The 118,829-nt window shown below is 32.2% G+C and overlaps 9 protein-coding genes, 2 long non-coding RNA genes and 2 pseudogenes across 13 annotated transcripts; 8 read left to right on the forward strand and 5 right to left on the reverse strand.

Annotated features, from left to right (window-relative positions):
• Positions 1-230: 230 nt before the first annotated feature.
• On the reverse strand, positions 231-2,114 carry LOC146902342 (uncharacterized). Its single transcript, XM_085731262.1, has 3 exons — positions 1,813-2,114; positions 867-919; positions 231-719 (listed from the first exon to the last, which is right to left on the reverse strand). The coding sequence occupies exons 1-3, from the start codon at positions 1,933-1,935 to the stop codon at positions 395-397; spliced, it is 501 nt and encodes a 166-aa protein (XP_085587388.1). The 5' UTR covers positions 1,936-2,114; the 3' UTR covers positions 231-394.
• A 5,384-nt stretch (positions 2,115-7,498) lies between these two features.
• LOC146902343 (uncharacterized) lies at positions 7,499-8,657 on the forward strand. Its single transcript, XR_015021037.1, has 2 exons — positions 7,499-7,943; positions 8,180-8,657. It is a non-coding gene; the product is annotated as an uncharacterized LOC146902343 (long non-coding RNA).
• Positions 8,658-9,137: 480 nt separating this feature from the next.
• On the forward strand, positions 9,138-9,564 carry LOC146902344 (uncharacterized). Its single transcript, XR_015021038.1, has 2 exons — positions 9,138-9,264; positions 9,467-9,564. It is a non-coding gene; the product is annotated as an uncharacterized LOC146902344 (long non-coding RNA).
• Positions 9,565-15,533: 5,969 nt separating this feature from the next.
• LOC146902345 (triphosphate tunnel metalloenzyme 3 pseudogene) lies at positions 15,534-16,558 on the forward strand (annotated as a pseudogene). The gene has a single exon (XR_015021036.1). The product of XR_015021036.1 is annotated as a triphosphate tunnel metalloenzyme 3 pseudogene (transcript).
• Positions 16,559-21,287: 4,729 nt separating this feature from the next.
• Positions 21,288-22,179, forward strand: LOC146902346 (triphosphate tunnel metalloenzyme 3-like). Its single transcript, XM_085731264.1, has one exon. It carries the CDS (start codon positions 21,419-21,421, stop codon positions 22,022-22,024), a length of 606 nt encoding a protein of 201 aa, XP_085587390.1. The 5' UTR covers positions 21,288-21,418; the 3' UTR covers positions 22,025-22,179.
• Positions 22,180-33,782: 11,603 nt separating this feature from the next.
• Positions 33,783-42,797, forward strand: TIP1 (Ankyrin repeat family protein with DHHC zinc finger domain-containing protein). The gene is made up of 13 exons (XM_085731265.1): positions 33,783-34,260; positions 35,699-35,839; positions 36,044-36,156; positions 37,891-37,970; positions 38,098-38,261; positions 39,369-39,507; positions 39,638-39,737; positions 40,460-40,517; positions 40,697-40,774; positions 40,914-41,012; positions 41,712-41,790; positions 41,875-42,023; positions 42,120-42,797. The coding sequence occupies exons 1-13, from the start codon at positions 33,994-33,996 to the stop codon at positions 42,579-42,581; spliced, it is 1,929 nt and encodes a 642-aa protein (XP_085587391.1). The 5' UTR covers positions 33,783-33,993; the 3' UTR covers positions 42,582-42,797.
• A 10,259-nt stretch (positions 42,798-53,056) lies between these two features.
• Positions 53,057-56,751, reverse strand: LOC146902348 (uncharacterized). The gene is made up of 6 exons (XM_085731266.1): positions 56,472-56,751; positions 56,204-56,339; positions 56,057-56,084; positions 55,869-55,951; positions 54,756-54,841; positions 53,057-53,567 (listed from the first exon to the last, which is right to left on the reverse strand). The coding sequence occupies exons 2-6, from the start codon at positions 56,251-56,253 to the stop codon at positions 53,374-53,376; spliced, it is 441 nt and encodes a 146-aa protein (XP_085587392.1). The 5' UTR covers positions 56,254-56,339; positions 56,472-56,751; the 3' UTR covers positions 53,057-53,373.
• A 1,642-nt stretch (positions 56,752-58,393) lies between these two features.
• On the forward strand, positions 58,394-69,614 carry LOC146902349 (uncharacterized). 2 transcript variants are annotated; one of them, XM_085731267.1, is made up of 16 exons: positions 58,394-58,605; positions 58,989-59,256; positions 59,360-59,488; positions 59,912-60,119; positions 60,748-60,894; positions 62,179-62,253; positions 62,589-62,660; positions 63,210-63,281; positions 63,547-63,618; positions 63,737-63,808; positions 64,619-64,690; positions 64,793-64,864; positions 65,654-65,797; positions 67,817-67,888; positions 68,514-68,660; positions 69,123-69,614. In XM_085731267.1, the coding sequence occupies exons 2-16, from the start codon at positions 59,065-59,067 to the stop codon at positions 69,305-69,307; spliced, it is 1,731 nt and encodes a 576-aa protein (XP_085587393.1). In that variant the 5' UTR covers positions 58,394-58,605; positions 58,989-59,064; the 3' UTR covers positions 69,308-69,614. The 2 variants fall into 2 exon arrangements, with proteins under 2 accessions (XP_085587393.1, XP_085587394.1); XM_085731268.1 differs by lacking the exon at positions 68,514-68,660.
• Positions 69,615-75,985: 6,371 nt separating this feature from the next.
• On the reverse strand, positions 75,986-76,780 carry LOC146902350 (heat shock 70 kDa protein 8 pseudogene; annotated as a pseudogene).
• A 10,902-nt stretch (positions 76,781-87,682) lies between these two features.
• On the forward strand, positions 87,683-90,368 carry LOC146902351 (LOW protein: nuclease-like protein). Its single transcript, XM_085732432.1, has 2 exons — positions 87,683-89,039; positions 89,748-90,368. The coding sequence occupies exon 1, from the start codon at positions 87,754-87,756 to the stop codon at positions 89,017-89,019; it is 1,266 nt and encodes a 421-aa protein (XP_085588558.1). The 5' UTR covers positions 87,683-87,753; the 3' UTR covers positions 89,020-89,039; positions 89,748-90,368.
• A 28-nt stretch (positions 90,369-90,396) lies between these two features.
• LOC146902352 (calcium uptake protein, mitochondrial-like) lies at positions 90,397-93,530 on the reverse strand. The gene is made up of 7 exons (XM_085732431.1): positions 92,948-93,530; positions 92,464-92,531; positions 92,135-92,358; positions 91,926-92,009; positions 91,595-91,802; positions 91,078-91,374; positions 90,397-90,968 (listed from the first exon to the last, which is right to left on the reverse strand). The coding sequence occupies exons 1-7, from the start codon at positions 93,282-93,284 to the stop codon at positions 90,780-90,782; spliced, it is 1,407 nt and encodes a 468-aa protein (XP_085588557.1). The 5' UTR covers positions 93,285-93,530; the 3' UTR covers positions 90,397-90,779.
• Positions 93,531-98,731: 5,201 nt separating this feature from the next.
• LOC146902353 (uncharacterized) lies at positions 98,732-99,699 on the forward strand. Its single transcript, XM_085733009.1, has one exon. It carries the CDS (start codon positions 98,759-98,761, stop codon positions 99,536-99,538), a length of 780 nt encoding a protein of 259 aa, XP_085589135.1. The 5' UTR covers positions 98,732-98,758; the 3' UTR covers positions 99,539-99,699.
• A 723-nt stretch (positions 99,700-100,422) lies between these two features.
• LOC146902354 (protein NUCLEAR FUSION DEFECTIVE 4-like) lies at positions 100,423-103,861 on the reverse strand. The gene is made up of 3 exons (XM_085733008.1): positions 103,421-103,861; positions 101,918-102,828; positions 100,423-101,336 (listed from the first exon to the last, which is right to left on the reverse strand). The coding sequence occupies exons 1-3, from the start codon at positions 103,742-103,744 to the stop codon at positions 100,850-100,852; spliced, it is 1,722 nt and encodes a 573-aa protein (XP_085589134.1). The 5' UTR covers positions 103,745-103,861; the 3' UTR covers positions 100,423-100,849.
• Positions 103,862-118,829: the final 14,968 nt, after the last annotated feature.

A 118,829-nucleotide genomic window follows, 5' to 3' on the forward strand; every position in this document is an offset into this window, starting at 1 on the left:
ATGAAGACACAGATGTTAGAACTTCTGTTCACTGCAAATTTATCTCTTATGTTTATCACAAGACTGATATAACTTCAATCTTATCTTTTAAATCTTTAAAGGTCAATGTCAAAAACTCGTCCTTTGAAAAGCATAAAGCTTAAACGAGAACATGTGAATATGATTACCTTCAAATTTGAAGGACCGGCAGCAATAAAAATGACATAAACCAGGACAAGCAACGCCAATAATAATAACAAGGAGTACACAATAATATATTAATCGGTGTTTGTTAATCTAAATGTCAGCCATAGGCAGAACGGATTGACAGGTCACAGCATCCCAATAACTAAAATTTACTAGAAAATATAAAGTGCGCAAAAGGCAGGAAGAACAATTTACCAACTATATTAACTCATTTCTTCTTCTTAGAAGGTGGCTGATCTTCATCATCGTCCTCTTCTTCGTCTTCATCCTCATCTTCTCCATCATCATTGTCATCGTCATCATCGTCGTCGTCCTCATCATCGTCATCACTTCCTCCTGCACCGTTTGGCACAGGATCGTCCTCAGGATCAGCATCTTCGTCATCTTCATCACCGGAGAAGTCCTCATCATCGTCATCATCCTCATCATTCACATCATCGTCATCATCCTCATCGTTGTCGTCCTCGGTTTCACTACCATCTTTGTTCTCTTCACAAGTATGGTTTCGCTTGGACAATTGATCTAGAGGAAACCTAATCAAAAATAAAATAAAAAATCAAGATTTTTGGATTTTCGAAATTTAAAACAACAACAACCAAGTCTAATCCCACTAAGTGGAGTTGGCTTGAAATTTAAAACAATCACAAAAATTTGAATAAGGAATATATGTTTATTTTTACCTTCCATCCATTGGTGATATCAAATGATTGACATCAGTAAGAAGAGATCCAGTCTGGAGAGAAAAAACAAACAAGAATCTTTACTCGATGCAAATTAATCAATTGTATAATGAAGAGAACATTTTAGTTCCACCTATTGAAAAGCAAATTAGCAACAACATACACAAATCACGGTTAGAAATAACTACATTGAGTTCAATATTGCAATTTGATTATATTCATATGCGTACAGCTTCCAGCAAAAAAGGAGGTATGCAAATAGAAATTTCATAAGAGAGTTTATGATAGTTGCAATTCCAACAAAAACTATCAGATTTCACAGTAATGAGCGGGGAAAAGCCCGACAAAATGACAATTGGACAATTGGTTATACAAAAACTGATGTATATATATAATCATAGATACAAAAAAGGTAAAAGGTTTACTGTTTCACAAGCTGAAACTTCAAAATAAACATAAATATGATCCAGACACAAACAAAATAAGACCCTGTTCTAGAAAAATCTCCTAAACTTGGCAACAAATTTCTACTTCGAATCCCTTTTCACACATTATCTACTAAATTGTTGGTGCCAAACAACTTAGAGGTAATCATTAGAGAGGGACAAAACACATAATAGACACACCTAGTGTTGTCAATTGCAGATCACAGAAAATAACGACTTCTTCAAATTCTGCGGCATTACTGTGCTATAGTGCCGCTATTTAAAACACTTAATACTAAATAGGGTAACGATTTCTTCATACGATTTGTTCAAATTCCACTACGCTTTAACATTAAAGCCACTACGAATGTCTCAAACCACAAACCCTAGTCACTTGTATCAAATCATTGGTCAGAATAAAACTCGTTCTTTAATCTAGGGTTTTAGAACTCAAAACTACACAGAAACAAGTGAAAATCATAGAAATTTTGAACTGAAAAATTGTGAGATAGGAAGTATACCGCTATGAGGAGGTAAGCGAGGGATTTGGCAGTAGCAAAGAGAGATTGAAGAATCAGAGCTTCAGCAAAAGACGAAACAGAGATCGAGTTGTTGTTTCCAAAGGCGAGAGATGAAACCACCATTGTTGCCGCTGTGAGTACTGTGCTGCTGCTGCTTCGCTAGAGAAATCGAGAGGGTGTGTGCGGGAACTTTGGGTTTGGTCCCGTTAGGGTTTTTCATTCAAATTGATGTTGCTTCACCAAATTGTTTGCTTCCACGTGGGTAACGTTTAATACTGTATTTACCTTTTTTGTTTTCTTTTCTTTTTTTGTGTGTTAATAGATGAGATCAAATATGTGTTTAAGCTTTTTCCATACTAGATTCTTGACATGAAGTTAATCGAATCATTCGCAATAATGTAAACATATATAGTTAATAGAAGTTTTATAACAATTTAAAAATATGTTCCCTTTTAATACAACAATAGCAACATAACAAAAAGGTTTGAACATTAACAAGACTTCCGATAAATAACATTTGAGGTTGTATTAGTGTTCTCTTCATCTCCATCAACGATTAGTATTTTCAAACATTGTTTTGAAGTGACTCGGAAATTGCAACGTACAACCGACCATGCGAGAACACAAGACTCAAGAAATAAATTCCAACATTTTTAAGTGATTGCCCTTGACTCTTGTTGATTGTCATGGCAAATGAAACAGATATTCGAAATTTTCTTCTTTGAAATTTGAAAGGAATTTTAACATCAAACGGTGAAAGAGATAACTCGGGTATGAAAACTTTTCGCCGATGTTAACATCAATGACTTTGCTTTTTCTTCCATTCTTCTCGGTTTTCTTACACTATCTTTCTCGACTACATGACCAAGGACATCTACAACAAAAAATTTGCATTATCATTTAAATAAACAGCTAAAAACAAATTCGTATAACTAAAAGGTAGGATTTCATACTAGCAACCACGTCATCTTCCCGAGAGATCAAAATGTCTTTGAAGGACATGAATTCAAACACGTTCCGAGGCACATTGTTTGCATTCACCTTAGTAAATCTCGCATTTCCCATCATGTTAAGTTTGTACTTGTGTGGCAAGAGTTTGTAATTCCCCTTGTTAAATCCTACCATGACATTCTCTAGCTTATATGTTCCTCCTTCTTCAACCATTTTTTGAATCGTTGGCACCATGTATTTACGAACAATGGCATGGATCCGTCCTCGCTAAACAAAAATAACATGTCATTAACATATATGATAGAGTCTTAAAGGAAGATAACACTTGTAGGGTTTTGGTTACGAAAAAACCAAAATAACGTGCATGGACATTAAACAACAAGTAGCACGCTAATTAATTGATTGGTGGTAAGTGAGATTTGAAAGTTTTAAATGTGAATGACCATAGTCTTCTATTGGTAATAATTACTATTCATTGCAGCCATATAAGCGAGAGATGAAAGGTTATGAGATTACGGCTGAGATGTAAGGAGTGGTTGATTTGATTTGATTAACATTAATTACGTATTAGGGATGGAAAATGAGGATGAATTAGGGCTAACATGTCGGCTTGGCAAATGTAGCTTTTATAATAAAGGATTAAGGTTGATTATGCGTATTTTTGTTTTGAAAGAAGGTTGAGTATGTGTATTTTTTTTGACACGGAGTTGAGTATGTGTATTGAAAACGGAACTAAATATTCGAACCCAACAAATACGGCTTATACAAATATTGGGAGGGTATGCGAGACAACGAAGAGTTACAATTAAGCAAAATCAAAGATTCATTTTAGAATTGTTTTTATAAAGTTAAGCGTGCATACACAAGTTCATTTTCCGAGAAATTGTGTAGATTTGTATTTAGAATTGCTCTAAGACACATTGATGAATCGTTTGATAGTGTTGGGTGTGTGGAAAACGACAAAGTGATGTGTGGCTGTACTTTCGTAACAACATATGGGCTGCCTTGTGCTTGTAAGTTGGGAAGATTTAAAATTTGTGGTTTGAATATAGTGTTAGATTTTGTTCATATCTCGGTGGAGGAAATTAAGCATGGAAGGTCAACGGGAGTAAGACGTAAAAATTTGGATCGTATTGGACATGAATGATGCAATGAAGGCATTGTGGAAATTGTTTAGGTCACTTAGGAAACGAGCATTGAGAGGCAAGGTGATCTAACCGGTGTATTCAGTATGAGTTTAATGTGTCCATCGCTTTACAAAGTTAAAATCAAAGGTGGGGTGAAGAATGATAAAGGCAAAGTGACAAAGGGATATGATATGTATTGTGATCCTTCGTATAGAGAGTATGTTGACAAAACATATTCTTATACTCACAAATAGACATAGATGTCGTGTACACAACCATCTCAACCCTCTTAAAAACAATCATATCAACCTTCTCAAAAGTAACCATCTTTAAAATAGTCACGTCAACCTTCTCGTAAGCAACCCTTTTCAAAACGGTCATCCCAACCCTCTCGAAAGTAATCCTCTCATAAGCGAGGAATTTCGAGAGGTTATTGATATTGTTTCCCAAACATATTCGTCCATATGTTCATGACATAGTCGATGTTAATCAAAATGAAAATGTTGATTTAGAGTGATTTTAATAAATAATTGGTGTTTTTCAATGAAAATTTCATACTTTTAGTTGCCTTAACATATGCAATATTGCACATGTTAGACAACCATTTTAATAAATGTTATTTGATATTATGTCTTCATTAGATGTTATTGGTGTTATGTTTTCAATTTAATATTTACCGATAATCATAAACTAAAAGTCAATAAGACATCATATAGTATAAACTAAAAGTTGATAATATAACATACAAAATAAATCAGATGTCGATAATACATATAAAACAAACCAATGCCGATAATAAAACATAAAATAACAAGGATAACTAATATAAAGGTCCACCACGAGCCAAATCTAATGCATGGTACAAACGCCTAAACATGGGTTTCTCTCGTGTAGCGCCAATCTTGTCTAAGTAACCTTGTAGTTCGGAAGCAATCAAAGCCAACCTCGGGTCAGAAGGTCGTGCATCATTAGGAACGCTGTACACTGGAACAGGGACTGGTCTATGCGGGTCGTCAGCAGGGCATATCAAACGAGGGTGTGATACATTGTAATACCACTCCATGTATGTCTCTGTGACCTCAAATGGATATGTCACCGAAAGTGCTCCTTCAATGACCCGACACACACTTGAATGGTAATTGATCCACTCAGCATCTACATTAAAGGTATGAGGATCCGGAGGAGGTGGTGGTACATACTGCACGTATCCAAATTGTCGAAGGCACCTCTCGGTGCAAGTAAGGAACTACAATGTCGCACCAGCGAAGACAACCATTGTATAGACATACATCATCAAATGGGATTACTTGACGGTGACTCTCAAATGGGCGCCATATGACATCTGCAGGTGTCAAATCATCTATCAACCTCCGTATTTGATCAACCTTGAGAGTCCCTTGTTTATACTTCCATCGCATAGCTCGAGCGGCACCTGTTTCTGGTTTATCACAACAAACTCTGTTCTCTGCTCGATTACCAAGAGTCGGAAAATATTCGTGAATCCAACACTGTTACATAAAAATAAAAAGTTGAAATAAAAAATATAATAATAAATCGAAACGACGAAAATAAATTATCAGAAACCCACATATCATTTGTAACAGCTAGTGTTAATTTGGAGGCACATGGAGATCATGACTCAGCTAAGACAGCTCATCAATCTGTTAGAAAAATCCCACAAATTCAAATTCAGGAAGTAAGGAGAGGCAGTTGGATCCAGAGGCATAACAAAAGATACGAGGAGTAGAGAGCAATAGAAGCATATAAGGGGATAAAAGGGTTATGAGAAAGGGGAGGAATATTACATGATCCATCCCTTGGGTCATTATTCCCTTATTAGTACTTACTGCATTATAGTGCCTTGCGTTCTTATTATTTCAGTGAACTATTTCTCTATTTCTACCTGCATTAGAGTTGATTTTCAGTTTAATAAATCAGTCCACTTCCTATTTTTATTTAGCCTCTTTTTAGTCCGTAACATCATTATTTCATCTCTAGTAACATTCTATAAATAATCTATCTAACATTATTATAAAATTACCTGTAAAAGTGTCATATATCCTCCAAGTTGCTTGCAGGTAAACATAGAGCCATCTCCCAAGTGCTCGTACAATGTAACCAAAGCAGCTGCACCCCAACAATATCTACCACAATCTGACAAGTTTCTAAACAACGGTAGATATTTTGCCTCTACGAGAGTAAAACTCTTGTCCGTAAAAACAGTACACCCAACTAGAAGGAGCATGTAGGCCCTAGCAGCGCAGTCAAGCATCCCAGTTTGATGATGCATATCGAACAACCTGTACAACCACTCTTGCCTATAATAGCCACCCCTGTTCCTCGTCGTCTCTGCCCTGGCTTCATCATAAGTTACCCCCAACAACTCCTCAGCAAGTGCAGCTGCTCCTTCTTCAGATACACTCGGAGGTCGGTTGTAGAAATCACCCCTAATCGGAATGTGAAGTAGGCACGCCACATCATATAATGTAATAGTCATTTCACCAAATGGCATGTGAAATGACGACGTCTCAGGATGCCATCTCTCCACAAATGCTGATAAAAGATTGGCGTCGACCATCTTCATACTAGTCCTCTGAAGTGCACTAAGTCCAGAACCTTTCAACCATCCCTCTATTAGAGGTGGAAGTTGTCGAGGAACCCAACCCTCCAACTTTTTCCCATGTGATGCTACCTTTAACTCCTTTTTGACACCGCGCTCCTGCATAAATTTAAAACAAATAATCAAAATAATAAAACATTATTATATTACTAAATAAAACAATCAAAACGATTAAAACTAATAAATCATTAAAACCAAAAAATGAAAATAATTAATAAAAAAGACATTTTATACGACACATTAAAATCATTAAGTGTACCGGTAGACCCAATCTTTAAATTAATAACTACTGAGTTATTTTTTAAATAAAAAATTGTTTTCTATCATTTACAATTGTAATAACTAAATTTTATTCATCAATAGTGTCACCAAAATAAAAGTTAACTTTTCTGAATTTTTATTACTCGCAATTAAGGATGGAAATAGGTCAAATCGTCAACACAAAGACCTATAACTTAGCGTGTTTAAAGTTTAATTTGACTCGACTCGTTCAACAACAAGGCCAAATTTAGACTCTTAAAACTTAAAAGAGCCTATTTATTTATATATGCTGGATTTGAGCTTGTTGAAAAGTCTATTAAACATTTTTTTAATAAAAAAAGCCTACTAATAAATCAACCGAGGCCTATTTAGCATAAAGCCTACTAATAAATCAACCGACGCCTAGCATAGTGGTGGTAAATTGACATACCTCTTACACTACCTAATTTAATTTTAAGCCTACTGTAATATCCCGCGTAATTTTAAATAAATTTTCGTATCGCTTACATGTCGGAACGGAAATAATTTTCAAAGGATTAATTATTTATTGAGAAATCGACGATATTTGGTAAGTATCTCGTAATATTATTCCAACGGGCTTGAGAAATTAAATGGTTACGAATTAACGGAGGATAATTATGTCTTTTTCACTTGAAGGGTATTTTGGTAATCTTGCCACTCAAGATTTTTAAAAAAAATAATAAGGCTAAAGGTCAAATTTTCTACCACTTTTCTTCATGTTTCTACACCACTCTAGACCCTTCTTCTCTTCTCTCCCTCACGTGGAGAGTTTTCTTTCTCACCATATCTCACAAAAACTCCATTTTTGACTCATCCAAGCTTGCACACATACAACCACTTGCCTAAAAACTCCTTACAAGAACTTCTTTGGGATCCTTGTGTGAAGTAATTAACATTTCAAGCTTTGAAAAAAATTATTCTCCCTTATATTTCCCTTGGCTAAACCTCTTCCTCCTCTCCATTGATTTGGATTTTTGCAATTGAACTTGGGCTTGAGCTTTGCAAGTAAGGTTAATGGTAATATGGAGGTTTAAATTGGTGATTGAAACAAGAAGTGGAGAATGGGTTTAGAGCTTGTAGGATTGTTAGGGTTTCAAGGAACCAAGGAGTGAAATTGGAGGTTGTGGTATCAATTGAAAGCTTGTTTTGAGGTGAGTTACTTAATAAATTTTGATTTTATAAGTGTGTGGTTAGAGAATGGAATGAATTAGAATTAGAATTTTAAGAAAATATTAGGGAGGAATGGTTGAGTTATGAAATTAAGTTGTTATATAAGTGATTTTGAAACTAATTATACATGTTTAGGTGGATAGAAGCGTAATTATGCATGAATGTTATGAGATTGGGTCAAAAATTCTTATGGCATATATGTGGTATTTTTGGTCAGAGATTTCGATGTGTAACCTGGAATTGAATGATTGTTGGGTTTTTGGATTCTACGCTTAATTCCCTTCAGTCTGGATATAAATTTTGTATGTTTCGGATTAGGAACGAGCTCGTAAAGTGTGTTTGAAGTTGTGAATTTCTGCTGGAAAAACTGGCTATGGGTTCTGGGACAGGGCTCCACTAAAACAGTAATAACTTTCTCTCTGTAACCTGGAATCAAATGATTTTTAATGCTATGGTTAGCTAACGAAATTACGGACGTTTTAGTACCAGTTTCACTAATTTTGGTTCAGTATTGAGGTCTGGAGACAATTTTGAATTATGGGATCAATTATGATTTTGTTAGATTAGTGAGATAATATGAATAATTAGATCATTTTTATGATTATTTGCCGATTGTGCAAGTATGACTATCATGCCATATGAATGGTACATTTGAAACATAATAAATATGAGATAGTAGAATGATTATTTCTGAATTAGGTATCCTTATTAGTGTATTCTAAAATATCTTTTATGTTAATATGTATGTTGATGTTAGTATAAACGTTGGAGGGAAATTAACAACGCAATCGATGCATATATACTTATAGAATTGATTTAAAAGAAAAATTGAAATACAATCTATGAGTAATATGCTCACAGTGAATTATAGAAAGTCACGAAAAAAAAATGGAAATGATGAGAAAAATTGAAATGAGTAATATGCTCATAGAAAAAGAAAGAAAGAAAGAAAAAAATAAAAATGAGAAAATTGATGAATTCTATATCCGTTTCTTTGCCAACGAAGAGATAATGCAGCCTATGAGTAACAAGCTCATAGATATTTTATGAAATTTCCGTTCACCACAACGAAGAGATAATGTGGTATATTTCCGTTCGCCACAACGAAGAGATAATGTGGTATATTTCCGTTCGCCACAACGAAGAGATAATGTGGTATATTTCCGTTCGCCACAACGAAGAGATAATGTGGTATATTCCGTTTGCTACAACGAAGAGATAATGTAGCCTATGACGTACGGGTCATAGTAACGAATATGAAAACTCCGTTTGCTACAACGAAGAGATAATGTAGCCTATGACGTACGGGTCATAGTAACGAATATGAAAACTCCGTTTGCTACAACGAAGAGATAATGTAGCCTATGACGTACGGGTCATAGTAACGAATATGAAAACTCCGTTTGCTACAACGAAGAGATAATGTAGCCTATGACGTACGGGTCATAGTAACGAATATGAAAAACTCCGTTTGCTACAACGAAGAGATAATGTAGCCTATGAGGTACGGCTCATAGTAACGATTGAAATGTATAATTAATGATATGAACTTGTAAGTCAAGAATTATTCGAATAATATTTGAAAGAGAACAAAAGATAAAATTATGGAACCAAGGAAAAATTCTAAGGACCCTCCAACATGAATACTAACATAGCATACGCATATTAACTTGAAAATTATGTTTAGAATGAGTTAACTACGAAGAAATATTTCGGGGGCATTTTACCAATAGTTGGAAATGAGGAATAACGTACTAAATTTATGTAAATTTCTCGATAAGATGGAATCTATATGCATAAAGCCATGTAAAATTCTTATTAAGGTTTAAGTTTAGAGATTTGATGCGATCAAATAGCGTGGATATGATTTGTGACTAAAAATATTTAAATAGTGAAAAGGATTAGAGACTAAGGGATGATAATCAAAATTAGGACTTAAACTTTGATATGATATACTATGAGTCGGTTGATTTATCTTATTTCCTTGAATGATTGTCTTAGTGTTGCCGATGATGTTCTAGATCAAGTAAGAACTTTTGGAATTATTATGGTGTTGATGCCTTTAGTTTAATTTTTTCCTTTGAAGTGTTTTTTTTATGATTTCAAATCGAATTTTTAATCAATATCATTGAGGTTGAAATAGGATTGGAGAACATAGTTAGTATTGATGTATACGTAGCTATTTGGATGTTTATGATGTTTTATTTTGAGTTGTACAAGTAGTATGAAAATAAAAACATTATTTGGAGTTTATGGCCGATAGAACAGTTTTTTTTAACAAGATTTACATCTTGGAAATGTTGAAAATACGAGAGGAAACTCTGTCGAAATTTCAGTGAATATTTTTTTTTATGAAATTCAAATTGGAATTTTTATTTATTTATTATAATTGTCAAGTTTGATTAATAGGCTTGCCGGCTAGAATGATCTAGTTCGTGCGCCTTGGTCACGATGATCGTTTTTGGGTCGTGACAAAGTTGGTATCGAGCAGTCGATTCGTATCGTGCCTTTGGTCAATGGAATTCAATAAGATGTAGTGTGACTATTGGGTTCCAAATATTTATTCCAAATGTCATGTCCGTCGAGTCCGATCAACTCGGACTAGTATATGAGAGTTAGAACAAATGTCCGAGAGATGGATGAAACCTTAACGAGAAGACGCAAGTATAAGGAGTATGATGTAAGGGGTGAAGAAATAAATTAGAGTGGCGCGGCGGAAGCGTGGTGGCCGGTACCTATACGGTTTAAATTAGTCGGTTAGAAAGAATCGATTCGTAACGGACATATGTTGGAATCTAAAGTTGAAAGTTGGTGAAATTATTTGTACTTATTAGCAAGTAAATCCTTAAATTTCGAGGACGAAATTTCTTTAAGAGGGTAGATTGTAATATCCCGCGTAATTTTAAATAAATTTTCGTATCGGTTACATGTCGGAACGGAAATAATTTTCAAAGGATTAATTATTTATTGAGAAATCGACGATATTTGGTAAGTATCTCGTAATATTATTCCAACGGGCTTGAGAAATTAAATGGTTACGAATTAACGGAGGATAATTATGTCTTTTTCACTTGAAGGGTATTTTGGTAATCTTGCCACTCAAGATTTTTAAAAAAAAAATAATAAGGCTAAAGGTCAAATTTTCTACCACTTTTCTTCATGTTTCTACACCACTCTAGACCACTTCTTCTCTTCTCTCCCTCACGTGGAGAGTTTTCTTTCTCACCATATCTCACAAAAACTCCATTTTTGACTCATCCAAGCTTGCACACATACAACCACTTGCCTAAAAACTCCTTACAAGAACTTCTTTGGGATCCTTGTGTGAAGTAATTAACATTTCAAGCTTTGAAAAAATTATTCTCCCTTATATTTCCCTTGGCTAAACCTCTTCCTCCTCTCCATTGATTTGGATTTTTGCAATTGAACTTGGGCTTCGAGCTTTGCAAGTAAGGTTAATGGTAATATGGAGGTTTAAATTGGTGATTGAAACAAGAAGTGGAGAATGGGTTTAGAGCTTGTAGGATTGTTAGGGTTTCAAGGAACCAAGGAGTGAAATTGGAGGTTGTGGTATCAATTGAAAGCTTGTTTTGAGGTGAGTTACTTAATAAATTTTGATTTTATAAGTGTGTGGTTAGAGAATGGAATGAATTAGAATTAGAATTTTAAGAAAATATTAGGGAGGAATGGTTGAGTTATGAAATTAAGTTGTTATATAAGTGATTTTGAAACTAATTATACATGTTTAGGTGGATAGAAGCGTAATTATGCATGAATGTTATGAGATTGGGTCAAAAATTCTTATGGCATATATGTGGTATTTTTGGTCGAGATTTCGATGTGTAACCTGGAATTGAATGATTGTTGGGTTTTTGGATTCTACGCTTAATTCCCTTCAGTCTCGGATATAAATTTTGTATGTTTCGGATTAGGAACGAGCTCGAAAGTGTGTTTGAAGTTGTGAATTTCTGCTGGAAAAACTGGCTATGGGTTCTGGGACAGGCTCCACTAAAACGATAATAACTTTCTCTCTCGTAACCTGGAATCAAATGATTTTTAATGCTATGGTTAGCTAACGAAATTACGGACGTTTTAGTACCAGTTTCACTAATTTTGGTTCAGTATTGAGGTCTGGAGACAATTTTGAATTATGGGATCAATTATGATTTTGTTAGATTAGTGAGATAATATGAATAATTAGATCATTTTTATGATTATTTGCCGATTGTGCAAGTATGACTATCATGCCATATGAATGGTACATTTGAAACATAATAAATATGAGATAGTAGAATGATTATTTCTGAATTAGGTATCCTTATTAGTGTATTCTAAAATATCTTTTATGTTAATATGTATGTTGATGTTAGTATAAACGTTGGAGGGAAATTAACAACGCAATCGATGCATATATACTTATAGAATTGATTTAAAAGAAAAATTGAAATACAATCTATGAGTAATATGCTCACAAGTGAATTATAGAAAGTCACGTAAAAAAAATGGAAATGATGAGAAAAATTGAAATGAGTAATATGCTCATAGAAAAAGAAAGAAAGAAAGAAAAAAATAAAAATGAGAAAATTGATGAATTCTATATCCGTTTGCCGCAACGAAGAGATAATGCAGCCTATGAGTAACAAGCTCATAGATATTTTATGAAATTTCCGTTCACCACAACGAAGAGATAATGTGGTATATTTCCGTTCGCCACAACGAAGAGATAATGTGGTATATTTCCGTTCGCCACAACGAAGAGATAATGTGGTATATTTCCGTTCGCCACAACGAAGAGATAATGTGGTATATTCCGTTTGCTACAACGAAGAGATAATGTAGCCTATGACGTACGGGTCATAGTAACGAATATGAAAACTCCGTTTGCTACAACGAAGAGATAATGTAGCCTATGACGTACGGGTCATAGTAACGAATATGAAAACTCCGTTTGCTACAACGAAGAGATAATGTAGCCTATGACGTACGGGTCATAGTAACGAATATGAAAACTCCGTTTGCTACAACGAAGAGATAATGTAGCCTATGACGTACGGGTCATAGTAACGAATATGAAAACTCCGTTTGCTACAACGAAGAGATAATGTAGCCTATGAGGTACGGCTCATAGTAACGATTGAAATGTATAATTAATGATATGAACTTGTAAGTCAAGAATTATTCGAATAATATTTGAAAGAGAACAAAAGATAAAATTATGGAACCAAGGAAAAATTCTAAGGACCCTCCAACATGAATACTAACATAGCATACGCATATTAACTTGAAAATTATGTTTAGAATGAGTTAACTACGAAGAAATATTTCGGGGGCATTTTACCAATAGTTGGAAATGAGGAATAACGTACTAAATTTATGTAAATTTCTCGATAAGATGGAATCTATATGCATAAAGCCATGTAAAATTCTTATTAAGGTTTAAGTTTAGAGATTTGATGCGATCAAATAGCGTGGATATGATTTGTGACTAAAAATATTTAAATAGTGAAAAGGATTAGAGACTAAGGGATGATAATCAAAATTAGGACTTAAACTTTGATATGATATACTATGAGTCGGTTGATTTATCTTATTTCCTTGAATGATTGTCTTAGTGTTGCGATGATGTTCTAGATCAAGTAAGAACTTTTGGAATTATTATGGTGTTGATGCCTTTAGTTTAATTTTTCCTTTGAAGTGTTTTTTTTTTATGATTTCAAATCGAATTTTTAATCAATATCATTGAGGTTGAAATAGGATTGGAGAACATAGTTAGTATTGATGTATCGTAGCTATTTGGATGTTTATGATGTTTTATTTTGAGTTGTACAAGTAGTATGAAAATAAAAACATTATTTGGAGTTTATGGCCGATAGAACAGTTTTTTTTTAACAAGATTTACATCTTGGAAATGTTGAAAATACGGAGGAAACTCTGTCGAAATTTCGATGAATATTTTTTTTATGAAATTCAAATTGGAATTTTTATTTATTTATTATAATTGTCAAGTTTGATTAATAGGCTTGCCGGCTAGAATGATCTAGTTCGTGCGCCGGTCACGATGATTGTTTTTGGGTCGTGACACCTACCGACCTTTTTTATTATATTTATATATTACATTTAAATTATTCAATATGAAATAAGCGTTTAAATAGGTTTTTCGGCCAATATAGACTTTTGAAAAGGACAAACCCTGTCTTAAAAAACGCCTTAAAATTTTATAGTAGGCCACTTGTTTAAGTTAAAGTCTAGTCTGGCTCGACCTACATTCATCTCTATTCATAACAAGTGAATACTTATTATTTTTTGAGATAAAATGTAAATTTTTTAGCATGATTCTTATAAACAATAAAATTATGTTTTTTCTTATGAAATTTTGAGATAAAACATAAGATTTTAGTATGATTCTCATAAACAATGAAATTATATTTTTTCTTATGAAATTATATTTTCTAAAATATAAAAATCAACAAATAGTTTTTTATTTTATAAAAATAATCATTAATTTACGAGTATACCGTAGAAGGTACGAAAGATACACTGAAACATTCAACAATCAAAACAATTTAAAGTTTAAACCAATAGATCATTATTATATAAACAAATCAATCAAAATAATTAAAACTAATAAAACAATTAAATAAAGTAATCAAATTATTAAGCTAATTACATACCAGACCATACCACAACTTACGCGCAACATGACCCTCATATCGCGTGAGAAGAGACATATCATAAGGTCCTCCATGATACCCCTGTACGGGCTGCTCCACTTCCTGATGCATGAGCTGCTCCACCGCCTGATGTGCGAGCTGCTCCAAATTCTGATGAATGGGTTGCTCTTGCTCCTCTGCCTGATGTACAGGTGGTTGATGATCATGAACCACTTTCTGATATTGTCGTGGTTCATTGCGTCCTACATGCATAGTCCCGCGCTCTCGTCCTTTGGAATGTGCCACTGAAGAAATGGAAAAGAATTAATAAAAAAGAAAAACATTAGCAAATTAAACTAACTAAAAAACAATGCTTAAAAAAATCAAAATTGAAAAGTGGTGCCTTTTATTAACCGGAAAAGGTGCTAATAGGGTTCCGAAAAACAACTATTCACCGGCGCAAGATCTATGAGTCTTCCGTAAACAAACTCTTCATAGATACGTAGATATCAATTTTTCAGATTACAAATCGGAACCGGAAACAATTGCTTGTGTTTTCCGATAATATAAACGGCACACCGGAAATGTTTGATGGTGTTTTCCGGGAGAAATTGAATACTGGTAAACCAGAAGTAATTTTTCAGTGTGTTTATGCAAACTTACTCTCTGTTTTATCTCTGTTGCAACCAGAAAACTTTCAAAATAATTTGAGAGAAAAACGAAAAAAATGGAAAATCTGTGTTTACATACTATGGCAAAAAATTGTATGGGCCCAACAAAACTTGGTTTAATAGCTTTTCTGTAACTATCTGCACCCCCTCTAATTACTAATATCGAAATCCAACGGTGAGGAAGGATACTACAAAATCCAAACAACAGTGAATCGTAGGGTTATAGGCAAAAGGGGATCCATTCTCTCGCGTTTTGTTAAGTCACAAAATGCTGAGAAGAAAACCAACGAAAATCGAAGTGAAAATTGAAGACAAAGAAGAACTTGAAGAAGCTCGCCGTCGCAACACCGCCACGAACACAACAACCACCACCACAACCACAACTGGCGCCGCTTCTCTCCTCCGTCAATTCGATCGCGCCGAAGATTCTTCTTCCAAAGCGAATCGCATTGGTCTCTCCTCCTAAACTCTTCCCAACACGCTCCTTCTCTCTTTCTCCTTCCGATATGGAGGTTGAAGTCAAGCTTCGTCTCGCTAATGCAGATTCTCATCGCCGTGTCACTACTTTGCTTTCTCCTTTCCACGTCATCACTCATCGCCAACATAATCTCTTCTTCGACGGCGCTGGATCGGAATTATCTTCTCGTCGTGCCGTTCTTCGTCTCCGATTCTACGGTGAAGATGAACGGTGTGTTGTTTCGTTGAAAGCAAAGGCGGTTTTGGTTGATGGTGTGAGTCGTGTTGAAGAAGATGAGGAGGATTTGGATCCGAAGATTGGTCGGGATTGCGTTGCTGAACCGGGGAAGTTGGGGTTGGTCGAGTCAAGGATTATGGGGAGGGTGAAGGATGAATTTGGGGTGGTGGGTGAAAATGGGTTTGTGGGTTTGGGAGGTTTTAAGAATGTGAGGAATGTTTATGATTGGAAAGGTTTGAAATTGGAAGTTGATGAAACTCATTTTGATTTTGGAACTTTGTTTGAGATTGAATGTGAGGGTTCCGATCCTGAAGGAGCTAAAAGTATTCTCGAGGAGTTCTTGAAGGAGAATGGAATTGATTATTCTTACTCTGTTGCTTCTAAATTCGCAATTTTTCGAGCTGGGAAATTGCCATAGTGAGTGGATTTTCTATTGTTTTTCAATTGAGTTGAGTTGAATTGAACTAGTGTTTAAGTTATGCATTTGTAATTGATAATTTAAGAATGTAACATTTGATGTTTGTTGTATTGCACTGATCATTCAGCTGGTTTTGAAAGTTACTATGATGTTTTTAGTTTAAGTTTACACATGTTTGATCTTTCATTTCCATTGCTCATTGTCATTTTTAATTGATCTTTTAAGGGTTAGAATATCTCAAGTATCAGTTGATTATCCTGTGAATAAATTGTTGTTTTCATGTTATCAATAGTGGATTTCAAAAAATAGCGGTTTGTTCATGTTCCGTTATACTATTGTTCTACACTATGTTCGCTGTTTGACAACATTGTACTAAATGGCGTATTGTAGAACATTAGTGGTTTGTTAAAATCCTACTAAACCGTAGCGTTATAGAGCTGCTCTTTCACAGCACTGCTTGTCATTGCACAATCTAAGTTGGTGTGCAAATCTTAGGTGGTTGATATTACTAGCCATTGTAGCATATACTTGTAGATAAACAGTTTAGTTTTGTTGTTAAGCTAGTGGACCTTGATAAACTGCTCTTTGCTCTACACAGTTTATGTTGTTTAAGGTTTAAAGGTAGTACACAGTTTGAGATGAATCACTTGTTAGTGTTGGATTAAGAATAACAATTTGTCTCAAGTTTCTCAACCGTGATTAGTTAGTTAGTTAGTTTCTCCAGTCTCAATTTCTCAAGTATATCTCAGGCTCTTAACTGTAGACTGTTTGAACTTGATCATCCCCAAACCAAATGCGATTATGTTTTGATTTTGATGACGGGATCGCATGAGAGTTGAGAATAGATAAGTGGCTCATCAGTTTATTTTTCAATTTATCTTGTGGTCTGTTGTTACTTGGTCTAATGACACTGTAAGTGAACATAAAGTAGAGATATCTAAATCTGATTGTGTAAAAGAAGAGAACTGTGTTCAGCATGGAAAGAAAAATGATATGCATTATGCGCTCCTTTCAAATGTCTATGTGACTAGTTCTAGTTGAGGTTAGATAAGGCAGATTAATAACAATCAGAAGCCACAAGTCAGTATGAAATCTTGAACAACGATTATTTGATGGTTTTTCCTAAATATTTTCGAATTTTTGTTAGCTATTCCCTTTCCATTTTTCATTTCAACCCACTTTAAGTTGTTAACCAAACTATTTTTCTTTTAATCCACTTTCTGTTGTTAATCAAACTGTTTTTCATTCAATCCATTTCCACTTTCTGTTGTTAATCAAACTGTTTTTCATTCAATCCATTTTCCTCACGAAAACCACCTATGCATGTTTCCACCATCTTTTACTCAATATTTACTACTCCTTTCTCAATATAAATAGCTTTTGAGCTTCATCCTTCTGTAGTTTTGCATTTTGCATGTCTCTTTTATTTAGACTCCTCCTTCAGCCTTCCAACAATTTTCTTAAATCTTGGCGTACATATTTAAGAACTTATTAAGTCAAGTTAGAACCTTTTCCCTGAACATTTTTCACTATCATAACAAGATTATGCATCATCTACTATCTGATTAAATACTCCAAGTGCGTTCTTTTCGATTATCCTAGCCACTAAATTCTATTGAAAAGATTTTTCCTTATTTTTGATGTTTCATGTGCAGCATAATTTTAGTTTGATATAGAAAGAAAATGTTTTTTTTTCCTTCAATGAATCTTGGTTTACTGTGTCATAATAATCTTGGTATACCTCTTATAATTCAGCTACAAGCTAACCCCAGCGTATGATAATATATTTTTTAACTTACACTTGTATTTGAACTTGTAATTGAAACATAATGTGACATGTTGGTCTGCTTGATTTGTAGGTTATTGTCTATTAACATGCCAACTGCTTTGCAATGCCTACAGAGAACCGTTTATATTTCTTTTTTCTATTTCCTAATAAAAACCATTGATATTTTTCATCGTACTGGGAAAAACCATTTATGCATGTGTATGTCCGAAAATGGGGATTACATATATTGAGTTGTGTTGGATATGGATGCTACGTTAGGAGTGTTTGGAAAAGACGCTTAGAAAACTGAAAACCATTTTAATACAAAGATTGTGGTTCATGCTTGAGTCTCTTAATCAAGGGTTTGATTATTGACCGATGTGTATGAAACAAAAGCATATTTCGAAAGATGTCAATCCATTAAATGAATCTCAATTACTTTGATTAATTAACAGGTATATATCATTGGCTAAAAATATGCAGATTCGGTAACCTTGATTGTGTTTTTTGTTCCATTTCAACGTTTAGAGGCGTTGACACCCCTCCAAGGACCAACTGATTCTCGTTTTTCATTGCTTTCTCCAGAACGCTTGTGCATATCTTTTTCCGTTTCTACTAGAGTTACGCTACACACCACCCTCCTATACTAGCAATCTCTTCGAGAACCACTGAAAAAGCACATACGCATCTTGCACGGGGCCTCTGTTTCCACTCTTCTTCGTCATCCAGATCTCAATGGTCGTGCAGAGATGAGTAAACAACCTTCTTTGCATCAAAAATTTCCTCTGTGACAATGCTCCTTCTTAGATTCTCACATACCCTTCAGTACCGCCCTGCCTCTTTCCCCTCAAGCAATTTGTTCCATCTCTTCAACGTTTGTATTATCAATGCTTTAAACCTTGGATTTGACACCTCTATCTTTACTGTTTTGTTGATTGACTCAAAATATTGAGTGATTCATAAATTCACCCATGCTATAATTCCTCCAAACATTGAGTTAAGCACCGAAATTTTTATCTCTTAAAGTTCTAAACCAAAATCATGTCAATTTCACATTTTCCATAGGCCTGCTTTCAATAACTTTAAAGAATTTGCAATCCCTAACACATCAATCAAATTAGTCCTAACACAAAAATAAAAAAAGGATCCTCAATTAAGTTAAATCCTTAAAGAACATGACATGACACATTAAATGAAGATGTGATAGGTCATGTGGATTCCACGTCACTATCACGTCTCCAATGATTGGAGATGAAATTGCGTATTACCAGTATAATTTATTATGTAAAAAGTTAGGAGCTACTTTCCCAAAATTTTTACCCAACCAACATCTAATAGAAAGTCACGTCAAGTGATGATGAAGAAAGGAAGAAAAAAAGTGATGTGAATATGTAATACTTTCTTTTCTATAGATGTGGCAGTGATGTTGAGTCCACATCAATTGCCAAATATTCATTTAACATGTCACATCATACACTCTAATGATTAAACTTGACATATGACTTGATATGATATAACTTATGAGACAAAATTACTAATTTGTAAATGTTTTAATTTAACCGATGGCTATAATTTATGGAAGAATTACATACGAACTCTGAAAAATGGTAGAAACACTCTTCACATTACATTACACACCTTAATATGAAGGATATCCCCATTAGTAAGAGATCTTAATATCAACTTGTCCCTAATTTTTTGAGAGGGGTTTGTAAGGGATGAGAGAATGTGTGCGTATACCAAATTGATCTGGAGAGTGAGAAAAGGAACTATAGTTAATTTTTGGAGAGATCATTGACTACAAAATTGTGGAAGGTTGAAGGAATGTGCTCTAGGTGAAATATCTTTGGTCGAATATGTGACTTACTTAAAAACTTTGTCTTAAACACCAGGGGTTGGGATCTAAATAGGATAATGTCCCTTGGCAACCACGTTATTGAAAATATAGAGACACGCCTACTTCCAAATGCTAACAAAGAGGATTGCAATATTGCTTGGAATAAAACTACTAATGGGATTTTTGCTTCTGCTTCAGCTTATGAGTACAAACGAGTCTTACTCAACCAGATCCTTTGTTCAAAATAAATTTGGCGCTGGAGAGGATTGAGCTAATGCTCTGGAAGATTGGTAGAGGCATATTGATGACAAATTATGCTAGAAAGAAGTGTGGCATGACTGCTGATGAGATTTATCCCGTCTGGAAGTGATCTGCTTAAAATGGTCTCCATGTGTTTTGGGACTGCAGGAATGTAAAACTTGTTTTGTTGCATTTTGATATATTTAAAACATGATATATTTTCCTCTTAAATGATAGCAAATATTGGCTTGCTCAAAACCTGGTGAACATTGAGTTTGATATGTTTTATGGTCCTAGGCATCAAAACTTGTTTGGTTGGAATTTACATGTTACAGATTAGTTAAGGAATGATGTAGTGACTAGTGACTACCCTCATCCCCCGTCAAGGTTTACAGAGTAGTTTTTCACCTTATGCATCATCGTATGTCAAACGTCCGATGAAATAACAATTAAATAACTAAACGGCTGATGGGAGAGATTTCTCTTGAGCTTAATTAAAAGGGTCAACTCGTCATGATTCATTCAAAAACAATAACTCTTTATAGAGAGTAAGAACCAAACTAATGAGTCAATTAAATCAGTTTGATTTTTTCACATGCTTGGGTCCAAACCAAACATGGTAACATTTATTAGTCCATATATTAATTTGACATAATTCAAAATGGAGGAGCTAATATCCAATATAAACCATATTTTAATTTCACATCGACCGGTCCATAAATGTTGTGTTTAACATGATTGATTTTATCATTTAAAAAAGTTAACGTTGTAGTTTATTACTCGTTTGTCTTTCATTCCTCTTTAATTTTTATTTTCAATATGAATATGAATGTGAGACCACATTCTTTAAAACAAAAATCCAAACCATGATATTTTCACTAACTTAGTAATTATTTTTTTTAAAATGTTTTTTTTGACAAGAATTAAAATGTTGTAATTTATATTTTTCAATCATTAGATATTATTTTACACAAATAAACCATGTTTTAATTAGTTAGCAAATATTTTGTCCATAAAACCAAACTCAACAAACGGTTAAACCGATGTTGAGATTGTAACTTTCCCGCGGGGATTTTAATTACTTTCTTCCATTAGTGTTGACCAAATATCCAAAGCTCGTGAGTCGTGACAACGCTACCGCCGCCTCTTTTCTCCTCCGTCAGTTTGATCGCTCCGAAATGGAAGTTGAAGTAAAGCTACGTCTCGCAAACGCCGAAGCTCATCGCCAAGTCACCACTTTGCTCTCTCCCTTCCACGTCATCACCCATCACCAACACAACCACTTCTTCGACGGTGCCGCCTCTGAACTCTCTTCTCGCCGAGCCACACTCCGTTTCCGATTCTACAACAACGATGAACGGTGTGTCGTTTCGCTTAAAGCAAAAGGGGTTTTGGTCAACGGTGTGCGCCGTGTAGAGGAAGACGAGGAAGATTTGGATCCGAAGATTGGTCGAGATTGCGTTGATGAACCGGGGAAGTTGGGTTTTGTGGAGTCGAGGATTATGAAGAGGGTGAAGGAGGAGTTTGGAGTGGTGGGTAAAAATGGGTTTGTGTGTTTGGGGGATTTTAAGAATGTGAGGAATGTTTATGATTGGAAAGGTTTGAAATTGGAAGTTGATGAAACTTGTTTTCATTTTGGGACTTTGTTTGAGATTGAATGTGAGAGTTCTGATCCTGAAGAAGCTAAACGTATTCTGGAGGTGTTCTTGAAGGAGAGTGAAATTGATTATTCATACTCAGTTGCTTCTAAATTCTCAATTTTTCGATCTGGGAAATTGCCATAGTGTTAATTTTCTATTGTTTTTGAATTGGTTTATACGTTATGCTTTTGAAGTTGATAATGTAAGAATGTAAGATCTTCTATTTGTTGTGTTGCAAGTTACTATTCATCTCATGTTCTTACTTATTTTGTTTACACATGTTTGATATTTTGTTTCTATTGCCCGTTGTCATTTGATTGATCTTTGCAAAGTTTGTAACTTGGTATAGTTTCTCAAATACCAGCTGAATCATCCTGTGAATGAATTGTTGTTATCAGTGTTTTCAATCACAGATCGCAAAAACCAGACGTTTAAATTTTGACAACGCTTTGTACTCGTGTTGCAAAACAATAGCAGTTTGTTCAAATTACGCTACACTATAGCGCCGTTCTTTGACAATACCAGTTGTTAATTTACTTACTAAGATCGCAAATCTTAGGTGAATGATATATTTTTTTTGAAGAAAAATCTTAGGTGAATGATATTAATAACCATTGTAGCATTGTTGCTGCAATGCATAATTTTAGACAAATAGTTTCATTTCATCTTTAAGCTGGTAAACTGCTTCATATAGTTTATGTTGTTTGAGGTTTAAAGGCATGAACGATTTGAGATGAATCACTTGTTATTGTTGTTTAAGAATAATGGGACTGCTTGACTTAGGATTAGATAGTTTAACTTCTCCATGTGGCCAAAGAAAGGGTTTATAACTTAGCAGTATAGTGTTTGAACCTGATCATCACCAAACCTAATGTGATTTTTTATTTTATTTTTGATGATGGGATCACATGAGAGTTAAGAATGGATATAGGGTTTAGGAGAAGAAGCTCATCAGTTATTTTTCATGTGGTCTGATTCTTATTCTAAGGACACTGTAAATGTCACAAGTAGGGAGTTCTTAATCTGATAGTGTAAAAGAAGAGAATTGTATTTGGCATGGAAAGAGAAATGATTTGCGCTTCCTTCAAAAAAAAAAAAAAAGAAATGATTTGCGCTCTTTTCAAATGTCTAAAATATATGTGACTAGTTGTAGCTGTATTTGAACAAGGATGGATTAGTGAAAGAACTTGTTTTCCCCCTTCAATGAATTTTGCTTTACCTCTCCTAATTCATCCCTATTCAATTACAAGCTAACCCCTGTAGTCGTACTTGTAACTAAAACATATCTGATCAGTTGATAATTACAGATGGAACAAACAATCCGTCAAAATAATACTAGTAGGTTTGTTTCGTAAGACATATAAGCTATAAAAAGCATGATCATAATTATATATATCTTTTTTTTTTTGAGAGACTTTTTATATATCTATCTATATATCTATATATATTATATAAATTTGAGGGTTTTCCTCAAATGTATATATAATATATATATGGTAATGAAAACCTTAAATTATTCTTATGACACGTGTCACCAAAGACTAAACCAAGCATTCTCATGCATTTGATATTTATTGCTATTGTTTTATGTTTATTCTTTTATGAAACTATTCTAAACTAGCATGGAAACCCGTGCCAAGCACGGGCTAGAATTCCTTCAAACTTAAGAGATAATATTGCGATGTAGCAAAAGTCGGTTAAAGTTCAACATTAGATGAAAGAGTACGGAGTTGAACATCAAAAGAGTGAAAAACTCATACTTAAGCCTTAAATTTTTGGATGAAACTGTAGTCTCATTTTCACCGTGTGGTTGCCCTTTCTCCGATGAGCTGATCCAAATTATTGTGTGCTCCTCCGTAAAGTTCAAGCGTGGTATGATATCATGGTTCAACGTTGTAGGGGAGCGGGAGTGTTCTAGGTGGTGAATCACGAACACGGAGAGTCCGTGACTTAATGGAGAGATGTTAATGTGTTAAGTGTAAGTTAAAATTTCACATTGTATGCAAGAGTAGATGTGACCAACAAATAAATAATATGCTCCATGCCGTAATACCTTGAGACATTGGATGAAGGTGTGATGTTAAGCTCACTCGTGTGATTGCTCTTAACCTAATGTGATCATACAACTCAATTTTGACTCTCACGAAGTTCCAACGTTGTGATATTTTTATTTGTTAGTTTTTGAATGTCGTTTTGTTTAATTTTTATCTTAAATGTCAAAAAATTATTCAACCTTTGTTATATCTGATTCATTCACTTTTGATCTTTGGTAAGATCTGCGACAATAGTAAAATGTAGATGTGTTTTGTTGAGATAAAAAATACATACATGTTTATTAGAAATTTTAAATTGTTGTGGCATTTTTTTAATGAGGCTAATATTTTGGTAAGATAATTACATATTAATTCTTATCTCCTTCAATAAATGTATAATATTACCAATAACTCATTATATACTTTATTATCTTAGAGAAAAACAATCACTCCTTACTTGTTTCTCTTTTCATTTCTCTCGTGTTCAAATTCCTTTTTCGTCTTCTTTATTTTTCTAATATACTTTCTCATGAAAGAAAGGAACAAAAACATTTCCCTATAAAACCACTACCAACCCATATTTTTTAACATGTTATGCCTCTGATCTTATTTGGCTCTCTCACCGGATCGAAATACGGACTCGTCTCACACATAATAGAGATATGTTTATGTGTCATGTGTGAGTTAAACTTCTACCTTGGAAGCAAAAGTATATATTGAGAAACATGAATGTGAGATGACCAATACCAATATACATAATGTCTTTCAGTGTTTTATATGAAGATGTGGTGTCAATCTCATTTTTGGGGTTTCTATTAGTCAAATGTGATGATCAATCCATTATAAGCTCGCTCAAAACTCCAAACACTATGATGAACTATTTTTTTTAGTTTTTTGATGTCATTGGTTTAATTTTATTATATTAAATATAAGTTTTTAGATGTTCACTCTCATGAAAGAAAAAAAAAATCCAATCTCTACTATTTTAAATACCTTCACTTTTGGTCTTTGGTGGGATCTAGTAATAGAAAAATGTAGACGTGTTATGTTAAGTTAACAAATCACATACTTATCTCCCTCAAAAAAAAATCACATGTTTATCGTACATTTAAAATTGATGTAATATTTTTTAATTGATTATATCTTTTGGGTGAAATAATTACTAATAAATCTTCAACTATATCATAAAATTACCAAGTAACCCGCTATATTCCTAACACGTCAATGAATAAAACACACTACTTTTTTCCTTTATCATTTCTATTATCTTTAAATATATTTTTTATATTCTTTCTTTTTCTAATTTCCTTTCTCTTTTTTATGAAAGATGATCATAAACCTACGTCCATCAAAACACTATCAACCCATATTTTTTACCATGTTGTGCCTCTGTTGACCTTATTTGGCTATGTCACCGGTACCTCATGCGCAAGAGTCTCACACTTATGGGAGATATGTTAAAGTGCCAATTGTGACTTAAAATTCCACAATATATGCAAGTACGTAGATCTTTAAAAACATATAAGTGAGATGACCAATATACATAATATTTTAAGGTTTTGGGCGATGATGTGGTGTCAATCTCGGTTTTGTGCTTTGTGATGATCTACCTCATTGTAGGTGGCCATGAAACTCTAAACATTTTGATGAATTATTTTGTTAGTTTTTTCAACGTTGTTTGTATAATTTTTATATTAAATTGAAGTTTTTTGATGTTGTTCGCTTGCATGCAATATTTCATAATATCAATCTCTATTATTTTAACTTCCTTCGCCTTTGGTCTTCGTTGGGATTTCACGATAGAAAAACGTTGATGTGTTATGTTGAGTTGTCAAAATACATGTTTATTGAACATCTTTAAATGTTGTGGCGTATTTTTAATTGAGTTTAATTTTTTGGTAAATTGATTACCCAAACATCTCAAACTCCTTCAATAGACCGATAAAATTACTATCAAATCACTCTATTTGTTATAACCTCATGGACAAAACACACAATTCTTATTTTTATTTTTTTACCACTATCACATCTCTTAATCTCAAATTTATTTTTCATGATCTTCTTTCTTTTTCTAATTTTTTTATCTCTATTCTCATGAAAGATAGGAACATAAACCCCAATCCATTAAATTACATCAATCCACCTTTTTGACCATGTTGTGCCTCAATTTGACCTTATTTGACTATGTAGTATGTCACATAATTAAGGACACAAAGTCGCACATTGGGGAGAGAGAGAGAGAGAGAGAGAGATGTTAATGTGTTTGATATGAGTTAAAATTTTACAATAGATGGAAGAGTAGATGATGAATAACATATAAGTGAAATGACTCATATACATTTATCTAAAGATTTTGGATAAAAATGTGGTGCCAATCTCATTTGTGTGATTTCTTTTAGTGTGATGTTGAATATAGTTCAATGTAAGCTTCATAGGAAGTCCCAAAGCATTACAATGATTTGTTTTTGTTAATTTTTAGGTGTCATTTGTGTTAATTTTATCATCTTACATTTTAAACTTTTGATGTCATTCACTTTGATGGAATTATTTTTTGGTGAAAGCAATATTTAACATTCCTTCACTTTTGGTCTTTGGATGATCTAAAAAGGAAATATGTAGATGTGTTATGATGAGTTGACAAAATACACATTTATTAGACATTTTAAATTTATGTGACATTTTTTAATGATTCTAATATTAGGTAGAAAAATTACCTAATAATTTATAACTTCATCAACAAACTCATAAATTATCAAAAACTCGTTATTTTCCCTTACCATTTCTCTCATGTTTAAATTTCGTTTTCATCTTCTTTCCTTTTCTATTTTACTTACGCTCTTCTCATGAAAGAAATGGGTAAAAACGCCCCTCTATAAAAGTGCCACCAACCCATCTTTTTTACAGGTTGTGTCTCCAATCTTATTTGGATATTTCGTCAAATCATAGACACCAAGATTCTCACCCTTAGAGAGAAGAAGTTAATGTGACATGTGTGAGTTAACCTTTTACATTTGATGCAAGAGTAAATATTGAGAAACACATAAATGAGATGTCCAATATACCTAATGTCTTAAGGTTTTGAATGAAGATGTGGTGTTAATCTCATTTGTGGGGTTTCTCTTAGACAAATGTAATGATCCAACTCATTGTAGGCTTCCTCATAACTCTGAACTTTATGATGTATTGATTGCAGAGATATTCATTATCATTTCTCTCATGTTCATTTTTTTTATCATCTTTCATTTCCTAATTTACTTTCTCTTTTCTCATGAAAGAAATGAGCATAAACCTTCATCCATTAAATCACACTAAGTGGTGCTAATGTGTCATATGTGAGTTAAAGTTTCACAATGAATGCATCGGTAGATGAGGAGAAACATATAAATGAGATGATCCATATATCTAATGTCTTAAGGATTTTGACGAAGATGCAGTGTTAATTAATGTGGTTGTTCTTAACCTAATGTGATTATACAACTTAGTTCATGCTAGCTCTTTTCTTGGATTCAATTTATGTCCCTAAATTTTTATCGATTAGGTTTACGTCTCCTAGTTTTTTTTTTTTTGTTTTTCTCCATAAATTTTTATCTTAAGAAAACTTATTGGAAAAGATCCTTAAAATATCAATTATTTTCTATTTTTAATTTAAAAAATGTCTAGAATACTATTTAAAATGAAAGACATAAGATTTTGTTGATCATCATAGGTTAAATGTTATATATTTAATGTATTTAATTAAGAAAAAATATATCCTATTAAACAAATGCTTTTTATTGGCAAATTTTAATAATTAGTTGTTAGATTAATTTTTCTTTCTTTCTCAAAAAAAAATTAATTTTCTTCTTCTTCATCTCGAGTTTGTACCAAGAACCTCTAACATCATCGAAAAACACAATGAAAGAAAACCAATAAATACATTCAATTAGACAATTGATATTTCATTAAATGCTAAGATGATTTTGCATCTTTCGTAGAAAAATAAAATGATACTCTTTATAGCATTATAATTAAATCAACTATATAATACGACATATTTTTAGGATCCTTTTTTTTTATCAAAACAAATTGACCGTAAATAATTTGAATTAATTCAATTTTAGAAGCAATTCAAAGGTCCTTGCAATGACATACACTCATACTCTCACCCGATGTTTATTTCTATTTTTCGTGTATAAGTAATTTTCAAAGTATCATCGGAGGCCGGATCACGGTAGAGTCTAGTTTAGGGTCTCATTATTCGTTGTATTTTTAAAGGTGTCTTTTATGTAAATGTAAATATTTTGTAAATCTTTCTTCTAAATAAAGTTATTCAAAGTCATTTATATGAAATTTTAAGTTGAAATCTTAAAGTAAAACTCCATTTGAGTTGAAAAAGTTTTAAATTCTTAATACTCAAATTGGAATGTTACACATACTCATTATGTTATCTCATATACTCGTACTCAATGGTCCTTGCATTTTAGAAGCAATTCAATGGTTCTTGTAATGACATCAATGATACGTTTCATATTTGAGAAACGAAAAAAATGAAAATGAAAGCCCAAGAAAAAAAAATGTCACGTCACCATGCTAGTTGAAAGTTGAGCGAGAAAAACATTTAAGATTTTGCATGTTAGAAAGTTATATTTGTTGTACCTATATATATATATATTTGACTTACTTGTTAACAAATACGTGTATGATTGAAACCTATAATGATTTAGTTACTCTAATTGGTAGAAAGTTAAGGCAAAGAGTACATGACCCCATTTGATTGGTTGAGAAATCAAACAATGACGATAATTTGATGGTTGCCTTTGAAACATGATTAATAAGTGGTAAAAATTCAATTAGTTTTTCATTGAAAAAAATGAAGCTATTTTTTATTTGTTTACAATAGTGAAATTTGCATATACCAATTTTTTTTTTTAAGAAAAACAATTAAAAAACTTTATATTTTGGTGCGTCTCACACGGATTCAATCCAAATGTGATTGCTACCATTTTTGGTAAAAAAAAATAATTTAGCGGAGTAAACTTCGTAATATTATACAAACAATAATCAACTTATAAAAATTTTTTCTTAACAATTTTTTTTGGTAATGAATGGGTATTTCTTTTTAGGAAATGGATCCTTAATCGGCGGTAAAAGGGTTAACATCGTTTTATTTATTATCTTAGTGAAATTAAAAATAAAAGAAGATTTACATAGGATCTTTAGTGCACTCTTGTTGAGATTAAAATACTGAGTAAAATGTACCAAAAAACAAATATTACTAAGCAAAAGGATTTGTCCAATGTAATTGTTCTTATTTGGATATTTTTATAAGCTTTATTTTAAATAAAAAATTTCATTAAGCTTTATTTTTTTTCGAGAGAATTAAGCTTTATTTTATAAGCTTTATTTTAACGGTTATTTTTCATTCAAACTCATTCATGAATTTTCATTGTCATTTAATCCTTCATTTAATTTAATTATACATTTTATTTGATGTTATAAAATTTCTGTTTCAAGCAAGAGAAGTAAAACACGTTGTTTGATTAATTTTTTCTAACGTTAATGGTTGATTCATATTTAGAAACAATGGAAATGGAACATGTGTATGGTACCATTGCAAATTTTTTAAAGGTAATAAGATCGTATGTAAGATGGATCGACTATATATAGGGAAAATGCTAGCAGATTATTGAACATTAAACATATGATTAAAAACGCAAATAATTCATTTATCATGTTGAAGGAATTGAACAAATTATTTTTTAGAGGAAAAAGAAATTGAAGGTAAATGATGATCACCATTAAGGAATTGATGGTAAATGTTATTAATTATCTTTGACCATGCATATTATGTAATCAACTAAAATCAATGCATATAATTTTCATTCAAAACAAAATTCTTGCAGGGATAATGTATGATTAAAAGGACACTTCTTAACCAAAATTCTTGCTTGTTCAATTTTTTAACAAAATATGGCCTAATAAGTTTGATTGGAAAATTTGCCTACCTTGATTTATTTTTCCAAAAATTAAAACAAATATTTGGAAAATTATTTTATTAAATTTTTCGTAGGAAAATTAATACGTAAAAATGATTTTCTATTTACTTAGGATATTATTTTCATAGATTACAAAAATCATGAAGAAAATACAACGATTAAGTTATAATTGAGTAATAAAATAGAGTTGAAACTCGTATAATAAAATCATAATCAGCTTTTTAGTACAATTTAAATCAATAATTATTCGCCTATTTTGATTTATTTTTGTTGTGCATGCCTTTTGTTTATTATAGAGATTCAAAGTAGATATTTTTTTTTATTTTGTTTAAGATTATTAATTGAATTGTTAGCATGTATAGAAATGATTGACAAAAAATTATAAAATTTTCACCATAAAAAAGGACAATTGTTTTGGCACGTGAAAATCTTCTCTTTCTTGATTTGATTATGAATGTTCATAAAAATTACTAAATTAATATGAGTAAGTAAAATAACTTTGAACGTTCGTAAAAATTACTAAATTAATATGAGTAAGTAATAATAACAAAAAAGAAGTAACGTGTTTATTGTAGGAAATTTACAAATGAAGAATTAAGAGCAATTAAGTCTTGTAAGCAAATTAAAATGTCACGTGTAATATATTTTTTATCTTTATAATAATATAGATTCATAATTTCATATATAGTGAATGAGTTAACTTGTATATAGCAACAATTTTTTTTATTGATATATCAAATCACTTTGTTTTATTGGTGCATCTAATCAAATTGCTTTGTTTTAAAATATAATTAAAAAATATGAAAAAATAAACAAAGACAATAAAAACCAACCAACAACATTCTTTCAAAAAAAAACAAACCAACAACATTAACGTAGCAAAATTATAATTTGAAACGACCAGATTATTTTTTTAAGGAGAAACAACTAAATTATTCCTTCAAAAAAAACTAAATTATATATTTCAGCCAAAAGAAATAAATGATCAACAAACAATTTGATGATAATGCCGGTAAACACTAAAAAGAACATTAGTACTTGTTTATATCCATGTTTCATAGAAAGAAAAAAAAATCTCCATGTTTCATAGATCCTTATCAATCCTTCTCAACCTTATTTTTCTAAAATTCTTGGACGAAATTGTACCTTGCTGCTACGTGTTGATCCCGATATCAAATGATCGCTTGAAAGGTGTGAGTTCAAAATTTAGATGTCTAATTGCTAGGTCTAGCCTCCACGTTACATATTAGATCCATAATCCCCGGATTTTGATAAAGAAGTCTAGAATTTATAAGTGAATTAAAAAAAAATGATAGATAATACTATCAAATATAAACAATACAATGAGAGAAAACTAACAGAAAATAGTATAAATGAAAACACCTTTTTACCCGAACCACCATCATATACAACTTTCGTTACGATATTTGGAAAGAATTCTGAATTCTTTGAATGAATATGAAATGGTGAAAGTTGAACCAATATTTATAGAGAAAAATTGAGCAATAAAATTGTTGATGCAAATCTTAAATTAGAACTTTTTTCACATGTAATTATAAGACATTTATGGACATTAAAGGGTGATTGTTTGATTAGTGGAAATATTAATACAAAATGAAATGGTTGTAGGTTCAATAGAGAGCATATTCTTATAGGATGCCACTTTTATATTGGCATTCATATCGGTATCAATTGTAATAAATGGCAAGGTCAAACATGTGTTAATATGTAACAATGATTTGTCAATAGCCAATAATCAAGCTACAATTAGATGATGAGGTGCACATGTGTATTAGTGATGCTTAGGTGTGTAATACATTAAATGAAGTTTAACATAGAAGAGTGCCAAGTGTACTTTTCAAAAAAATTATGGCAAATATATATAATAGAGATTGCATTGCTTTTCGAAATAATACTATTATTAATAGGAAAATGCTAAAGAGTGTCCTTAGGGCATTGGTTAAAGGGACAAATATATAAATGTTGTATTGGGAAATGATGAAAAGTGATAGATTTGACTTTTGAAAAGTTAAAAAATTGCAGTAATTCAATGCAAACTTATCATTTTTGGTTTCCTTAACTAATGTCCTAAGGGCATCGGTTAGCATAACCCTTATTAATATGATTGGAACCGAAAATGACAATAGTTATTCCAAATTGATTAAGAATATTATAGATATGATTTGGTCAAAGAAATATGCATTGAAACAATCTTAATATGATAAGATTTTTTTTACAAGACCTCTTTTTTTTTCTTTTTTTGTGGTAGCCGGGGTGAATCCCGGACCTTTGCATATTTTTATGCATTGTCCATACCAACCGAGCTACACTCACGAGAACAAAATGATAACTAAAAAAATTTATTTTAAAATTATTTTATATATTTGTAGAATTAAAATTGGGTTTTTGATTTTAAAAAATTGTTGTGCTAAAATTCAAATCCATGCCTTTATTTTATATATATTATACAATGCAATGTTTTAAAACCGGACCGGTGATCGATCCGATCAAGGCACCAGGTCAGGTCGAACCAAGTGGATCACCGGTCCGACCGCATGACTATTGACTCTGGTCTATATAAAAATATTTATGACCAAAAATTACATTATGAATGAAATTTTGATAAAAAATGCTGTCATTTTTTTTCTATTTAAAGTTCGTACATTAAAAAAATTATATTCAGAATCGCAAGTTTGCAAGTTAATTTTTTAACCGCAAGACAATTCAAGCTAATTCCAATCCAAATTCAAATTAGCTCATACATTAAACAATAATACCGCATAAAAATACCTCACAAATAAGTTCTAATTTTGATTCCATCTTTAAAACATAGTATGTTCTAAACATTGTTACAAACCTAAGTAAGTTACATAGTCAACAAAAAAAAAAAAACAAACTCAAATAAGTTATAATAATTCACTAATCAATAAACTATTTATACCTATGGAGTCAAATTGTCATAGTCTTGACATTTGGGTTGGGAGTATTTGTTATTAGGGTTTTTGTCTTCATATATGCCATGCCTTTTTATTAAAAAAATGAAAAAGTGGGTCGAGTGGCTAAACCGGTTCAGCGGTCCGCCCACCGACCCGGTCAGTCACACCGGATTTCAGCGGGTTAATTGAATATCCGATCCTTTAGCCACCCGAACCCCCGCATCCTCCGGTTTACGGCCGACCGATCTGACCGACCGAATTTGTCCGAGTTTTAAAACAACGATACAATATTTTTAACAACTGAGTTTTTTTTTTTTAATGAAACAACTGAGTTAAATTTACACGACAAAATCTTCAATTATTATTTTTCGTTTGGTACAAGAAAATCATAAATTTCAAATATGGAAAAAAGATTTATTAATGAATAACTCGTCCAAAAAATAATATTTATGAATGATGTAGATGTAGAACGAGTCCCACCATTACCGCCTAAGACAATAGACAAGTGGCCTTTGTGTATGAAATTATAAATGACATTTATTTATGAATTTTTTGAAAGGAAATGACATTAATGATTATTTACCAAAAAAAAAAGACATTTATGATATATGTATCTTATACTCCCTCCGTCCTAAAATATAAGCAAAAAAATCTCATTTTCTTTGTATCAAAATATAAGCAAAAAACACCAACTTTTATATTATTATTGTGTTTTTTCAAACAAATCATCTTTTCCAATATAAAATTAAATGCATGTTGCATTCAATTTGTTTCTCTTTTTATTTTCTCCATAATTTTTAACCAATGAGAATTATTTTTACATCTTTCCATGAAACTTATTCCAAGGAGAACACAAAAAATTATACATCAAATCACTAAGTATTGGTTTTCTTAATAAGTGTGAATTAATGTTTTTTGCTTATAAAAAAAGACGGAGGGAGTAATTCTATAATCCATTACATTTCAATAATTTAATCTAGCTGTTGTCTCAGCGTCTTTGATTGATTCGTCCTCAGAGGGTCAACAGGGACGGCCATAACCCAACCCAGACGGACCCTCTTTCGACGAAAAACCCTAAATTATCATCCCTTCTTCTTCTTCTTCTCCATTTCCCCAATTTCATTCCCTTAATTTCTCAATTCCCCGATCACAATAATTCTTACTAAGCTATGTCTTCCGAGATCGAGGTCGTCGAGGAGGTTCAATCTCGCCGCGATCAACAATCACCCCCATCATCATCATCTTCCGCCGCCGTCGACGAAGTTGCCAGCCGGAACGACGTGTACACTGCCGCGGCTTATGGGGATTTGGAGAAGCTACATAGATTGGTGGAGATTGAAGGTTGTCTTGTTAACGAGCCTGATGGTTTGGGTTACTACGCTCTTCAGTGGGCTGCTCTTAATAACCGCACTGCTGCTGCTCAGTACATTATTGAGGTTTTTCTCATCCATTGCTCTAGACTATAGTTAGTAAAAATAATAAGCTTTAAAATTAATAAAAATTATTTTTTTATTAAAAAAAATTCTAAGAAGAGCTCAAATAAACGCACCCTTGATAGGATTAGAAATGACAACATTAAAGAGAGAGAGTAGATTAGATGGAGGGTAGTTAAATCACTAGAGGCAGAGGAACACTTAAGAAAACTATAAGAGAAACTATTAAGAAATATGTGGAAATTAATGATTCATATAGAAATATGAATGATAGAATATCAAGGGGGAGTCTTGACGCAACGGTAAAGTTGTTGTCACACGATTGAAAGGTCACATGTACAAGTCCTAGTCCCGGAAACACCCTCAGTATAAAAAGCAGTGTAGGCAGCTGTGTATAATACACCAAAATGGTGGGGACCCCTCCGTGGACTTTGCATGCGGGAGCTTTAGTGCACTTGGCTGCCTTTTTTTAATGGCGTTATTTGACCCATGTAGTCGACCCCGCTTAGTGGAACAAGGCTTGATTGTTGTTTTTGTTGTTGTAATTATTGATGTTTAAAAAGGGATACCATAGTAGTTAATAGCGGATAGCGGCCGACCCTAAAAATGCTATAGCGGGATAGCACATAGCGCTATAACCGCTATTTCATAAAAACAAAAACAACAAAAATAAGGAAACAGAGAGAGCGTAATAGAGTTTTATATGAACAAAACAGAGGATTGTTTGTACAAACTACAAACAGAAACGAGAGAGAGCGTAATGGAGTTTGGAATCCATAATAACAAAGAAAACTAGAACAAAAAAGTAACAGGACTACAGAGTTTTGAGATTGTTAAACAAAAATAACAGGATAACAGAGCAAACGCGACAAAGTAGAGGAAGATTTACGGCGAGAGGTGAAGAAGTTTTACGTAACGGCGTAAAAGCGAGAGGAAGATTTACGAAATACCCTTGTTTTTTTTTAAACCAAGGACAATTTTGTATTTTCTCTTAAAATGAAATAGCGGTTCTAAACCGCAAAACCGCTACGAAGCGTTGCGCCGCTATAGCGCCGCTATCTCACACCGCAATGCTATGGCTTGTTGCGTAGCGTTCCGGCACCGCACCGCACCGCGCGGCCGCTATAGCGGCGCTATTGGCCGCTATTGACTACTATGAGGGATACTTAAGAGGAATTAGATTGATGATGCGGCCTTTAGTTTGATTTTGTTTGGGTAGCTTGGTTCAGTTTCGTTGATCTTGTCCGTGTTATGTTACGTAAATGGAAATTGAATATGTTATTTTATTATGTTGCGGTTGAATGTTCTTGTCTGTGTGTGTTTGATTTTCAAAATTTTGAATGATAGTAAGTATGGAATTAATGTTTGTTATCTTTATGTAATGCATAGAGTTGGTTGGTGTTTAGGTATTAACTTGTTTTGAATTGGTATTGTTTGGCAGCATGGTGGAGATGTAAATGCAACAGATCATTCTGGCCAGACAGCATTGCATTGGAGTGCGGTTCGGGGTGCTATTCAGGTTGCAGAGCTATTACTCCAAGAGGGTGCTCGAGTGAACGCCGCTGACATGAATGGGTATCAGGTTAGATTGATGTGATTATTTTTTCCTTTATATTTATCCAGGAGATCAGTGAGGGTATGGAATTTCAATTATGTTATGTGTCACTAACATTAGATACTCCATATCTGGTTACTTATGCCAAACTTTAGTCTCAGACTGTCATCTCACGTCAAGTAGGATGGGGTGCTAAATGTCAATTTAACTAATTTATAAACATGGATGCAGATAACACATGTTGCTGCTCAATATGGTCAGACGGCTTTCCTTTACTATGTTATTTCAAAATGGAATGCTGACCCCGATGCTCCCGATAAAGATGGAAGATGCCCCTTGCATTGGTAATTGAAGTCAACCTTTTTTCTCCCTATTTTAATGGATGTTTTTATTTCTTTATTTGTCACATTCTACTCCACATTCAAACACCCATTTTGTGAGATGATATACCGACAGATTCATTGCTCAATATGTGTCTTTTGACAACCAGTTTATGGAATTCTGCAAGTGTAGTTTGCTTGGTCATCATTGTAAACAAAAAAATGAAGCCAGGAATGCGTTTGTTAGAGTTTCAGTAAAAATAGCACTAAAATATTGTCTGGGAAGTTGGTCTCAATTTGCCCAAGTTGAAAATAAATATTTGGAAACTCTTTTAAAATCAAACATGTAATAGATTTTGTTGGATATTCTTTTAATAAGTTTTTTTAAAAAAAATATTAACACGGTCTAATTTCTCTGTCACATTTTTGTTCATGCAATATATAACCCATCATGAAATATTCAATTTAATTTGCCAAGTGGCACATGGAATACATAATTTAAATTTTGTTTGTAGCAATGCTCAATGTACTTTTCTTGGAATTATCTCCATAATATATTGGAATACTAGTTCGAAAGAAAATTTTACTACAACTATAAGACGTGCTATGTTGTTTGAGACTCAATGTTGGGGTGAAAGTTTCGATGAGAAAGTAAATTCATCATTGTAGAGATGAGCATGCTATGATAGAAGAGGGGCCACACGAGACAAGATAGGATTAGGAATACAATTTTAGATAGAAAATTGGGATAGTTCCCATTGTAGAAAAGATGCTAGAATCTTGTCTTAGGTGATATGACCATGTATTTAAAAAAAATGTATGTAGCCTAGGACAGTTTAGGAGGAGGCTTAGACAACTGTAGGCCAATTGTTAGCCTAGGACAGTTTAAAGGTAACTGATCTATTGGACAAGGCTTGTCTAATCCAAACAGCTTTTTTTTTTTAATACTTCCATCTAAAGTTTTTGTGTCTTTTTTGTTTCAAGGAGCCTGGATAAATAATAATGTTACACTAATTTTTTTTTTCTGCAATTGATAAATTTTGTATCACACAACACTAGTTAATACTGGATTTCTTTTGTGCTATTTATCTTGCTTCACATGTCCACACTCCCTTGGAACTGAAATTTTGAAGTCTTCTGCTTAAGTGAAATACACGCGACTACGCGAGTCCACTTTCACACTTTGTTTAGTTGAAGAATGAAAGTGAAAGGAAAGAAAGAGAATGGAAAGACTGTATGAGGAAAGAAAAAGAGTAGAAAGTGAGGGGATTATTTTGGTTGTTTGGTATAAGAGAAAGTGGAGTGGAAAGTTGGAGGAAAGAAAGATCTATAAATAATAATTGACATAAATACCTTTGAATATAAATACTACACACACACACATTCACGTGTATGGAAAAAGAAAGTGGCTAGATTGTGAATAATAGTTCAATTTCACACCACAGAGACAGGAAGAAAAAAGTGGCAATGACTTAAAAAATAAAAATTGAGGTTACAAGTGAATAGTGAAATAAATAAAAGCAATAAAAGTTGGGGTGTTTTGGACTTCTCATGCAAAATAAGTTTCTCAACCTTTCCGTCCATCTGAGTGAAAAGGTTTTTAGTTTGGGTCCCACTGAATTCTTTCTTTCCTTTGCCTTTTTAGTGAGTTCCAAACAAGGGGAAGTGCTTCTTTCCCTCAACTTTCCCTCCTTCTCACAATCTTTCCAGAGTGTCAAAGTGCGTGAATTGATTATTCTCTACTGGCTTCAATTTTAGGGCTGCTTACAAAGGTTTTGCTGATTGTATACGTCTTCTGTTATTTCTCGATGCACATCGGGGGCGTCCGGATAAAGACGGTATGCTCTTATGCTCTATTCTGAACTAATTTTATTGTGCTGAAATTATTCACGTACCGATATATACACTACAAATTGTTCTTTGATTTTAAAGGCATTATTCTTCTATTCTCCCCACTTTATTCAGGTACCACTCCTCTCCATTGGGCTGCTATGCGAGGTAACTTGGAGGCCTGTACCGTGTTAGTACAGGCTGGCAAAAAGGAAGACCTGATAGTGACTGATATTAGTGGCCTTACGCCAGCTCAGCTTGCTTCTGATAGGAAACACAGACAAGTTGCTTTTTTCCTTGTGAGTGTTTTATAGCCAAAATATTTTAATTTGCTTAGTAATGTCATTTGGATGAAAGTTTGCCATCCATCTTTTTGGTTTCTCCCCACCCCAGCCAATGGTTTTGAGAATGAAACTGTGGCTATCTTTCCTGAAAAGATTTGTGTTCATTGAATTTATGTAATATGTGCTCAAATGGATTTTTATGTGTGTTTCCTTTACAAAGAAATGCATTTCCGGTGCTAAATGTGCAAAATCTAATTGTCATTCTTTCCCAATGGTATTAGTAAATGCAGACATGCTTCTGCAATGCATATTGACTTCTGGACCACTTTTACAGCATAAACCTCTCCCATTACAAGATATTGTTTAGATGAGTGAGCGGTGCATGCTGATTCTGTCTTTATGATTTTACACTAGTTAATCATATTATATTTCTACTCGGGAACACTTAGATTTTAAAAAGTGACTTGTAAAAGGCTCAATACTATGCTACTAAAAGTTGTATCACCTAAGACTCAAAAAAGGGCAACCCGGTGCACCACAGCTCCCGCATACGCAGGGTCCGGGAAGGGGTCCCACCATTTGGTGTATTGTACGCAGCCTTACCCTGTTTTTACACAAGAGGTTGTTTCCAGACTTGAACCCGTGACCTTTCAGTCACATGACAACAACTTTACCGGTTGCACCAAGGTTACCCCTCTCCTAAGACTCACTCCTAACAAATTATAAAGCCCACTATATTGGCTATGGAAAAAGAAGTATTTACTATTTACTGAAAGTAAAAATGCTGAAGATGAGCACACCTTCTTGCCCTCTAAATACTTAACAGTTTTTACATGAAAAGGTCATGCCCATTGTAAAGAGACTCTTTATTCTTTTGAATGAGTATGGTTGTCCGAGAGTTTGTAACAAAGTAGCTACCTGGTTCTTTTAAATAAAAGCGTCACATCTGCGTATTTATTATGAATTTGCTTTTTACCTTCTACATTTATGTTTGCTGCTTCACAAACATCATCATTTTGATTTGATGATTGATTGTAGACCTGTCAAATATTTTCACTATATTTGGTTCATATATTGGACACTTATATGCAACAAGCTTTTCTTGCTAAATCTCTTTTACAGGGAAATGCCCGAATGCTGCTTGATAAAAGCTTTGACTCTAACAGCCGCCTTGGAAAGATATCTAAATTAGGACTTGCTCCTGTACTTTGGTGCATAATTTTTGTGCTATTGGTCACCTATATTCATTCGGTCATCTTGGGTATCTATCTAAACTTCCACATTTGAAATCAATTGTGTGTTTCTGTGAGCTCCGTCATGCATATTTATGCCTTTTTTCATGGCCGTAGTCTGACTGTTATTTCCATCATTTCTGTTGATTTTATCTTCAGCAACAAATATGCCAAAGCTGACAGCATCAGCTGGCCTTTTTGCATGGTTTGGAGTGTTGCTGGCTACTGTTGGATTGGTGATGTTTTATAGGTGTAGCAGGTGAGTATTATGGACTTCAAAACTATATATCATCTCATGAAAGTTCTCTAGGCTATTTATTATAAGGACCAGAGCTTACTTTTCAAAACCGTAACATGACCTTGTTTCATCTTTTTTAAGGTTTTTAAGAGACCGTTTGTAGATTTTCTAAGTTATGGAAAATCTCAATGTGATTTTCTGTGTATTATTTAATTATAATGAGGTTGCTATCCTGCTACCGATAGGATAGCTAGATGCTATGTCCATCATTCATGTTTAATGTAATGTAGTAATTATACTTAGGATAGTTAGATGTTATGATTATTTATGGAACTCATTAATATGACTGAAATCTGACCATCTAAAATCCAATGATGCTTGCTTTTCTGGATATATTCCCCAAGTAGCTATTTTTACACTTTAGGTTATTTGATGTGTATTGAAACCTTTTCAACATTTTTTTTCCTATCCTTTGTGTTCAAGTTCTGAAGATAACAAATTGATGGAACTTCAAGGTAGCAATGTTTTGTAAATTGTAATGTATGATTGTCATTATGTACTTACTATATGGTGTGAACTTACCTACAGATAGACATGTAGAGCAGCAGTTCATTTTTCAGTTGTAGATTATTAAAATATCTAGTTACAACTTGTTTCTTATATATCTGCCTTTGTGTAAAAAGATTTTATCTGTTTTTATTGTTTGACTGTTTTCTTAATCTTCCTCAATTTGTTTTTGACAGCAAGGATCCAGGTTATATCAGAACGAACGGGCATGACACTCAGAATATGAAAGATGATGTGAGTTTTATTCTGCTATACCTAATTTCTACTTTGATTCCAGCACTACCCCCCACCTGCAGTATTTCATTTTTATTTCCTTTTGCAGTTTTTACCATATCGGTGTGCAATCTCTGTGTTCTAAATATATATTAAATGTATATGCCAATGACTTCAAAAGTTCGAATGGTTTATCGCAGGAGCCTCTTTTGAAGATTGAGAAAAATAATCCTGCTTTGCTAGCTGGAAATTGGTCCCAACTTTGTGCAACATGCAAGGTTGTTTTGGCTTTCTTTAGATTTTCTGCATGAAGCCTTATCACCAGTAATCAATATCTTGCACACACAGATTATAAATGTCTGTCCTTCCTTTGCTTCAAACAATTTTGTACTCAATTTTATGTTGCTTTTTCGTTAGATTGTCAGACCTCTTCGTGCAAAACATTGTTCTACATGTGATCGTTGTGTGGAGCAATTTGACCATCATTGTCCTTGGGTATCCAATTGCATTGGCAAGGTACTTCTCGATGAATTTGTGGTTTACATGCTTTTGCATTTGAATTTTAGTTGAACATTTTAAGCTTTTAATTTTGTCATTGACTTTGACAACAAAGAGGTTGGTGGGCAAGGGAAATTAGTCTCAGATTTTGTTTTTTCCTCTAGGTGTTTTCCTTTGCAAATATGCTTTATACACCGAATAAAATTAAAGCATGGATATGGAGCATGCCACATATCAATATTCAGTAATGCATTGGTGCACCTTTTTTGATGTCTAAATCTTGTTTGCTCCCTTCACAAAAAAAAAAAAAAAAAAAAACAGTCTTATTTGCTGATACATTTGCCATGGGCCTGTCTTGGTCGATCGATCTTCCTTAAATGGAGGTGCTGGTGATTCTTAAGTTTAATTCTATGTTATAGTTGTAGAAATAAAATATACGTACTTGTGTAAGTTGACCATTGAGTTATTTGAATTCATTTTTACCAGAAACTGTTTTTCCAGTAAATCAGTTTTGTTAGTTGGGCTAGACTATTAATCTTATCTCACCCTCTTACTAGAGTGATAATGTAGTCGCTAATCCTACCCCAACGTCATTTTATTCTATTTTCATTATCCTTAAATTTTGAATAGGCGGTTTTATTTTTCTGACTGATTCAATTGGCCGGGTTTTCCCTTGGCAAACAAATTATCCTGATATGTTACATTTTATGATTGCAGAAGAATAAATGGGATTTCTTTGCTTTTCTTATTCTCGAAGTTTCAGCAATGTTGGTTACTGGTGGAGTATGTCTTACAAGTATGTGTATGTCGAGACATAGAGTTACTTTGTTAATTTTTGTGCAATTCAAACAGCTGATAGAAACCAAAATTCTGAATGCAGGAGTACTAACTGATCCACTTGCTCCTTCTTCGTTTGGGGCTTGGATTAATTATGCTGGTAAAAATCACATTGGTGCAATATCATTTCTAATTGCTGATTTTTTCCTCTTCTTCGGAGTGTTTGCTTTGACAGCTGTTCAGGCTAGTCAGGTATGTCTTACAAGCCTATCGGTACAAAAGAATTTCCCTTTCTTCTGATCTGACTTATGTGTCCTTTTTGCCTTTTGTTTTTCTTTCTTTTCTCAGATATCACGCAATATTACAACAAATGAAATGGCAAATGCATTGCGGTATAGCTACCTCAGAGGTCCAGGTGGTAGATTCAGAAACCCATATGATCATGGTATCAAGAAGAACTGTTCTGATTTTTTGATCAATGGGTACAATGAAGACTTGGAGTATGTTGAAGAATCAGGTAACTCTGAGGAGGGTCTAGGAATGATGCACATGGCAAGGGGCTCAACCATAACAAATGGAGACTCACATTCTCATTCTGATCATGCCAACGGAAACGGAAATGGCCATGTTGTTATTAATGTGGATTCAAACAGTACCAACTCAAAAACACATCATGGTCATAGTAATGGTCATGTTCATTCTTCGCATTGTAGTCATAGTAACCAAGGTAAAACCAGAAATGACAGCATTCCTGTGGGATTAGGTCTTGGCCTCGGACGGAACACCAGATCTGTTTCATCCTCGTCGTGATAATGACATGTCTGGTTGTACCTAACTGTAATGTATCGTAGGCGAGAGCATCTTGTTAGATTACGTTAATTCAATTTATTGTGGCCCTTTTCTACCATTCGCATGTTTAATCTTGTGCCTTTACTGTACATTCTCTTCTCTCCCCTTTGTTTCTTTTTTCTTCCTTCATGTATAATAACAAATTTGAGTTGCTATTAAAGCTTATAAGCCTTAAAATCGTCACGGGATGCAAATATATAGAGGGTGTTTTCCCCCACCAATGATTGCCTTATACAGCCAATCCTTTTATGGATAAATGATGTTTGATTACATGGCTGAATTTTAAGTATTGTGAATAAAACAAATATAGGTAAGAAAGACGTATTCTCATATGCTGCGTGATTATTTTTAGGGATATAGCCTATAGGTAAGAAAGACACTTTCTCTTGGAGTTTGTTCATTTGAGAGACATAAATCCTGTGTGAAAAAAAAACGAGCCAGCCTGAGGTTAGTTCTGTAGCAGGTTAAAATAGCCTTTGTGGGAATACTTTAGACTTTAGAGGGTCTACTGTCAAAGATTTTAATTACGCTGGTGCGGTAGGGAAAAAAATTCTTTATTTTTTTACAAGGATCTAATTCATAGTGACACTGTACAACATTTTTACATTTGTGAACTGATTTTAACCGTTCAATCACTTGTTACTTAAAAAGTCACAAATGGTGGTTCATATTGGTTGACAAATTTGAAATATTTTACATTGATAGTACATGAAAATTACTCTCATTTTATAACGCAAGACCACTTTGGTATAACTTTATTTTGACTACTTTAAAATGAACTTCTACTCGAGTAGTTGTTAATAAAAATAATATAAGCACATAATAGATGCATGATAAATTCTAGATTTGTATTTCTCTACTGTTTAAAGAGTCCAAATTAATATAAATTCAATGTTTTTAGAGGGTCTCTATATTTAAATGATTTTTTTTAGTTTTTCAACATTGACAATCATCTCCTATGAAAAAAACATTGACAACCATCTTTATAAAAAAAAAAAAAGGTTTACAATCATCAAATTCTTGTGGTAAAGTCGCAATAAAAATACGTGTCCTTTGCTGGTCCAACAAGTATGGTTTACGTATATATAAAAAAAGACAAGTATGATTTACGGCATTTACGTTTGCCAAGTTTGCAAATTTGCTCAATCACGGATTAATAATAATCATTCTTTACAATAAAATTGGCTATGTTTTCAAGCATAATGGCGTTTGGCCGTATGGGGTTAACTTTTCATTTTACTTTAATAATACGATGATGATCATATTCATTTTTTTGCCCATGATGGTATGTAGGGAGAGAAGTAGGATGAGCCACGTCCAAAAAAAAGAGAAGTAGGATGAGCTACATGAGTGGTAAAAACAAGAATTGGCATGATATTAAAATTTAAGGTTTTAACATGTTAAAAAATCTATTTCATGCTAATATATATATGTCATTATCATACAATCTATCTTGTAATTATACATTTATATTCAAGTATTTTTATCAGAAAATACATTATACTTCAACAAATACAAATATGAGAAGCAGTCTTGTGATATTTTCAACTTGCCTTTCATGCTCATGAGAATATATACAAGACTGATATGATTCTTGTCAAAAAGAAAAAGAAAGAAAAAGATGACATTTTTTCTTTGGGTGGAAAATATGACATTTTTGTTATTTGTAGATAAAAGGATGAATATCGTCTAAAACTCACACATATAATTATGAGGTTTCGAATTCAAATCTAATTGAATATATCTAACTTAACAATATCGATATTGTCAGTTGAGCTAGACACAAGACGATATTATTTATATAAACGAAAAACAAGAGATCTTGTTATTCAATTTTTATTTATTTTTTTGAGAAAAGTTATTTTTTTTTGTTACAAAAGCAAATTAGAAACAGAAAGCAAAAACAGAAACAGAAAGCAGAATAAGACAAACAAAAACTAGGCCCTAGTGAAGAGGGTGCCCGAAGCGTCGTTCCTAATCGAGCCGGAAGGTCGATCGGTGGCGAAGGGTGCACGGTGAAAACATCTTCGCATGATGCTCCCAATTTAGCTAGGAAATCGCACAATAGTTACCCTCTCTAAGAGTATGATGAAGTGTGAAATTGCGGTTACGAAGCGGGTCTTTGATGTCTTGAAGAAGGACGGCATAAATGTGAAACTTCGGAGTGTTTACCGTGATGAGATTAATGGAGAGTGTAACGCCCTCCTTTTTATTTAATTATTTTACTTAGTTTTAGAATATATTTATGTATTTATATGATTTATATGAGGGATATATGATTTATTGAGATTAGATGTCTTTTTATAATTTAGTTAATATATTTTGTTGAGTGATATTTTGTTATGTTATATGTTGGTATTTACTAGCATAATATATATGTTATTTGGTGTAGAAATATATTTGTTATTTTGTGTAGAAATATATATGTTATTTGGTGCAGAAATATATTTGTTATTTTATGTGGAAATATATTTGTTATTTGGTGTATTATTATATATTTAGTAGAGAAATATTATTTATTAGAATATGAGGATTATTAGTGTGAGTGGATTTGGGGGTTAGAATAGAAAGAAGAATAAGTTGTTGGGCCTAAATAGATTTGGGAAGAATATTTTAGTATTATAAATAGAGAAGCTTGAGTTAGAAAGAGTTTTGAAACCGCTTTTTGGAAAAGAGGAGAACAAGAAAGAAGAGAAGAGGAGAGAAAAGTCAAGAGAAGAGGAGAAGACCTTAGGAAAGAAGAACGTTGCCGCTGATTCGGGAATTAATCTAAGGTGAGGGTGAGACTATCTTGCATTAATATTAAGTTGTTAAATCATTAGATTACATCTAACAAGTTGGGGAGAGTTTGTGAGAATTTGAGAATTAGGGTTTTGAGAGAGATATGATGATTAGAAGATGAAAACTTGTTGAATTGATGTAGAAATTATGTACAGACCTTAGATAATTCATAGGATGATTATTGGAAGTAGTTTTGAGGTTAGAACCATGAGATTAGGTGAAACTTGGAGAAAATCTGCATTCAGCCCGAATTTTGATATTAAAACTGGAATTGATCGGTGCCGAATTGGTCTTAGGTGTAAACACGAAAGTTGTAGGTATGGATGTTAGCTTTCTAATGCCATTGGTCTCACGTCAAAACGATATATAGAACTTGAGTTATGGTCAAATTACTGCACGTAGGTCACAGTAAATTTTTATGGACTTTCAGCACAAATTTTCCGAATTTAAAATAAAAACTGGTATTGATCGGTACAGAATTGGTCTTAGGCGTAAACATGAAAGTTTTAGATAATTTTGTTAGCTTTCTAGTGGCTTTGGTTTGACGTGAAAATGATGTTTGGTCTGTGAGTTATGATGAAAATACTACAGGGAGGTCTTAGCAAAATTGTACGGTGACAGCATTCTCTCGTTTCATGTTTTTGCATTTTGTTCATATGTTTCTGTTTTGAATTGATCTTTGTTGTAAACATGAAAGTTGTTGATATTTGTAATACCTTTCCAGTAGCTTTGGTTTGACATGAAAATATGTTGTGGATAATTTATTATGTTTTTACAAAGATACATAGTGAATTATTGTCGATGTTTAAATATGATGTTATATGAAGTTGTTTATGATTGATGAATATGATATTTTAAGATGTTGTTTATTTTCATTTGATATTGTTATATTATGATATGTCATGAATTATTTATGTGATCCACATGTTGTCAAAATGCTAAGATGTTAAGATGTTAAGACGTTAAGATGATAGGAGTTGTTAAGTCGTCGAGTCGTTATGAAGTCATCAAGTTGTTAAGGTGTTATGTTGTCAAGATGTCAAGATGTTAGGATGTCATAGATGTTCATGATGTTGTTTAAGTTGTCAAATTGTAGGGAGATTGAGTCCATTGCATACTCATTTAAGATGGGGGTTTTAGGCCCGGCGGCTTTATGCTCAAACTACGTTGGGGGATTTAGGCCCGACGGCCTTTATGCTCAAACTACGTTGGGGGCTTTAGGCCCGGTAGCTTTACGCTCACTTGTTGAAGAGCCTAATTACGCTCATATATGTTGCTGAATGGTACCACATGCATTTGCATATCAAGAAGTTTACGATGATTTAAGTTGTTAAGAGTGGCATTGTCAAGTTGGGTTGCATTGTCAAGTTGGGTCGCATTGTCAAGTCAAGTGTCGAGTCAACTATGAAGTTGTTTAAGATTGAATATGAAGTGAATGATGAATTTGATTAAGAATGTTGTCTACGAATGATTATGAAGTTGATTATGAGTTTGATTAGGAAGTTTTTATGATGTTTTGATGATGATGTATGTTTATGATTTGATGACGATGTTTTGATGATGATGTTTGTTTATGATTTGATGACGATGTTTTGATAATGATACTTATGTGAATTACATTATGATGCTTATGATTATATTTGATGTTAGCTGTTAATGCTTAAGATTATTATTGATGTTAGCTGTTAATGCTTATGACTAATATCTCGTAGATATGTGGTGATATTTATATGATGATATAATATGAAGTATATGACTAATGTAGGAAGAATAATGACACTAGCTAAGGAAGTTTAAGTTGCTAGATATGATTAATGAATTATAAGATGTTTAAGTTGTTGAATGTACTTTATATGATTTATATGTTTAATATTATTGTTTGAGAAATCTCACCCCTCTCGCTTGGAAATGTTGCTCTTCGTATGGGTAACTTGCGGGTAATCAAGATTAGAGGCGTCGTGAGTGGACTCCTCACATGTGTGTCTAGGTGCTCGATACGTAACGAGATGGGACTTGACTTTACTTCTATTCCTTACGTATTGTTTATGAACTTTTATGAATAAATATTGAACTAAGACTTACAAGATTTTCCGATGAGGCCTGCGTGCCAAAGACTTTTTATGTTGAATGAACTAATTCCGCTGCGAAGTTTTGAATTACTTATGTTCAATGATTTTGTAGAATAAATTGTTATTTATTCAGTTTATGAATTTTTAAGAAGTGTAGCATTCCGTTTAAAGTTGAATTACTCGATTTTTAATTATGAAATTTTTACGTTGGGAAAACGGGGTGTTACAGAGAGGAGGGAGTCCGAATAGCGGAGACCGGTTCATCCAACCCCATGTCAATGGCCAAGCGCAATCCATGGAAAATTGCGGTGAGCTCCGCTAAGAGGATGTCGATGAATTAGGGATGTGTCTAGAGAATCCAACGAGGTAAAAACCATGAGTGTTTCGAAAGATGCCAACAAAGCCGGCTCGAATAGGAGTACCTAAGCAATTGTCGTCTACATTGAGGATTGTACCTAAATGGTTATGACAGCTCCATTTAACAAACCGCTCCGGATGAGCAATTCTCCCACTTTGATGAAAACTCTTAATATTTCCATCACCGTATTGCGAATGTTACCGGTGATGCGGAACGGGGCCATGTTTCATTATTAAGACACATCAAATTACGGTGTCTCCAAACCCACCAAAGAGTGGCAAGGAAACACGCGCCGCGAGGGCCGGAGCGTAATATTTACCCAACCGTGAGCATTCTCGATCGGAGAAAAGAGAGGGTCCGTAAACCCCATTTCGTGCCAAACATTCTTAGAAAAACAAGCAGTCCAAAGCATACGGTGAAGAATAGTTTCGTCCTCCTCCCCACAACGCGAACAAAGTTGCGCGGTTGACATGTTTCTATGGTGGAGTAACGTCAACGTAGGAACAACGTTATGGCAGATTAACCATATTAGATATTTGAAATTTTGTGGTGCTTGCAACCTCCAAATCCAAGACCAAGATCGATGGGAAGTGATGTCATCTCGCCGTAACTTTGAGAGAAAGAAGCCGCCGTATCCGGTTACGGTTGTGTAGTTGCCATTTTTATTTCTAGCCCGGATAAAAGAGTCTTCAATTGCGTTGTTGAAACGGAAATGAGTGGAGTTGATAAAATCTTCAATTTCGAGTGGAAGCCGAGTGTAAAGTTCATGAGTATGAATGCCATCACCGGAGAAAACATCTTTTACCGTAAGTTGGAGATCATGGATGTCGATAATGGGAACATGACCGCCAATGGGACCATGAGTACTCCAATGGCCGAACCGTAAAGAAGAAGAACTCGAACCTCGCTCGCCAAGAATAACCTTGTTTGAGAATATTTTTAGCGCGGATAATAGAGGACCAAGAGGGAGAGCTGTTAGGCCGAATTGAAGCTTGAAGAAAATCTCGCCCCCCGACGTATTTGCTAGATAAAAGGTGCACCCATAATTTGTTTGTTGATCGGACCATGTCCCAAACCAGCTTACCAAGTAAACTAGTGTTGGTTTCTCTAGCCGTTCGAATGCCCAAACCGCCAAGATGCTTAGGAGTAGTAACCTTTTGCCAATTCACTAAATTGATACCTTTGTTGTTAGTACCCTTCCAAATAAAATCACGTGTTGTTCGTCAATACTATCACAAATATTTTGAGGCATCCATTAATTTGCATGTAGTATGAAGGAATAGAAGATAAAACTTAAGAAGCTAGAGTCAATCTTCCCGGTTTATTGAGAAGCCTATTTTTCCAAGAAGCGAGCCTTGAATGCATTTTTTTCAATGATAAAGAAAAAGTCGCTCCTTTTGGTCTCCCTTTAATGATGGGGAAACCGAGATACCTATGGAGGGAAGAGGTGCACCGGATCCCCGAAATAGATGTAAGACTAGTAATTTTCCTTTGAGGAGTACTGTGGAATAAAAAGCACGAGACTTGGAGAGATTGATCTTCAAACCCGAAGCCTTGCCGAATCTATCGAATAAGTCGGCAACAAAGCGAATTTGAGCATTTCTAGCTTTTATAAAGAGGAGGACATCATCCGCAAAGAGAAGGTGGGATATCCGAGGCCCCGTATTTGTGATTTGGATGGGCTCCCATTCTCCTTGGAGAACCGCCGTGCTTATGGCAACCGAGAGCTTTTCCATACAAAGAATAAATAAGTAGGGAGATAGCGGGTCACCTTGGCGAAGACCGTGTGAAGGCTTGAAAGGAGACAACTTGTTACCATTCCAAAGGATAGAGAAAGTGGGAGAGGTAACACAATGCATGATGAGCTTAATGGTGATATCTGAAATCCGAAATCTTTCAAGCAATGATGAAGAAAATCCCAGTTGACATTATCAAAAGCTTTTTCTAGATCCAAATTTTGAAAGCTACGCAACCTTTTTCTTTTTGATTTTCTCATGTAATGAACAATTTCCCGCAAAACAATAGAATTATCGAAGTACATACTATTACCTTTTGAGAAAAGTTATTCAAATTATTTAAATAAATAAAAAAAAGTACATACTATTACCTTTATAAGCATGCACTAAAATATTCTTAAAAAAAAAAAACAGAAAAGAACATGCACCAAATTAACCACGAAGGAAAGACATAACGACGTTTGAAAGTTAAAATTGAAACGTTGATTGAAGCTACACTTTGGAGAATAGATATAGATACTAGATTACACCGTCAAAGTTAGAGATAGCGGTTTGACATATTCTTCACCATTCATTGGATTTAGATATAATCCAAGTCCCAAATTTGGTTTCGTCATCGTGGTGGTACGAAAAAGGTATCCTCCTATGTCTTGATTATAATAAGATATGAAAGGGACATTCTTGAATTAGAAGTCACTATGTGATAAAGCTTAACAAACCATTTATAACCAGAAATTAACAATTTGATATGCACTTCAAATAGAATTTGTATTCATAATTTAAATCCACTTAATATCTTTCAATTAGTGTTGGGAATAGGCTAGACCTGGCCTGGCTACAAGCCTACTTGGGCCAGCCTTTTACTCACTGAGTTTAGTAGATAGGCTAAGCTTAGGCTTTTTGAAAGCCTATTTAGTTAAATAGGCTAGGCTTAGGCTTCCAGAAAAGCCTCTCAAGCCTAATAGGCCGGCATATTAATACTTATTTATTAAAAATGTTTTTTTATATTAAAATAATTGCATACATTAAAAATATAAACACTTTTTTTCTCTATCTATTAGTCCCTTAATATGCTTTGTTGTTATAGACTTTTAAGTAGGCTTTAATTTAGTTAAAATTTACTTGTAGTGAAATAGGCTTTTAATTAGGCTTTAAGGTCTGTTTAGCCTATTTAGTAGGCCAGATGAACTATTTGATGACTTTAATGTGAAGTAGGCCTGGAAGTAGGCTTTCGGGCGGTCCATACTTTTAAATAGGTCGAGCTGCTAGGCCAAGAAAAATGGCCTATGATAGGCCATAGGCCAGCTCAGCTTGTAAATAGGGATGGGAGTAGGTCGTGCCGCCTACGGCCTCGCCTACGACAGCCCGGACTTTTTTTTTTTTAATATAGAGAAGACCTAGTTTTTTTTAAGCCTATTTAGTTTAATAGGTCAGACCACAAACCTCTCAAAAAGCTTTTTAAGCCTATTAGGCCGGCCTATTTAAGTAATATGAATAATATTATTTATTATTATATTATATCTTGTACTTTGAATTAAAATATAAATTTGTAAACTTTTTCAATAATTTAAGCTTTATTAGTATACCTTAATTTTTTGCATATATGAATGTATTAATATAAACTATTAGTTCGCTAGTCCATTTAGACTTAGATAACATTGCTTACTTAAAGATGTTCATAAGATATAAGCTTTTAAACAAAGCTACCGCACCGTATCAGGCTTTAAGAAGGTCGCATTTAGGCTTTAAAAAAATATGGCAGCCGTACTTAGGTCTTGCAAAGCCTAACTCGGCCTAACCTATTCTCATCCCTACTTGTAAATTTTTTCGTAGGCCGTGCTCGGCCTATCAAAACCCGGCTTGACTCGGCCTATTCCCACCCCTACTTTCAATCTTTGAATTGAGTAACTTACATGAAAATATGTTACACCAAAAAAAAATCCTATACATTCCCTTTATTAGGAGTATAAAATATCATATAAGTAAAAATTAAGTTCATTGAACTTTATAGTACAATATTTTTTTTTTGAAGAAAAACTTTATAGTACAATATTGTTGGGTTATCAGAAACCTTTGGCATTTATTTTAACCACTTCTCAAATCAACTTATGTTGTACTAGTAATGTAAACCATTGACAATATATAACAAGTACATTCCTTCACAAAAAAAAAAAAAATATATATATATATATATATATATATATATATATATATATATATATAACAAGTACATTATTTTTTTTCTCAGTTGAAATTATCCATGTAATTCATTTTAAAAGGCATGTTATCCGTATAATTCTTTCAAAAAATATGCATATAATTATTAAGCTCATAATTGAAACATTTTATTCTTTGGAATTTTTATCAATCATCACCGTAATTATCTTTCTTGAATATTTTTTTTGTTAGTGATCTTTCTTGAATATAATAAAATAAATGAGTATTTTTGTAAAGAAGTAATTGATGCACTACGAATATAAAATAAGTCTTACAAAAAAAATCTAAAAAAAAAAAATCTTATATATCTAGGGTGTGTTTATTTTAATTAGTTTTGTATATTTATGGGAATAAAATGATAACAATATTGATCACAAAAAAATGATAACAATATTTGTTACAAGTTATGAAATTTTATTCATCTGTTTAAAAAATTTATGAGAAAGAAAAACATTTCCATAAAAAAGGAATGGCAATAAAAGTTCTCGTAAAGAAAAGAATAAATCCATGTGAACTGTCTATTAACCTCTATAATATATAAATATTACCCATTTTTTTAAAATGTCTATGAATAAAACCCCTTTCTTAAATTTAGATTTCCGAGAAAGTTATTCGCGAAAAGAAATTCAACAAACTTGAAACAAGGATAATCTTAGAGACAGGAAAAATAACAAGCTTTGTAACTATGGATATACATAGGTCGGGTAAAACCGAAAAAAAAATCAACCAAACCAAATCATTCGGATGACCCAATTTGACGGTTCAAGTTGGATAAATAGGTATTAATGATTTTCAAAACTGCAAACTAGTTAACAAATTCGAGTAACCCAAACCCTACCATGTAAATTTGTCAACCCAAAAAAAAAAAAAACTAGTAATAATCAATCCTTTTACCAAGTCCATTTCAACCTTTCCAAACCAAATTCAATAAAATTTGTAATTGAAATTTAGGCTCTCGATGAGCCATGAGTTGTAATGATAAATTTAGCGCCCTAGACTCTTGTTATTTTGCGAGTCATAAAATATAGACAATATAATAAAACTAGTCATTGCCGTCCCGTGCTATCGCACGGGTAAATGATGAGATTCAGGTAGAGGCAACATATGGACTTTGTTTTAAATGAAATACTCTCCAAATACTATTATAAAGAAAATTGACTTTTTTAGGTTCATTCGGTAAATGATGTATGTGTGGTCTATATATAGACTACATACATCATTTATTGAATCTAATCTAAAAAGTGAACTTTCTTTATAATAATGACATGAAGTACATTCAATAAAAACAGCATTAAATATATATCAATTTCATTACAACATAAGAGCATAAAGAATTTGAAACTTTAACCGTTTCAATTTCTACAATAGCATGTGATTACTAATCGGTGTAATACTAATTATTAAAATGTATTTCTACGGCTAACTGTACTATAAGTGGCTTTAGAATATGCTCATGAACTATACCAGACATTTAATAACAAAATATGTAATTACTCAGACTCATGTCCGGCTCTTAATTTTCACTTAAATGTCAATGAACCATTGGGTTAAACATAAACTGTTATGAATTCGGTTTGAATACAGCTAGAGGTTTAAAAAAGAAAATAGACATTGGTGATTAAATCTTTCATTGAAGTTTCCATGGGCATTCCAAACTTTACTCCTAAAAATGTGAATGTGCACTCCATAACATTGTAGCAGCTCAAATCGAAGATATCACTAATATACCTTGAATGGTTGACCTTAAATTTTTCAAGGACTAACAATTTCATGGCCACCAGAATACCTTGAATGAATGCAAAAAATTAGAAAAAGAAATACATGCCAAAATCATAAAACAAAAATTGCAAGCGAAAGAAAATTAGTGGTGTCACTTATAGTAACCAAATTCACCAAGTTAAAGTTGTGACACTTTCATGTGAAAGAATACATATACAACCAACATCTAGAAATTGCTGGAATGAGAGGATCGATGTAGTGATTTTTCTTGGAGGAAGTGAAGAAATCATGTGCAGAGAATTGTTACTGATGGATATTCTACAGTCACACAACTTGGTGTATTGCAAATACAAAATGAGATATTATAGAGTTTCATATCTATCTCTAAATCAAACTAAAGAAATCTAAATAAATTACTTCCAAAATCATAAACATAAGCATAGATTTAGACTTTGTTCTATAAATCAAAATCAATACCAAAGACGACTTTTACAACCTGTCTAAATAAATAAGTTTTAAATTTATAAGCAAGTTAAGAAATTAAAGGTAAAACAATGCTTCATAGTAGTTTGGTGAGGGATTGAATCATATTTTTGAACAGGAAAAATGTAAAACAAAAAACCAAACATACCATATTTAGTGCATAAATTGTAGTAGATATTCACATTGATCAAAATATAAGCAATTATGATACTGCTATATGTGCTTTTCTATCCATCCATTCACATTGGCCAGCCGTAATTTAGACAGCGATACATGAAGTCTGAACTGTTGTTTCACTCAAAATGGTGATTTCACCTAAATTGCGGCAACATAAGCATACATACTCATTGCCAAAAAAAAAACCACAAACCGAATGATAACAGATTGCGCATAAGGTGTTGAAGTCTCTCTACTGTGTTGACACTATGGAAAGAAACTTGCAATTGAGCATTAGAAATTAAAACAAAACACTCAAGTATAGTAATCTTAAAACAATTAAATGCTAATTAAATTGATTCAGAACTTTCCGTGCTCGAAAGCTATGTTCAACACAGTGATTAACACAAACAAAAGACGATAGTTCATAATGCCATACAGGAAAACACCATAAAGCTAAATACAAAACGCAACTCAAAAGTTCAACATAACGATTAAAAATCAGAACAAAACGAAAAGGCGACGGACTTAGACACCAATGATGTGATCTTAGACATAAGGCTGATTCAAATTTTAAAAATAAAACTGATAAAACTAAGAAGCAAACATTGCTTACAGTTGGTAATATCACAAAGTGGCGTTCTGTTACTTCCTTCAGCAGTATCTTCATGTAAACTAATGCACTCATTGCTTGATAATGGCCTACACATACAAAATTAGTTTGTTGATATAAAATCTGTAAATTGAACCCAAAGATGTAATATAGAATATTCTGAAATAGGCGGCATAGGTTCTTAGTTTGTAGATTTTTTTAACAGTAAATAATGAGATTCTTTAGCAGAAGTTTTTAAAGATGATAAAGGTGGCATTCATGCGCTATAAATAAGATATTTTTGTTTCATGGGATAACCTTGAGCCACTCAAAATACGCTCGGCATGCTAGTCTCTATTGTTAAGATAACCTTGAGGCATTCAAAATGATTTTGCAATGTAATCAAGCATCCTAATCATGATTTAGTACAGAACAAACATGGATATTCACTCTTTTACAAACTATCGATACCTGATAAAATCATAAACATTTGAAAGCATCAACAAAATACAAACATGAAATGCAAACTTCGTTATGTGTCCCACAAAGAGTTCATAATAAGATTTTATAGAATAATGGATATGTGTCCCACAAATAGTATAACAGAGTTATAAAAAGGCAGCCATGAGTGCATAAACAGACACAAAACAACTTATTATAAACATAAAGAGATTTACAGTGTGATATAAACATGTATGTTAGAAGGTTATTCCATAAAACAAAAACAAAAAAACAGATGAAACATTTTGTTAATTTTGCAGACCAACTGTATTTAATATTGATAGATTAAGAACAGAACAATGGTTATTTTGTGTATCTTCCAACACTGATGTATCAAAGCATGTAAAATGTTTTGTGTATCATCCAATATTTTTTCTGTCTTCGAGAGAGCGAAAGAGAAAGCATACTCTTTCATACACATTCATCAAGACTCTCAAGAAGCCAATACAAACAATTCAAAACACATCATTTTTCAGGACTTTCTAAATAAATAAATGAAAGTAAGCACAAAGGATAAGAAACTCAATGAAATTTCAAGAAAACAAAAGATAATTCACCAACATAAGGAACATGAAAATTTGATGTAAATCATTCTAGTTGATTTAATAACAATATCTTAAACACAAAATTAAGTACCAAATCATTACTTTGAAGCAAATAACATAGAGTAATAATTTCTTCTCTTTTACACTCAGCACCAAGCAGCAACCAAGAGAAACCTACAAAACAAACACAACAAAAAAAAAAACCTTACAATGTTAATAACATAAAGCAAAGTTGCGTTAAAGTTGGAGAGTAATATATAAAAGGTTGGTTTAGAATACCTCAAAAGGAAAGATATGTGGATCTGACCTTGTTGAACCAAAATCATCAAACATGAAAAATTAAAATGAAAAACTCAATAAAATTCAATCCTCAAACAGTGAACAACAATAGCATAGCTGAAGCGAAAGAACAATGATAAAAAATACCCAATCAAAACTCTATTTCCCAAATTGATGGTAGAAATTTTTTGTATCATTCCATAGCCAATCAACGGAGATTGGTTGTTGAGATAAATTGTTGCCTCCCACTGCTTCGTCTTCTCTCGTGGATCTTCCACGTCGGCTTCTCAATCATAAAATGGAAAACGAAAAAGGCATCACAATTGAAACCGGGATTGGAATTGATTTTAGTTTCAGAATTGATTCAGAGTAAGATTAGTGAAGAAGAAGAAGAAGAAGAAGAAGAAGAGCTGACCTGTAAATGCCGACGCGATGACTTGCGATGGAAAAGCATAATTGAGCAGAGTTGATGTTTGAAATTCAGCGAGGGAAGAAGCTTTGTTGATGAAGGGTGGTGAGGAAGAGGACGATGGTGATGGTGATGGTGGTGATGGAAGGACGGTGGGCTGGTGGCGGTGGAGGAGAGGGTGGATGGTTTGAGAGGAGACTGAGAAAGAAGATAAAGAACCAGATGGTGAAGGAATGGAGGAGGAGGTTTGGCATGTGGAATTGTGATTTGAAATAGGAGACCCAAGTCACTTGTTTGAAAGTCAAATTGGTTCATCTTTCCTCTGCCAACTTATTGAAGAAAGTGAATCACATGGGGTTGTAATCATGACTCTTGATGTTAACGTGTAAAACCAGGGCTCTCATTTCAAATCTCCACCATGACTGCCTTTTAAATGTGTACAGTATTTGGTTCAAGTTTCCTCTGTTCTGAAACCGTCCCTTTACTCCTATTGGCTAATTGTATTTTGCAGTTTTCAAACCAATTCACATTGCTGACCAAACACACACCAAGGGTTAAACAGTCATTACCACAGTCAAAAACCCTAGGATTTTACCGCCAGGCATTAATTCAGTACAAAATGGAAGGAGCTTCATTAGGTTTTGGCTAGGGTTTATGTGCAGAACTATTTTCCATTTATATATTAAGGATGTTAAAGTAAATAATAATAAAATAAATGAAATACTAAACACTAAAATAACTACCTTCAAAAGACAAAATCAAATACTTGGTGTAGTGATACAAACTTAGAACGCTTGATCAATCATTTTTTGGATCGTTCAATATCAAAGCTTATTAAGAATATGACATGTAAACCCAATTTTGGATTGTCCAATATCAAAGCCTATTAAGAATATGACATGTAAAGCTAATAAGTGAATTAGGTCCAGCTTAACCGAGGCGACCACCCCGCCTTATTGCATGGTGTAGCACGTGACATGAACCTATCTATCGCACCACCTCGTACGACATCGCATCTTGGAAAGACATACAACTTAGGGACAACCTTCTACTACATTTTAGGAACTATCTCGTTCTCACCTCAAAAGTAAACATAGCGTCAACGTGCTCCATTGCCTTGAATTGTAACCAACTTATAGATCGTGATTAGGTCGTTCCTACTTAAATAAACATTATTTGAATTGGATAGGGCATCCCGCTTATCTTGTAGTGAGTTACCTTAAACAAACCGAAATATCTTGTAATAAACTACTCCAAATTGCATGCGAAACTATAGCAACAATCAAGGAGTCTAACACCATTTGCATCATTAATCAACCCATGCATGATATATGCACTCTTATCTCACTCACTTGGCTATCTAGCAACACTTACTTGATCGTTCCTTAAAAAAACACACTTACTTGAACGTCAAATACGTGTATGTTTGGTTCCACTTCTAGAAGGACAAAAATTGATTCCATAAGTGTATAATTGATTCTAACATAATTGATTGTTGTCGTAGGATTGATTCGCATCAAGAATTGATTTTACTTAAACTAAAATTTGTAGCTTTTGATTAAATAATTGATTTTCGCACATAAATTCATAGTTAACTCACTTTTATATTGATGTATCAAAACACATAACTCTTAGTTAAAATGATTATCAAAATTAATTTTTCCCACTGCACAACCAAACAACGCAATAAGAATGATTATTTTTTGGAAAAAAGAAATGAGAAAGAAAGAAAAAGGAAAAGGAAAAGGACATTTTCCATATGGTTTAGCAAGCAAACATCGGGAATGAATGATCCAATAAAGAAAGTCCAAGTGCGGAAGAGGCGGGACGTGGGACCCGCACTCCTCCACAGACCCCACTCTTCTCCTCCTTGTTCTTATCCCATTTCCATTTTTTTCATATTACTCATCACTCTTCTTCACTCTTCCACAACACCAACAACTACTACTGCCACGTGTCATTCATCACCTCGCTTTTCCCTTCTTCTTCTTCCTTCTTCACACTCCTTCCTCTCATCACAAAACCAAACCCTCTCTCTCTCTCGATCTCCCTAAAATTCTCCTATGATCTTCAGACATTATTCACTAATTTCTTTCCATTTCTGATTCTCTCTCACTCCACCACAATCATCCAGAATAAGGTTTCCGATTGATTATACACTAATTTTTTGTGGTGTTTTTCTTCATCTTATTTTAGAAGACTGATTAATTAATATTAATATTAATAAATAATAAAAATATCTTAACGTACTTTATTTTGAAAGAGATATATGTTCAGTCTCACTCTTTGTTTACGCTTCTGACAAAATTAAAATAAAAATAGAAATTCATGTTCATTAATTTGATTAGAGTAGTGGTTTAATTAACCGTTCAAATATCTTCTACTACTAAACTAAGTTAATCATAATTTCTGTGTCTGATCAATGTTTTATGGTTTTCTATTTGTTTGATTCTAGTTATATTTTAACTACAGTTAGGTTGATATCATATATTTGTTCATTTATTTATTTCTTCCTTGGTGCAGTTCAATCCTACGGTCTGAAATAGAAACTTAGACTTTGTTTTAATAAATTAATAATCAAATAAAAAGAAATAAAGTGATGGGAGGTATTTGTTCAAGAAAGAGAAATCAACAAGTGATAGAAGATGATATACGCAGAGGAGTATCTAGAAGATATTGTAGAAGTGGCAGTACAAAATGGTTAGGAGCAAGAAGTTTTAAGGCTAATCATTCTCCTGGTGGGGGTACATGTCCTTCTCTTATGGATTTATGCATAAATAAGATCCGCGAGGTGCATGCTTTACTTTTATTGTTTTGTTTCTCTTTGTCTTTGGTTCTTTTCTTTTGTTTTGTTTTGTTTTTAGACAGTACTTGATTCAAGTTATGTTTCTCAGGATTTTCATAAATACGAGTCCTTTTCGATTCTTCCCAGAGATATAAGTCAGTTAATCTTCAATGAATTGGTGGATTCTCATTGTCTTACTGAATCATCTCTCAATGCTTTTCGAGATTGTGCCCTTCAGGTGAAATTCCATGTTTTGCTTTCATTTAAGTACTTAGTGTATGTTTGGTTCATCTGTAGCAAAAATTGATTTTGATTGAATTGATTCGACTAAAAGTGAGTTGAAGATAAAGTGATGGCTAAAAGTGAGTTGAAGATAAAGTGATTTATGTTTGCATATATTCATGTGAAGTTAGTTGAACAATAAATTTGAGTGTTCAAATCAATTCTAGAATAAAAAACTCCAATTTCTAGCTTCAAGTAGAATCAATTCTGGTGGCAACATTAGTTTTACTTGAAAGCAACCAAACATGTCCGAATCAATTCTAGATCTCTAGAATCGATTTTGGCCCCTCTAGAAGTAGAACCAAACATACACTTAGAAGAAGCTCCGGTTACGAAAATGTGCCTGCTTATTAAATACGTGTTGTGTTTTTCATGGCAGGATGTTTATTTGGGTGAATATCTTGGAGTGAATGATGGTTGGATGGATGTCATTGCTTCACAAGGGCCGTCTTTACTTGCAGTTGATGTTTCTGGTTCTAATGTGACAGACAATGGACTGCGACTCCTAAAGGATTGCTTAAATCTTCAAGCTTTGACCCTTAATTACCGTGATCAATTTTCAGAACAAGGACTCAAACACTTAAGTGGTAGGTGGAGTTTTTTAAACAGAATAATAACATGTTGGAAATTTTGCCTTCATTGCGGTCCGCCCCTAGCCGCCTAATTGTAGCATTTGGGTTGTCTTCATTGCGGTCTGCCCCTAGCCGCCTAATTGTAGCATTGGGGTTGCCTTCATTGCAACCTCCAACACCTTCGCTGTGTTGGGTGTGAAAGGGGTGGATGTACTCCCACATTGTGTAGAGATATGGCCTGTGTAGTGTTTACAAAGTTTGGGCTGCCTCACCTTACAAGCCTGTTCTGTAACGTTGAGTTAGGTTCAATATGAAAACTTAAGATAACATAATAATATCATATAAACTATTCAAAGGAGATGGAACTTTGTGCTGAGTTTGACGGTATTTAGTACCTATCCTGTATTCTACATGTATAAAAACTATGAATCATGGATTGTTGTTTTTGTCTTTCTTTTTACGTAAAATAACAAAACTATTATTGGAAATTTGATGTCTTGCAAAAGTAAGTGGAGAAATTCATTCACTAATGTTAATCCTCATTGGATGTTATGCAATATTGGAGTTATTTTACATAAATAGATATGAGATATCAAGAGTTCTATTTGTTAACATAATCAATCAATTGAAATTTGTTGCATAGGTCTGTCAAACTTGACTTCATTGAGTATCAGAAAGAGCTGTGCTGTCACACCTGATGGAATGCGTGCATTTTCCAACTTAGTTAATTTGGAGAAGCTGGACCTTGAGAGGTGTTCAGATATTCATGGCGGATTTGTTCATTTTAAAGGTTTCTATTCTTGAGATCTTGCTAAGTATATAAGAAGTTAAACTCCTTATGTATTTCATGTTGTTAAAAACCATCATCACATCTAGTAATCTGAAACAAAATAATTTTTTCTTTAATATATACTTGGGTATGGGATATAGATGGTTAATCGGGCAGTCTGACATTAACTTCATCCGGTCATCAGGCTAGATGATCATTATTAGTTATTTCATGAAACTTCATCTAAAAAATTTGTTTTGTTTCTTGCTCGATGAATTTACCCTATTCTTCGAATCAATAACTATTGTTTAACCGTCCTTTAGTAACTACCTAATGTTATACTCTTCTTTTAAATTATTTTAGATAAATTATCATCATTATTTTTTATTTGATGTCGACCGCATCTGGTTGGTGCAATCAAATGGGTATAATAAGTTCTACATTCATTCAATAGACCTTTTTTATTATACAATAATGTTTAAGGGGAGGGAAGGGCGAGGTCAGGGTATGCCGATTTAGGATATAGTTGACTTGTAATAGAGGATTGCCAATAAGAATCGATCTATGGATCCTTGCGTCGAGGCTCTTTCATCTTACCACTTTAGCCAACCTTCATTGGCTTCTTCTTCTATGAACTTTGTTATTTAAATTTTAGGGTTAATTATGTTTTTGGTCCCTACAAAATTGCGACCTTGTAAGTTTAGTCCTTACTTAATTTTAATAGCATTTTTATCCCTACAAAAAATTTCTGCACTCAATATTAGTCCTTACTCAATCCAAATTTGTTTAATTTATGCTTAAACTCTTAAGTTTTTCAACAATTTTTTACAGGCGTGTTAAGAATGTTATTAAAAGGTCCTCCAAAAAAAATATCGCAAAAATTTGATTTCTACGTCCATATTTTTGTTACTTATATCTTAAACTTTTGTCGTTTTAAAAAATTCATATTTAATTTATTTCATGTTAAAAAATTATAGATTTTAGTAAATGAACCTTTCATAGTGTTCTAAACTTGTATAAAAAGAATCGTTAAAAAATTTAAGAGTTTAAGGATAATTAAACAAAATTTATTTTAGCAGGACTAAAATTATAAGTAATTTTTTTTTGTAGGGATTAAAAAAGCTATTAAAATTAAGTAAGGACTAAACTTAGAAGGTCACAATTTTATAGGGACCAAAAACATATTTAACCCCAAATTTTATTAATAAGCGCTTTCCTGTTTAGAATTTGCTTTCAAAGAAACTTGGTTTTGGAATTTCTACGTTATAGATTTAGTTCCCTTTTTTTTTTTCATTTCGAATACAGGTCTGAAAAAGCTGGAGTCTCTTAATATCGGATGCTGTAAATGTGTTACAGATTCAGACATGAAGGCTATCTCAGGTATTGTTCATTTGTGTTTTTTTTTATTTTTTTATCAAAGTAGTTGCATTTCACTCCCTTTCCTATCTTTTGTGCATAACAAAATTCGCATTTTCATGCTTTCATGATACATTATGTAGAAATTTTTCCACTAATGAGATGGAAGCAAAATGTTACTATGGTCGATACTTGATACCGATTTTCGTAGTTGAGTTCATATCTGAACATTTGGTCTTGTAACTTAATTAATGGGTTCATAAGATTACCCAATTCAATTCTTTCTCTTCATACTTTTAGATGCAAAAAGCTAGGCCTTGATCACAGTTTCAGTTGACTTTCAATATGAAATGTTTCAGGTTTTATTAATTTAAAGGAGTTGCAAATTTCCAACAGCAGTATTACTGATCTTGGGATTTCTTACTTAATAGGTATTTCCATATTGTTTGTCATCAATTACAAGTGTTACATCAAGACCATAACAGCTGCTTCTGTTTTATGCACGTCATAACATATCTAGTTGTCAATTTAGTAGAATATAAAATAACATCTCATTATATATTGACATATTATTAGAATATATTTGTTTCTGTTCTGAGAGCAGTTTCTAATCTTAAAGTACCTTGGATTATTATGTCGTAGGATTAGTTTTCATATTTCTTAGTCACTTTCTTGATTTATTTCATGATTTCCCTTTTTATTTAGGATTTGGAGTCTTGTATCCCTATAAATAGGGATTGATACTTGGTCTTTGTATCAAGTTAGCATCAAGTACCAGCAATAATATTCAACGTTCTTATTATTTCTCTCTTCCTCTTGTCTAAAACTCATAAGTCATAGCACAGTTTATGTTCACTCTAGTGAAAATATGTTATTCTCTAACTGTTATCAAAAAGGTGTTTGTGTTTATTGAATGAGTTGTAAAATCAGTTTGCTTTATATATTATTACATTGCTTGAATATTCCTATCTGGTTTACAGGTTTGCAAAAGCTTAGCACATTAAATGTTGAAGGATGCAGTATCACTGCTGCATGTTTTGAGTATATTTCTGGTAAATAATTCTCATCTTATTCTGTCATTTCATTTATGTTGATTTTGGACATCAAATTTGTTTGTTTTGGACGTCGTTTTGTAATGCTTGCTTTCCCTCTAATTTATTTAGAAAATTAATGATATGACAACTCTGACATGCAATCCAAGTAGTACTTGAACAGAAAAGATTATATCTGATCTTGGCATCTCATATTTGCTTACCACTGTTTCAATGTCCAAAATTCTCATGGTTATTTCTTTAATCATGTTTTTTTCACGTGCAGCCTTAGCTGCCCTGGCATGCTTAAATCTCAACAGATGTGGCCTTTCTGACGATGGATTTGAGAAATTTTCTGGTAACTTGAATATATAGCGACCAATTTTGCGACTTAATGTCCATGTCCATACTTTTTACTCTAAGGATGACAAAGCTACAATTTCTCAGTTTTACAACATCTGTTCCCTTTCCTGCAGGTCTTACAGGCTTGAAGAGGTTAAGTCTTGCATTTAACAAGATTACAGACACATGCTTAGTTCATCTAAAAGGTTATTCATACCTCTATAACTCTTTTAAGAGAAACTTTTTCACAAGCTGCTTCCTTAATCCCTCTGTTGAAAAGATACATGATCTGTACAGTCTGTCTGTGTATTTATCTCTTCAATTCTCACTACCACCTGCCAATTTTTAGATGATAAGAGCTGAGATGGACCTTCCCCATTTATATTATTGCTTTTGATAATTTGACATTAACATCTTCATGATTTCCTTATTGATACTAATTTTAATAATCACTTTTCAATTTAAAATAAATAAATTGGGGAATAAGAAAATTATTATTAATAAAAGTGACACTAATTGTCATCAACAACTGTCTCCTAGGGTACTTGAACTTCGTCAACCTCAAAGCCAAACTCTTACCCCTGATAGTTTCTTTTTATAAAATCAAAAAGACTAATTTTTGAGGAAAAATTACTGTAGCCATTATTCTTTGTCATGGATTGTTTTAAATTTTAAATCCCGCGATAATATCTATTTTGAAGGCACATCTTATCCTTCGCCCTAATGTACTTCCCTTCACTTAGGGTCATGTAAAAAGACACACAAACCTAACCTAATAATGGCGTAGAAATTATTAGGGGCTTGTTATAGTCTTCAAATTTCTTAAGGCTCCCTATTTAGTCTCTTTGGGTGCTGGCTCTTGGCATTCTTGAGTACTATTGGAAAAATAACTCGTTTCATACTCGATTTGTTTCATATGCAACTTCTGCCACATTGACTATCATCATGACTAAAACTTGTTTATTGTTTATTTTTCCAATTTTCCTTTATATCTTTAATTGGTTTCTCTTTGACAGGTTTAACAAAATTGGAGTATTTGAATCTGGATTCTTGCCAGATCGGGGATGAAGGACTTGTGAATTTGACAGGTTTACTGCTTTCTTCTTCTGAATATCTAAGATTTTAGGAGTCCAATATTTGGATTGGAAGTATGATGTACAGTATGAAATTTTTAGTTATTTTTCTTTCAGGCCTCACTCTCTTGAAAAGCCTAGTGTTGTCTGACACTGAAGTCGGGAACAGCGGGATTCGATATATATCAGGTTGGTGGAAACAACCCTGTAGCTATCAAATGAGAATTTAAACTCAACAATCAGTGTGAATTTATTGGCAGATAAATTCAAATTAGAGCATATGTTTCTATATTTGTTGTTTATATGTTTGAGTGTGAGTGCTGTCTACGAGGTATTCTGTGTTTCATATAATATGATTGGCTTAAGCACCTTGTTATTCAGCTTCCATGTTGACAACTTCTAGTATATAAATTGACATTTTGTGCGTTATGGCTCAATCTTGGAATGTGATCACAGACTGCTGTATATATGTGGAAGATAATTTCAGTAAGTGTATTTAGTTACACTAATATAAGTGAAGTTTTGTGAAAAGAAAATTGATTTGTGTGAATAATTTGCTAATCTGCCTAGGACGTGATTGCTGTGAGCTGACATTTTTAATTTGATTTAAGGCATTTCTTGTTATAATTTTTTTTTGGACCAAAGGCATTTCTTTTTACAGTTGTACAGCTTCTTTGTCTATTTATAAATGGGAAATGCTAGGGCACTTGTTTAAAAGTTTAAAGTAGAAATTGAAGACATTGAAACAACAAAAAGTAACTTTTTCTACATAAAATTTATCAATTATTTCTATTTTTGAATCCTTAACAAGTCAATTGCCCTAAGGGCACTTGTTAGCATAACCCTTTATAAATATATGCTTTTCAGTTACTTCTACTTGTACACACGAATGTGTCCATCCACCTGATCATGTCTTGTTAGAGATATTCAAGACACTGATTTTAATGCATGTCTTAATTGGTTCTTGGTTTTGTCCAGGTTTAAACAAGCTGGAAGATTTGAATCTGTCATTCACCTCAGTAACTGATAATGGCCTAAAAAGGCTATCGGGATTGACAAATCTTAAATCACTTAATCTGGATGCTCGACAGATAACTGATGCTGGATTGGCAAATCTTACAAGTAAGTGTTTCCTTGTGTATCTGCTATGTCTTTCTTTCATGTATGTTCACCTGTTTGTCTTTTTATATTTGGTGCTCTTGTATGAATCGTTTTGTATATGTACAGAGGGTACTGTATATTGTTGAGAAAGCATCAATAATAAACCATTGATATGGCCCAGAATCTGACCGATTATTTTTTATTATTTTTCCTTTTATTTTTTGTTATTCTTTTTAAAAATATTTTATATTACACTGCAGCATGCCAAAGTTCCCTATCTTGTTTCTTTTGAATGATTTCATCTATATTTCGAGTCATCTTAATGCTTCTCCCTCTTTATGATCACTTTTGACTTGTATAATTGTTTTACTTCTCTTTCTCTCATTTCCCTTCTTTATTTTCATATGCTCCATTTTTTCTGGGTGGATCATCTAATATTCTCTGCTAATGACCGATTATTTATTTCTAAGTATCCATTTTCCCCCTGCCATGCCTATTTGTCACATGCTATTTGGAAACAACTAACTTATTGTATTGGATTGGATCAACTTAAGTGCTTTATTGGGGGTAAAAACTACATCTGTCAGGTCACAACTCTTTCTACCTGAGCCCTTGTACAAACACGATGTTTGAATCCAACTCTGGCCCTATCTAAGCCTTCACACATGACATGATGGCCTGTTTACCTTCAACTGACAATCCCTTTTTAGCACTTAGCTGCGAGATTTCTACCTTTATGGACACAACCCCACAAAACCGGCTTGTGAGGTGAGGACTGCTCCTACTTATAAACACTTCTTCAGACCATATCACCTCCAATGTGGGACTGATACCAGTTGTTGAGGTTTCAATCAAGGAAGCGGAACAAATAACAATGGCAACCACAAACTAAACAGTCCAATCAACAATAATATCAACCATGAACAAATCTAGAACCTATGTGTAAAGCAAGGAAACAAACAATCAATCCAAAGAACATGATAAAAAGAGTAGAGGAACAAACAGACCAAGATTGTTTGCACAGTTCTGTCCAAATTGACCTACGTCTGGAGTGAGAAAGCAGCTCTCCACTCCACTATCAATTAATCTTTACAAGAGATAAAAAAGAGTCGGAAGAAATTAGCTTCAACGACAAACTAATTTTTACCATTTCCCTTTCTCTTAACCCTCAAAGAAAGTCACTCAAGAAAACAAGAGAGAAAACTTAGATCCTTCCTCCAATGAAATTGCAGTACAAAAGGTCTTGAGAATGGATTTCCCAACCCTAGAATCTCACCCAAAAGCACTCAACCCTTAGTCCTTAGGTTTCCCTAAAAGTCCCCTCTTTTGGTGATGACCTAGCTCTCACAATCTGATGAAAAAACCTGTTATTTTATACCATATCCGAGCAAAACACCTTGCACCCAGGGCAGTACGAAACGCTGCCTTCCTAGCTGCCTGAAAACACCTTGAGACTTATCCCAAGCACCTCGCGACTGAGGCAGAAATAAACCGTTCACTTTCTTCCAGGAACGTCCCGCAGCCACACTGTACTTGCCTCACGATTTGAACAGAATGCATCTAAACAGATTTTAAGTCACACGCAACACCAATATCTGCATTGAGTGCTTACCGGTAGGCCAAAAGCTATTGCAGTTAGCTAAGGCACCACTCTTCTTCAACTTAAATCTATCAGCAAGCTCTGCGGTTTAATCTGACTCTGATCCTGTTGCCAAGAAAGATTGCTGACCCACAACATACTGCAGGTTGCATCTTCGGTTTAGTATTTCATTGAAATACCTGTTTTAAATTTTAGATGCAACCCTGCATGAAATGCATTTTATCCAAAACTAGCCAAACTAAGGTAGTTTTACTCTATGTTGACTACGATCATTCTCCCTTTTTATGAGGTGCAAGCTATAGGAATTTATTTTTTCTTCACTTTTTACTGTTCCACTCGATGTCCATATTAATCTGCGTGAGCTGTACTATTTTTTTTACTTTCGTTAGATACTTAGTAGCTTCAAATGCAACTTTCTGATTGGCTCGTGTTCTGTATAGGTCTGAGTGGATTGATAACATTGGATCTCTTTGGAGCCCGTATTACTGACTCTGGAACTACATATTTACGATGTATGTATATATCGACTTCAAGCTATTGTTGTTTTCCTTTGTTCATTTGGTGTATGTTAACTCTATGTTTCTTTAAAATACTTGATTATATACCATGTCTCTGTAAATTGTAGTATTATAACCGACTAATTAGTCTACACTTCTAATGAGAATGCATGAGTAATAATGAGAATACTCGGCATTTCCCATGGTGCTTTCTATTTTTAGGTATTTGATGCCTATCATATGGGTATTGGGCTGCACACATCTGTTCTGAAATTGTTATAACTGCTCAAGAGAATAAATAAATCTACATAAAGTTTGTTCTTCATCATATTTTCATTTTGTATGAAAACTTTAAAACTGCTAAACTGGACAAACAAATAAATGGTTTACTGACCCAAAATAAAAACGAAAAAATAATTTGAGGTAGTACTACTCAGAAACCTCGTTTTAGTCCAGCTTACTTTTTCATTATTTGTCATTTCGTTTGGTATGCATTGCATAAAATGAACACTAATTTGAAATAATGGGAAAGCATGTGTCTACATAATCTTCGGCATAAAATTATCCTTTTTTTTTTTTTTGACAAAAGCATAAAGTTATCTTGGTGACTTAAATGTTATTTCCTTTTTGAATCTTGCAGCGTTCAAGAACCTGCAATCCCTTGAGATATGTGGTGGATTATTAACTGATGCAGGCGTGAAAAATATAAGAGAAATTGTTTCCTTGACACAGCTAAACCTTTCCCAGAATTGCAAATTGACAGATAAAACTCTGGAATTAATCTCTGGTATTTTCTGCATGTCTTCATCACTGCATATCTTCCTTGCATCATCTTTTCAACAAAAAATATATAAATAATTTGGTATATGTATTAGTATTATAGACATGAGACTGTAACTTCAATGTATAGTCAACAATCTATTACCCCTTGGTAATTCATGTTGACTGTTAATTAAGGACCACATGTAATGAGGATGCAGCTGGTATACTAATGTTAGTTATTGTATATGTGCAAAAGGTTAAAATATTAGTGTAGTCATCCCAGGAACACGTGTAAACCCATTGATCATGAGCAAATAACTAGGTCTTGCAGAATAGGAATTAAATGAAAAAAAAGTAAAACTAGATAGAGAATATCATTTGTTTGTGTTGCTTTTTGTTTCCTTCCTTGCCCCATAGTTGGTATCAAACAAAGAGGTTTGTTCTGCTTTGGCTAAACACATGTTTGTATATCTATATTTGAATGCAGGAATGACTGCACTGAGGTCGTTAAATGTCTCAAATTCTCGTGTAACAAATGAAGGACTGCGGTATTTGAAGCCTTTGAAAAATTTACGCACTCTTTCCTTGGAGTCTTGCAAGGTCAATGCGGCTGACATTAAGAAGCTCCATTCAACTGATCTTCCAAATTTGATAAGCTTTCGACCAGAATAGACCAGGTGATCGAGAAAATTCTGCTCTTTGCACGGTGAACAAACAATTCTCTGTACATACCTACTGTTTTGGATAATTATAAAATAAGATTAATTGAAGATGAGAGGTGATTTCTAAAAAGTGACTTTACAGTTGTAGGCATGTAATATTGTAATTATGCTTTACTTTGCATGTTTGTATTTACCCGTCTAAAAATAATTGTAGATATACATTCTCGTGTAAATGATGTTTGAACCAGAGCAACAATGTCTTTATCATAGTGTTTTAAGTAATTTTTCAATTGTACAAGGCTGAGAAAGTTTGTGCATATGAATTGGCTTGTCTTTTAGCTGGATAATTGTTTTATTAATTTTGTGGATCCACCTTATATGCTTTGTTGGTCTTTATAGACGTGGTTGTGTTGCCGTTAGTGTTAGTAATAACCTTCTGAGAAAGCATTTAGTAGGTTATGGTATTGATTATGAATAACTTTTGATACTTGTTGTCACCATACTGTCTTGGCAATAGTATTTTGCAATGTTGGAACTTGGAAGTAACGTCTGTTTTTTTCACATACAATTTATTTCTTGGCACTATTTTTTTTATACAACTTGTATTTGTCATTTTTACCCCGTCCAAGGTGTTGATGCCCTAGTCTTTGGCTTTAGAAATTAAAGTTGTATTAATCCATGTTTGGCACCAGACTTTAACGTTATGTGTTTATTTTGAGTTTTGAATTCCAGGCAGTAACATCCAATTACATAGAGTTTAAAATCACCAATCAAAATTTAAATGTACACTCTTGAAAAAAAGATTAGATACGTTATTAACTCATGTATCCAAAGTAGAATGAGTTGCCTATCGTATGTTTAGAATAAGAAAATCTAACTCGTAAAAGACCAATTCAACAAAGAACACAAGGAAATACAAGCTAAAATCAATTCCGGGGTGACGTAACAAATAATTATAATTACAAGAATAAGATATAATGGCCTTGTGACTATGTAATAATAATTCGTGAATAATAGGATGTTTGATATAGTATAATTACAAGAATAAGATATAATGGCCTTGTGACTATGTAATAATAATTCGTGAATAATAGGATGTTTGATATAGAATAGTAAAGTTAATTTTATATTTTACTTTTACGTGAGTGTATAAACTTGTTATTCACCATTTCAAATGCTAAAAGCTATTCACTACTTCGGATGCTAAAACATCCTATTTCTTCAACAACGAGGTTATTACCAATCATATGTGACTTATATCTGAGACAATCAATCATTAATTTAATCAAAAGAAATATTTTATAAATTGTTAATTAAATTATTTCTCATAAACATTGAGATCCCTTACACCTTGTGTTTGGTTGAGAAGAGAAATTCTAAAGAGAGAAATATGTGAGAGAAAGAGAGAAAGAGAGAAGAGAGAAATAAGTGAGAAATAGAGTAGATTTGTTGTGTTGTTTGGTTTAAAAGAATGATAGGAGAAATAGAAGAGAGAGAAGTGTGTTTATTTATGTAAAAGGCTAAAATATCCTTTAACTAATATACAATTTTATTTTGAATAAAACTTAATAAAACTTAATCTTTCAACAATATGTAAATCTATTCCCGAGTTCTCTAAAGTCTAAACCAAATTTGCAATCAACATAAATATTCTATGGCCGAAGAAGTAATAGTATCTTGTAGATGCTATGATTAGCACCATCTGAAGACACTTTTTATCAATGGAATGAGTAGAAATCTAAAGAAAAAAAATCACCGTACAAAACCAAAATACATCAAAAGAGAATCTAAAATCAATTAGATTTCATGTTTTTCATAGATTTTACAAGAATTTACATAAAAATTATTTGTTTTTTTTGTTAAAGTTACATTATGCAAAAGGAAACTATGGTAAAGAATATGTTGAATTTATGTTACGGAACTATAGTATAGAATATGTTGAATTTGTGTTCTCGGAGAATAACAATGGTAGAGAATGGTCGATATAACAATGGAGTTGGGATAAAATTGGTATAAAGGGAACAATGAACAAAGGAGATAGAGCGAGGGGTAATAATGGAAATGAAATGAAAAAAAAGTCTCTCTCACTTTCTTCGCTGGTGTGGAGAGATTGAAAAAAGCAGTGGGTCCCACAAAATTCTTTCTCTCTTCTCCATTTCTTTGCTAAACCAAACAGGAGAAATCGCCTATGTCTACTCACTTTCTCTCTCCTATTTCTCTCTTCTCTAAATCATGTCTACCAAACAGATGATTAACGTGGCTTCTATAAATCAAATAAAGTTGTAATTATCTTGTGCTGCCAACCAAACATCCACGGCCATCGTATCCAAAGAAACGTCAACATTTATATCAAAAAGAAAAGATCAAGCATTTGTTAATGAATAGACAAAGAAAACTTTGTGATAAAAATATCATTTTTTTTTTACTTTTAAATAATTGACTACATCACTCTCAACGTAATCACTCTCTTTGTCTCTAAATATAAGCTCTTGTATAGTGACCCGTGTTTAGTACGGATAACTCGTTGTGACTCGAACAATGTTTATTTTTTAAGTAGATAAATTCAAAAATTATGAATAAATTAAATTGAAAAATTTTAAAAAATAGAATTTCGATTTGATTGCATTTATATTTATTATACATGACAATTCTATCACCACCTAAAGATTTTATTAACACCACAAAAAAAAAACATGATAAATTTGATAGTGACTCGGATAGTGAATATTAATTTACTTGATAATATAGTATAATAATATTTTTCATGAAATTCAGAAAAAATAAGCATGAAAATATTGTTAATGTATTTTTTTAATATGTTTAATATGAGGAAAGGAAGGAAGATTCTCGTAATTAGGGATGACAATGAAAATCTATTATATATAAAAGATACATTCCCATCTAGTAAAATCATATAAAATAAACTCGTGCTTATTTGGATACTTAAAATTTGGAACTCTCCATAGTTTTATTATCCTCACTTTCAATGACCATATTTTACAATGGATTGTGGTTACAGTGGCTGAAATTGTGTCAAACTTGGGAAGCATGTTAGGGTAGAAAACAATCAAGAATTAACATAAAAGGACAAAAAAGTTGTAAGTGCGGTTGTTAAAAGAATTTTTGTGGACTTTAAATTATACAAATAGCAATTATTAATATATTTTTGTAAAAAAAGATATTTGGACTTTAAACTATATAAATCTATTTATTAGATTTACATTTGAAAAAAATAACTAAATATCCTTGTTTACAGATTTGTTAGTTTTTCCTCTAAAAAAAGGTTGCCTGTTTTTACTTTTATTTTTTTCAATAGCTAGTTATAGATAATTTATAATATGAGAAACTATATAGTCTTCTATGAAATATTTTAATTAAATCACACTACACCAATATCTGTCCAGAAAAAAAAAACACTTTACCACTAAATAAATTGATACCTTGTTAGAAATTAATGGATTCATATTGATAGGAGAAAATTGTGGATTGAAAAAATCAATTATTAATCAATAATATTTTTTGTGAAAAAGATTTTTGTGGACTTCAAATTATATAAATTGCTAATTGTTAGATTAGTATTTCAATAAATAACTAAATATCTTTGTTTACTAGTTTGTTTGTTTTTTCTCTCAAACAAAAGAAGGTTTGTTTTGTTTTTTCAACAGCTAGTTATGTACAAGTTATAATATTCCTTAAAAAAAATGTATAAGTTATAATATGAAAATTATATAGTCTTATATAACATATTAATATATTTCTTTATATGCATGAGAGGGATTTTTTTTAGTAGTGGAGAGAATTGTTTGGAATCACTATACCACTAAATAAAAGTAAATCTTGTTAGGAATGTTTGGATAGCTATTGGAAGAAAAAAATTGTGGATTCAAATAAGGATTTTTTTTTTTTTTTTGAGATGGGATTGAAATAAGGATAAAACTTAGGACAAAAAATAAATGAAATTTAATGAAGAAAACTGAGAAACGGATAAATAGTTTGAAATAAGGACAAAACTCATGTGATTTTTTTTATGTGTTTTTCATATGATTCTTAACTAAAAATACACTTTTTATGAGTAGTTTATTTATGAACCATATGAAAAGCACCTAAGAAAATACACATAAGTTTTTTGCTAGAATTAAAATAAGGATAAAACTTAGGTGCATTTTTTTACATGCTTTTCGTGTGGTACTTCACATAAAATACTCACTACTACATATAATTATTCAAAGGGTTAATATGAGTTTACCCCCCGTAATTTGGGCGAGTTCCGGTTTTCCCCCGTAAAAAATTTTGTTAAAATTCGGACACCGTAATTTGAAGATTCCGTCGAAAACCCCCCTGGTCGAATCCGGCACACGCCGAGGTGCGATGTGGCGTGCCACGTCACCTTTTATGATGACGTGGCACGCCGACCGTATAATTATTTTATTTTTTAATTTTTTATATTGTACATGTGGCATTTTTTATTAAAAAAATATTATTTTTAATTAAAAAATTTAAAAATATTTTTCTAAAAAAAACGGAAAAAATTTTTAACAAAAAAAAAATGAAAAAATACCGAAAAAAATTAATAAAAATGAAAAAAAATCTGGAAAATTTTAAAAATAAAAAATAAAATCTGGAAAAATTAAAAAAAATGAAAACATTCTGGAAAAAATTAATAAATTTCGAAAAATTCATATTTTCAGATTTTTTTCAATACCGGAAAAATGAAAAAAATTCATTTTTTCCAGAAATGAATTTTTAAATATTAGAAAATAATATGTGTTTTTAGGGGGTAAACACATATTAACCCTTGTTTTTATCCTCAATTTTTAAATATTAGAAAATATTCTCAAATTTGTAACACATCGTAAAAAAAAATTGAAAAAAAATCTGAATTTTCCTAAATTTTTAAATAAATTTGTACACAGATTTTTAAAAATAAAAATATTTTCAAGATTTTTTTTGTTGAGAAAATTTGAAAAACTTCTTTTCGAAAAATAAAAACAATCTGGATTTTTTTTAATATTTACGATGTATTACATGTTTTATTTGTATTGAAAATTGAGGACATTTTTGAAAAGAAACAACCAGTCCCAAAGAGCCGATTAATCTTTTTTCAAAAATTTCAAAATTGATCATTTTCAAAATTTTCAAGATTAATCATATTTATAAAAATCATGTCCGAATAACGAGGATACAATGTATATTGATTGACACCAAGTATATAAATCATTATACGGTTGAAAGACAAGTACTTTCCGGAAAAAAAAGAATTTTTTTCATTTTTCCGGTATTGAAAAAAAATCTGGAAATATGAATTTTTCGAAATTTATTAATTTTTTCCCGAATGTTTTCATTTTTTTTAATTTTTCCAGATTTTATTTTTTATTTTTAAAATTTTCCAGATTTTTGTTTTCATTTTTATTAATTTTTTTCGGTATTTTTTTTATTTTTTCAGAATTTTTTTCATTTTTTTTATTTGTTAAGAATTTTTTTCGTTTTTTTAAAAAAAAATTTAAAACATTTTTTTTAAAAATTTTTAAAAAAATTATTTTTTTAATTAAAAATAATATTTTTTTAATAAAAAATAAAAAATGCCACGTGTAAAATATAAAAATAAAATAATTATACGATCGGCGTGCCACGTCATCATAAAAGGTGACGTGACACGCCACATCGCACTCGACGTGTGCCGGATTCGACCAGGGGGTTTTCGACGGAATCTTCAAATTACAAGTGCCTGAATTTTAACAAAATATTTTACAGGGGAGAAAACCGGAACTCGCCCAAATTACGGGGGGTAAACACATATTAACCCTTATTCAAATCCATAAAATACACAAACATTAATACTATTTATATAACTCGGGTAACGCCGAAAAATACACTAATTGTGAATTGGAAACAAACTTATATGATTGAAAAAAGCTCTATGTGGATTGGAGGCATAAGGGGATATATATATATATATATACACACACACACACACACACACTGGACTTTTTTAAAAAATAAAATAAATAGTAGACTAGATGTACTAACAAGGGGATATTTTAGATACATCCATATAAAACGGACACATTAACTAAATTATCAAATTTTTTTAATAAGAGTGAAATATGTATTAGATATTTTAGGAACATCTAAACATTAAAAAAAAAACGCAGAAAAGTAGATAAAAAAAAAGCCATCAATTAAGCTCTGACATCTACACCTATGCTTGAAGAACACCTAAACATTAAATTTTGTATGTTTCAAATCCATTAATTTGAATAAATCAAATTAATGAAGGGGACCAATTTGACTAACAAAAGTACATTTGAGAACCAAATGACCAAAGTGAAACTAGATAAAAAAAAAAAAAGATTAGTTAACTAACTGTTGTGAAGATTTTGACGACATAATTTGGTCTCTTGCTGGAAGACTTGGTGGTCATCATACACTAAAAACAAATTAGCAGGATAACACTCAGAACTGATAGCTTAGTTATTATTACTTTTTTTAAAAGAAAATCATTTATGTTGGCACTAATTAAGCACCACTCTATAGTCCTAAAATCAACAAACAAATGAGGAAAACTTGGTAAACAAGTATCTTTCACTTTGCCTTTGAAATAAACCATGCAAACTTGTTTACATGTATATTTGGATATTCTTCATAGATGGTTAGAAATGCCATTTTATCTAATTTACCAAATGGATGATCAACGTCTAAAAATAAATCTTGCTGCTGCACCTTGAAGTGCAGCTACCAAAGGATTCATACCTCTATAAAGCTCATCTCGTTTGCATATTTTAGTAACAAGATTCTTCACTTTTGGTATATTCCAATTTCCAACATCCACCTACAATTATCACATCATTTATATTCTTAGCTTCTACCTCTGCATCTTGCAAGCATTGGATGATTAGCCTTTCACACTTCTCAAACACCTCTTTGTTTACATCCTCAAACTCCTCCCGCATCATAACCTTGTGTATCTTCAGATCATCTCCCCACTCTAAATCAACCTCAACACTGGCCTGAGACGAAAGCTGAGTTGTCGCCTCCTGGATTGTACCTCGAAGAAGATCCATTGATTTAATTTCTGTGTCCTTGTGAACATGTTTCTTGAATATGTCAGAATCAAGTAAGAGATGACTCGTCATATTTCCAAGCAAATCTTCTGCGCCAATAGCACTTCCTATTGAGGCTTTTATTCGGAATTTTGTTTTTGATGTAGCAATAACAGCAATGTGACAATAACCAACATCCATTTTAAAAATGAGCGCAATTCTCTCGCTTTCACGAGAAGCAGAAGCCTGCAGTTGTTGCTGTGTATACAACAAAGCTACTGCTGTTGGTTGAGGCAGCAGTATAAGACCAGCCACCGTACAAGCAGAACGTATCACATTTAGCTGAAATCGACCGAATGAATTTGGAACTGTAAACACTACACTTCTTACAGGTCTTTTAAGCCGAGTTTTAATCATTGATATTAACCCCCTCATAAATTTTGCAAGGATTTTTATTCAGTTTATAGATCTCCACACTATGTTCACAGATGCAGCGATAGAAGGTCGGACCTTAATGTCTAAGGTGTACATCAGAAATGGGTTGGCATCATCATGGAGAATTGTATCCTCAGAATTATTGGGAAAAACCCAAGTCGCGTAGGATAGATAAGGCTACCGATAAGAGTTTATATAGAGGAGACAATCCCCGACCTTACAAGTCGGTTTTGTAAGGATGGGTTAGACCCCAAATTTTAACACAATCCTCACCTTACAAGCATATGGTATTGTAAGAGTGTGATTTTGCTACAACTCCCAATAGAAGGGCCGTGATCTTCAGAATTCGCTATATCTGTTAACCATCTCATGTTTTGGGTCAATTTTTAGGATAAAGTTTTATTTCACATTATGTTTTTTTTTTTGAATAATTTCATATTATGTTTATAAATTGAAGGAGTATTCAACTTGACACGTCAATACAAATAAATTTAAACATAGTGATATTTGAATGCAAAATTCATAAACTTACTGAAATAATAACACTAAATTAACAGTGCATTTAAACTTATTTTCATGTGATTGAAAACAACAATAATTAATTTGAAAGATCTAACTTAACTAATAATAATGTCGAGATTGTGGAATATTTTGTGGTTAGATTTAAATTGAAAATCTCTTTTTTGTTATTATACGGACAAAAAAAAAACAATTTTGATGGAAAAAAAGGGAAAAAATTGTATATTTTATAGTTACTAGGCTCTAATTGACAGTGTCAGATTTTGTGTTTATAGTTTTTTTAACCACTCTCTAACACTTATTTATGATTAATAGATTTTAAGCTAATATGACAAAGTAATTTGTTTTGTAGTAACATTTTTCTCTCCCACTTATAACTTACTTTTACTAACTTATATCTTATTTTGATAAACTAATCAGTAATTAAATCAGTTTATACCATAAAGTTTATCATCTTTTGCCTCAATTTTACCCTTATTATTTTACTTGACATATATTAAATACTAGTCTAAATACCCGGCGTTGCCCGGGTTAATTATTATAAGCAAATTTTTGAGTTCGAGCAAACATAAATATATTAGGTTGAAATAATTTAAATTCATAAATAAAATTCATTAAACAACATAACATATTAATGGTTAAAATCCTTTAACCAACAAATATTGACTTTAGTTTCGCACCTAAATAAGCTATCAATACTTGGCTTATAGTGGTAGAAAATAATATTCATAGTACGCATCATAAATAAAATAATATATTAAAAGGTATAATACTTTGCCATAAAATAAAATTTTAAAGACGTATGAAAATAAAGAAGTATGAGAATATTTGGTTTAAAGTTATCGGACTTCGGGAATATTAACATTAATTATTGTAAATTTTTTTTTACGAAACAATAGATATATACAAACGATGACAAAACATGATAGGAATGAAAAGCGAGCAGAAATATTATCTATTACCGCATTTTAGAGGGAATTTGTTAGGTTAAATTGATGCACTGCATTTTAGATGGAATTTGTTAGGTTAAATTGCTGCTAACCTAATATAGCATTTTAGAGGGAAATTATTAGGTTAAGTTCTTATGAGACCTAATAAAATTAAAAAAAAAAAGGCAAGAGGATATGAATGAAATTGGTGCGATGCATTTTTTTAGATGGAATTTGTTAGGTTAAATAATTGCAAACCTAATAAAGCAAATGAGCGGGAAAAAATTAGGTTAAATTGCGCAGACCTAACAAAACTAGTTTTTTTACCCGGTGTTGCCCGGGTTAGACATATAATTAAGAATGAGTGAAATTCGCTATGTATGGTATCCGAATTTTTTGTTACAAAATTACTTTCATCTTTTGATACTTATTTTCTCCCACCCCCCCCCCCCCATAAAAAACATAATCTTAATATCTTTTAATTTGAAATTGTTTTTAGATTTTTTTTTTAGATCCCGGTTTAAAAAAACAATAACAAAGAGAAATAATGCTCTTAAAAGTGATCTTTTTTAAAAGTTATAACGAACAACCCCATAGACACTGTTTGTAACAAATTCAAATAAAAATGATTTTGACATTCAATAATTTAGAGATTTTTTTTACTATTAATTAACATTAAAAAATAATCGAGCATGTTTGACATTCAAAAATCATACCTGTTATTAACTTTCAAAAATAGTGTTTGGCGGTATGAATTTTTTTGTGGATATGATAAAAATTCGAAGGAAAAAAATTTGTTTTAAAAAAAAGCAAATTTTAGAGCCAAGATTTTAGGGTTGAGGATTAGCATGATGCAAATTTAGAGCCAAAATTTTAGGATTGAGTTGTTGCAAACCTAATAAGGGATTAGTGGAGGGAAAAAAAATTAGGTTAAGTTGCTATGCAGGACTTAACAAAATTAATAAATAAGGATATATAATAGGTAACGATGAAAAAATAACACGTGATAATCCATAGTAGACAAAATAAAACACTTCATAAAATGTATGACATCTAAAAATATTATAAAAGAAAATTCGGTAATCCTATCAATAATTCGGGTATATATAACCAAGTTTACATGGAAATTAGGGTAGCCGAAAAAAAAGTATAAAATAGAAGGCATCAAACGTGATCATTGATATGCTCATAGTTTCTATAACAAACGTGCGGCATCAAATATGTGTAGAAAATTTTTTCTTCAAAAAAAGGCAAGAGGATAGGAATGAAATTGGTGCGAAGGATTTTTAGATGGAATTTGTTAGGTTAAATAATTGCAAACCTAATAAAACAAATGAGCGGGAAAAAATTAGGTTAAATTGTTGCGGACGTAACAAAATTAATAAATAAGGATTAATAAATAAGGAAAAATTAGGTTAAATTGCTGCAGTACGTAACAAAATTAATAAATAAGGATAAGTGTAGAAAAAAAAGGCAAGAGGATAGAATGAAATTGGTGCGATGCATTTTTTTAGATGGAATTTGTTAGGTTAAATAATTGCAAACCTAATAAAGCAAATGAACGGGAAAAAATTAGGTTAAATTCTTTGGACGTAACAAAATTAATAAATAAGGATTAATTAAACATATCTTTTTTATGCATTTCATGTTTTTAAGTTAGTTCAACCATTAATTTTATCAAACACTGCAAATTTATTCAGCTAACTAATCCGCTAGAAGTTAACTTATAAGATATTCTTTATAAGTTCATCTATTATAAATGGGTTATAGATTTTAGTCCTTATTAAAATAGCAAATTTCGTTTTTGATCCTCATAAAAGAAGTTAACTTATAAGATATTATTTATAAGTTCATCTATTATAAATGGGTTATAGATTTTAGTCCTTATTAATATAGCAAATTTCGTTTTTGATCCTCATAAAAAAATGACAGGTTTTGGTCCTATAAAAAAATTTACCATGTATTTTTAGTCTCTGTTAAATTAAAATTTGTTTAATTATATTTATATTTTAAATTTTTGAATTATTTTTTTCATACATGTTATAGATATGAAATTTTTAAATTAGAACTCATTTATGCAAAATTAGAACTTTTTAAATCTAACGAATTTAATATGATTTTTTTAAACTTCAAAATTTCAAGATAAAACATATGAAATTTGAACCTAGAATTAAATTTTAGACTAATTTTTTTGGATGAACTTTTTATAATGTTTTAAACAAATATTTAAAAAATAATTCAAAAATTTAAAAGTTTAAGCATAATTAAAATTTTCTATGCATTGTTCATACCAACCGAGTTAAGTTCACGATGACATATTGACATTTTCTATAAGAACCAAAACATGTCATTTTTTTTATGAGGACTAAAAACAAAATTAACTATATTTATAAGAATCAAAAACATATTTAACCCATTATAAATTATCAAATAAGTGCTATTTTTTCCCAACAATTTTTTATGAAAATAAAGAAAAAACAAATTGTTTTTTTTAAGAGTATCTCCAATGGGAGGTCCTTACTTAACAAGGATCACTCTCTCTTAAGGACCCCCATTGGAGAAAGAAAAAATGAGTCGTTAAGAAACGAGTAACTATATAAGAATCTTCTCTCTCCTGGCAACTAACGGGTCCCACATTTAAAAGAAGTAATAAAATATGTACTATGTGGTCCCGCTTACAAAAGAAGTACTAATATTTTAATAATTAACAGTTGTTTTGATTTAAAAAAATAATTAATAGTTGTTTTAAATATTATTTTATCTATTTGTCATCATTTTAAATAAAATGTAATTCATGCAAATTATTATTATTATTATTTTTTAACGAAGGAATGTAAAATTTGTAATTTTGATTTTTCCACTTTCAAATTATTAGCAAATGTGGTAGAAATTTAAGTTCATACGAATAAATAAATATTTTATAAATGTAAAGTTAGTTGGGTCTATTTAAGTACTTTTTATTGAAGTTCTTGTTAGTGTACTTCCATTGGAGTCATTGGGTACTTTTATTAAAATATTATAAATACGTAGTGTGTAACGTGGGATACGAGTCCTTATTAATAAAGAGGAATGATACATGTACAACAAATCTTAGACAACTTTTGAGACAATCACTTTTCCTCTCTTCTTATTGGATGAAAACAATGGAGAGAGAAAGAATAAGAGAGAGAATAAAAACACATGTGAGTATGAGAGAGAGGGTTGTTTCAAAAGTTGTCAAAAAGTGGTTGTACAAATATCATTTCTCGTTAATAAACTACAATTGTGGATGCTTTGAAAGGAAACCAAAAAACAATCTCCTTTAATATAAGAAAAAAACATGTTGTGGAAAACCTATTAATGCCCTTATCCTTTTTAATGTAAAAGTTTCAAATTTTGGGGTAAATGCAGTCTTTTTCCTTACATGTTGTGGAAAACCTATTAATGCCCATATCCTTTTTAATGCAAACATCTCATATTTTGTGGTCAATCTGGTCTTTTTCCTTAAGGGTGTGTTTGGATCACCAAAGAAAGTGAGAGGAAAGATTGTAAGAGGAAAGATTGTTAAAGGAAAGAAAGTATGAGGAAAGTGAATGGAAAGTGAGATGATTTGTTAGGTTGTTTGATTGTAGTGAAAGTGAATAGAAAATGAGAGGAAAGAAAGAAGTATACTTATAAAATGACATACATGCCCTTAAGTAAAATAAAATATAAAGATAATTTTTTTAAAATATAATCTTAATAAAATACACATCTTTAATAAAATAAATACACATATATAGCTGAAATATATCACTAAATATATAGCTCAAATATAATGATAATATATACTCTTTATAAGATACTATTCTCACGTTTTTCAATAAAAAATATTATATAATAATAATAATATAAAATAAAGATTATATTTTGACATTAGGTTGTTTTTGTCTTTTTGCAATGCCCCCTACCATCGAAAACTTTCTTCTCAAATTAGGAGGGATGAGAATCTTGTGTGGGACCCGAGAAAAAGTGGTCTTTCCTTCCTCTATCTTGTGCAACCAAACCATAGAAAGTTTCTTGAAATCTGTGTTTCTATCCTTGATGCTTTCTTTCCTTAGATGATCGAGTTTGTTCCAAACAGACCCTAAATTTCTAATATGATGACATCACTTAACCGAAACATCAATTAAAAATATCATTATTTACAATATTGATATTCCCAATCTTTTTGGGGCAAACTCAAATTTAAATTTCAAATTTCAAAACTCTTTTATATGAGATTCAACACAATACCCATCTATCCGGTTTTCTCTTTCTCTCACTTTTTCTCACATGTCTTTCTTCATCTCATTCATTTTTCTAATCATCATTTTATTTTCTTACGAAAAAATATATGTTTTCTTTATAGATGAAGAACACAATAAAGAAAGAAGATGGGTAAGGCAACAATAGCATCTTTATTTTTTCTTTGCAATTTTTTTTTTCATGTCCTTCATGAAATAATCTTCACCTGAGTTTACTTTTTTTTCCTGGTACATGTACATCAAAAATTCTACCGTACAACATACCAATCATTCAAATCCAAACTATTAGTGATGTGATATTCTTCTTCTTCTTCTTCTTGATGTCCTTTTCTTTTCAAACTTTCTAATCTCTATCTTCTCTTTAATTGATTTTGCGAGAAAACTTGAAGTGCTTTTGTAAAAATATACCATGAACAATTTTTCAGATCTACAAGTTCATTTGATGTTTAAAGTGTCTAAATGTACCTTTTCATTATTTGTATTTACATTTAACTACAATTTTTTGATCTAGAAATGTTGCAAGAAAGTTGAATGGAGTTCATTTCTCTTTATCAAACTACAAACAAAGAAAAGAGACACAGGTAAGTAAACGATGAACGATGAGAATTATTAAATCACTAATTGGTTTAATAGATCAATCCTCAACAAAATAAATTACTGAAAAATCTTATGCACGGTTAAGAAACAACTTCATAAGAAAATATATCATTTGTGTATTGTTTATCTATTTTCCGTGTCCTTCGATCTAATGTTTTTCCTTTGAATAGCGAGAATTGAAGAGATGAGATATAAGTGGAAAGAGTAAGTGTGGCCATTGAAGGTTACGTTCCAAATCAAAGCTAAAAATAAAAACCAAGATGAAAAGGAGAGAGCGATGAGCTCTTGGTGTTCTTACTTACTAGAGTATTAACAACAAATGTATTATCGGTGGTGTTTAATATGTTTTAAATTTTTTTTAGGGAGAAAGAATTTTAAATATAAATTCTGAGTTTTTATTTTTTTACTACAAATATAAAATTTGACTTGAAATTGTTATTAAATCAAAAAATAATAATAGAAAATGCATGTTGAAAAAAATTGTTATGGATAGAAAAATTCCAAACCCCAATAAAAAAAACCTTTTAGTTCTTAAAAAGAAAAGTCCGAGAGAATTTTTGTGGTTTATTCACCGGTGAAGGAAAAAAAAACTTTTATTCTTACACGAAAAGTCTCCATTTAACTAAAAAAATGTTAAAATTCAAGTAAAAATGTAGAATTTTTGTGGTCAAAAAAACCTTCTTGCATGCGAAAGATCCAATAGAATGTTATTTCTATCGGATACGAACGAGAAAAGTCTCCATTAAAATTTTAGTAAAAGTGTAGAATTTTTGTGGTAAAAAAAAACCTTATTGCATGCACAAAGATCCAATAGAATGTTATTTGTATCATATACGAAAAAAGCTAAAACAGATTCATTGTTCTACAAAAAAGTCCTTACATCTCTTGAAAATTCAAAGAATCACACCAAATTTTATCTTTAGATTGTTGTTGTTGTTGCATGTTTGATGACGAAACCGATGCTATTGTTGTTGCGAGTTGTCTCCAAAAACCGTAATTTTTTGTGGGTTTTGTTGTGGATCTTCAAAGAAAGCAAATCATCGGTTTGTTTTCTCAAAGACAAGGTCACGTTGGCCGCAAAATAGGAGAGAAGTTGGACTCAAAATTCATATTTACCTTGATCTAAAAATAAACAAGTGTTGTTTGTTGAGGATAATATACGGATAAAAATGGTGGTTTCATTTAGATTTATGGTGGCCATAGTTTGTTAAATATGAAGAGAGAATAAGGTTTTGGTGGTTTGTGAGGTAAAGAAAAAGAAACGAAGAGATAGAGAGAGAAGGGAAGCGGCTAGGGTTATAGGAAGTAGAAATGTGTTGCGATGGTTTTTATATGTGGAGTTCTTGGTTTGGGCTTTTGTGGGTTGTTGGGTTCTGGTTTGGCTTTTGAGCCCATTCACATATTTTTTGAAAGTATTTAAAATTATGGTGTAAAATGGATAATAAAATATCTTCATTTTTTGTTTTCATTTTTTTTCTTCTATTAATCAATGAATAATACAATATTTCTTGAAGAAAAGAGTTGAGTAAAAAAAAATCTTTTCAAATTCATAAAATGAAATATATTTTTTGATTGGTGCACTTAATTTTTTTAATAATCTATATAAACTAGGGACAATATATTTCACTAATAAAAAATATATAAAGAAGGAAATTTTTCAGGGAATGTTTTTAACAGATTTGTCATTGATAAATATAAAATAAAAAAATAGATAAATATTTTTCACTAATACATTAAAATTAGAAAAATATTTATCACTAATACATTGTACAGTCAAATTTAAAATTGAATTTAAGAATTTATTTCATTTGTGTTATAACATTATATAAGAGTTTAAAAATTGAAGGAAAAAATATGGATTTTTATATACATGAAAAATAATATGGAGTCTTAACTAGCATCACGTAATTTATACAACTTCAAAAAAATCGTTGATATATACATATATGTATAATTAAGCTTAAAAAAAATGGTTTTATATATATTTGAAATATAATTTGTAAAAAGTAGAAACCAATATGTGTATGTTTAACTACAAATGTTCATAATTTTATTTCTTCCAAAATATGATTTTTAAGAACAAACTATCTATATAATATTTAAAATACTTATTATTTTATTTAAAAATCTATCTATATGTAAAAACTCTACATAATATAAGTAAAGAAGGTCATTTGGATGAAAATGGTGATAGTAGAGTAGTACAATTTGTCATTGATCAAAAAAATTGTTTCCACTAAAATATTTCTACAATTTAGAATATCGCTTAACTTCAATTCTACAATAATATTGAATCTTCATCAACTAAAATGCACGAGATAAATGGACATTGACGAGAATTTCTTCCCGAGGGGGCATATATCATAAGAAAACGTCTTAATGCCCTAATCCCTTTCAATGTAAAAGTCCAAGATTTAGGGGTAAATCCGGTCTATTATTTTACATTTGTAACTAAATGACATCACTTAACTACTATGATGTCATCTAAGTACCGGTTTGTCATTACTTAGTTATTTTCCTCTTCAAAAATAACATTGTGATCACATGCCAACTACATAAAAACACTTTTAGGTTGTTAAAGAAGTGAAAAATTTGCTTTAGTACAAAATATATAATGTGAGAGAAATACTCCAAACTTTTGGCTCTCAAATTTGAAATTCAAATTCCAACTCAACACTCTTTTATATCGATACCTCATTTCACTCATTGATCTTCAATAGTTTATAATATAAGATTCAATACTCTCTAACAACTTTCTTCTTCTTCTTCTTCTTCTCTCTCTCTCTCTCTCTCTCTCTCTCTCTCTCTCTCTCTCTCTCTCTCTCTCTCACTCTTATTACAATAACCATTTACATTAAATTGAATTTTAAAAAATGAAAGAAATAAAATTAAAAACTGAAATGGTTGACGTAGTAAAGTGAGAACACTTAAATAGTTATCGATCATAAATAATTAAAAATGCATTAACTTAAATAGTTATCGTACGGTAAATAATTAAAAATAACACTTATACATAGAACATTCTGTCATTGATTTTTTTGAAAGAACATTTTGTCATTGATAAATTTTAAAATGATTATTATGCACATGATAATTTAGCAAACATGTTATAAAATTATATAAGTCGAGAATTATTATACACTTGAAAAATTGTCGGTTCTAAAAATCTATACAATATAAAAAAGTCTACACAATGTAAGAAAGGGATAAGGTGGGTATATACTAAAGTTTCGAAATTACTCAAATGAATGAGAGAAGTTGGCATCAATTAAATAGAACTATTATACATGAGACAATTTGTCATTAATAAAATGCACTAAAATGTTGACATTGATTAAGCTAAATTATCATGAACTTGAAAAGCTTTTAGTGATCCTATTTCAAAATTAACTTCAATGCACGGGTTAAGTTGTCACCGACTAAACTAATGCCGATACACGAGACATGTTTTTTTTTTTTTAAATGATACACGGGACATGTTATCGTTAATAAAAAGTTTATAATAATTATAATACACGGGCCATGTTTTATCTACAAATTTTAGAATAATTTAAGGGTAAAATCAAGTGTAGAAGTCAAATACTACATATTGTTATCTATAACTATAAAAAAACACACGGGGAATCAAGATTTGTGAATGATAAATATATAAAATACGGGACAAAGATTTGTGAATGATAAATATAAATAGAACTATCATGCATGACACAAACTGTCATTAATAAAATGCACTAAAACGTTGGCATTGATTAAACTAAGTTACCATGCACTTGAAAAGTTTGCGGTTATCCTATTTTAGAATTAACTTAAATGCACGTGTTAAGTTGTCACTAACTAAACTAATAATGATACACGGGACATGTTATCGTTGATACAAAATTTATAATATAATTATAATACACGGGCCAAAACCGTTATTGATATAAATTTTTGAATAATTTAAGGGTAAAATCAATTGTAGAAGACAAAAACTACAAATTGTAGCTTCAAGTTGAATAATTTGTACAAGCAAAATCAATTATATTTTAAATCATCCAAACATCATAAAATCAATTATACAACCTCTAGAATCACTTTTGACCCTCTAGATTTGTGAATGGTAAATATAAAAAACACGGGACAAATATTTGTGAATGATAAATATAAAAAATGCAAAACCAAAAATTGTGAATGATAAATATAAAAAATACCGACCATAATTTGTGAATGATAAATATAAAAAAAAAAGGGAACCAAAACTTCGAATGATAAATTTACAAAAAGCATGAGACTATAATTTGTGACTCATAAATTAAAAAAAACACGGGACCAAGATTTGCTAATGATAAAAATAAAAAACATGGAACCAATATTTGTGAATAATAAATATAAAAAACACGGGACTAAAATTTGTGAATGATAAATATAAAAATACGGGACCAATATATATGAATGATAAATATAAAAAAAAAAACGGAGCCAATATTTGTGAAAGATATATCCAAAAAACTTTAGTAAATAATCAATGTGATAATGGTAATTCACATATGCATTTAATTTTAATTGATAAAACTATAACTGCACCCGTGCGTAGCACAGTATTATTACTAGTTGTTATACTAAAAACAAAACCAAAGTTAAGCTTACTTTACTTTACAGATTCAGCAACTACTTCGACCACCACAAACCACCATGGTGGTTACTGCCGGAAAGCGCAAGCTAAAGACAAAGAAATCATATTCAAAGCAAAACAATCTCTTCGGCATAATCTCCAAAGTTACACTGACAGCACAAACCTTCCTCTCACAAAACGACCTCACTCTCCTCCCTTCTCAATCTCTCCTCCTCGATTCCCTCATCTCCTCAACTTCCCACTCTCTCTCTCTCCTCCTCAAACCCTCCCACCCACTTTCTCTCTCCTCACCTCACCACCACCACTCCTGGTTCCGCCGCTTCATTTCTTCCACCTCCGCCTCCGATTCACGCTGGCTCGACGCTTTTCGCATGTCGAATCCCTCCTTCTTCCATCTCCTTGATCTCCTTTCTCCCACTCTCACCTCTTCAATTCCCCAAATTACCCCTGATTGTGCCCTAGCTGCTGCAATTTTCCGATTAGCTCACGGCGCTGGTTACAATTCCGTTGCCCGGAGATTCGGAATTTCTCCCTCCGATGCTTGTCGTGCTTTCTTCACTGTTTGTAAAGCGGTTAATGATAATTTAGGAAATTTGTTTGAGCTTCGAACTGATTCCGATAGAGTTGTGGTGGGTTTTGGTTTTAGTTCACTTCCTAATTGTTTTGGGATTTTGGGTTTGGCTGGTTTTGAAATTGAAGAGGAAATTTTGGGTAAAAATGGGATTTTGATGGTTCAAGCATTGGTTGATTCTGAAGGGAGATTCTTAGATGTTTCATCTGGGTGGCCGAATTCGATGAAACCCGAAACAATTTTGCATGAGAGTAAGCTTTATCATGGGGTTGTGGAATCAAGGGAATTGTTGCAAGGGCCATCTTATAAGCTTAGTGATGGAAGTTTGATTCCTCAGTATGTTTTGGGAGATTCATGTTTCCCACTTTTGCCTTGGCTTTTAACACCTTATAGTAGAGGGAATGAAGAAGATAGTTTTAGTTCGGCTGAAATTGCATTTAATTCTACTCATAGTCGTGCAATGGGGTTGTTTGGTGATGCTTTTGGGAGGCTTCGAACTAGGTGGCAGCTACTGTCGGATTCGAGGAAATGGAAACGAGGTTGTGTTGAGTATTTGCCGTTTGTTGTTGTTACTGGTTGTTTGTTGCATAATTTTCTCATTAAATGTAATGATCCTTTGCTTAGAGATAAAGGGGTGAGTTGTGTGGAAAAGGAAGGGGACGTTCTTGCTTCTGATGGTGTAGTAGATGAGAGTGCAGTGAGGATAAGGGATGCACTTGCTTTGCATTTGAGTAGGGTGAGCCTCAGAAGATGAACAGTTTGGGGATGATTTAGGTATTTTAACATGTTTTTTGGGACTGATTAGCAAGTATATGTCACTTACAATTTGCAAATTAAACAATGTATGGCTGTAAGTGTAAAAGGTCTATTAAGTTTGCGTAGCATGTTATCATGTTTGAGGTTCTTGTAACTGTCTACCATAGGGAGATTTGGCACTAATTTAATGAAATTCTATTGTTACACAATGCCAACATTAGACATATGGTATTGTACATACGTTGTTGGGCAACAAATTTGGTATATTATTGTAACTTAATAATTAGATCGATCAAGCATTGGTTCACTGAGTGTTTGCCAATGTCATCATAATTCATGACCGGTATCATGAAAAAGTACTTGTGTCAGTTGTGTGGTTGGTAGCTTTGAGTTTGACAAAGAGATTTGAACTTAGACATTGTTTGTCCACTTTGTCATTCTTATGCTGAAACAACTTATCATTTTTTTATGCATCACGATTTAGCAAAAATGCTTGGTTCTCTTCACCTCTAGGAGGTCATGCTCCTTCCAACCTTGATTTGAATGACTGGTTTTTTTATTGGCTGACTTGCAAACACAAACTTGGCTCCCATCTGTTTTGCATAACCCTTTCGAAATTTTGGTATGCTAAGAACCAATGTCTGTTTAAACAGCAGCAGTCCACCCTGAGGTGGCTGCGGCTTCTTTGGAGTTTCTTCTACAATTTAACAAAGTCAAACTTAGCAGGAAAAGGCCGAGCCAGCAGGCAGTGCAATCAAACTTGGAGGCTCGGTACACAGGATACTATATCATCTAGGTTGATGCTGGTTGGTTCCCCGGTGGCACAACTTCTCTAGGCTGTATTATTAAAAAACAAATTGGTGAGGTTATCTTGTCTGCATGTAAGAAGGATTTCGTGTCCACTGATCCCATGGTATCTGAAGCCCTTGCTATAAGGTTGTGCCTCCAGATTGCCATTGATTGTTTAAACAATATTCCGCTGTTTTAGAGCATATTATACAATATTGTAGGTTCCTGTTGAGTAAGTTTAAAGAGGATGCTGTTATGCTCCTAAGTAGAAATTGCAATGTAGTAGGCAGTAGCCCAAACATGGTTGGGGTGAGTATCTTAGTTGGCTTCAAAACTTAGTTGGGTTTAATCCCAACCCCTGGTGTTGATTTTCCCTGTATTTCCTTTGTTGTTCAATAATTAATTTAGCTTCACTTAAAAAATATTGTCCCTTAATTTTCATTAGTACTATTTGTCTTTAAATACCTGAACGTTTCTTTTTAGCCTTTTCAGTTCTTTGTGTAACTTTTATTTTGAAAAGTCCATCGAACGATATAATTTAGACATGAATTCATATGTGGAAAACAGACATCAAAATGCTCTGAAGTTGCAAAGAATGAGATGTAGTTAACTTTTCATAACTAATCTAGTCATTGGTTAAACCTAATATTACAAGCATTAACACTAGGGTATATGATAACCAAATAGAAACAAAAGCTAAGAGAAGCAAAAGTATTTGTATGTACAACAGTACAAGTATCAACTAGCAACACATGAAAACTTGAATCTGTACATTTCTTAGCAGACAGAAGCCATGTCATCATGGTTTGATAGTGTCATTGCAAATCTACATTGCTACAGGATTGAATCATCTACCTGCTTCCCTATCTTGAATCTGCATTTGGTCGAATGAGTCCATTACTGTAAAACCCAAATGCATATACCACCCTTCTTTTAGTTTCTGAGAGGTGAAAATGGATGCTCTGCTCATTAACATTTACCCTTTACACAGTTCAACCAACATGTTATCAAATTCCCAAATCCAAAACGTGAGGAAATGTCTTCTCTTCTTTGTATAACTCGAACAAACTCGCTTGCACTTAAGCTCCCATCACGGTTAGCATCAAAGACATGAAAAATTATGTCAAGTACATTCTCTGTAATATCGACGCCGCATACCTACATGACATTACATGATACCGTAATAATAAGTTATTCATCTATTAAAAATGATCAATAGATTACTACTGTAAATATATTTTTAGGCATAATAGGGAAGCATTAGTACCTGAGATGCTGCTCTTTGAAAATCATTTTTTGCCAATACTCCATTAACTTTTCCATAACTGAATATGGCCAGAGAGAAGGACTGCAACTTCTTGCGCAATTCCGCAAAAGCTTTGAACTCCTCAAACGTAATTCTTTTGTCTCTTATATGTGGATCATTGTCTAATTCGTCGACCCTATCCAGCAGTTTGTTTATGTGATTAATGTCTGCAGATGCAACCAAGGATAGTGCAAAATCCTTGGCCGAAATGGTTCCTCTTTTATTGTGATCATAGTGAGAAAATTCTAATCTCAAGATCTGCAAATTAATTTGTCATTAGAGCAAAATATAGTTAAGAACCAAAAGTTATCTTGTAAAATTCAAATTAATAATCATAAAAATCTTTTCAATCTTCAAGGATACCTAATAACACAGAATCTAACTAAAATTCACAAAGTTATAAAGCCTCAAATAAATTATAATATGCAGATCTTGGAAAAGATGCTGCAAGACCATGAGGTTTGAGAGGCTCACATACCTCATCATGCAGTTGTCTTAAGAATTGAACAAATTTGTCATGTTGTAAGCAATCTTTTCCATCTTTTCCAAAAAAATACTCCAAGAGACCGCCATTTTCTATCGGTGTTTTCACTCCGAGGCGTCGTCCGTCTCTGTGGTTAGCCCCTTGTCTGTTTTGAGATCGCATCAACGCCATCACTTTCTTGAATTCTTCCATGTCTATTTCCCTGTTGACAATACAACAAACAAAACTCAATGAAAATTCCATCAATAAAACTGAAGGCCAAAACTTAATGTAGTTTGCATATATAACTTCTGACATTCACGAAAGGAAAGGAGAGGATTCATACCCGTTACTGTCAATATCAAACATTTTAAAAGCCACTGAAAAGCTGGATTCTGGTATGCTGAGAAGAGTGACAAAAAATATGTACCTGGTATCCAAAAACAAGATATTTTGTTATCAAAACTATATTGCACTTGAACTCTGAAATCATGTTGTTCATATTTCTCATGACAAACAGGTTTCAAGAAAATAAAAGAGACAACAAATACTCACTCCGCAAAAGAAATGAGTCCATCATTATTTGTGTCAAAGAGCATAAAAAATTCAGAAGGATCGCATTCTAACGAGCCGGGAAACTGTTCCCCTCTTAAAGAACCTTCTCTAACACGTCTTGATTCAGAAGGAGGAAATACAGGAACAATGGCACGCATCAAATCTGCAGGTGTCATAAAAACCTCGCCACCAGGGATCCGATTCGATGCGAAGTACTCGAAAACCTGGAATCAAACAAGGTGTCATATTAAAACATTCAATGGTAACAATTTGCTGGTTTTAAGCTATGATTGATCATTAAACAAACTCATAATGACAAGATTGATTACCTTTTCTGGAGGACTTTGCAAGCGAAGACGTTTTTCGTAGTTGAAGAATACTCTTCTTCGATAACTATCTGCATCAAAACAGAAACACAAAGAAATCTTAAGTGTTTGCACCAAACCAAATAAATTAACAATTAAACTGCAAGAATTCATGGTTCGATCTCTGTTGCTAACGAATTTCTCATCTCCTTAACACATTAACCACTAATATTTGTCTATAAAAAATAAAACTGCAACAATCCTACTTCCATCATACCCTTCATATTCCTAGTATTCAATTCAATAGTGTTCTAATAACCCTAAGTCCTAAGAAGCTAATTTAGGAAGAAAACATTAGGCATTGCAAATTGAAACCCCCCAAAAAGCAATTTTAATACTAAAATCACAAAATAATTGCAACTTCACCAATTTCATGGGAATGCAATTTCAGCCATATATGGTAAGAGATTCAAAATTTCAAACATGAGTAAAAGAAAATGAGAGTTACCATTGAAGAGAAACTTGGATTTATTTTGATAGTTTTGTTGAAACTGATCCTCAGTAGCATAATCAGAGAAAGAATGGAAAGAGTTGTTAGCACCAGGAGAAGATAAAGATGACCAATACCAAAAGCCTAAGGTGGTCCCAACAACCACAGTCCCAGAAGTTATGGTACTAAGAAAATATTTAAAATCTCTAACCCTTTCATCACCACCATTTCCGGACCCATCAAAAGAGCTCAACGGAGAAGAAGACGATGACGTGGAGCGTTGTGATTGGCTACACAACGGCCTAATGTTATGTCGTAGAGTCTGTTGGAATCTTCTTCCCCAAGAAAACAACATGCTAAGGCTGAGTTTAGTTTTAAAAAACTACAACATGAAACATGAACATTAATAAATAAATAAATGTTTGTACAATGTAATATTAGTTGTTTAGGTTGAAGGTAGAAATTTGAGGTTGTTAAGAGAAGAAAACGTTTGGGAGGGAACACAATGATGTATTGACCAGGATATGGTTTGAAGTACGGATTGAACAGGGGATATGTGGTCTTTATCTTTTTACTCAAATTGTAACTTACCAAGTTTGTTAGTGGTTCTAAATGTTACTCCCTCCGTTTCAAAACGAGTGTCGGCTTGAATTCTTGTATGATTAAGGAATGAAATAATGTTGTCCAAATATATGATATTTTTACTAAAATAGCCTCGTTAGCTATTGGTGCATTTGTCATCATTATAAATTAAAGTACAAAATGATACTTTGGAAGTTGTGTGGATAATAATAATTAAGGGTACTATTGGAAAAAAGTAATTAATAGTACATTGAAAAGTGAGAATGACATTCATTTTGAAACAAATTATTTTCTTTAAAGTGACACTCATTTTGAAACGGATGGAGTATAATTTTATCTATAAGTTTTTTAAATTTTTCACCTAAAAAATTGCACCTTGGAATAGGATATTCTTCGTTCATATTTTCTACCGTTCATGTATCTGTATTATTTTATAAGGTGTTTTTGATCTTTTCCTCACCTAACATATCTCTCTATTTTATCTTTTATTCAAATTTGTATCAAATGTAAGGACCTCAAGTTGATTTCAACCGAAGGAAATTGTGACACTATCGTCAAACTTACACTCTTCACTTTTTACATGTCATTTCTTGACGAAAAAATTGCTCCTAATCCCTCTATTTCTAGTTATATTATACGACCACTTTTTCTCCGTCCGATAATATAAGACTATTTAATCAAGTGATTGAACTTAAATGATATAAACTTCACGTAAAGAAGAATTGTTTAGAGAGAATTTTAATTTGATTTTTGGATGAAACAATTTTTGATCAAATTTTATTTACATCTCGATCGGACTTCGTGAGTATTAAAATTCTCTTCCTTGAACCTGTTAATCAAAGTCTCTTTCTGAAATTGCATATGCATTAATGTGTGTGTGTGTGTGTGTATATATATATATATATATATATATATATATATATATATATATATATAAATGTTCCTATTCAATTTATCATTGACAGCTAAATTTTTTTCTCTCATAATATCAAGGGTTAAATATGTTTTTAGTCCTTACATTTTGCACCCTTTTGAAGAATAGTCCCTACATTTCATTAAATGTTTTTAAAATCCTCACATTTTATCTCCGTTATCAAAACTAGTCCTTGTTGTTAATTCTCTAACGGAATGCTTGATGTGGCGATTAGTGGATCCCAATTATTTTAAGGTTAAATATGTTTTTGGTCCCTACATTTTGCGTGACTTTGAAAAATAGTCATTGCATTTCAATAAATGTTTTAAAAATCCCTAAAATAATAAAGACTATTCTTCAAAGTCCCGCAAAATGTAAGGACCAAAAACATATTTAACCCTAAATAATTGGGGCTCACTAAGCGCACATCGGCATTCCGTTAGAGAATTAACAATAGAGGCTAATTTTGATAACGGAGATAAAATGTGAGGGTTTTAAAAACATTTAATGAAATGTAGGGACTATTCTTCAAAGGGACGCAAAATGTAAGGACTACAAACATATTTAACCCTAATATCAATAATGGTGCTCGTGAACTTTGTTGAAGAATCTTATAAAATGAAGGGAGTTGTTTTTTTTTTTTTGTCAAATATCCTAATGTTTAGAAATACACGGTGTGTTCCCTCAAAAAAAAAAAAATACACGGTGTATAAGTGGAGAATTTGAGTTTTGAACCACAACCCGGACATATATAATGTAATGTCTCTACCAATTAGACTAAGTTCACGTGGTTGGAATAGTTGTTATTTGTAAAGTACAAATGTTAGTCAATAATACCTTTAAGTATTTATTGTAAAAAATAAGGAGAATTAGAAAAAGAAAACAAAACTACCAAAAACAACAAAATTCATTGTTTTCTTGGTATAATTTGATTGGATTTTTTTTTAAGTGTCGTGGTATAATTTTATTGGATGTATATCTAATATTACATACATATTCATTTTTTTCCTTAACGCTTCAGTTCTTAGAGAAATTAATCTTAAAAATTCAGAATTTGATCGAAATACAAATAAAATCTCGGTAAGCATTGTTTTAGTCATGGTGATTAGGGGATTTGGTAGCTCAACTAGTTTGAACTAAGAGATTAAAGGAGTTGAGAAGTTAAAGATTCAAAGTTCAAGTCGGACAAGGTGAAAAATATTAGCATATTAACAATTGACAACTTACCTTTATCATTTAAAAAAGGAGAAATGCTAACAAGTGCCTTTGAACATATTGTTTAAGCATATAAAAGTAGTCATTTTTACATTGAAAATTATGAAGTTGTTTCTTAAACAATGTCCTTAAGACACTTGTTAACAAGTCCCTTAAAAAATAACCATGATGGTTCAAATTGTTCTTAGGTGGAATTCTTTTACCACTCGACCAAATCAGTTGGATACAAATTAAATTCTAGTAATTTTATGTCCTTAAATAATGAAAAATCAAGTATATCCATTTTCAAATTTAAATTTGATATTTTTAAATTGTAGTATTTATGACTATATAACGTGGGGTGGAAAATGTAGATGTATTTAAACAAGTATAATAAATTTGTACGGGGTAAGTATAGCTCTGCGTTAAGGAACTACTACTGCAAGTAGTACTGTCCCTTTACCTTCGTTTTTTTTTCTTTTTCCAATTTTAAGTCAATTACCTAAAAAATCAATTCACCATTAATATTTCACGTGATATCAGTTAGTTTCAGCCATGTTCATACCTATTTCCCTGTCAATTCCAGTCCAGCTAAGACACATAATTAGCACATACAAACCTTGGACCATTAATTTGCTACAGCTTTGACAAATAAAAGTAGATGACGTTTAGGTTAATCAAAGGGTTATACTATAGCATTTATGTGATGATTAATGATCAAATAGTATGTGAATGTGATAGTTTATAATTCAGTTTTGTCCGACAAACATTTTAAATCACATATTATTATATAAGAAAATAACTACGTTTAAATTTCAACCATCTAATATGAAATCAACGGTCGAGATAGATTATAATGGTTTTATTATTTTGTAACCGGTCATCCGATCTCATATTAATGATTGGAGCCGTTTATTGTGTGAAAACACGTACTTTTGATAAATATCAAGGAAGATCCACTAACTATTAGTTACGCGCATACTATTATAAGCAAACAACATTTTAGATTCATTCATTTAATGATGTATTTAGTCTTTATTATAGACCATGTACATCATTAAATGAATGAATCTAAAATGTTGATTTTCTTTATAATAGTGACGGAGGGTGTATGTCATATGACTTTAAACGGAGCCCCCACAAATGAACGGTAAGATTGAATCTCTCGTATTAACCTAACCGGTTTAGGCACCAAGTTTTTATTATAAAAAAATAGTATTGAGTCTGTTTGGATAAACAACTTAGTAAAACACTTATCATATAAATGCTTATATATAAGCTCTTTTTATTTTAAAAATAACAATAATGTTTTATATTAAGCTATAAACTTTTTGCATAAGTTTTTGTCAATTTTTTTTCTCGATAAGATATCCCGAAGAGTATGAAAATAAGCTCAAAACAAACTATAAACATGTTATAAGCAGATATTACATATTCTCTCGTATAGTTTTACAAATGTTGATATCAATATATAGTTTTTGAGCTAAATCTATTCCGAAGCTGATGGATAAAGTGAAAGTTTCTAACTATTAGTGGTTGAAAGTTCAAAATATTAATTTTTCTTTTGGTCATTTTATGTGGTTGAAACAATCCTTTGCTTGTTTGGAGCTTGATTGAATTTTTCAGTTTTTTCCTTTTGGTTCCGTAATGTAAAACTATTTTGCTCCTGCTTGCACACCTTGTACTGGGGCAGACTATTTTTTGTAGTAATATATATATCATTTAGGCTTGTAAAAGAATATAGTTTTAAATAAGTCAATCCAAACATACATGTGTTAACTAAATTTTTCTATGGCTTATTTAAAAAAGAAAAACTAAATTTTTCAATGGCTACTGATATGAACTTTTTGTCAACGGATTACTATAGTAGTTTTCTACTCCCACCTTATCTTATCTCATCAGTTATGTCTTGGAAAGAAAATTGTGACTTTACTTCATAGACGATTTAGTTCAGTGAACCATAGCAAACACCCACATGGGATACTTGACACAAAAGTTAGTTATAGCTTGTCTTTCCCTCGTTTTTCTTTTTCACAGTACTACCGTTATTATTGTTATTAATTTATATCTAATCTAATTATATCTAATGAAAGCGGGCAGGTATGTGTGCTATATAGTAGGGTTTGAAAATTCAAAGTGGGAGTCATTTGGACTATTGCTTGTAGCATGATAGACAAATTGGTTAGGTTACCAAATTGATTTGCCTTAACTACTTCCTTTTTCATGGGTCCCCTAGCCGCTTCAACACATTTTATCTCTCTCTCATAAGTCCTAAGGAACCCCACAATTCATGTTTAGTGAAAAGTTACCTACACAATATTTAGGCTACAAAAAAGTTAAGCGAGCTAGCTTCATAACAGTAAAGGAAATCTTAAGAATGTTTAAGGAGTATTTGAGTCATATACACTCATAAAGGTTAAGACAAGTATAGATTCAAAGAACATTTACATACGTGTTTTATATATGTTTATCGATAAATTACAATATTTAAAATTCACATTCTTATAAAATATGAATCATATCTTTTACTAACTAGATAAACCTTCGTATGTTACCATTGTAATTTCACTGAAATTTGTTAGAATAACAATTCATATCAAAGTGATAAGATACGAAAAACAAACAATAAAACTACGGCACTTGTTAGTGAAGTTCGACCAATTGTGCATAAGTATTCTTGACAATTGTAATTTTTTTTATTATTTCAACTTTCAAACTTAAATTTACCGTGTATAACTTGTATTTGAATATTATGGTCTTAGATTACAACATTACCCTTGCTTTAATTTTCAACCCTACTCAACAAAATTATAATGTCTTTTTGTAAAATTGTTACAACATATGTAGTAGCATCCATTATAGCTCAAACTTTTCACACAGCAAATTATTGGCCGTTGTCATTGTCATTCTCAATTTCAACTACCAACCAGATTTCATCAAAAAAACAAAATAACTACATAACTAGGTATGAATTAATCGTCACTAACAATAGTCTAAAAATTAAAAAAAGAAATAGCCATATACCCACCACATTTATCCATCCTTTTGGCCACACCTCCTTATCTCTCCATCTATCCACATTATAAATCACAATCCCCACATCTAACCATACCACAATATCTTTCCATTTTAGCACAACCATGGACTGGTTTTCATGGTTATCAAAAACAACTCTTGACCATTCACTCATATATGATTATGGCCTCATCTTTTCCCGCAATGAGCTTCAGTTGGAAGATGCAACTTACTTCAACCATGAGTTTCTACAAAGCATGGGAATCTCAATAGCCAAACACAGACTAGAGATTCTCAAACTAGTCAAAAAAGAACAAGAACTTGATCAACCATTACGACCAAAAAACCTTTCTGGTACCATCAAAAAGTGTCTAAAAAAATGCATGAGCAAGTTTGTTTTTCGCGACGATAGTGTTAAGAAAAACATGCCTTTACCTGTGGTTCTACACGAACCGAATTGGTACCAAGGGCAAAAATGGAGAGGAGCATTGGTCAAGGAAGAGAAGCATCAGAAACCTATGTATAGAAGCAGAACAATGCCATATTCAGGACCATTAGATGGAAGAATGCATGAGCAGAAAATGGTCCAAAATAATAAAGCATTGAAGTTATCAGGACCAATTGATGGAAGATTGATGAATGAGAGAATGATGGTGTATACTAATAGAAGTCCATTAAGAAGTAGGGCTATTGATGGAAGATTCACCAAGAGTCCAAGAGTATCTGGTCCTTTGGATGCTAAAATCATGTTTGAGAATAGAAGTCCAACTATTACAAGGAATTCTGTTGAAACTGATAGCCCTATGGGTTATAGTAGTCCTTATAATAAACCCAAAGGTGATTTTGATTTTGATGATGAGCATTCACTTTGGCCTACACTCTTTCAAGATCTTAATCCAACTTGATTGTTTTTTGTCTTTGTTTTCTTGTGTGATTCTATGGTGAGTGAAGAAAACACTTTTTTTCTGTTAATTAATAGTAGTAATAGTGTATGAAATTTATTGTTTTGCAGCAAAAAATGCTTTCTTGTAGTTTTTCAACTACTTTATACATTATTTTGTTTCAATAACTGTTCACTTAACCTATCACCTTTTTTCTGCACTAGATGTTAAGAAAGTAACACTGGCCCAACTTTATTTGTGTTTGATGGTGTATTTATTTGATGAAAAAAGGTGTCTTACATACTTGAAAATTGAGATTACTTAATGTCTTTTAGTACTTTGATTTCTGTTTTGTAAGCTATTCTTGGAAGGAATTGAAATGATTGCAGACAACTATTGTGAATGAATATGATTACTCTCTTTATTAACGATCATAAACTATCTTAATCCTCCAATGAAATTGAACCATGTACAATAACGTGACAGGTACTATTCTTTTTTGAAGTGATGTTAAGTTCTTTTCAAAATATTATTACAGGACATGGCCAAAAATATAGTGATTGATCGTGCATATTACATATTGACTCCAACTTTTTCCCAATTATATGACTATGTTTGAATTGACAATGAGTTTGACAAAATCGTAATAACACATTGATTTTGTTGAATCTCTAAAACTTTTGTCCAAATCGTGGTGACTTACCATGATTCTAACAATCTCACGGGCAATGCAAGCGTGCACTTAAATCTCATATATATGAAGCTCACATTCAAAATCTCGCATTTAACAGTATCTAATACACATGAAGCTTACTACTTAAAGCACTACTATCATTACATATAGAAATATGCGATAATTGTAATAAAAAAAAAAAAAAAAAATGTGATCATTCCAAGTATCTGGTAAATGGTAATTCAATTCCTTTCCATTCATATGTGTCCATACAGATTACATATCATTCCAATTATCTCATAGATTCAATACCTTTCTCAGTTGTCAATACCATTACCATACCTAACATACATGCTTAAAAACAAATTTTCTAGGTAAATACCAAAATTCTCAACTTCATTACACTAAACCAGTAGTCCCACACCTATTGAAGCCAAAAACTAATTATCTAATAATAGCTAGATTGGTGATCAGCCATTATATGCATTGCAGTAATACACAGCAGACCAGGAAATAGACCTCAATAAACCGGACATGGATCCTCAACTGCTGGTCTGCAGCCGGTGGCATCATAAAACATCGGCTACAGAGGATATATTTTGCAACAAACCTTCAAGGAGCGGTCTTCTTTATTGGTTATATATTCAACTTCACTCTCCTTCTTAATTGCATGACATTTGAGGTAGCCTAAAAGAACCGCCAGCATAAAGCATTTGGTAAACGGGCTTAATTCTTATAGTCAAGATAATGCTGGAAATGGCGCCAGCAGCACAAACAGCAGCAAGTACCAAAAAAGTAACCTTAAAACAATCTGGACCAACACATGAAACACTTGAAACAATGAGACCAAAACCTTGTTGCTTTGCCAACTCACTGTCGTATATACGCCCGGCAAGAAGAGCCGAGAAAAGTAATGCCCCAAGTGGATTACCTAATGACATGAAGTTGAAAAATAAGCCAAAGTGCTTCAAACCAAAAAGCTCTGAAACCGTAGGAATCAATATTGAAAATTGCACTCCGTAGCAGATTCCAAGAACTCCAACTGCTGGATAAAGTGTTCCTTTGATGGCAAATGCAAATAGAAGGTACAAGATTATCATAACTATCTGGGTGCATGTCATCCATACTGTCCGTGGGATCGTTTTCTTCCTGCAAATGAAAATCGTGAAATGATGAATAGTTACTCACATTTTAGATTATAGAACAAGAAACCCGTAGACTTCTAAATACTTACTTTACTTATATTTTGCCAAACAAGAATCTGTTAGAACAACAACCTGGTTCAAAAGTAAAAACTATACGAAAAAATAGAAATAGAGAGCATACGATATTTGATCATGGAATTTAGCCAATTGCGCCAACGTCTCCTACTGCAATGCGGCTATACTACCTTTTATTAATCAAGCTTAGAGTTCACAAAGTACAACTTGTGCTTAAGTACTACAGTCCAGTTTATATGAGTCTTACCCAACATAACCACATAAACCTAGAAAAAAGGTAAAAGAACAACATTCTAAATTCTAAACCATACCGTCAAAGTTTTTAATGCCTCTTCCACTGACACAACTTAATTGAGGTTGCATCAGCTGCATTTAACCGCAATCGTTCGCAATATCAATCAAGGATTATGCACGAACAAAAGTGTAACATTGAATTAATATAAACGCCAATGATTATACACCTGTTCAAATTTTATCTGATATGAGTGTGATAGTAGATGTTAAAATCACCTGACAAAATGTTCAGACACAACTCCTCCACCAAGCCGTCCGACGAAATTGAAAAAACTGAAAACTGATAGTAAGATAGTGATATCTTCAACACCTTGAGCAGCACCTACTTGAGCCAGATTATTAATAACAGTAACACCAGTTCCAACACCAACAAAGTATACAAAAAATAACAGCCAAAAATCAGCTTTAACCAGTGCCTCAAAAAATGTAAAGTCTTCCCCTCTTCTAGGCCTTCTCTTCTTTGAAGGTACTACTGCTCCTTCACCCTCAGCAAGAAGCATATCAACATCAGATGAGCCATCAGCATCACTTGAACTACCAAGTGCGGTATCTGAAGAAGATTGTAAAAGGGGTTTTCTGTTTTCTTCTTTGCCTTCTTGAATCAAACAATCAGAAGATCCAACACTTTGCTCATTTTCTTCTGATTCATTGATTTTTTGGGGAAACAATGTCATCTTTATAGGGATAGCAAATGGAGCCATGAGAAGAAGAATCATCACAGCCACCAAAACATAAGACACGGTAGAATTTATATGTAGAATGTAATCAAGTGTGGTTGTTACAAGTAAATATACACCCAAGGCCACACTTGAAACTTGGATGAAAAGAAAATGCCATTTTTCTGAAGAACTATCTCCAGTAACCGGAGTACAAGGACGAACAAGAAACATGACAGTGAAGCACAAAACAGGAATCCCAATGGCAAGGAATAACAGGAAATTAGAAGATGAATTATGAAGAATTGCCCTAAATATTTCGGTGAAAACTGCAGCACTGATTCCTCCATAACCTTTCAATATTCCTGCAACTGTTCCTCTACTGATAGGGAAATTTCTCATGTTGGTCACAAGAATAGCAGTTGTTAACCATGCACAACTGTTGGTAGCAATAACAAGTGCAAACCATAGCTGCAATATGATAAAATTATATTAGTCGGTCCTTAAACAGGACACCGAGTTTCGACATCTGATATATCCATTCACCATCTACTAAACATAATTAACCGCCTATTTGGCCTATTTGAATGACATTAACCACTTAGAAAAGTTATCGCAAAGGCTATCTAAATTTGGTAGTACAAAAACCATATCTCTGTTTATATACGTCATAAAAAATCTTATTCCCTGATAAAGAAAGAATGAACAAGAAATGAAGCATAAACAGTTTAATTATTATTTTATTTCAATTATTAAATGAATAAATATAATAATGGCAAGAAATCAAAATTATGGGTCAAGGAATATTAAAAAAAATATATCACCAATTCAGAAAGTTTGGTACTATATACTACGATTATTCACAAAACAATACAAACTACTTTGTTTTTGTTTCTTTCCACTTCACTCAACTCACCAAAACCTCAGATCAAGTAGTGTTACGTTATGTGTGATTTCAGATTTGTCTTTAACAGATCACAAGTTTTTCTTTGCAAAATAAAATACATGATTAAACAAAAGAAAATAGAATAAACCCAAAGAAGAAGAGGAAGAAGATTGTTACCAAAGGATAAGGAAGGGAGGGAAGTGTGTTTGAGACAGAGAGCCAGAGAACACCAAAACCTAGGAAAGATAAGACAGCACCAATGAAAAGCATAAGCCAAGGAGGGAATTTGTTGCAAACAATACCAGGAAGAAGTCCAACATTTTCACCAATATCATTGGCAACACCAAGAAGAGTAACTTGACTTTGGTTGAAACCAAGAACTGATTTGAAGGAAGGTGAGTAAAGTGGGAATGTGTAAGCATTTCCAACTGCTATTTGCACCCATACTGCAGCTCCAAGTCCTACCCATGGTGGTCTTGTTCCTCCCTTCACCTTCAACATTGAGCTGAGCTGAGCTTAGATTAGCCTCTGTTATAAGTTGTTGTTTATGTGAACAGTAACTCTAACTGAAAGACAATGATGATGAATATAAGTGAAGAACAAGAGGCAAAGAAGACTGAATGGTCGGTGTCAGAAACATATTGCTCCCTTAGTACCCGTACCTTAATTCCCGTGTGCCTCGCGCGTTGCGGGGCTAAGACATATATACCAAAAAATTACTACTAGCAAATAAGCGAACAATAAACTATGTTGTTAAGTTCTTTTACGGGAAAACGTAAATATAATATTCATAAACTTAAGACACACAATATTATTATGCATGATTTTGTAAGGATCTTGTTAACGAGTACTCGTGACATTCTTTAAATCTTTCAAATTTAGTAATTATTCTTTTAAGAAGTCAACCATTATAATTTTCAATGCATTTAAGACACAACTTTTCATTAAAAATTTCTTATTTAAAGTGTTTAAAGAAATTAGAAGACCCGTTAACATTTCCCTTATTTGAACTCTATATAGAAGGTGGCTAACATATGATCTTAGGGTGTCAAAAGTGTGAAATGCGGATGATACAAAAACACGTTGATTGCCGAAACACTTTTTTTATGTTTGACGCGGTTTAAAAGTTGTATGTCCTACCATAAAAGTTTCGGCTTCCAATTACACAAGTGAAGAAACCCCACTTAAGTACACACGTGAATGTTTTCCCTATACCCACTCAGACACCATAATATTCGTCGTTCTAATTAAAGTTCATGCTTGTCACTAGGTTTGAGATTCATTTCATATTTTTGTAACATTTTTATTTGATTCTTTCATTAACAAAAAAAAAAAACATTCAAACATAAACTAGATGTTTCGTTACACTCTCAAAACACCACATTGTGTTCTAAGATATTATTCGTTTTAGGTGTAAGCTCTTCACTTCACGGTATTGTTTTTATAAAGAGAAATGATATTTGTACAATCTTTTTAACAACTATTTTGACAATTTTCTCTCTCATATTCACATTATAATTTTACTTTATCTCTCTATTACTTTGGTTTATGTGCCAATACACACTTTTCTTTGTGAAAATGTGGTTGTCCATTTGGTTGTCACATAAATTGATGTTCAAATAACACTACTCTTTTATAAAAGGAGTCTTGTTATATTAAGGAATGTAGATGTTGTATTTTTTATTTTTTTTTGTTACTTATGTGTAATGTAGATGTTGTATATAAACAACTATTTGCCTCAAATTATAAAAAAATTGATTACCACATTATAAACAACTATTTGCCTTAAAAGAAAAATTATAAAAAAATTATTTGTTTAAGAAGATTATTAAAAAAAAATTGCTTGTTTTAGGACGGAAGAAGTATTTGCCAAAAAAGGACGGAAGAAGTATTTGACAAAAATTAATGAAACGTTATAAAAAAAAATTAATAATAATGGAACGCTATTTGCAACTTCCAAGACTACTCAAGCCCAAATTCTTTTTGTTCCAAAAAAGTCCAAGTACTAGAAATAGATGTGAATCAAAAGTTTTGGAGTTTTACTTTTCCCACCCCATGGCTTTCCTCGCGCTCCCTATTTTTTCTAAAAATACCCTTGTCGTTCGAGATTTCATAATCCGGAATGGTGTTTTTCTTTGTTAAAAGGTGAAAAAATGAGTTACGAATGTTTACGGATTTTGTAATCCGGAAACTTCATTTTTCCGGATTTCGTAATCCGGTAACTTCAAAAATAGGGCGTGCTACATGATTTTTTCAATAAAATAGAGTGTTATTGCTAGGATTCTTGTTGATGCTTTGTTTGTCACGAACACCATATGATTGGTCAATTTCACAGCTATAATTTTCTGTTCTCTATCAAATATCACGTTGGAAATTTGTCCACTCTTAAAAAACATGTATCAAGAGGTAATTGCTACTTGATGCCTGTTGGTGGTGTAAAATAGGAACACCATATGCATGTTCGTGCAAAATAGGAACAACCAAAGCAGCACCAAGAATTCTAGCAATAACACCCTATTTTATTGAAAAATCATGTAGTGCACCCTATTTTTGAAGTTTCCGGATTACAAAATCCGGAAACATTAGTAACTTATTTTTTTTCACCCTTTAACAAAGGAAAACACCATTCTGGATTATGAAATCCGAAACGTCAAGGACATTTTTCGAAAAAAAATAGGACGCGTGAGAATCCCATAGGGTGGGAAAAGTAATACTCAAAGTTTTGACGTCGAACTAAAAGGGAAGCTGTCACAAGTCTATAGAGTCTCCTATTCGAATTTTGAGGCACTTGATTTTGATAAATCTTTACATCTTTTTTATATTAAATAAGCCAATTTTTAATAAGAACTTTTTCTTCAATAATAAATATTAATAATTAGTTGTAATATTAATATTTATTTATTCGTTTGAATTTGGATCAGAACTTTCAACTCTTTTGCTTTAACTCAAACAAGTTGAAATATCAAACCATATTTTCAAAAATTAATTTTCCAGCAGCCACTAATTAAGACCAAATTCCCAATCATGAAATGAAATACTCCGTATAATAGTGACCACACGACACGATTCACACGTTGATGGTACCTCATGTAAGAGAAAACTACTAGTACTATTCAATTTTGATTTGGTTAGATTTTTAGCTGGACCATTTTTATTTTTATTTTTGAGAAATTTTTAGCTGATTATGAATTTTGAAATATTGGCCGTGGTCCGCCTTAATTAATATCTAACCAAATAAAAAAATACAAAAATATGTAATTTAGTTAATGTTTTTTTTTGTCTGAAGGGTTCAGTTAATGCTTATATGATATCTATTTGAAATTGTATTCTTTCATACGAGAAGAATCTCCAAGCAAATTGGGCATATTCTGAAAGGATACAAGGACGGGCCAATAATTCAAACTTTGAATTTCTTAATACAATGACAAAATAAGATGATTTCACAAATTACCCCCTCATTTTATCGGAAGCACACTTACAATAGTGTAGTGGAATGAGAAATCATCCAAAATATGAATATAAGTAAAAGGGTTTTCAAAACCGAATTCATCACGGTGATAAGTGATCAACAACAACTATTTCATCGGTTACAATTGAGTCTGGTGGATTATAGGGCGCACATAACTTCATAAGGGAAAAACATATCGATGTTAGGTTTTTAGGAAAGCTCGGGGATCATCGATCAAGATTAATCACATAAATAGAATTAGACATTACATCTAGTGGCGGATTCATAAACTTTTTGGTAGTGGGGGAAAAAAATATTGTCTAATATGATCATAAAAGATAAATGTTTTAAGCTTTTGAAAAATAAATAATTTTATGAATCAAACTCCTCAAAATAGTCTATTATGAGGAGTTTGTGTGACATATTCTTATGACTATACAAACTTTAACTAATGAGAAAATGTTGTATGAGTTTGTGTTATCAATAATTTTTATTATGGAATATGGACCATGATAGCTTCACTTGTTTACTTATTCTTCACTTCACTTGACACTTGTGTTGTTACCAAAATCACGCATGTAGCCATGCTTTGGTGATCGTTCGATTAAGATCGGCTTTGCATTTTAGGAGTCTTGAACGCCTGAATGCAATGAACAAATGATTGGATTGAATCGTATTTAGTATTACGTGATCTAGACTTGTAAAAATGAATTTTTGATTGTACCAATTACCAAAAAATATGACTTTATCCATACAAAAGTTGGGTTACGTACCTTGGACTGTCTTAACCTGTGTGGTTTAATTTTATGGCTTTGTGTTTTGTTGATTGCAACTCTGTAAATTTGTTCACATATGAAACTCTATTTCAAATGTGTACCTACTATGCTATAATTACTAAAGCCTATTGTTAATGGGATTTTTTTCTTCCTTAGAAAACATGTAAGTATTATTTTCATTAGTGTTATTACATTATTAAAAATTGAATAAATTTATATAAAAGTAAAATATAGGTTAAATTATATTCTTGGCCCCTCAAGTTAATTTTAAGTTTCGTTTTGGTTCCTTACGTTTTTTTCGTTTCATTTTGATTCTTTAAATTACAAATGTTAGCAATTTGTTCTCTTAAGTTTTTTTCGTTTCATTTTAGTCAAACCTTATATTTTTTTATATAGCTATATATAATGAAAGATTGTTAAATCTGCAAAGGTTAGAAAAAACTTTTTTGTGGTTTGTTGGACTTTAGAAGGATCTCCTGCAAGTATGTGAAACACGTATGCATGTAAATCTTGTTTCGAAACCATGCAACACGTTATCTCCCAGTTCCTCAACATACAACACATGAACAAGAAGGTTGGCATAGGCAGCAAACACCTGTTGTAAAGTCGTAACAGGTGAAGCAGAGGCGATTGGATGCCCGTGAATAGTTTGGAGAAATCCAAACTGCCGCAACACTCATTATGGAAGATAACAGACCATGCACCCAAAAACGTACCAGTACCCAAGAAAAAAAACAAATTAAAGAATAAATGCTTGAAAAAAAGTGAACTAACCTTTTGTTTAGTGGTTGAAAATAGTTGAAATGCAATGTAATTGACCAACTTAACTTCAACAATGGTACAATGTGTGAAGGTTACAAAATTTTGGATGGTTTGCTAGTAGTTTAGTTTTTAATTCATAACTGTTGAAATGAGAGGAGGGTTCTTAGTATTACTAACACATGAGCATGTTTCGCATTATATAACTGCGAAGCGTGTTTTTCTCTTTTGACTTTATAAGCTAGGCCGAGGCAAAATTTGAATTTTGAAGGATGTGCAAGAAGGATAGAGGGTAGAAAAAGAAATAATCCTTTAACATTAGGTGCTTCGACTCTAAACAACCGGAAATGGTGCAAAAAGTTGATGTGTTTTTTTCTTCTAAAGCTATTGTTTTGGCTATTATTTTTCCCACCCTATCTACTTTTCATGCGCCCTATAATTTTTACAAAAATGTCCATGGGATTTCGCATTATAAAATGCGAACACATCCAAGCCGTGTTCGAATTTTGTAATCCGAAATATGCTTATATATAATCTTGCAATCAAAATCTCTCCTATTTCAGCTTTGAATCGGTCCAAACAATTGAATTTTGGATTTGATAGGAGGAGTCCCGTCGAAGTCCCTTCTACAGGAGTCTTGATCCTTGCCTTTTTCTTTTGATTTTCCCGGAAAGTTTTGGAACAATGCGATCAAGTAGCCCGAAAATCAAATTTTTGACTAAAAACAACTAACAATGACCTAAAACATAAGGATGAAAGTTATGAAGATTAATATGACCCTTTAATTGGCTATCCATGTTACAAACGAGACTTAAAATTTTTAACATCCAAGACGACTTTAAGCATTGCCGACCGACCCTACAAACTAACACGAGTCTTTTCGGCGTGTTTTGTCCTTACTCGCACGCTTACCGGAAACTTCCCGGTAGGTCACCCATCCAAAGACTACTCCAAGTCAAGCACGCTTAACTGTGGAGTTCTTATGGAATGGGCTACCAAAAAGAAGATGCATCTTGTTGATATAGGTAGTAACAAACAATTCTTATAAGCTTTCCTTCAACCATGTAGTCTCATACCTACACGGCATCGGATCCCTCTCATTTCGATGTGATTCGGTTCCTCACAGAAGGCTGTCGGGAGCTACTCATTGTCGTGCCTTGTGCGGCGGCGATCACTCCCCTGCTCTCGTCGGCCGTGGGTGTTACAAAATTTGTGTTGATACGGTTTGGATTACATAATCCCAACCGCTTTTCCCCGAAAAGGGGTGTTCGGATTCTATAATCCGAAAAAAAAAAAAAAGGAACGATACCTAGTTGTTTAGGTATTCGAATTTTAAAATCTAATTTGCGTAAAAAATCATTGTTTCACCCCATAACAAAGGAAAAACTCAATTTGGATTCTAACATCCGAAAATCACATGGGCATTTTTGTAAAAAAAATTAAATTAGGGTGCGCGAGAAATGTGTAGGGTGGAAAAAGTAAAAGCGTATTGTTTTTCCTTCCATAAAGTTTACATTGGGCTACTCACATACAAAGCCCAACAATGTATTTGAAATAAGCACCCCCTGATTGCCTTCTCATCCTTATGAAGTAAGTAATCCATTTTACCAATTTTTTTGAAAGATAATCTATTTCACCAATTAAAATTGCATTATTTGTCAAAAATAAAATAATGAAATTGCACTACTCGTTATTATTTTTTGCCAAAAAGAAAAATCAATTCCTATTTGTTATACATGATTCTAATGAAAAATTTAATACTTTTTGTGGAAAGGACTTATGTAAAATGAATTTATCTTTTGAATATACTGAATATATATATATATATATATATATATATATATATATATATATATATATATATATATATATATATATTCACCCTTAAAATTTAAAAAATACGATAACCTCTTCACACTAAATTTAAGAATAACCCCTCATCTGGCATTTGTTACATTTAGAAAAAAAAACGTATAATTTTTTATCCTTTTTAAAAAAATCATTGCATTTTTATCTTCTGTCCATTGGAATTTGGAGATAGCTACAAACTAGTGTAACTAAATAGTTGTAGTAATCTGAACTCTTCTGGTTAAAAAAAAAAGTAATATAAACTCTTCAAAACAAAATTTTAGTAATCTATCTATCTAATCTAATCTAAATCTAATCTAAATGTGTTAAATTCACAACTTTGTTACCGCTGACCTTCACTTATATTCAATACCACACATCATAGGAGATTGATGAGTTGGCTACAGTGTCTTAGGAGAGTTGTCGTAGTGAGACAATTCAAATTATCAATTAATTAAAGACAAAATTATTTCTGCTGTCCTTCAACTAAATTTCAAGTTTTAGATTAGTCATTTTTGTCTTTTATGTTGCAAACGTTGCCCTTTACCAGATTCTATGTCCCTTTGTAAAAAAACAGAACATTGCCCATACTCATCTTTTCATCAACATAATCAATTTCTTCTTGCAAATAAATATCTGGGAATAAAAATTGGGATCTCAATCCCTAAAACAAAATTGGATCTTCTTGAAAACGCAAAAATAGTACTCTTCTTTGACACCCATAAATGTCTTTGATAGTGTAAAATTTCTCTACTTTTTATGGTTAAATATTAAACAACTAAATTTGTGTCGCTATGACGCTAATCTCTTTATTGAAATATTATTGACAATGATAGTAGATACTACAAATTTCACGTTATAAAGAGTTTGAACTATACTATATAAAAAAATAAGAGTTTGATTTTGTATACATTAAAAAGCTTATTTTTTACACATACCGTTTTTCATCTTTATTTTGTCACAATTTTAATTTAAAGTGAGCAAGGTTTAGAGAAAATCTACGTATTTAACATGCACATCTAAAAAGTTGCTATAAAGACCGACACTTCGATCGAAGACATACGTTCAATGTTCGACATGACACCAACATACATGATTACGTTCAATTTTGTTAATTCTTAAATTATTACCTGCGAGAACATGTCAATGTTGTATACAATATCTCCGTTGGTGTCAGACACACTAACGCATATCAAAAGTGTCTCGTGTTTCATAGGAAAAGTAGATCAACTATTTTCCAAACCAATATGAATCTTGGGAAGGAAATACATGTTACATACATTCAGATGATTTTTATTTTTTGAAGAATCATACATGCAGATGATGAAATCTAAAATCTAAAGTTTGGACTCCGATATACACGTTCTTCCACAAATAATTATTTGAGTTACATCCTTTATACTACTACTTTGATGCAAAAAAATTATCTTATCCATGTCTCTCTTATTTTGTGGGAACATAGGCCGAATAAGACGACACAAAACACTGTCTTCATATCTAAACAAGAGGCAAATCAAACCATGGGGTGTTGTTGGCACTTATGCACATGGTCTTGTCACATAATGATCCATGAACTCCAAAGCATCACAAGGACCCGCCATATGCCTAAGCTCAAGGACCTACTTGAACTTCTTTAAATTGTTTTTGATGAATCAACCAAATATTATCTGTTGGTAGGTTCAATTTTAATTTTCAATATCAATCAAACAACAAATCCTGACCCAATTTTATGATACATAGGAGCCTTTTTCTGATGGAGCAGAAAATTGGAAATTGAGTTTAATTTCAACCTTCCACTCAAAGCATTTTGTTTCGTACCAAAGCAATTGATCAAACAAATGGCAAATCTACAATTATTACAATTATTTAGCAAAACGAGTAGCTGGGCCATTTTGTTGTGGTTTTCCTGCCATGGTCCTATTCCGCTAAATAAATTATCTTTTTCCAAGTAAACCTTGTTTAGTTGGTTCAACAAAATCCCTTTCACTAACATGTCGTAACCCTTAAAGTCATAGATTGATTTTAACATAAGAGTTTTGACTAGTTATATATGCATGGCCGATAACAGTATAACCATAAAAAATATATAAACTACACATTGTCAAATATCTAAAAATATGTTAAAAAAAAAACAATTGTCAAATATCTAAAAATAAATGGAACTCATAGCATGGACCTTGCAAGGTTTATCATTTTCAAACTGAACAACTCAACCTTCTTTCAACTCCAGAGCCTCAAAATATTCCTTCCTTGATAAGGGCATTTACAATCCGTAATCCAACTCTTCTTAATTGCCCAACTAGTCACCACTAATACATCCACACTCTCATTGGAGACAGCCACAACTTGAACAAACGAACTACCATTTTCCCTTTTCTCAAAACAACCCTTCTTCAAGTGAAGGAAATTTTGAATAATATAAAGATTAACATGCTTAGTAGAAAAAGGTGTCCCGGCTGCTTCGACGGGGCGTTGGTGTTTTTGTTTTTGCTTCCCTTGACGGTGTAGCTCTTTCTCCTTTTTTATTGTTCTTTTTCAGGAGGTTGTTTTTTGGAGCGGCTTCTGGGGTTTTGTCTTGGAGTCTCTCCTTTCGGTGGTTTTTGCTAGCGTCTTTTGACGGCTATTCTGGTGTATTTGTACAGTTCTATATATATTGCCATTCAAAAAAAAAAACTTGGTAGAAAAAGACAATTCATTTTGAATATCAATAATTGAAAGTGAGTTGCAAGGCTGTAATTTAACAATTATAAAGAGCACCTAGGATTCTAATCTCATTTACACTAGCACGTTCTATAATTCTCTATCAACATAATTAAGTTTTGAAATAAACTATTAAATTGGTCCATAATTTTGTAAGCAACTCTCAAATTACTCTTTAACTCTCAATTTTTGAAACTGATCTCTGTTTTTGTCAAAAAAATAATAATAATTAGGTTCTTGTCGTTAAGCTTTTGTAACATGATGAAAAACCTAATTAAGAAATTTTTGACAAAGACGGAGAATAGTTTAAAATATGGGTTTTTCTATCATGTGCAAATTTGCACATGATAAGAAGTTTAAAGCAAGAACTTTTACTTGGAACTTGTGTTTTTTACAATAAATATGTAGCTTTTGAATAAATATTTGTTGATTTTTAATGAAAAGTTACTACTCTTGGTTACCTTAACATGTGCAATATTGCACATGTTAGACAAACCCTTAAAATATTAACAAAATCGAGAGATTAATTTGAGAGTGATTTACGAAGACTGTAATCAATTTTATGGTTTACTCTCTTAAACTTATCAATCATTAAATTAAAATCAACATAACAAAATTAAGAACAAAGTCAATATATTTCCTCCAATCAACTGCTACAATATCATGTATATCTCTTTACACGTTAGACTAACAAGATGAACTTAATTATCATATCAAGTTTTTTTACCACACCGGTAATTAGTGGTTGTTGTTGGGTTAGATACACGCTACCTAAAATTAAATGTGAACATCTCAACTACTTGACTAAAAACAAACTGATGATTACTCTATTCTACCTTATCTGTACTCTAAAATTCACCGATTTTTTGTAAGAGTAGTGATATTTGTACATCCAATTTATGACAATTTTATTGACAACGCTTGTTTTTCTCTTCTTATTGGTCAAAAACAATGGAGAAAGAAAAAGTAAGAGAGATAATAAGAATGTCGTGAGTATGAGAGAGAAAGTTGTGCAAAAGTTATCACAAAATGGTTGTACAAATATCATTTCTCTTCTTGTAATTAGTCTTAATGCTAAGTAATTTAATTTTGAAGTTGTGTAATGGTTGATGTTCAAGATGAATTGAATTAAATTGAAAAAGATGCTAGTGTGAAGCAGTTAAGAGTGACATGACAGCATGTAGGGTGTAATACAACCAATGTTCAACTTGGATTGCAATATGAGAAAGACTATATTGGAAAAAGCATCAAAAAGAGTAATGACACGTCCTACTCTAAGGTTCTAAACCTTATCTGCTTATCCTTTTTGTTTTCCATAATAATAAGCTTTTTCTTAGAGATTACACTTGAATGACAATAGTTTTAGATAACATTGAAAATATTGTTTCCATCTTTATCTTAATTAATCATTTTTTCATTTAAATAATTTATTTTAATCATTAATTTATCATCTTTTTTTATCTGAAATATATTAATGTCGTCCGTGTCACCAAAAATTATATCACGCAAATGAAACCCTTTGACAAATGCCGGCTTTGAAGGCTTATGCGCGAGCAGGTCATATAAAACATGAATGAGGGGCCAGGGGCGGATCTCTATTGAGACCCTGTGTGTCGTGGCACCCCCCAATAAAAAAAAAATTATATACGTAAAACTACTATAGTACCCCCGAGTTCACACTTGTTTTTGTCGACTCTCTCTCTCGGTACCCCCTCACATATCAAAGCGATTCTCACCTCTCACTCTTCACCTTCGCGACGCGACGGACAACGGCAACATACATAAGTGCATCATGGCGGCGGCAACACGGTGCTCCTCTCGAACTCTCATACACCTCACTTCGGTTTGTTGTTTTCTTGATTTTCACTTCGGGTTTGTTCTTCTCCCTATCATTCTATGTTTCATTCCTTTGATTTTGATTCCTTTCACAGTTTCACTTCAGTTTGTTCTCTTAAAAGTTATAATTTCATTCCTTTGATTTGATTCCTTTCACTTCGGTTGCTTGAACCCTAGAAATAGCCGACGGTATGATGCTTTATATTGAAAAAGAAATAGTGATCAATTTAGTACCGATTCAATTATTGACGAATTCAAGTCTAAAAAGACCGGACCGTTAAATTTTAAATTGAGGTAAATGTCTCCTATGTTTATATATATGTATATTTTTTGTCTTGGATTTTATTTTAAGTCTTTGCTAATTTGTTTAAGCATTTTATTTAGCTGCTCCGGTTGGTTGGTCGGGTTCCAAGCTTGCATCATGGAGTACATGTAGCGATCGATGCGATTGTTTTTCTATTCTCGCATGTGGCAAGCATACGGCGGTTTTGATCCTCTAAGTTTAGGATAGGTTATCTCTCTAGTTGGTATATATATATATATATATAGCATATTTGGAGCTTTAGTCTCGTGTTTGAGCTATTGCAGTGATATTTTTTGGATGAAATTGTATATAACTTTTATGAATTTCAATTATAATATTTAGTTCATATTTACCGCTCCCCCCAATATTTTCGGAAAGATCCGCCACTGGAGGGGCCCTCCCCTTTCTTCCCCTGTGAAGTGTGAATATGTTTTAACTTTATACCCTTTTTTCATAGAAATGGAATGGTATCTTATCTTGTCTTGGTTACAGTTACGTGATATCTCGTTTTGGCCGTTGCAAAAAACCTCACGCAAATGCACCTACGCAAGTTTTTTAATCTTTTTCTATATGAATATATATGATGTGTAGTTTTACCAATTTTTCTCTACCATTTTACTATGATTAATTTCTAGTGGAAAACGTATAAGACACACAAGATGAATTTTTTATTTCAACCAAATATTTTCGTATGCAAGAGTCCGATATAAACTTATGACCATTTGTTTAAGGAGTTAAGTCGTTTACCATTTGAACCAATCAACTTTTGATTGTTGGATGTGTAGTTATTAATGTAATATTGGATGAAAACATGAAATTTGAAATAAGTAAATGAACTCATACATCTACGGACACGGATTGAAAATTTTTAATAATCGAGGTTAAAGATTTCATAAAAGAAAAAATTATTCTTTTATACGAACTTTTTTTTAGTTTTTTAACCAATGTTCTTAAAACATTCATTAGTCATTAGATTTATAGTTTGTTATAGTGTTAATTTGTGAACGGACTAGACAATAATATTATATAAGGTAGTCATATTGCATAAATATGCATTTAAGTATTTGGTTTACACTATAATAAATAACCAGGGACACTCTCTATGTACCTAATGTATTAAGATTTTCCATAAAAATATGATGTGCAACTCTATTATGTAATTACTCTTTATCTAACGTATTGATTCACCCTAAATTAAGCTCTCTGAAAGTCCCAACAACATGTCTTATTCTTCAATACTACTACTCGTTTTGTGGAATTTCCTTCTGAATTGCAAGTTGGATGGGAGGCTTTTGCTTTTCATTGGTGTTGCTAGCTTGAATTGCAAGTTAATGTCGCAAACTCAGAAAGTGTCGCTCCTTCCATTTGGTCAATATATAAACAGATTGACTTGTAGACTTAAAAGACCCTTGCATACTCCAAAGGGTCATTTTTTCCTTGCCCCTAAGATATTTCCTTCGGTCACTATTATAAACAAATTTTTATTTTTTAGTTCATTCAATAAATGATGTATGTGGTCTATAATATAGACCCATATACATCATTTATTAAATGAACTTAAAAGTAAAAATTTGCTTATAATAATGACCGGAGTGAGTATTTAATTTCAGAATTTGTTCCAAAATCTTCGTAAGATAGACTATGGGTGGTGACTTTTATTAATTATTCTTTTCTTTTCATATATTTTTTAATAAGCATGTAACCAACAATTAGCATCATACAATTTCTACTTGCAATATTTTTTTCTATTGGAAGAAAATTCAATATCATTTTTTTATATAGTTCAAATTATCATGAAAAAGTAAGGTTTACGACAAAAAAATATATCTTTGTAATTCCTCCTTCATCATGACAGATTCAGAAAGGGATTTCATATATTTTTCTTCCAAATTTTCATTAACTTAGTTTTTTTTTTAATATTATAAAGTGAAAAATTGTACTATTGCTTTTTTGTTGTCGTTGTCGAGTTGTACTATTACTAAGATGTGATACTTTCTTAATTGAAGTTTTCAAATTTAATAGTTGAAGTTTGTTCTAAAAAACCTCTAATATTTTTTTTTGATTTATAATTCAAATACCCCAAATTTATATTTTTGGAAAATATATAATAAAAGGAGCACTCTCTCCGTCCCAAATTATAAGTAAAAAAAAACTCATTTTCTTTGTCCCAAATTATAAACAAAAAAGATCAACTTTTATCATATTTAATTATGTTGTTTCAAAAAATTATCTTTTCCAAAGGAAAATTAAATGCAAAGTGCATTCAATTTGCTCTCTCTTTCATTTTCTCAATAACCAATAACCGATGGAAATTGTTTTTACATCTTCCTATAGAACTTATTTCAAGGATAACATAAGAAACTATGTTGCAAACTACTCCCTCCGTACCGAATTAAGCGAGCCATTTTCTCATTTCATACGTATTAAGAAAAATGTATAAATAAAGGAGAGAGAAAAGTGGTTTTAAATGCTCTTGTTAAGTATTGGTGCAAAGTGGAATATATTGAATTGAGAATGATGAAAGTAGTATTAATTAGAGTTATAAAGGAGAAAAAGTAATTACTATTGTATTGAAAATTGAAATGACTCGGTTATTTTGGGACACTTTTTTTGATAAATGACTCGGTTATTAAGAGACGGAGGGAGTACTATGTTTTAGTTTTTTTAATAAGTGTGATTTTTTTTCCTTATAATATCGGACAAAGAGAGTATTTTAGAACAAATAAAATATTTCTTTAAATAATTTAATATTTTTTTGAAAGAACAGAGTATTTTTCTCATAAATTTGATAGCCATCTTTAGTTCCACCATGTGTTTGAGTGGAATTTAATCTGGTATCTTTCTTTGATTGATATTTTTTAATTATTTTAAAGTTCAATATTAAATAATTTCTTATATGATAATAGTAAAATATTTTTATTGTGTAATTATAACATAATAATATATTTTGTGTTCATTACTCACTCGTTTCAAAATACGTCCAAGTCAACCATTTTACATATGTCAATGCACAATTTTGACCGTTAATATCTTTAATTATCTAAAGTAAAAAATTATAAAAATTTAATATTTTGAAAATATTTGTCGAGACAAATCAAACAACATCTTACATGCTAATATTTGTATTTATATATTAGGTTAAAAAGTATGGTCAAAAGTAAATCAAGTGAATAGTGCGCATTACTGAAAATTGGGCGTAATATCTTAAAACAGAAGGAGTATTTTTTTCACGTATACGAAGTCATTTTTCTCGTCATAAATATAGCTAACTTAATAAGATATGATGGTATGTAAAGCCAAATTTCGAATTACAAACCCTCCACGTATTCACCTTAGTGAAGAGTTACACTTGATGCCGTTTTTGACTTTGATGATACTATTGATGTCTTTGTTCATATCTCTCTTACCAATAAATTCTCTCTTAACCATTCTTTTTATAGCTATTAAGCTACTTGCAATCGATGAACTTATGAGGCTCCATTTAAAGAACATATTTTTATTTTTTTACCATGTGAAATTAATTTGTTCTTTTCACCCGATAATAATACTCCATATTTGTCTCTTATTCAAGATTCTTTCACTTTCTATCCCAGGATGTCGACACTCACACACCATAACTCACACACCATAATTCTGTTCAGCGCCATTCATCATTCCATATTTCAATTCCATCCAAAACACACTGACATTATGAATGGGATACAGCATTCATACATGTATCCAGCATCATGATGAGTCATTATCCGTTAAAAACAAAACTCTGTTTTTCTTTCCACAAAACTTTATCCTGTTATTTCATCATCCAAATCCATCCAACACCATATCATCCCCTAACTTATCATGTCCACGCACTCCTTACCGGGACCACTTGCCTCCAAACATATTATATTTCCTGCAAATTGAACACCCAAATTA

Source organism: Medicago sativa, chromosome 8, assembly GCF_051527215.1.
Source record: "Medicago sativa cultivar Bolivia chromosome 8, Bolivia_mono, whole genome shotgun sequence".
NCBI lineage: Eukaryota > Viridiplantae > Streptophyta > Magnoliopsida > Fabales > Fabaceae > Medicago > Medicago sativa.

Coding starts and splice junctions, on each gene's coding strand:
- LOC146902342 (XM_085731262.1), bottom strand. CDS start 1,935: ATGGTGGTTTCATCTCTCGCCTTTGGAAACAACAACTCGATCTCTGTT. Junction 920..1,812: donor TCGCTTACCTCCTCATAGCG/GTATACTTCCTA, acceptor TTTTCTCTCCAG/ACTGGATCTCTTCTTACTGA. Junction 720..866: donor ATATCACCAATGGATGGAAG/GTAAAAATAAAC, acceptor ATTTTTGATTAG/GTTTCCTCTAGATCAATTGT.
- LOC146902346 (XM_085731264.1), top strand. CDS start 21,419: ATGGAAGTTGAAGTAAAGCTACGTCTCGCAAACGCCGAAGCTCATCGC.
- TIP1 (XM_085731265.1), top strand. CDS start 33,994: ATGTCTTCCGAGATCGAGGTCGTCGAGGAGGTTCAATCTCGCCGCGAT. Junction 35,840..36,043: donor CTGACATGAATGGGTATCAG/GTTAGATTGATG, acceptor ACATGGATGCAG/ATAACACATGTTGCTGCTCA. Junction 41,791..41,874: donor TGGTGGAGTATGTCTTACAA/GTATGTGTATGT, acceptor TTCTGAATGCAG/GAGTACTAACTGATCCACTT.
- LOC146902348 (XM_085731266.1), bottom strand. CDS start 56,253: ATGATACAAAAAATTTCTACCATCAATTTGGGAAATAGAGTTTTGATT. Junction 56,085..56,203: donor GGAAATAGAGTTTTGATTGG/GTATTTTTTATC, acceptor TGGTTCAACAAG/GTCAGATCCACATATCTTTC. Junction 55,952..56,056: donor CACATATCTTTCCTTTTGAG/GTATTCTAAACC, acceptor TTTGTTTTGTAG/GTTTCTCTTGGTTGCTGCTT.
- LOC146902349 (XM_085731267.1), top strand. CDS start 59,065: ATGGGAGGTATTTGTTCAAGAAAGAGAAATCAACAAGTGATAGAAGAT. Junction 60,895..62,178: donor CGGATTTGTTCATTTTAAAG/GTTTCTATTCTT, acceptor TTTCGAATACAG/GTCTGAAAAAGCTGGAGTCT. Junction 62,254..62,588: donor AGACATGAAGGCTATCTCAG/GTATTGTTCATT, acceptor GAAATGTTTCAG/GTTTTATTAATTTAAAGGAG.
- LOC146902351 (XM_085732432.1), top strand. CDS start 87,754: ATGGTGGTTACTGCCGGAAAGCGCAAGCTAAAGACAAAGAAATCATAT.
- LOC146902352 (XM_085732431.1), bottom strand. CDS start 93,284: ATGTTGTTTTCTTGGGGAAGAAGATTCCAACAGACTCTACGACATAAC. Junction 92,532..92,947: donor ATCCAAGTTTCTCTTCAATG/GTAACTCTCATT, acceptor GTTTTGATGCAG/ATAGTTATCGAAGAAGAGTA. Junction 91,803..91,925: donor TTTGATATTGACAGTAACGG/GTATGAATCCTC, acceptor TATTGTCAACAG/GGAAATAGACATGGAAGAAT.
- LOC146902353 (XM_085733009.1), top strand. CDS start 98,759: ATGGACTGGTTTTCATGGTTATCAAAAACAACTCTTGACCATTCACTC.
- LOC146902354 (XM_085733008.1), bottom strand. CDS start 103,744: ATGTTGAAGGTGAAGGGAGGAACAAGACCACCATGGGTAGGACTTGGA. Junction 102,829..103,420: donor CCTCCCTTCCTTATCCTTTG/GTAACAATCTTC, acceptor ATCATATTGCAG/CTATGGTTTGCACTTGTTAT. Junction 101,337..101,917: donor GTGTCTGAACATTTTGTCAG/GTGATTTTAACA, acceptor TTTCATTTGCAG/GAAGAAAACGATCCCACGGA.